This window comes from Myotis daubentonii, chromosome 11 (assembly GCF_963259705.1).
Source record: "Myotis daubentonii chromosome 11, mMyoDau2.1, whole genome shotgun sequence".
Classification (NCBI taxonomy): Eukaryota; Metazoa; Chordata; class Mammalia; order Chiroptera; family Vespertilionidae; genus Myotis; species Myotis daubentonii.
In genome coordinates this window covers 64923313-65067491 of record NC_081850.1, presented here as the reverse complement: position 1 = coordinate 65067491, position 144179 = coordinate 64923313, and the positions used below count along the sequence as shown (strand labels likewise).

At 44.8% G+C, this 144179-nt stretch overlaps 3 protein-coding genes across 5 annotated transcripts in view; 2 read left to right on the top strand and 1 right to left on the bottom strand.

Moving 5' to 3' along the window:
- The first annotated feature begins 18354 nt into the window (after positions 1-18354).
- Positions 18355-26598, top strand: SLC46A2 (solute carrier family 46 member 2). The gene is made up of 4 exons (XM_059657711.1): positions 18355-19908; positions 21039-21122; positions 21515-21671; positions 25984-26598. The coding sequence occupies exons 1-4, from the start codon at positions 18786-18788 to the stop codon at positions 26039-26041; spliced, it is 1422 nt and encodes a 473-aa protein (XP_059513694.1). The 5' UTR covers positions 18355-18785; the 3' UTR covers positions 26042-26598.
- A 3805-nt stretch (positions 26599-30403) lies between these two features.
- On the bottom strand, positions 30404-122225 carry SNX30 (sorting nexin family member 30). Its single transcript, XM_059657712.1, has 9 exons — positions 121804-122225; positions 87106-87297; positions 81468-81578; positions 72560-72718; positions 68987-69182; positions 67228-67427; positions 53698-53784; positions 39417-39569; positions 30404-37271 (listed from the first exon to the last, which is right to left on the bottom strand). Exons 1-9 carry the CDS (start codon positions 121957-121959, stop codon positions 37212-37214), a joined length of 1314 nt encoding a protein of 437 aa, XP_059513695.1. The 5' UTR covers positions 121960-122225; the 3' UTR covers positions 30404-37211.
- A 16412-nt stretch (positions 122226-138637) lies between these two features.
- The window catches only part of INIP (INTS3 and NABP interacting protein), a 14918-nt gene continuing 9376 nt past the window's right edge, over positions 138638-144179 (top strand). The window contains exons 1-2 of one of the 3 annotated variants that reach the window (XM_059657669.1): positions 138638-138794; positions 139781-139863. In XM_059657669.1, coding sequence (XP_059513652.1) covers positions 139839-139863 — 25 coding nt within the window. In that variant the 5' untranslated portion in view covers positions 138638-138794; positions 139781-139838. The remainder of the gene's footprint in view (positions 138795-139780; positions 139864-144179) is intronic. The other 2 variants (XM_059657670.1, XM_059657671.1) reach the window with 2 other exon arrangements.

The following is a 144179-nucleotide window of genomic DNA, read 5'->3' as shown; positions in this document are numbered from 1 at the left end:
GTAAGTAATTAGGACCATGAAAAAAGATAACATTAGGATAAATTGCAAACGGGTATGTAAAGGAAAAAATAGGAGAACTGGAGGGAAATCTGAGTGAATTCCTTTACATTCTGGTCTTGAGGGAAATGTTCCTAATTACGATTCAAAATAGACCAATAAAATATAGTGATAAAATTGAGTACGCAAACCCAGAAAACTGTTACGTAACAAAAAATACTACATGAGAAAAATTAAGGCACTAGCTGAGAGAAAAATTTTACTAACATATTACAAAGTTTTAGTGTCACCCATATTATAAAAAGCTTTGAAAATTTGAGAAGAAAAATCAATGATATGATAGGAAAAAAGAAACATACCAATAAAAATAAAAACATGAAGCATCACCAATAATGGGGCCACCAAAGAATAAATACAAATGGCCCTTAAATATGAGATGTTCTACCTCACTCAGGAGAGAAATGCACATTAAAATTATATTGAGATGCACGCTCTAACATACCACATTGGCAAAAATTCCAAGTCTAACAACCTGCTCAGTTGGTGATGCTGTAGGTAGATGGTCTCAAAGCTGCTGCTGGTGTTCAGGGGCCTTTGTAGGGAGTGGCTCTAGGGTCAAGCCTCAGGCTGACCTGTGGCAGGGCCACAAACAAGTCCCAGCCTGGAGGGCAGAGCTCTCCTAGCATAATTAAGCCTGACCTTGTAGTCCTCCTTAATTCCTTCCTAAGTAGCTAGTGGGCTGTGGGAGGTGCAGCAAATGTTGCCAAAACAAGAACATTTGTATACATGTTAATCTACCCTTGTCTTAATCAGACTACAAAATAAAGCATCGGCTTGCAGGCTGGGTCTTTTGTGTCCTCATCCAGGCATGGGAGATCCACTGAGCCCCAGCTGTATTCTCTTGTCTGTCTTTTCTTCAATCCTTCACCACCCCTCCTCAGGTTCACCCTTGGCCGTGCTGGCAGGGCACAGGCCTTCCTATGCACCAGCTATTACAACATCAATAAACAGGCAGACGTTCTTTTTCTTCAAAGTTGAAACACTACATGGCTCTGGGAACTGGTAGAAAGGATTTGAGAATTTTCTTTCCCCCTCTCCTTCAAATCACTGGAGGTAACATGACTATTAAGCCATTTCAATTGTTTTAACTGAATTTTAATTTTTTAAAATTTTAATCACTTTCCTCTAACTAAAACAATCGCCTGATTTATAATGTTTTCCATTGTCACATGCCTCGGTCATTTAAGAAAGTCACATGCGCACACACTTTACCATTTTTTGTTTGTTTGTTTTTTGTTTTGTCGTTGTTGTTTTTGTAATAATGAAGCTCCAATGATCTTAAAAAAATAATGGTTGCTGAGGAACACCAAAAGGAGTGGTGACTGTAATGGACTGAGCATATAAACAAGGACCATCCACAAATACAGCCTTAAATCCATTTAAATATGGGAGTGCTTAAAAGCCTAAACCAGAATATTTGTCAATGAGAATATTTTTCAAGCGGTCCCATGGGGCCACCTTATAATTGCAGAATGAAAAACATACTTTACAACAGCGACATCTGGTGGCTACCCTCTTAACCAGATGACTAAATTAAGCATCACCACTAATGGGGCCCTCTGAGATTATGTGTCTCCTTGTGTGATGCAATACGCAGTACACGGCGTCACCTATGACAAATTATTGCCCAAAATGCTTAACTTGAAATTAATCAAGACTTTAGCCCTAATCTCCAGTTTACAGGAAATTAAATGGATGTAGGAACAGGTTAGATAGCAGTATGAGAACCCAGACAAACCCAGAGATAGGACATGAAAAAACAACAACACACACTGGCTTCGTCTCTTCAAAAAGTCACCATCATATTGTGCGTCAATTGTAAGTGAAAAAGTTTTAACTCAATATCAGGGGGGAGGGCGGGAATCAAAGATGTAGGAAAAAAGTGAGAGGCTGGTTCCCAAGATGCTATTGATCACTGATCTGTTACTTGAAGTTCTAATACAGGCTCAGTATGGCTAACAGGGATGCAGTTTTTGGTGCTCCTGATTGATCAGGTTGAGCCCTCTGGTCCAGGATCTCAAAAGCATGTGAGGGACAGGGGGCTGCAGGCCAAGGGAGATCAGATCAAAACTTGATGCAAGAAGGACGAGAATCAGAACTCAATCTCTCTCCCTCTTCTGCCTGCACAGAGCATCCTCACCAATAGTAGATCATTTCATAAAACATGTCTTTATATGCCAGGGGTTACTTTAAGTCACAAACATAGTTTTCATTCTGAAATTAGAGTGTCCACTTTAATGTATTAATCAACATTTTGATATTCATTGTGAAGAGAGGTCTTCTCCTTTCTCCTAGGGCTAAGGCCACTGCAGACTTCAGGGGAGTGTCTTTTTTTCTTTTCCCCACTTCTTCACTCTTAGATTCCTAAGGGCAGCTTCTGGCCTATAAGAGATTTGAGTGCAGAGAGGGAGAAGGAACAGGGAGTGAAAACTGGCTGAAACTATCATAAGATGGCTTTGTGCTCTCTGGACTTGGCAGGTGTTTAAAGCTGACCCTTACTCATATGTGTTCCCCTGAAAGGTTTCTCTATCTGGCCCTGCTTCCCCCGCACAGTGCTCTTTTGACTGGCTTCTTCTGTCCTCTCCCAACCCTCATCCAGCATCTTTCTGGAAGGCCATCCTTTTGGGAAAATGTCTTTTTAATCCTGGCCAACATTTTCTGCAAACATTTCAGAGAATTCTGGCCTTTGTCCTCAGTTATGGAGAGGTATCTCTTAAAAATATCCTACCTGAGAAGAATGCCTTTGTGTACCTAGGGGTCTTGGGCCACACCAAACAGTCTAACGGTGGGATTTATGATGGGGGTTTGGGGCCATGCGGTATCAGCTCAGCACAGGTTGTCAACTCTGTAATGTTAAAGTCTGCATGACGGAGCTCTAATAAAAACTCGACGCCAAGGCTCAGGCGAGCTTCTCTGGTTGGCAATTCTCCGTGCATACTGTCACACGTTTTTGCCAGGGGAGTAGCACCATCCATGAGTCCGTTAGGAGAGGACAACTGCAGGCTCCATTCTTGGGACCTTCCTGACTCTGCCCTATGCATCTCTTTCCTGGGCTGATTTTAATCCATGTCTTTTTACTGTCAAAAGCATCCATGTCTTTTTGCTGAGAGTTTAACAGCTTCCAGTGTGAGTTCTTTGAATGAAGTATCAAACCTGAGGGTCATCTTGGGAACCCTCCTAACTTGCCATCACTGTCAGAAGGGAGGGTGGTCTTGTAGATGGTCTCCCCAACATGGCAAGGGCCTTGAACAAGCAGATGTCTAATGAGTGCTCACAGAATGAAGGAAAGGATGAAGGAATTTGTATATACCAGCAGAAGAAGCCATGGCAGTTACCTAAGGGTAGTGTTTTCTCAAATGCAGTATGATAAGGTTTGTGCTCGTGTTGTTGTTGTTTTTTGTTAATCCTCACCCAAGGATATTTTTCCATTGATTTTTTAGAGAGAGTGCAAGAGAGAAGGAAAGACAGAGAGAGAGAGAAACTTTGATGTGAGATAAACACATTGATTGGTTGCCTCCTGTATGAGCCCCAACCAGGGGCTGTTGGTTTTTGTTTTTTGTTTTGTTTGTTGTTGTTGTTGTGTGTGTGTGTGTGTGTGTGTGTGTGTGTGTGTGTGTGTAATTAATTTTTTTTTGTTAATCCTCATCTGAGGATATTTTTCCATTGATTTTTAGATAGAGTGGAAGAGAGGGGGAAAGACACAGAGAGAGAAACATCAATGTGAGAGAGACACATCAATTGGTTGCCTCCCCACATGGCCAACCAGGGCCAGGGATTGAGCCTGCAACCGAGATACGTGCCCTTGACTGGAATCGAACCTGGACTATTTGGTGTGGCCCTTTAATCCGCAGGCTGATATATCCACTGAGCAAAACTGGCTAGGTTGTGCTCACATTTTGCGTGACAAAATTAGACTTTTTAATGCTGTGGGTTTTCTTCCCAAGTACACTTGGACTTTTCTGGTCACACCTTAAACACATGTCAATTGCCACACCACTTCAAAGACTAAACATCAAGCAGATTTCTGCCTGAAGAGTGGGAATATTAGCATTGTCATAAAGCTCTTCACCGAGTAGAGGCAGGATTTGAGGCTGGCCCATTGTACCTTTCTCCAGAGTTCCTTCAATATGGACACAGGAGGACACACCCTCTACCCATAGTTGGCAAAAGCTTCACAGTCGGGAATGACCACTGTAAGAAACCTCAGGGACACAGCACACTCCCTAAACTGCTGTCCATGGACAAAAAGAGGTCTCCCTCAGTAAGAGACCATGCAACTTATGACCCCGGGGAAGGATAAAGCCTGTAGATGTAACATCGAGGGCTTCCTCCCTGTTCTTCCTCCTTTGGAGACCCAGGGAAGGTCTTCTCCATCTTCTTTGGCACCTTCGACCTCAGGGACAGAAACAACCCATTAACAGGTTACTTTCCATAAGTATCTCAGGGCTGCTTTTTCCTCCCACACTGTTTTCAAGAGTGAATTGCTGTGAGGCAGTTGCCATATACTCATTATCAGAGAACAGAGAGTACGTTCAGATAGTATGGGAATGAGGCCCAGCAGACCTCAAAAAGAACTTTAGATTTCTAATTCCTATCAGCTTCTTCATGGCCTGGTATCTGAGTTTTTGCCCAGGAGGCAATTCTGGCCTCAGAAATCACCAAAGAAATATCGGCTACATTATCCAGACCTGGGGGCACTGCCCTTTTAACCTTTAGATCCCCAACCGAGCGATAAAGTTTTGATCAGATATCCTCACGTGATGCAGAATTTTGGTTCAGATGTCCATAGTCTCTTTGCAAGAATTCCTACTTCCATCCTAGGAATTTAAAGTCAACTTCCATTTGCACACTTCCCTGATGGGTCAATTCTGCATTAGTGGAATCCAAATATTAGGTGGTGCCTCCTAGCTTTTAAGTTCTATAGAACACTGGCTTGAACTCTCCCTTCTACAGTCTGTGGAAGTCCAAAGCTATTTAAACAGTTACTACAAGTTCTCAGGGGGTATGTTCTTATGTTCACTCAGTTTCCATGCTCAGCCTTCCTGGGCTGCCTTTCTTTGAGATATCGCAATTCTTAAGAAATATCCTTTAACTACCAACTACTTAAAACACCCCAGCTAATCGTACCATCTCTCTCCATTTTTTTCTTTTCCTGGCTCTCCAAACAAATTTCTTTATCATAGCAGAGTTCTTGCTCCTGAACCCCATTCTTTTATCAAAATATTTTTTGTTTAAACAATTAAAATGTTTTTCTTCATCTCATAAAGAACTATTTTGGTGCCATTGGGTTCAATGAACCATATTATGTATTTGTCCTGGTCAAGATGGTAACTGCCCCGTCTAGTGTGCAAGAGATCCAATGGAATCAAATTGCAGCCAAGTGACTGAATAGCTTCCTTAGGAGATGATGCTCTATCAGAGGTTCAGTGTTGCTCTTTGCTGCTATCAGGTTGGACTTTAAACAGAAGCAAGATCAACTGTTAGACCAATGCATAGCCTCCATCCCTGGTTACTTTGTTAACGCACTCCTTGTACCAACACTCAGGTAGCTGATGATGGAGGTCTTGGCCTGACTGCTGATGACGGAGGCCTTCACCCTTGAAATCAACTTCTATTCCCAGCTTAAACAACTCTGTCACCACCACCACCACACACACACACACACACACACACACACACACACACACACACACACACATATTCCCTCACTGTTCTTTCCCTAGCCTCAACAGTGACATGTGGGTGCCCTCCCTGGCCTACTGTCCCTGATCGTCACAGAAATGATTGTTCCTCTCTTTTCCTTTATAACGGGACTCTCCTCACCCTCCTTCCCCATCTTTCTCTTCTGAGACAAGACTTCATGTTTGGTATGGAAGGATTGTTGGCTCTAACTGAGGTCACTTGCAAACTCTGAACTGGGGCTCCAGTGTCTGATCCCTTGTCTGAACACACAATAGGTGTCCCAATGTCTCAGTCCTCAGAGGTGGTAAGGTCTCTACTCTCTTATCTCTAAAGAAAAATTTAGGCCTCAGCTAAATAGGGTTGAGGTACAAGGATACCAAAACTGGGTGGCATAAACTTGGGGTTCTGGAAAAAGAGGGACTATGAACTAATAGGGGATTGGGAGATAAATCCCACGCTGAAGGAAATGAGCCATTATAAAACACTCTCCAATACAGGGAAAGAATGAGTGATTGCCCTCTGGGCCCAAATCCCATAAAAAGTCTAGGCCTGCACATGCTGGTCTCTTACATGATCGAGGGACAGGGCCAAGAATCTCTAATTTCAGAAACCAGTGAGAGCAGGTATCATTGTCTTGGTGAAAAGTGGTAAGTTTGAGAAAACGTATGTTATATATTTTCCAAAGACATGTTCAATAGAAAGTATTTATGTTTGAGTACTTTAAAAGCTCAAAACTGTGTAGAAAACAAGATGTTATTCCCACATAGTATTTCATGTATATCTATGTGGCCTATCTCCCTACCTCCCTGTGACCTCCTCTAGTCCAAAGAGAGGCCAACCCCTTCTCTCTACAGTAGGATCTAGATCCATCACTGCCCTCTCCATCCGAATTCTCCAACCAATTCCTTCCCACTGGCTCTTTTCCCTCTGCCTAAACCTTTCCCAATAACCACACGTGAAGGCCAGGAATGCCATGTTGCACAGCTGCCCAAGGCACCACTGAATCAGTCTATGTGAATGGCGCCCCCTGGAGTTGAACAGTGTGCACTGAATAGAATGAATGAACAGTGATGAAGCGTAGAAAGGAGCATTTCCTCTGTTCACTAGGTGGCGCTCAGGCACTTTTCAACTACGTGATGTGTCAAGGGCTCAGAGATTCACTGCAGCAATTTGGCAATCTCACTACTGTTATCTTAGCTAAGTAAACCTTTATTATACGGGTCCTGGGATTATAGACACGGACTCTAAAAGAAGCTTTGGGTTTGTGTATCCTTAACTTAAAACATCTCCAGTGGAAGAAGTATAATTCCCCCTTAAAGAGCTCAGTCAGCTGTTCATGCATTCATTCAAGAAGCATTTATTGAGCACCTACTACATATCAGGCACTGTACTCCATGCTGACGATTCAGCTGAGGATAAAAAGAAAGAAAGGGGGGGTAGGAAACAACAACACGATCGCTGCACTCATGGACCTTTCAGCATTCGTTAAAAATTCATACAAATACCATTAAATTATAACAGTGGAAAGACCTGCAAATGAGAGGTACATGATGCTGTGGGTACATCTAACAGACCAAGACAGGAAGTTCAAGGGAGGCTTACTTGAGTACGGGATGGTTGAGTTAATATCTAAAGAGAGTAGATGTTGATTAGATAAAATGGAAATGGAATGTCATAAGCAGAGATAAAAGCATGATCTAGGGCCCTATGCATACGGGGCATGGGAGGAGGTGAGTGAATGATGAAGACCAGTGTGGCTGGGCCAGTGCGAGCAATTGGGAGTTTCGAGTGAGATGAGGCTGGAGAGGTAGGGTGGGCCAGACCTGGTAAGTCTTATAGGCTATATAATATGAATTGTGGTCCAACACTTGATCTTAGCCAAAAGGCCAAGAAGCGATGAATTGTGGTCCTTATTCCAAGAATAACTGAAAGTAATTGAAGGGTTGTAAGCAGAGAAATGACATGATTATATCTGTACTTTAAAGGGATCACTTTGGCTGCAATCATGTATTAGAGGGGCTTTAAAGGTGTGGCAAACAAATTAGGAGGTTATTGTGGTAGAGCAGGAGACACTGGTGCTTTGTACTGAGGTAGGTTTCAAAAGCTCTGACTATTAGAAATCCTTCCTTAAATCAAAGCAAAATTTGTCCCAGCTCTTTCTTCTGAGACCACAAAGACCAAGTCAACTCCACATCAACATGGCAAACCTTCAAGTAGATTAAGGAATACACTTCACCGCAACCTCTTCCACTCTACCCCTTCTTGACCTCATCACTTAATCCTCCTTTCTTCTGGTTGAAAACACAGTTCTTTTACCGGGTCCTCACATGGCCTGACTATGAATTCCCTTTGCCACCCTCACTATCCATCTCAGAACAGTCTCAGTTGGCCAATATAGACAAAAGCCCCCAATGAGCCAAAGCTTCTGGAGATTAAGATGAACACAAAGATAGGACTGATATGCTAAACCCTGATTACAGTGTGAAAACAAACAAGGAAGAGTTAAATCTACCACCAGAAGCTAGAACATTATAAATTAACATCTGACTTCTCTATCAGGCTGATAATAATAGAAATAAACATATATTGAGACTATTTTAAACATATAACATGCATTAAGTCCTTTTGTCCTCTCAACAAACCTTGAGGTAGGCCCTAATATTATTTCCATTTTACAGATGAGAAAAACAAGGTATGAAAGACTAAGGTCACCCAGTCACGAAGCATCAGAACCAGGACTCAGGCATCAATCTGACTTCAGGACATGTGCTCTTAGCCACTACACTACACTACCTTCAAGGGCAAGGAGAATTATCTGCATACTTAGAAGAAAAAGCACACAATAAATAAGAATTAAAGCCCCCCCCCCAAAAGAAACACAAAAAGAGAGAGAGAAAGAGAGAGAGAGAGAGAGAGAGAGAGAGAGAGAGAGAGAGAGAAGATAACCAGAGGAACTCCCAACTATTTGATTTAATTTTAATCTAAAGCCCAGATGAAAATTATATTAAGACATGGTCAAATATGAACCTAAAATAACAGTTGGTCATCTTTAAGAAATATTGGAAGATGACCAACACATTAAAAAGACAAATTTATTTTTCTAAAAGAGTAGCACTGTTTTTAATGAGTTTTAGTCCAGAATACAAAACAAGATGCTAGCTGTGGCCTCAATGTTAGTACAACTGTGAACAATGACTTTTCCTTCCCCCTTAAAGACAAGTTACGAAAGTGTATCTGATGGAAGGGGATGAAGCATTCCAGTCTATTTTTGAAAAACCGCCCTGAAGCTGGTAGCATTGTTGCAGTTTCAAAGGCTTTTCCATAACCTCTTCACCCCACACCCACCCAATAGGAATTCAAATTCTGGGCCTTTCTTGATCCAAGAGATTTTTGCGGGAGAATTTCTCTTTTGAGACTTTTAGAGTGCAAAGGTCATTTTTCTTGTTTGTTGTTGTTGTTTTTCATCTCATTGAACTTTCTGTCACTGGATGAGTAAGGAAGCCAGTGCGGTTCTTTATGAGTTTTTCGGAGGAACTTTGTGATTTTTTTTTAAAGGGTCAATTTTAGGAAATTGATGTACTTCCTGTCTTACCTCACTTCTGTATTAATATCTTTTATCATCAACCAGGAAGTTGACTTTAGAGAAGGCTTTGAAATTCTGGCTTCTTTAACTAATCATCTACTTGTTTGTTCACAAATATTTATTGAATATTTGCTACATGCCACACAGACTGCTAGGTGCTGAAGAGTCAAAATAGCCAGGGTTCCTACCCTCATGAAGAATATCATTACTGATATAATAATTTCATAAACGTGGCCATAATTATAGGCTGAGTCACCTGCTATAATTATTTAAGAAATTTCTTCCAGAGCAGTTTCTAATATTCTAGTGATAAGCAAGAATGTAAATGATTCTTCTTTCCATATTTTAATGACATTTACACAACGTATCAAAAACGTATCAAAAATCTTTCAGTGACTTAAAAGTTTGATCGTAATCTTACAGTAAGATTATGCCTTAAATTAGAATGCAAAGTTTGTAAAATTATGTAAATCACTGAAACACCATTAAAAATCTTAATAAAATTAAATTGACGAATCTGCTTTGAGTCAATTTTTTAAATCTATTGATATATATAATTCAGATGGCATAAAATTTAGCCTTTTAAAGTGTACAGTTCAGTGGACTTAGTATATTCACAAGGTTGTGTAACCATCTCCACTGTCTAATTCCAGAACATCTTCATCACCCAAAAAGAAAGCCCATATCCACTAGCAGTCCTTCCCCATTGCCCTCTCCCTGCAGTCCCTGGAAGTACATCTATTTTCTGTTCCTATGGATTTGCCTAATGTGGACATTTTGTATAAACAGAATTATAGAATATAGGGCCTTTCGTGTCTGACTTCTTTCTTTCACTTGGGATGTTTGCAAGGTTCATCTATGTCGTAGCCTGTATCAGCACTTCATTCCTTTTGTTGTGGAATAAGTGATTAGCCAAAAGAACACCATTTTACATGCACTGAGTATCAGTACAATAGACCACACACATTTCATGTTTTTCATTTAATTTCTGGATTCAGGAGTTAGGTATTATACTCTCAGATACAGGTTTATTCAAATTAACTATAAGCTATGATTATTCTATAAGAGCCTGGACACTTCAAAATATAATAAGGCTTTTATCTCACGATGGTGGGGAGGATATATGTATGACCTCTCCTTCCTCTCAAAATATTATTGAATTCAAAAGGAATATATAAAGTATTAATAGGAATAGCTTGATTGAGCCCAGGGCAAACAGGATAGATGCCATCAGTGAACCAGAACCATCAAGAAATATCTGGAAGATGCTAGGCAGATAGAGCCAGAATGAAATCCATAGAACAGAGACGTCCAAAGCTGGCCAGAAGGGGAGAGGACAGAGAACAATGCCTCGTTAAAGGGAAGTGACATGGAATAAACCCTAACCCAGATATGTGATGACTCAACCTACATCTTCAAAACATTAACTTGCTTCCTGGAGGGGGTAGCAGATGTATTTTTTCCTTGGCCCTCTATGGTTCTGCAAATGTGGTGATGTCTACATGTGGGATATGATCTTGACTGTCCCTTTTCTCCCTCTGGACGAGGTTACGCCTTTTCCACCAGGTTCGTGTTTTCCTAACACTTTTATTCCCTGAAATCAAAAAGCAATTATGTGCCTAACTTGATTTAGCTCATTATAGAGGTGTTTCCTGACCTGTACCGGCCATATCTCTCTAAGATCTACTTCTTCTGTTTTATAAAGCAAAATTTGACTGGTAAAATGACAGTGCAGATGTGTAAATACTGAGTCAGGGTGATAGCAGGTATCTTGCCCTTTCCCCTCCTCCCCTCCCTGAATTACACAGTGTGGTTTTAAGACAAAACTTAAGTATTCAGAAACAGGAACTTTTTTTTTTCTTTTTTAGGAACAAAAACTTAATTTTCATTTCTTAATTCTTTTTAAATTGTGGAGACTTTCACTCTGAGGCTGCTGATCACATGTTGGGTAAGGAGTGTAGCTCAGAGCCCCTACTCCCTAAACTAGGGAACAAGTATCCATCAGCTCCCCATGGTGAAGCTCCTGAGTGGAGAGAGCAGTGGAATTAGTTTCTGAGGAGAGAGTGAGAAGCACAGATGTGTGTGTTAAGAGTTGCTACATCCTGGCCAAGGAGAACTGAGGAGGGCTGGTTGGTGGGGATTAAATTTCTAAATGCTCCTTTGCCAAAAACGGTCCTGGTGTATTATATCAGGAGCTGCCAGAAGGTGATGGGACAGGAAATATGGAAACATGGGCTATAGCTTCTAGCTCTAAATCCAGTTTCAGTGGCTGCAAAGCTTTCGATAAATCAGGGCTTGGAGGAACAGCAGGATTCTGAGATCACTTTGTAGATTTGATTTAGTGGTGACAGTTTGTCCAAAGTGTAGTGCTGATGAAACTAAGAGTCTCATCCCAAAGGTACCCGTGAGTTAAACTGCACCCACGGTCATGTGCTACTCTGCTGCAAATCCAGGCTAAGATGTCGGAGGGTTTAGTTTAGTGAGACCCATCACCACTGCATGGGAGGAAGAGTGGTTCTGTGGGAGGTCTGAGTCATGGAATTGGAAGACTCATCCTTACCAACTGTGGATTTGGGGCCTCAGGTTCGTTAGGAGGCTGTTCTAAATAGTGACTGACACTTAATTTTTCTGAAAGTCTAAACCCATGGGTTCCCCAGACAATGGAATAAAGTAGATCTTTATTCACTGTTTATCAAATATTGACTGCATGCCATCTAAGCACCAGACAATGTGTTGGGCTCTGGGGCTTGATGTCAACCAAAATATGGGCCCAGCCCTCATTGATTTTACAGTCTAATGTTACAGCCAAAAGACATGAATCAAATTTATCACCAAAACAAATGTGAAAAGTTCAACTGTGATAAGAAGAGGTCTTATGAGGTACTAAGAAACCCTATAATGGGGATGGGGTGGAATAAATGACTTAGCCAGAAAAGTCAGGAAATATTTTCCCAAGGAAGTGGCATGTATGCTGAGACCCAAAGGATAGCTAGATGTTAACTAGGCAAAACAGGATTTTAGCAGGTTGTAGATAGAAGGAATGGCATGTGCAAAGGCCTGTGTAGAAGGAGCAAAGATCATCTGAGAAATAGGAAGCCAATATGGCTGGAGTAGAAACAAGAGACAGCCTGGTACAAGATGAAGGTGCAAAGGTAGGTAATTACCAGACAGTGCAAGGCTGGCAGACATGGTAAGAGGATTTGGTTTTAGAATAAGATATATATTTTGAAAAGATAAATCTGGTTTCAGTATTGGAGAGGAATAAAGTGGATACATATAAAATATTAGCAGTTTACTGTGTGGGCCAAGCAAGAGAAAATGATACTTTGAACTAGGGCACTGATATGAAAGTGGGGAAAAATTTATGAATTCCAGAGATATTTAAGAGGTTAAATAAACATGATCTGCTAAAGAATTGCATTTAAAAAGGCAAGAGAAAGATATCAAAGATACCTTTCTAGCTTACACATCTGTTTGCATGTAGTGCTATTCACAATGATAGAGAACACTGTAATGGGGGTGAGGAAAGGAGACTATGAGTTTGGTCTTGTATACATTGAAAAGATAACAAGTGGGTAATTGATATGTGAGTCAGGAGCTCAGAGAAAGATCTGAATTGTAGACACAACTTAATGAGTCAGCTACATATAAATGGTAGTTGAAACTATACGTGTAGATGAGATTGTTTACATAAGACACTAAGAAGAAAGCCCATGGTTGAGCCATATGAATTCTAACTTTAAAGACTGGTTAGAGTTTGATGAGTCTCCAAAGATGAGAGGAGTGGCCAGAGAGAAAGGAGATCAGCCAGGAGGTGTGGTGCTACCAAAGCAAGAGAATAAACCCTCAGTGGTTTAGAAAAGAGGTCAAAACTCTCAAAGGTTGCTCAGAGTCAAGTAAGACGAGGACTGAAAATGTCCATTGAATTTAACGACACAGAATGACTGATGACCTCAGAAAAAAATCTGTTTTAGTGACATGATAGAGCTAGAAATAAAATAGAAAATAGTAGAAGAGTTTGAAAATTTGAAGGGAATCACTAATTTCTGAACTTGTACTTTTGGAGAACTAAAGAGTGAGAGTTGGCTGGTGAAACATCACAGGACTGCTGGGTAGCTTTGAGGGCTTATTCGAGATTAGAGTTTGTAAATTTATAGTTAAAATCTGCCCTCTTGTGAGACTTCCCACAGCAGTCCTCCGCTACTAGAATGCCAGCCCATAATTGGGTTCATCCAAGGTTGACATGCATTGAAAACATAGAAGAACCAGAGAGTTTGATCTACTGAAAAGGATGTTGCTAAAATGATGTACCATAAAATCTAATTTGGAGGAAGAGAAGAAAGGAAAAACTACTTGTTTGGAAAATCATATTTAGTGTAGGGGTTCATGGATCCTGATAACATCAAAGAATCATTAAAGTGGGAGTAGTTGAACAAGCAACACAGAAGGAGAGGATGCTGTAGGCAGAGAGTGGGGTGTTTGAATTAATGACTTTGGAGTTGGCACAGTACAGTTGATCAGATACAGGATCCAAGGGAGTCTGTGGCTGAACAAGGGTGGAAGTCACTAAAGATGAAAGGCCTTGGGTTTGACTCCATCAAATCTCTTTTATTTGCAATTGATAGGAAACCCAAATCAAACTTGGAGAGGGAATGTAGAAGGCTTTGTTATTAAAAAGTTAAGGGATAATTTAGCTTCAGGCACAGCTCTCATGATGTCATTAGGATCTGGACTCTCTCCATCTTTCAGCTCCTCTGTTCTCTGTGTGCACTCCGATCTCTGGTAAGCTCCTCTCTAGTGGTAGCAAAACAGCTTCCAGCAACTCCAGGCTTTCATCCTCATCAGTCCAAGACAGAGTAGAAAAGAATAAGCCTAACTAAGCTTTAATCCTGGGCCTTATTCTGATTGGTCCAAATTCGGGTCACATTCCCATCTTTGAACCAATCACTATGATCACAGGCATGCATTGCTGGGATTGGTCAGACCTGAGTCCCATATTCAGTTGGAGGATTTTCATCCAAACAAAAATGGGGTGTTGTTCCCAGAAGAGTCAATGTATGCTGGCCAGCAAAAACAACAGATGTCTTTCTTCTTCTACAGTGTTGATCAGGTTGTTCATGAGGTTATTCAAGTTGGTAGCAGAGATTCAGGTGGGGAGGAATCCCACAAAGCCAGTCTTTGATGCAAGAGGAGGCATGGCCTGTCGTCATGACTTCACATGTAAAACAGAAGTTGGAGTGTTAGTACAAGTGCCTTTTGATAACTTTTTGTGTTGTCAAGCCTCACTGGAGGATTTTTTTTTTCATTGACTTTTAGAGAGAGTAGAAGGGAGTAAGGGAGGGGAAGAGAGAGAGAGGTAGAGAGAGACATTGATGTGAGAGAGACACATTAATTGGTTGCCTACCCCATGCACCTGCTTGGGGCCGAGGATCAAACCTGCAACCCAGGTACATGCCCTTGGCCGGGAATCCGACCAGTGACCTTTTGGTGCTTGGGCCGACGCTTTAACCACTGAGCAACACCAGCTAGGACAGACTGCAAGATCTTTGAGGGCAAAGAAGTTTGTATGCCTGGTACCTACTAGTAGGCCTGATACTCAAAATATTTCTGTAAATAGATGGATAGATAAGTAGATAGTAAATTATAGATGAATGAACGAATAAATGAACCACTTTATTTGAATATATCTTAGGAATAAACTCACAGTATTTGATGGAAAGTATTTAACAAACAAGTGCCTTTGTGAAACATATCTCTTCTGTTCAACTACATAAAAAATGGAGCATTGTGAAAATAACATACACTCGGAAGTCACAGACCCAGATTTGCATCTTGGCTCTGTGTGAACCTTGTGCAAATTATTTAGCTACCCTGAGTCTTAGTTTCCTCATCTCTAAAATTGGGTAATGTTAGAGTGACACCTCAAGGGGGAAAGGCCAATGAAACAATCTCCCAAGAGTATCCATATGTAACATTCATCATTTTGATAAACTTATAGATAGGGCCTCATTCTCAGCCTGACAAAATAAAAACAACAACAACTTCATTTCATCATCACATGGAGAGGGAAGCCATTTCCCAGACAGAGGCTCACATGACATTAACCAAATGAGACAGGTAGATGCAGTAATCAGAATGCCAACTTACTCATTTACCATGAGACATTTTTTTGAGTATCCAAGTACCTATCACATTTTCTTCCTGTGTGCAACTGTATGTGGGAAGGACAATCATAACTAGAAGATTGTTGCGATCAGGCAAGGGGACTTGGGCTGCCGCTTGCTGTGGTGACGGGCCAGCCACTGGGAAACCCTCAGAAGAAGTGGTGACGGACAGGGTTTGTCCCCATGTCCTAGGATGAGTTTGCATGTCTTCGTTTTGTTCTAGTATATATTTATGTTTCGGAAGGTTTCTTATTTTCCTCGCATTGCAATGTCTCGGGGAAAGGCTGATCCCAACTCCTAAAATATCAACAATAAAAAGAACAGCACCTTCTTCATCGGTGCAGCCTGCACGTCAGCGGTAGGGGTTTCTTTGGCCTTTAAGATCTGGGTCAGATGGCTTGACTCCCCATGCCCATCGCTGTGAAAGTCCTAAGCCCATCTAAGATTTCAGCAAATCCTTGTGTTCCTGTAGACTCCTCTTCCACTTGCTTCCTCATGATCTCTGCTCAGTATATGTCAATCCAGACACGAATCACAGCTGCTTCACTGATAGCCTCCAAGATGAAAAAGAAAAAAATCCCACTCACACAAACTTTTCCTGAGCAGACTCTGCTCAAGTACTGAGGAGGCAGGAGGAAGTCTCAGGAAGGATTGTTCTACACGTGACTCCACAAGCTGTTCAACACCCATACGAGACAGTCCTATCCTGCTAAGGTCCCTCTGAGCACTCTGATACCAGGGTTCCTGTCCTGGCCCTTCTCACCATTAGTCCTCCTCCCCACACCTCTTTCCCTCCCTCTCTCCCTTCTCCCTCCTCTGCTCTCTCTCCCACCCCTCCCTTCCCAACACATCAGACAACTTCCTCTCTTTGACTCAGAAACAGAGGTTCCACCCCCTCTCTGGAGCCTCCTCCACAGCTGGAATCCAGGCCAGGGCATTTCACCTTCTAACTGACCAAAGGTATTTTCCAAACAAAGGCTACTCCTCTCTAAATTGAATTTTGGGGCCAGCTGTTAATAAAATAAAAGTATTTCCTACCTGGTTGTAAAGTGCCTAGGATGGACGTTCAATAAACAAGCTTCCATCCACTCCTCTTGCTCCTCTCCATTTATGCAACACATTGTTAATCACTGATCATTTCAAAATGACCAAGATGTCTCTGTTCCTCTCCACATTCCTATGTTGGTTGAGAGGACACCCTCAGACAAAACGTCCCATAGCCATAGGCTTTTAAAGACTGGTGCCAAATACTGGCTCCCCAATTTACTGGCTTTGTGATCTTGTGCAAATTACTTACTGGCTTCAATTTCTCCACCCAGAAAATGAGAGGATGGACTAGCTTAAAGACTTCTTGGGTGTGGCTCAGTAGGTTGAGTGTCATCCTGTGCACAGAAAGGTTGCTGGTTCAATTCCCGTTCAGGGAAAATGCCCAGGTTTTGGGCCGGATCCCTGTTAGGGGTCACGCAGGAGACAGCCAATTGATGTTTCTCTCTCTCCCTCTTCCTCCCTCTCTCTCTAAAAATATAATCCTATAAAATAAGACTTCTCAGGAGGATTAAATTAATTACTTTGCTAGTACATAGTAAGGGCTCAGTAAATGTTAGCTGCTTAAAAATATTATTTTTTGTTTCTTTATCTTCAAATATGTGACTTCATCAACGTAAAAGATGAGAGAGTTTAAACTTTGCATTTTAATAAACTCAACCTTGAGCTAGAGACTAAAGCATTAGAGTTAGGGTTCAACTTGGCTCATGGCCTATATATACCCTGCCAGTACCATAAGCCACAGAGGATGGCCAAGTACTAACTCAGTTGGGACCTGCATTCAGAGATGGAGGGGGTAGTAGAGACATGATGAAAATACACTCCAAACCAGAGTAGCCTAAACTGGGAGAGACACCAACTACCTGGGTCTAGTTCATTTCTGGGTCAGAGGATTCAGGCCTGGAGGGTCCCGGGGCTGGCTAGCATCCTGATGAGCCGCTCCCACTATCCCACTAGACCTGTCCTGTGTCTCCTGTGAATCTCAGCGATGGGAAGAACTGAGACACCACACTCTCCCAGAGAGAATAAAGGCTGCCCTCTAGTGTCTGCAGCCCCAAGAACAGCCAAACTCCTTGATTCATATGAGCAAAGTGGGCTCTCTGGTCCAGGCTGCTGCTCTCATGGCCATAGCTGACTGCTGAGTACCATCTTCCCCCATCACCTACCCGTACCCTGGAGCCTCTGCCCTCACAGGAACAGACTGGTTGGACTACTTGCTGCAGCCTCTGGAAAAACAGGGTTAGGAATGGAGTGGGAGAGCCAGGCATGGGTTGGGTGAAACCAGTTCCGCCCAAGGTGGGCCCAGGTGAGGGGGAGAAAGAGGGAAGGAAGGAAGGGAGCTCTGAGGGGACTACCAGGCCAGCTCCACAGGGCACATCTTGATGGGGGGTGTGATTAAGTGGGTCTTTCTCCTTGCAGAAGGCACAGTTGTCTGGGCCTGGACACAGGGGGCTGCGTAAGGACAGGGAGGGGCAGAGAAGATTATGGCTCACCTAAAAACTACCTAAAGGACACATTTCTACAGAAACCCGTTTAGATTTAGTCCCTACACCCAGAAGTACATTATCCATGTGACTTTATAGACTCTCCTTGCAGACTTGCGCTTCCCTTGTGTGACTCTGGGTTCCGGCTCATCCACGCTGCCTGGCTGCCTCAGGGTTAAGCCGCCAGGGGAAGAAGTTTGAGTTTTGACTCTCCATCCCTGTGCACCTCTCCACGATTGGCACATATCGTTCCCCTGGCACATAATGTTGCCCCTGCACCACCCATCACCCTGGTCCTCTTTGCAGAAGTGTGTGCTTAAAGGAGGAAGCGAGGCAGCCTGGGGGCAGCGACAAGCCCTAGGAGATGCCTAGCGACCTGCGGGAAGTCCCGGCACGCCTGGCTGTGGGGAAATCGACGCCTGGTCCGGCGGCCGCGCTCACTGGAGCAGCGTGATGCGCGGCCACGGGTGGGGCGCCGGGGCCAAGACTCGCTGTGCGCTCCCCTGCGCCTGGCTTCCCTGGCCGGCCGCCAGCCCCGCTCCAGGTGCGGGGGCGGAAGCGAGGGCGGAGCGCGGCCCTTTCTGGCTGGGGAGGAGTGGCCGCGGCCAGGAAGGTCACTTGGCCGCTGGGCTAGCTGCTGTCTGTCACTCGCGCCCCGCGCCCAGCTCAGTAGTTCTCCCTCCTCCAGGCTCACCCGCTGGCACGCGGCTCGCACTTGCGCTCTGGAGCAGCGGGCGCTGAGCAAGCTCCTCCATCCCCATCAGAAACCCCATGGGTGCCCAGGCCACCTGCCCTTGCTGGGACTACCTGTCTCGCCTCCAGGTGAGGACCTGGATGGAGCCCGTGGTGTTCTCCACTCAGGTGGCCAGCTCCCTCTACGATGCGGGGCTGCTCCTCGTGCTGCATGAATCCTTCGGGGGCAGAGTCTCCAACCACAGCGCCAGCCCGTCGCCCCGGGGGTCTCTAGAGGACCAAGGGCAGAAGGCCATCTCCAATTTTTACATCATCTACAACATCGTGACAGGCCTGACGCCCCTGCTGCCGGCTTACATCCTGGGCTGGCTCAGCGACCGCTACCACCGCAAGATCTCCATTTGCGTGGCCCTGCTGGGCCTCCTGCTCTGCCGCCTCACGCTGCTGTTCAAGGTGCTGTGGGACTGGCCCGTGCAGGTGATGTACGTGGCCGTGGCGCTGAATGGACTCTGCGGAGGCCTCTCAGCGTACTGGGCCGGAGTTATATCCCTGGGCTCCCTCGGCTCCTCGGAGGGCCGCCGCTCGGTCCGCCTCATCTTTATTGACCTGATGATGGGCCTGGGGGGATTCTGTGGGAGCATGGCCTCCGGGCATCTCTTCCAACAGATGTCTGAGAGAGCCTGGCAGGGCCTGGTGCTGACGGTCTGCAGCGTGAGCTGTGCCTCTTTTGCCCTTTTCTACAGCCTCTTGGTCCTGAAGGTCCCTGAGTCGGTGGCCAAACCCAGAAAGGCACTCCCCGCTGTGGACACGGTGTCTGGCACGATTGGCACATATCGCAGTCTGGATCCTGATCAGCCAGGCACGCAGAGTGTGGTGGGGCACCCATCTCCTGGGAAAGCAAAGTCCCCCCAAACCATGATTGTCCTGCTCTTCCTGGGTGCCATCATCTATGACGTGGCAGTGGTGGGCACAGTGGACGTGATGCCCCTGTTTGTGCTGAGGGCGCCTCTCAGTTGGAACCAGGTGCAGGTGGGCTATGGTATGGCCGCAGGGTACATCATCTTCATCACCAGTTTCCTGGGCGTGCTGGTCTTCTCCCGCTGCTTCCGGGACACCACCATGATCATGATTGGCATGGTCTCCTTTGGATCAGGAGCCTTCCTGCTGTGTTTTGTGAAAGAGACGTACATGTTCTACATTGGTGAGTCTGACCTTCTTGGAGAGGCAGGACAAAGACACTGCTGCTCCCCTGAGTCATGGGGCTGACACCAGGGATGCTGTGCGCTAGGTGTCCCAGCTCAGCACCAGGGATTATATCTGCTACCTAGGAGGTTCCAGGGAGACAGGATTATATGCTCTTGAGTTTATCTGTGTTGTATTGGGTATTGTGTTATCTGTATTGCCCATTGAAATGTTACCAGAGTGGTGTCCATGGCTCCAGGAGGTCATGGGAGAAATGGTCAGGGGTACCTCAAGTGGCTTTGGATGGAGGAGATGGGATTGGGTTTCTTCACCCCAATTTTAAAGAGATAAAACATTGAACAACTCACCTGAAAAGATCCCTTAATTAAAATCATTTTGGGCCAAGCAAGAGCTTTCTAAAAATGGATTTAAAAAATTCTCCGTAAATGCTTTCTACACCCAATGTAATACATTCCTTCAAGGAAGCAGAATGGAGTTTCCACGAGAGGACACAGCTCCAACAACCACAAGCAGACAGCTCCAGACCAAGGCTCCAGCAGAGCTTTCTCCAGTGATAAAAATGCTCTATGCCAGTGATGGCGAACCTGTTGAGCTCGGCGTGTCAGCATTTTGAAAAACCCTAACTTAACTCTGGTGCCGTGTCACATATAGAATTTTTTTGATATTTGCAACCATAGTAAAACAAAGATTTATTTTTTGATATTGATTTTATATATTTAAATGCCATTTAACAAAGAAAAATCAACCAAAAAAATGAGTTTCCGTGTCACCTCTGACACGCGTGTCATAGGTTCGCCATCACTGCTCTATTCCATCTGTTTTGTCCAAGATAGCAGCCACAAGCCACATGAGGCTATTGAGCACTTGAAATGTGGCTAGTGCAAGTAAAGAACATCATTTACCATTTTATCTCATTTTAATCTATTTAAATAGCCACACATGCTAGTGGCTAACATATTTGAAAGAACAACTTAAACTAGTTACACAGAGGGCATGAGTCTTCCAGAGCAAGCCACATAGGAGCTATGGGGAGAGGGAATTCTAAGTGAGACTCTTGCTTTATTCTAATTTACACCTTGGCCAAGGTTGGGCTACAGTGAGAAGTGTTCTTGGATGATTTCTTTCCAGCTCGAGGCGTCATGATGTTTGCTCTCATCCCCGTCACAACCATTCGATCAGCAATGTCCAAACTCATCAAGGACTCCTCATATGGTGAGTAACATGAATCTCTCTGAGATTCTCTGCCCAGGCTGTTTCAGAGCTCTTTGTCTTGAGGCACAGGGTTCGGACTTGCAGAAAACAGACAAAGACAGCTCCAGGAGCAGTCTCAAATACTCCAGGATCACACTGATGTCCATCCAGGGCAAAGGGACTGAAAACAGGAGGGCGGGGCAGACTCAGAAAGTAAGTCACTGGGGAGCCACAGTCAAAGGAACCACAGGTAGATCCACTGGAGGGAGGCAGGAGTCCTGGTGAGATGAGCCATGAAGACTGAGAGGGAATCCTGGCAAGTGGGGTCTCCTGAGAGCTCCCAGAGACCCAGCCAGCTGGGAACAGGGAGGGGGAGCAGCCAATTTTCTTAGTAACCTCTGTTCCTTCCACAGGAAAGGTGTTTGTCATCCTGCAGCTGTTCCTGACTCTGGCCTGGGTGGTGACATCCACGATGTATAATGAGATCTATCAGTTCACCATGGAAAAGTTTGTCGGTACCTGCTTTGCTCTCTCCTCCTTTCTCTCCTTCCTGGCCATCGTTCCAATTAGGTAAGACAGGAGCAGCGTCTGCCGGTTTGGGTTGGGACCCTGGGACTTAGGTCAAGGGCTGTTGGACAATCTCAACCCATTACCATAGAGCATTGTTTATTTTCAGTGAGTTCTCAGCAGGTTCTCTCAGAAAGAACAAAGTGCTGCTATTCCCCCAAATGAATTATTTGGGAATTCCCCATAGTCATAAGTAATGAACAGAAGGCCCCAACCAGCTGGCTCACTTCCTGGCGGTTTTGTAATACAGTTTATTTATAGGAGCCTCATACATTTCTTGTCATCAGAAGCTGGGATTAGAAAATCTCTTGAACCTCTCAGCCTTAGCCTGTTTAGGGGAGAGTACTCCCTCCTCACTTCTGTGCCCTCCTAGGGCTTGGCACCTGGCAGCCCCTGTGCTCAGTGCCCCTGAAATCTCACGGCCACTGGACGTGTGAGGTCCCTGGAAGACTTGGACAGTTCCCTTGATGTCTTTTGGGGGAATTGTCTCATTTGTAAAACAAGAGCACACAAGTCTGGGAGATAACAGGCCGGAGAAAAGCTGGAAAAGCCAAGGAGAGGCATTCCGGGCCCTTGGCCAGAGCACCAGCCTGGTCATCACCAAACTGAACCACACGGAAAAGTCTGGTCTTCGACCCCATCCCTGTCCAATGAAAGTACACAATGAGCCATATGTGCAAGCCATGTCGGTGATGTTGAACTTTCCAGTAGTCACATTTAACAATGACAAAAGTAACAGGTGAAATCAATTTAATGACATATTTGATTTAACCCACTATATCCAAACTATCATTTTCACATGTAATCAGTTTACAAAATTAATCAATGAGATTTTTTTTTTTTTTTTTTACGGAGTCTTTGAAATCTGGTATGGATTTCATGCTGACAGCACATCTTAATTTGGACTAGTCGCATGTCAAGCGGTTAGGAGCCAGTGTGACTAGGGGCAGCACAGCTTGGACTGTTTAAGCCCTTTTCCCCCTCCCCCTAAAGCACGGTTCTCTCAGGCTCGTATCAATTCCAGCAGAAGATAGAGGAATGCAATAAAAACATCCACAGTAAGGTGCAAGGGATTTGATGTAGAGTTGCATTTTAAAGGGAACTGCCGAGGAGCACACGAGAGCTGCGCAGATCAGTCACCATGGCATTGTAGGCAGCAGGGCAGAAAGTAAGTGAAGGCAGGTGGGAGAAGTAGGAAGTGGCCCTGTTTTGAATCCTCACATCACATCACAACATATGTCCCTGCCTGCCTAGGAAGTTGGGCCTTCTGAGACAGAGGCCACCAATCATTAAGGCTTTTTACAGCTAGAACAGGCCAAGGCTGTACCATTAATCATTAAGTGACATCAACAGGAAAGACCAGTAGAACTCTAACCACACAATGAACAGCTACATTCCAAGGAAATAAGAAGCCAGGAAGACATGCCAGAGCAGGAGAGCTGAGGATCCGTGGAGGACAGAAGGTTGGGAGGAGCGGTCCCTGGGCTACAGCTGCCAACAGTCTATTTGCAAGAAGGGACTTTGGCCCCAGCAGTTCCTGGTACCAATTTCACGTTACTGTAGAATCTGCCCTCTCCTGCTTGCTCTTCTTTATATGCAATAGGGAGATGCTGAGGAAACAAACATATGGCCCTGCCCATCTGCCACCCACTACTGCCTCGTGCTTCATAGAGAAAACAGAAGCCATCAGAGGAGAATGGTCCCATCTTCCCCAAAGTTAATCTACAAACCTACCTTCATGTGCATCCATCCTATTCTCCTCCCTGCTCCCACCCTTTAAAAAATGATAATAATTGCAAACACTTAAGTGTTCTTAATATGTGCCAGGCACTACTTTAATTATTTTATATATTTTAATTAGTTTCATATCCTCAAACAGTCCTCCTATGTAATTTCTATTATTATCCCCATTTTGCGGGTGAGGAAACAGACTCTACGGTATTATGTAACTTGCCAAAGGTTACACAGCTAATAAGTGGCAGAGACAGGATTTGAACCCAGGCAGTCTCCTTTACCTACTACATGACATTGCTTCTTAGAAATGTCACCAGGTGTCTGGGTGCCACCTCTCCCATCTCTTCAGAGAGATCACTACTAGTTAGCTGCTATCTCGCTCCTGATTTCTTCCTACCAGAACTGACACATGATCCACCGCCCTCTCTCCTTCTCCTCCTTTGCCCCCTCCTCCTCCTCTGTTTTATAGCTAAGTTCTCCAAAGGCTGGTCAGCACATGCTCTGCAGACATGGTCTCATGTCTCTCCACCCATTCACTTTGCAACCCTCACTAGACTGGTGTCCCCAGCTCAACTCCCCCGAGCTACTCTCACCAAGACTAAGATATGACTTCTGCCAAGCTGAATCCAGTGGACGCGCTGCAATCTCGCCCCACGTGATTTCTCAGTGGCCCCCAACGCTGTTGATCACTCTTTCCTTGGGTGGCACTTGTCACTGTCACTCACCTTTCTCAACACCTCACTCTCCTGGTTGTTCTCCCACCTCTATGATTGCTTCTTCTCCACAAACCTCCAAATGGAAGAATCTTTGGGGCTCTGCTCTGGGTTGACTTCTCACTTCATATTTTCTAAGTCATCTAAAGTACTCTCAAAATTTCAAGTTATCATTTAAATTTCTAAAATTGGATTCTTGACACCTTCCTAAGTCTGTTCTCCCTCCAGTCTTTCCCATCTCATTTCTACCACTCACCCAGGGCAGAAATCAGAGTCACCAATGTCCTCCCTCTTCTTCCTTCCTCTATCTGCAATCCATCAGGCCTCATTGATTCTATCTCAAAAATATGCCTCACTTCATCCTTTTCTTTTTATCTTTCTCTTGCCACTCCTAGTCCAAAGCACTCATGACCGAATTAGCCTCTGAGCCATTCTCCCCACATCCACTCTTGTTCACCTCCCATCTTCTCTTCACCAAGTAGCCAGAGCAATTTCCTGGGAGGGTAAATCAGATCATGTCATTTCTTGCTCAAAGCTCTGCACTTGGCTTTTAATGTTCTTAGGATAAAACCCACAAAGCTCACATGGACCGCAAGGTCCTGTGACATCTGGCCTTGCCAATCTCTCTAGGCTCCTATTCCTGCCACTAACCACCCTCCCAACTCTATGCTTCAGCCCCAGTAGCCTCCCCTCATGCTCTTCCCCTTCCTCACCCACACAGCTTTCTTAACCCAACTCACTGTGGTCTTAAACACCATTTTCTCCAAGAGGATTTGAGAAAAATCCCCTTCTCAATCTGAAATAGACCCTTCTAGTATATGCTGCCTATTTACTGGTAAAAGCCACACAGAAGTATGATGTAAGTTCAACATCACCTACACTTTTTCTTCATAGCATGACAGATGATGATTATTTAGTGATTATCTGTTTCATGTACTTGCCCACTAGACTGCAGGTTCCCCGGCAGGATCATGACTGGATTGCCAGGTATCCTCTGTGTCCAGTAGCCAACCTGGCATAAAAGAAGTACCCAAGTACATTCGTTTAATGAATGAATGATCTGCCAAAGGGTGTGGAACCTACTACTACTGCTGACCATCCACATCCCTGTGCTGCCTGTTGGCTGACCTTGAAGTCAGGGGCTGGCCACCACCATGTGGCTGTGCTATAGTGGTCCACCAGAGGGGTCAGCTGCAGAGTCAGGGCTCAAACCAGAGATCACATGGTCCTGGGCTTGCTGCCTCCAAGTCTTAGCTCTCCTCTTGCTAGTTTTGTAAGAATAAGTTTTAAGGACAGTAAGTGTCCCTCTCTGTAGAATCCTGGGGCTCATGGAAGGTGGGAAATCAGAGAGATTGGAACTTTCCACAAAGCTTTTCCTTTGAGGTTTGGATTTAAGCTCCTACCCCATCCAGCAGCTCCAAGTGCTCCCATATCATCCAGGAAGAGCTTAGAACCTGAGGTACCTAGAACTCAAACAGATGAGAAAACCGAGGCCCCCAGATGCTGATGGACACACCAAAAGTCACACATATCCAAGAGTTCTACTTAGAGCTATGCAGTCATACACATTCATTTACCTAAAAATATGTCTAATCAATGCAATGACTCATGGAAGAGGTAAAGAGGCTGTGGAAAGGCAGAAGATGAGGTAGCTAATTCTACTTGGGATTAGCGACCCTTGGTCTTAAGATACACGTGGAAGTTCATTCTCACACAGAAGATGCAAGATGAACAGAGGATATAGCCTCTCAGTCTATCGGTGATAAAGAGGTGACCAGAGTCCTCCCCGTCATCGGTGAGGAGGAAAAAGTTCATCTTTGCCCCAGTTCAGCTCTTCTCTTATAATTTTCTCTTGTAAATTCTTACAGCATCATGGCCTATAAACACACCTCATGGCTGAAACATGCAGACATCACAGAGACATGAAGGTGCTGACCCACAGGAGCTACAAACACCAGCAATGGCCAGGTCCCTCTGAAGACAAAGGGAGGGACCAGGAACTGCTGAGAAACCTGAGTTCCAGCCAGTCAGCCTCCCGTGACCTGCTCTGGCTCAGGGGTCCCTGGTGGGTGGGAAAAGCACTTCCCTGGTGATGGAAGACCTATCTCAGCTTTCAGACACCCCTGACAGCAGAGGTTAGGTTCTGCGGGCAGTAGAGCATGAACTTTAATGGTTACATGCAAGCTGCACACACAGCCATTCCAGATGCTGCAAGGAGTTTCAGGCAGCAGCCTCTTTTCTTCCAGAAATTGTCTTCCAGGCTCCAAGATATGGCTAACTAGTCACCTGGGTGCGGTGCTAGGAGTCCCATGGGAGAACTCAACCAAACAGCTTCCAGCAACTCTTCAAACCAAAGCATGCATTTCCAACAGCCCCAGGGGAATGTCGAAGGGATGTTTTGTAAGAACTGCCAATAGTGAACATCAGTCAATATTTTTTAAATGAAAATAAAACCTTGGATAAAAGTTAGCTTTTTTTTTTTCCCTGAGGCCTTGCTAGCTGTGAATTCTCAGGAAAGATTCCGAACTCTGGCGCTTGGCTTTGGGGGAGTTTTGTTGTTATTGTTCTTGTTGTTTTTAAGAAGCAATTTTCAAGACTTTTTCTTTAACAGAATATTAAATTGAATACTTTCAGTCAACAATACTTACCAAAGTGAGTGGTGTGAAGGGAGGGGAAGAGGAAGTACAGGAAGAGCCATTATATTTTAAGGTACTTTTATTGCCTATTTTATTTACACATATAAAAGCACATTCGCCTCCTCATAAAATCAACATTCATAGTAAGTATGTGACTCAGTTTCTTCCCAAGTCAGATTCCCTCTGTAACCACAGACACAGCATTGTTATACAGGGGTAAAACTTAGAGCTAGAGAATGCACTTAACTCTCAGAGCGTCTGGGCTCAGAGGCTTTGTATCTCTGATCCTTTGCAGGGAAGGAACAAAACTTCTTGGCGCATCTACTAAGTTCCCGGCACCATGCTAAGTCTGAGATATAGCGAGAATATGACTGCTCCTGCCCCAACAGAGTGTATTTTCCTAACAGAGTGTATTTCCAACTAAAACCAGTTTCACTCTAGAGAAATGGGGCTAGCTGTTGGAAGGTCTTAAGCAGGAACACTGGATGCTTCCCTTCGCATCTCCAAAAGAGCTCTCTGGCAGCACCGAGGGTGAATCGATAGGGGAAGGAGTGAGCAGATTTGGAGAAAGGAGACAAGCAGAGAGACCCTTGCAGTAGCCCAGGTGAAGGATGATGGTGGGCTGATATTGGGTAAGAAGCTATGAGGTTGGAGAAATGTAGGTGGACTTGAAGAAATATTTGGAAGTGAGAGGTCAACAGGAGGTGGTGATAGATGTGAGGCAAGAATGATTCGGATTTGGGTTTCAGGCAAGTAGGAAGAAAGTAGAGCTCCTCACTGAGACAAGCAACATAAACTCAGAAGGTAGGATGGGGAAGGGTGAGTTCAAGGCCATGCTCCCATCTAAACTCTCACCAATAAGCTCATTCCTCTTGACTCTTTGCCTCCCACCCCAGTCGTGAATGATTCCCCCAACCTGAATGAATCTAATCACTGGCTTCTTCATTCCTGCTCCTGAAAAGCTTGCTCTGAACATCTAGAACAATCACCTTATTTGTCCACATTGATCCTGCCGTACACTGTGGGGTTTAACCTGAGTAGGGCTCTCAAAGCCCCAGTAGTGGCTCCTTTTTAACCCCAGCTGTCACTAGGGTAGCAGTTTCCAACTTTTTCTATTCTCCCCAAGTCATTGTTTCTTCTAACAGATGTTCTAACCCAGGGGTTCTCAGAGTGTGGTTCCTGGGCCAGCAGCATCAACAATCCCTGGGAACTTGTTAAAATGCAAATTCTTGGGCCCCATCAGAATCAAACTCTATGGGTGGGGCCCAACAATTGCATAGGGTGGGGCCCAACAATTGCTGTTTTCGCAAGCCTTTTCGCTTAAGAATCAGGGTTCTAATTTATGGTCCTGACTTTTTCTCCTTAAACTCTGTCCCTGAGTCCCCCTCCTCCTCTCCCTGCATCCTGAATTCTTGAGTCCCTTAAATCCATGTCCTTGGTTCTCTTCCCAAGTAATCTAGTTTACTTCCATGGACTCCAGAAATCTCTTTCTAATAATCCAGTCAACACCTCCACCTGAATCTCCTGAAACATAAATCCAAACCAAATTTCCCTTCTCCCACCCTATCCTCTAATATTTTTTATATTCTCCTCCTGATTGATTTCATAGTTCACCTCCCAGCTCCTAGGCTGGCGGTCTCCAAGTCATCTCTGACCCCTTCTCTCACCACAGAAATCTCATCAATCAGCTCCCTTTCTATCACTTCTTGCCACTTTTGCAATCTATTCCCATCGAATCCTCCACATACTACCTCCATCGTCCTTTTAAAAGAAACCAGTTGAAAAAGATATACACCCCCCAAAAAAGGTATACAACCCACTTCTTAATTTTCAATGACAAAGCATCCAGAAAGGATGATCATGGGAATATCCTTAATATCTAAGTTGGCCATATTTAAACAAGTCCTAGGAAGAGTCTTCCCATAAGGGCTATTCTATAATGGGTGCCTAGCAGACACTAGGTGCTTTGCATATATTAAACTAGTCCAATCAGCAACCCTTCAGGGGAGGCATGTCTTCATTCACAAATCACAACACTGGCATACACTGGCCTAGCTCCTGAGGGCGCCAACCCGCGCCCCGCCCCCCCCAAGTGTGAGGAGCCTGAAAGCCTCTCTGCTCTTCTAGCCTGGTGCAGTCACCCCTGCTGGTGTCTATAGCAAGTCTGTCTATCTCAGCCATGGCTCTTGTCAGATCTTCATCGCATCTACTTTTCCTTGGACAATGTCATATCCTTGTCTTCATTTCAACTATTAGATTGATTTATTGCTCAAAATTCTCACTCTGTTTGTGTTTCCTACAAGCAGAATTTCCTGGCTGAGAGATAAAATTTTCCCAATGGGACATTTGAGGAGGTCAAATCAGGTTGATTCAGTCCATGCCCAGGTCATTGCCGAGGAGTAACAAAGATGTGCTTCTGGTCTGAATGCTCAAACTGAATTACGTGATACAAACCACATGCAGAAATAAATTATATTCTCTATATTAAAAAAAATCACAACAACTCTGTGGTGAGAATTCGGAGATGTGGCTTGCCTAAAGCTACATAGCAATTTAATGCCAAATCTCTCTCCCTCACCCACCTTGCTGCCTCATTTTGTATGGCTACATTACATTAGTGACATCTACTATCAGTAAGCCAAATTTAACACCAGGTTAAGTCCACTTCCAGGCCACTGACTTCATTAGGAAAGCTTAACCTAGCTTTCTGGCCTCTAATTTGCAACACACTGTAACACTCTAATGAGCCACAGACATTTCTTCTTTCCTTATGGATTTTTATTATTTTCATTATTTTTTTTCAGTGGCTTCACACAATTGAAACTTATTTTTTATATATCCAATAATTCATGCAGGTATGTAACAGGCAGCCTTCAACACAAGGAGTCGGGGACCTCCATTTGGTCAACCCCTAGGGACTTGGGGACCTTCTCTTCCATCCAGTGGACAGAAAAGAATAGAGTGTAGGAATTCCTGGGGGAGGTTTTCATGGGCCAGGCCTGGACATGGAATCCATCACTGTCACATATATTTGCTGACAAGAACACATACGATGGCTACATCCAACTGCAAGGAAGGCTGGGAAATTGTTGGGGTCCAGCCCCAGCAGGTCCAGGGGTTCCCAAAGGTGTGGACGGAGTCGGCGAAGAAGGAATGACGTGGAGACAGCGTTCAGTTGATCGGCATAGCGAGGTTCTCTATCCAGGTTCTCCAGCCAGGTTCTCTCCTTATGGATTTTTAAATAACAACTAAGCAGTCAAAAAGAAATCAGGAGCTGACTGGCCCTGTCCCAGAAAATGATGTTGTGCTTTGCTATGGATGGAGTAGGAAGAAGTCCTTCCTGTAACTCCAGGTCTGGCTGCCAGCCTCCCCGCCAATCCTGGTTTCATGCATAGTCTCGTACATGGTTACACTACAGACACTAGGTAGTTTCTTCATCTCCCCAAGCCAGTGCCAACAAGTAAATGTAGGAGATGGCAAATTGAGGATGAGTCTATAAAGAAGTGAAGAATAAAAACTGGTCAATTATATTTTATTGCGGTTGCTCTGTATATCCTGATATTTGTCGGCAAGCTTTAGAGAAGAAAAACAAAAGAGAGACGTGCATGTTTTCGCTCTTGTAAAAGGGCACAAACGAGAACAAGACTCAAGGTAAAGAAAGCATCTTTTATAGATTTATTGGTCCATTACTTTAATTGAGGTAAAGAAACCTTGAAAATTTACAGGCTAACAGTTTATCAAGCAATACAAATTCTTTTGTTTACCTCAAAATGTAATACTAATCCCACGGTAAACAATGGACAGAATGTTTTATACACAGACATATGAAAAAAAGTGGACAAAAACCTCGTGTCAACATCAAAAATGCAACAAAAGGTCTTTTTTTCTTTTTACAATCTCTGGGTCCCACAACAGGGGAAAAAAGGTGACATTCTTTTTAAAATTTGGTACCTTCATGACACAAAGACTTTGATCTGTAAATAAATCACTTTCTCATTGACACACATTCTTCAACACATTTTTTTTTTTTAATTCACAGCTTTTGATTTGGCTTAATGGCAGCATGGAGAGAGAACACATTTACACAGAGGACTTGATCAACACCTCAGAAGGTGTTTTTTCCTTTCAAAAAATTTAAATGTAAAGAATGACTTCTAAACATAAGAAATACGGTCCATAATTTGGACATGACCTAAGCAAAAGGTTGTTTTTGTTTTGTGTTTTTCAACAGTTAAAATACAAGTAGAAAGTCTGCTGGCAGTTTATGTCATGGGAATACTATCAGGTGTACATCATTTCCCCATGCATTCCCAACTCATAGACCTCAAGGGAGCAGGCACACAGCAGTACAGCGGACAGGGCATCTGCAGGCCGGACCCGAACCTCAGCATGAGCAGGTGAATGGGTTGGACTGTTCAGAGCCGCTGGCATGTTATTCGCTGAAGGCCCAGCTGACATGGGCACCATTTCAACATACTGAGTCACGTTTTTGTTTACAATCTGCTTTCATCGCTCCATTTCCACACCGAGGAAAAAGCATCCCCCCTTCGTCTTTCCAGTGTGTGGCTGGAGGGCTGGCCTGGGACGGTGAACCAGCCTGTCAAACAGGGGTGTTGACAGCTGTTGCCTGCTCTCACCCGGCCTGCAGGGAGCCAGAATCCCCCAGTGAGAGCATAGCAGGGACAATACTCAGTCACTGGTTTTCATTGAAAAAGCCCTAGTAAAACTGACTAAATTATGTGAGTCAACACAATATGTTTTCTGTTTTTGGCATTTCAACCTGTGGAGCATTTCTTCCTGAAATGTGCTGGTCTGAGGCCTCCACGGTATCTCTTAAAAAGCTGCTCTGCAGAATCAGGGTAAAGCTTTAATATTGTCATAATCTATAGGGTTCTTTGTATCTATGTGATTTGTCAATGCTGATGCCATTTATCCTCTACAATCAAAAGTGTGCCAAAAGGCACTAAGTTAATTTTTCACACTCTAAAACAAAAAAGGTCTTGTGGTCCATGTGTTTCCTTACATTATCAAAAACATCATTTGGCAATAGCAATACTTAGCTTTCTCTTCCCAAAAGGCAGCCCTAATTATGAACCCTACTTTCTTAATTTGTTTCTTTAAGACAGTGGTTCTCAACCTTCTGGCCCTTTAAATACAGCTCCTCATGTTTTGACCCAACCATAAAATTATTTTCGTTGCTACTTCATAACTGTAATGTTGCTACTGTTATGAATCTGTGGGAAACTGTTTATTGCCTTCACTATCTGATAAGTGTAGACAGAGAACCCCCCGAAGGCTGGGTGCCTTTGAAGCTCTAGCAGAGGTCGGAGCTAGGCGCCACCTCTGTTTGTCCAGACAGTGGTAGCTGAAGCAACTTCCCCATTTATTATTAAGTAAACCCTTGCTGATGGGCTAGTCTGCTTGTTACTAGGTGGTCACCTGCCTAAGGGCTATGCTATGGGTGCATCCCAGAATCAATAAAAGCTTGGTGAGGCCTGAGCACGGGTGGAAGTCCTTCCCCTTGAGTTGGACTTGCCCGCCTGGTCCCCCAATATTTCAAATTATCTCTTGTCTTTTCATTTGTGTGCGGTTCTGCTTCCAGTTCCTGAACCCTGACCCACACGGGACGTGGGAAGGAAACACTCAACATGAATCGTAATGTAAATATCTGATATGCAGGATGGTCTTAGGCGACCCCTGTGAAAGGGTCGTTCGACCGCCAAAGGGGTCGTGACCCACAGGTTGAGAACCGCTGCTTTAAGAGGACTGAGGACTGACTACGCTAGACCTCTTGTGTTTAGGCTGAACAACTGATTACATTTCTAAAAACTCTTTTTTAAAAAAATCCAGAATCTAAAAAACACCCATTGAAGAATAAGGCATTTTAACAGGTGTTGACAAATTCTCAGAAAGTAGAGTCAGGCTTTTAACAGTCTGTGGCATTTTTAAAAGTCTGGATTTGTTTATTTTCAAGTGCTAAGTACACAGAATGTTTATGTATGAGACACAGAATCTTACTGGTTTGTTAAAGTTATTTTTTCAAAGCCCTTATTTACAGGCTTTCTATAGTAGCAAAAACTACCTGGATAACGCATTTTTCTGCCACACAGAAGGGATCAGACAGCCTCACCCAGAAAGCATTTCAAATACATACGATTAAGAAAGAACAGTCAAACCCCCTGTAACAGAGTCCCTCCCCACCTTTTCTAATGCAGCCAGCCCTTCGCATGCTCTAATCTGTGCAGCTATGGGGAGACCAGACATCCCTCAAACAAAAAGCTAACCACCTACTGGGTGGATTGATCAAAAAACGGGTTTCTGGTTTAGTCACTGAATTAAAAAAACAAACAAACAAAAACACAAGGAAGAGGACCACTCCAACACACCTGGCTCAATCTGTCTGGCCGAGGGGATGACATTTTCCCCAAATTTACTGCTAAATGCCACCTGCCATCCAAACAGAGAAAACGTAATAAGTGAGAGGGCGTGTCCAATCTGTTGCCATCTTGAGGACTTTTGAGAGGCAAACCCCCATTACCAACATCATTTTGTAAACGGAGATGACCAAAGCGGTGTTTCCCCAACCTCATCATTAGATTAACCAGTTTCCAGACCTTTAGCGCAGGCGTCTAGGAAGGCGGGGTCCAGGATGGTAGGCCCGCCCTGACCACAGGCAGCCCATTTGCTCAGCAGAGGCCCCTTTTAGTGCAGCCAGAGCAGAGCCCAACTCTGACCCATCTTAAGAACCAAAGAGATGAGGCCAACATAGACCCAGGAGGTGGCTCTGGACCGCGCTGTCCCTCCTCTCTCACCCGTCAGGACACAGTACAGAGAATGACTGTTCTCAAGCCCCATGAATGGCATCAAAACAGCAACTGGTGCCCATGGTTTCAATGCTCCCAATCTCAGGATCAAGCCACACAAACTCTGGGTGTCTCTTGGACTGATGCCGTCCCGAGAGAACCTGCACCGGCCGACGGCCGCCCTCCTCTAAAGCAGAGCTTCCTGTCGTTCCGTCACAAAAGGCGGCCTCCCAGGAAAGGAGCAGCAAGTGTGCACAGACAGCGACTGAGAAAACACTCATTCAACAACATGCAGAACACCCTCCGGTGTGGCTGAAATTTGGCATGAAGACAAGCTTACGTTACATTCCCCAGGATCCCAGCGTGGTGCCGGGTGGTGTTATTTCAACTAAAGAAAGGTGTCTGGTGAGTTCAAGGAGCAGCACAGTGAAATACAAGTTGATCGCCTCCCACATCGCACTATCTGAGCTCACCGGGAATCGTCGTTGAGCTTTACTAAAGGAGAAAGCCCGGCCGTGTAGGATAGGCTGCTTCCATCAGGGGCAGTGGTTCCTTGCAGAGTAGCCTAGGATCTTCTTGTAGGCCCAGCCCCTGATAAGAAAGAGCAACGTCCGCATCCGCTGCCATCTTATCTTCAACACCACCTGCTCCCTAAAACCTGCTGTTTCTAGGAACCCTCTCTTCTGCCTTGGCCTGGATTTTTGACCTGGGAAGTGAAACCTGTCGTTTCCCAGGCCCGGGGCCAGCGGACGGAATGACTGTCCATTTCACGGCCATGTGCTCAAGCCTCGCAACCTGCCCATGTCTGCCTGAGGTAAGGTGTACCTGCAAGCAAAAAATCTCCTGGAAAATGAATACAAGACAGGAGCTGGTGCTCTCAGCACCAGGCTTTGTGGAGACAAGGAGGATGGGGCGACGAAGCCTCGATGAGGCAGTCTTTGGCACAGAAGTCTCTGGATCACACATCTCCTGGGGCAGTGGTTGGCAAACTCATTAGTCAACAGAGCCAAATATCAACAGTACAACGATTGAAATTTCTTTTGAGAGTCAAATTTTTTAAACTTAAACTATATAGGTAGGTACATTGTTATTAACTTAATTAGGGTACTCCTAAGGCTTAGGAAGAGCCACACTCAAGGGGCCAAAGAGCCGCATGTGGCTCGCGAGCCGCAGTTTGCCAACCACGGTCCTAGGGGATCAATCACCTTTGTGCTGATCAAGATGAAGAGGCGAATGCTTGGGCCTGCTGACCCTCAGGGGAGCCCTTAGAGGACTGAAGAGCCTCCCTCACTGCCTACTGTCCCTGCCTCCTCACCTTAAGATGCCAGCCTAGGCCATTTCTCCAAGGAAGCTTGTACTACACACGGCTCTCCCCAGACCTGCTACCAGTAGCATGCTGGAGGGCGGTGAGCCGTGTTTCAGCTTTTGCTGGCGTCTTATGGCACAGGAACATCACATGGGGGCCAAAGAGAGGAAGACAAAATCCCAAGGTGCCCAAACCCTTTCAGAGCTAGTCTTTCACCTCCAGAAATGTTCAGAGGTGACTGCGGGCCCTACGCCCTTCCCCAAATGTCCCACTGATGAACCTAGCAGACTACCGTCTAGTTTTCCTGTAACTCCTGCCATAGTTCTTTCTGAGTATTCATTACACTGGGCAACGTTTTAAAAGCACACATTCCATAAGGCAAGGCTTCACACATTCCCAGAGATGAGTGTTCTCTGTTGGCCCGTCTATCAAATCTCAATAGAGAGCCATCAACCCACCCTGATTCTACCAGCAAGCGGTCAGGCTGGACCCGGGCACCCATGCCCACACCAACGTGATGGTTTAGAGGTAGAATGAAGCACTGAATCACCCCTCGGGCTAGATGGACTGTTCTTATCCACCTACTTCAATGACTCCTTTCTAATCGTACCAAACTGAAAATTCACATCAGAGGGTTTGCGCACAGCACGAACGGGGTCTGACAGTGCAGTGAAGTACCCATTGATATAAAAAGTATAATTTAAACCGCGACTTTTTCAAACACGATGAAACAGAACCAACTGTCCTGTGCCGTCCAGCTGCTGCCCCGACAGCATCACAGCATGGCTGGCACCAGGCCAGCTCTGCCGTCGGAAGTGGAGTGGCGTGACTTCAACGTGCCGCGCGCTGGCTGACGGCACCTGCAGGTTACCTTCCGCGTGCAGGGCTGTCTCCGCACGACTGCTTCATTAAAAAAAAAAATAAAAAAATACTACCGCGTATTTGAGGCTCAGATTTATAATTTTATAAGGATGAGCCGCGGGAGAAAGAACACAAACGTGACATGTAGCTTCCTTTCAGAAGAAAAAAACCTAGTTGGAAGATAGATATTTTTTTTTCCCCCATCTGCTTGTTTGATGTTGATTTTAAAAGTAAACCTGGTAATAGTTTGGAATAAAGACTAGATGCAGCCAGCAGGCCCCAGGAGCTTGGCTGCAAACTGACCTTAGCTCCACCAGAAGCAGAGAGTCCACTGCCGCCGGTGTCATAGTGGAGGTTTGACCAGGGACTGACTTTGCTCCTGGACAGAAATAGTGGGGGTTAAAGCACTTCATGTAGGACATTCACACTGAGTTTGCAGAATCTCGACTGTGTCAGAACCACACACCAGCCTCTCACCAACGCGTTGCCCAAGCACTCAGTGGACGTAATAGGAAACATTAAACTAGGACTTTTTGGTGAGGTAAAGGCAATTGCACAAAGCAGATGTGGGAGGCGGGGCTTGGCATCTGCCCCATGGTCTCAGCAACAGGGGGAGCTACCCTGACTTCGAGACTATAGCTACTCCCCCACAGGCCTACTCTCTACTTTGATGACATTTCACAAACAAAACAACAACATGGAAGGACATCACAGAGAAAAATGCACCTTTTTTCATTTTACACAAAAACAGTTTCCAATCTTCCGCATTCTAGTGTCAGAAAAAAGTTTGGGGAGCCCTGTCCTCCAGCTCCCCGAGGCATCGCGTAAGGACAAGGACGCTGGCTGGCTGGCTCTAGTTCGGATGCATTTAGACACTGATTTCAATGGCCCCACGGGAACCAGGAACCATCAAACAGGCACACTCATCACGAGCAGGCAGCAGGCCACACACAGCTTCAGGCCACTGTACATTAAGGACCTTCCACGGAGGTGCCGACACCTGCCAGGCTGGGACATGTCACTGCCCACAGAGGTCAGTCCAGAGCTGCTGTGTCCCCACGGGAAGCAAGAATGGCCCCCTGTTTGTGCCTTCCTCACATCCCTGAAAAGCGGGGCCCGGGTTCCCTTCCGCAACAGGCAGCTCCGCTGTCCCAGAACAGGAAACTGTGACAAGATGTCAGAGGGTCAACTGAGGATATCCGGTCCCTCGCTTTCGAATCTTCGTAGTGTTCCGTGTCATAGGTTCCTTCACAGCACGGAGGTCTGCTGCTTTTGCTGAGAGATGATTATAGCCTTACACCTCCGCCAGGGAATAAATACTAAGTGAAAACAACTGTCAGACAAAGGCAGGTGGGGAAGGGAGAGAAATACACGAGGAGAGATGTTTCTGTGGTTGCTTGCTCGGTGCCTGCTCTCTGGCACAGCAGGGACATCCGGGATGGCGTGCCGTGCCCTGTGTAGGTAGAAGAGCCTCTGTCCCCAGAAGGAATTCACTTGGCCTCTTGCTTCTCCTGTAGAAGTGGAATAATCGACTCCCACGCCATGAGGCACTGAAACAACAACACGGGGCACGGAGTATCAGCATCGGGTTTCAGATTTCGGGGTCAGCTTCTTAATTCTGCTCTAATCCTGCCGATCCTGCTGGGTGACCTTGTCTAATGATGCCCACATGCGTTATCCATAACTACCAGCAAGGGAGGAGGTAACAGGTGCTGGTTTTGAAAACTTCACCCCCATTTCTACGAAAGACACACAGCGTCTGTACAAGGTCGCAATGCGCTGTCCATACTAAATGCTCACATCCAATAAGTGGAAATGGAGTCACTGAAAGAAATTCCTTCCCTTCAAAAAGCAGAGAAGAGACCAGGCTGCGAACCCTTGATGAGGCCCTAGGTTCTCAGCCAGGATGGGGACATGGCTCCAGGTATGGGTGGTGCCTGCATAAGGCTGGAAGTCACACTGGAATGAGTCAGCCACCTGGCTCTGAGGGGGTGGAAACCCGCTCTTCCTCACCAGCCTCACTTTTACTTGTATGGAGGCTCCAGGAGCTCCCAACTGGGACAATGGCGGGAGGGACCTCTGTATTTATTGTTTCATCATGTCCAAACACTGCCATGTATTTCACATTCACTATCAGTAGTCCTGACGACACACACACACACACACACACACACACACACACACACACACACACACATACTTTATAGATGAGGAAAATGAGACCCAGGAGGTTAAGTAACTTGCCCAAGACACACAGCTAATAAATGGCAGAGGCTCATGACTCCAAAACGAGAGTTCTTCCAACTATACCAATCTCCGTGCACCCCAGGTCCGTAGACAACTTAGGCACTCTCCTCCGAGACCACCCTACTCAGCCAAACTGGTTTTCCCTTTGAGAAGTCTTTTGCAAAGAGGGACGGACAGGGGAATCACACAAGGCCTTTCTTAGAACCAGGAATTTGTGCTGAGTCACTTGGGGATGAATTCAGAGGAGATGGGAGGAAAGAGGCATCTTTAGGTCAAGAGCGGTGAAATCACTCCCTGCTACTCTTTCTTGGTGACTCTGAGGTTGGAGAAGAAGCCGGATGCAGAGCTTACTTTCAAAACCAGAGACCAGGGCGGGGTCCAAGGCATGCTGGGTCCTGCTCTCTCCCTTCAGGATCCTTCTATGTCAGCGATGGACCCAAGGCCACACCAGCTTTCCTTTTAATCCTCAAATGCTTAAGCTTTTCCGGCCTTGCATATGTTACATAGGGTGTTCCCTTTGCCTGGAATACTTACTCCCCAAGTCCTTGTCTCTGAGAATCAGATTAAATGCCATTTCCTCAGTTTGGCCTTCCCGTCCCTAATCTGAATTATGCCCCCAGTACTTTCTCCCACAGTTTCCTGTTCTTTCCCTCACTCTGCAGTGGTGGAATTGTTGTACCAATGCAGATCCTCCACCAGACTGAGGGCTCCTTAATGACAGGAGTCCTGCTGTTTTGTTTATTAATGTGTACCCACCCCTTGCACACAGCAGATACACAGAAAGCGTTTGTTAAATGTACGTAGGAGCCAAGATGAGGTCCCAAGACAGTGAGCCTATTTGCGATAGAAGGGAATTCATGAAAAAAGCTGTTTATAATTGTTTTCCCTTGTAATTCTACATGCCTTTTTTAAAGGTATTTAAAGTCTGTTTTAAAAACAAAACAAAACAGGATTGTGATAAGGGGTCTACAGGCTTCAGCAAATAACCAAAGGGATCCATGGCACAATGGATGTGAGGAACCCGTGGAGGTAGAAACACAGCAGGTGATTCCTTTAAGCTGTAACCCCAAAGCCTCCATTAAAGTAACCCCAAAACCACAGTAATGTAACCCCAAGCCTCCACTGACTGGGGGCATCCCTGCGCTAAGGCCTGACTGATTCTGGGAAGCGGCGAGCTGCCAGGGCCAAAGGACACGGTAGAGAAAAACACTGCCATCAGCAGTGACTGCAACTGAAACCCCAGTGGGGGTTCTGCTCCCCAAATCAGCACCACATCGAGCACAGCTGGGCAGACATGCAGGGGTTGCTAAGAATAAAGTAAAATAGGGAAGGAGCTGGAACCGGCAGGATCCCTAATTCTGGGTTTCTGACAGGCCCTCCCTAAAGGCTCTGTCTATGGGAAATACTTCCTTAATGAGAGGGCTGTGGTCCTTCGGCGTGCCCCTTACCTTCTCATAATATTGGATGTTCTTGTCAGCCATTCCCATGAGCAGCTGCCGGAAGTCCTGCCTCTTGTTGTTCTGCCACCTCTCCATGTCGGCTTTCAGGTCAGCATTGAAGCACTCCATCCGATCCTGACATTTCTCAACGTCCGCGGGCACCTGAAGGGCGATGCAGAAGTGGGTGTAACTGGTCTCTCATGCCCCAAATTGCTCTGCTCACACAGTTGTGAAGGGCCAAGTCACAACATGAAAATGTTATAAACCCACTCTCTCCTCTGGAGGCGTTTGCCTGCAGGCAGAGCCCATTGTTTTCAGGTCTAAGAAGGAACTCTGAAAGACCATCCTGACCCAAATCTTCAAACCCATCCAAGCGTAAGGGACTGTGGGAAACACCCACCCCATTTATAAACAGAAAGAAGAAACATTGTAAGCAGAGTCATATATCTTTGGTTCCTGTTTTTAAAATATAAAAATGTGTGTAGATTTTGCAAATAGCCAGCAGGATTTGGTATTGCCCTGTGAGTTTCCCATGTCCAATAATGAAATTAGAAAAGGTTCTCCCATATCAAGTGAACTATTCCATTAGTTCTTTTTTTTTTTTTTTCAAGATATTTTTTACACTTTATTTACTTTATTTTTTTATTTATTTATTTTTTAATTAAATCTTTATTGTTCAGATTATTACATTTGTTCCCTCTTTTTTCCCCCCCATAACTCCCCTCCTCCCAGTTCCCGCCCCACCCTCCGCCCTCACTCCCCACCCACTGTCCTCATCCATAGGTGCACGATTTTTGTCCAGTCTCTTCCCACATCTCCCACACCCCTTTCCCCACCAAGAATAGTCAGTCCATTCCCTTTCTATGTCCCTGATTCTATTATAATCAACAGTTCATTCTTTTCATCAGATTATTTATTCACTTGATTCTTAGATTCACTTGTTGATAGATGCATATTTGTTGTTCATAATTTGTATCTTTACCTTTTTCTTCCTCTTCCTCTTCTTAAAGGATACCTTTCAGCATTTCATATAATCCTGGTTTGGTGGTGATGAACTCCTTTAGCTTTTCCTTATCTGTGAAGCTCTTTATCTGACCTTCAATTCTGAATGATAGCTTTGCTGGATAAAGTAATCTTGGTTGTAGGTTCTTGGCACTCATCACTTTGAATATTTCTTGCCACTCCCTTCTGGCCTGCAAAGTCTCTGTTGAGAAATCAGCTGACAGTCGTATGGGTATTCCCTTGTAGGTAACTGAGTTTCTTTCTCTTGCTGTTTTTAAGATTCTCTCTTTATCTTTTGCTCTTGGCATTTTAATGATGATGTGTCTTGGTGTGGTCCTCTTTGGATTCCTTTTGTTTGGGGTTCTCCGCGCTTCTTGGACCTGTAAGTCCATTTCTTTCACCAGGTGGGGGAAGTTTTCTGTCATTATTTCTTCAAATAGGTTTTCAATATCTTGCTCTCTCTCATCTTCTGGCACCCCTATAATTCTGATGTTGGTACGCTTGAAGCTGTCCCAGAGGCTCCTTACACTATCCTCGCATTTTTGGATTCTTTTTTCATTTTGCTTTTCCGGTTGGATGTTTTTTGCTTCCTCGCATTTCAAATCATTGACTTGATTCTTGCGCTCCTCTGGTCTGCTGTCGGGCGTCTGTATAATATTCGTTATTTCAGTCCGTGTGTGCTTAATTTCTAGTTGGTTCCCCAATATAAGATCGAGGGTCTTATTAGTTTTCGTGTAGATCTCATTAAGTTTATCGGCAGCTTCTAAACAGTTCTTGAGAGACCTTAAAAGTGTGGTTCTGAACTCTATTTCTTCCATTGACAATTTTGTCCTGTTTCTTTGTCTCCGCATTTTGTTATGCTTCCTTGGTGCACCCCCTAGTGGTCTTTGTTCGCAGTCTTATAGATAAATCTTGATTGTTGTAGCTAATTCCAGGGAGGGTTTGACCTCCAGGCCAAGTGGCTATGAGAATCAGCTGTGTCAGCAGTGAGAGAACTTCTGTCCTCTAGGGAGGTGCTAATCTAGCCTTTGCCTGAGGCTATCCGGCAAATGCCTCTGTGCAGGGTGTGGGCAGGGCGGGTGGCACAGGATCAACAGGGTGGGCCAGAGAGAGCAGTTATGGGGGCTCTCAGTCCTGTCCCCAGGGGCTCTGCCTCTCTGAGTCCCAGCACCCGCTGCAAAGCTCGGAGAGAAAGCTGCACTCGCTCTGACCGAAGCCAGACAGTCCCGCTTCTCCCGTTTGAGTCTGGGTCCCTAAAGACTCGCCCGGATCTGGAGCTCAGAGTCTGCGACTCCCTCCAGATTGAAAACGCCAACCACGCCCTCCGCCGCCAGCCCGCTCCGCGCACTCCGCACCTCAGAATTTGACTTCAGCACTGCGCCTCCTCTGAGTGTCCGTATGCGTTTCTCTTTCCTCCTAGTTGTAGGACTTCCACTCAGCCAGCGTTCCTGTGGTTCTGGGTGATGTCCGTTCCGTGTTTTAGTTTCACTTTTGAAGTAGTTGTTCAAAGCAGCAAACTCCGGCGTTAACCTATGCCGCCATCTTGGTTCTCCCTTTATTTACTTTATTTTCTATTCCATTAGTTCTTGATGCTTGACAATGTCTATCCTCATTAACCAGAGAATTAATTGCAATAATATCACTGTTGGCCAGCTCCCTCTTCTGAACCCCACATTACATATAATCTGGAGACTTATCTATGCTCTCCAAGATAGCAGATCACCAAAAAAAGAAAAGTTAAAGTTAGGCAACTCTGGGGAAGAAAAGATTATGTATGCATGTCAAACGAATATGAAATACAAATTCAAGTTTTTCCTTAAAGAAGACCTCAAAATGGAACAAAGTCTGAATTTCACAACTTTCATTTTGCTTTGGTGAGTTTTATCCATCCTACACATCTAGACAGAGAATCCAATATTATGAAAAGGTAACAGGAAATTATTACCCTGGTTGCCAAAGCACAAAGCTAGATTCTCTCCTAACTCAAGAGCTCCATTGGGCACTGATGGTAGCTAGGGGTTCAAGGCGCCCAAAGCTGGGTCAATGCCCACCTGCCAAAAGCTTCCCAACAACAAATAAGGCCTTGTATACATTTTGTGTGCCGGCTCCTGTGAACCCCAAAGTCTCCAAGCTGTGGGTCATCTTCAGGGTCACTCTTTACCAACCAAGGAATTTTTATGCTGAGGCCTTATGGGCAAGGAGCCAACCCAGAAACAGCAATAATGGTGAGGCCAAGCCTGAGGGAGCTGGACACCTTGAGAGCTTCTAAAAGTGCCGAGGGCACTGGCCATCTGCCACCCAGACCGCTTGGAGATGGCTGCAGGAGCAAGGAAAGGAAAACAGCCTAGGTGAGGGGATTTGAGAGTGCGTGGCATGGAAATTAAACCTGGGTGAGACAAGGATGAGTCGGAGAGAAAGAGACAGCAAGGCAACCTAGGCAACTCGAAAGGAAAGAACTTTTCTCTTCAGAGGGGGAAAGGAGCCTTCCTCAAAGTACTGAAGCTTCTGGAATTACAAACAGACTTGACTTTTCATTCTGGTGCCATGCCTGAGGTCACTCACCCTTGCCTTTCCCTGCTGACTCACCCATTACTGTTGGCCACCTCGGAGGGAACCTGAAACAAAACAAGAGTGCCCTGGCTTTGCTGCACTGGAGCCATTCCCCCATAAACGTCCAGTCATCCAGCCCATGGACACCCAGGGAGCCGGGGTCTGTGGCTAGGCCTCAGCTCCCTGCAGGCGCAGTCCAGTTCCCTTATTCCTCTCGTGGGCACTGCTCATTTTAGCATGTGGGTGAGTGAGTGCATGGGAGCAACTTCCTGTTTGCTTAGCAAAACTACTTCAGCAAAGAGGAAAAGTAAAGCTCTGAAAAGAGAACCTCGTCGGGGGGCACAGGGAGAAGAGGAAGGCTCAGCTCTCTGACTGAGAGGAGTTCCTGCACAGGAAAGGGGAGCTGCTCATGGGGGTGGAAGCTCTGGTTGACCCACAAAAAATCAAGTCAGGACTGCAGCTCTGGAGTTTACGATCACCCCAGCCTGGCTTTGGAAAATATTTTTAGCTCATCATTCTCACAACATACTCCCCAGTTGGCAGTGAGGAATATGAAAGTGCTTAGGTCTCTACAGGCAAACTTGTTTCAAGTTGCCTACCATCCACCTGGGAAGATGCTCCCACTGCACTCAGAGCCCTGTGATGAGCAAAATGTAAGGCGGAACTAGAAAGCGAGTCCAACTAGGATAACAGATCGGGTTTCCTCGGAGAAATTCCACTGAGGCCACTCTTCAGAGAAGTGTGACAACTGGGGGAGGGCACTCTAGAGTGACAGTACGTGCAGATGACAGAAGTGAGACAGCACCTAGACCTACCTTGGCACAGCTCACAGGCCACAGCGCCCATAGAGGCACAGAGAGAGAACTCCAGCTGGTGAGATTGGTGGGGGAGGGGCATAAGCCTGGGGCTCTTCCTGAAGGCCAGGTTTTCTGGGGTCCATTTCCCTCATGCCCCTTTTTTTGAAAAGAGAAAGCCTTGTGCTTCCTCCAACTGTATAGACAGTTATGGGGCCAGATTTTCAGAGTTCAAATACGACATCTACCACTTGCTAGACGGGTAACTTTGGGCTTCTCTATGCCTCAACTTCTTTTTCTGGATAATACTCTCCACCTTACAAGGCTGTTATGAGGTTAAATGAGATAGAATGTATAAAACACTTGGTGCCTGGTATATATTAAACACTCAATAAATATTTGCTCATTCTGGTCAGTATCAACATTATAAATCAAAGTTCATAAAAGACAATCTCTCATTTACATAGTTCCTTAGGTCAGAATATTTTATTGAGCTTTATTCCATGTCTTATAAAAAATGTACTTTTTGTTTTCCAAATATAACCTATTATAATATAATCAAATATCATCGTTCAAACTTCATGTCACTCTTCACCCTTGCTACCCCACCCAAGATTTCTCCAGAGATTGGAGATGAGTCAACACCAAATTCTACTGTCATAGATCATCCTTGGCACCCTGGAACCGGGGCAGTGGCTGTAACTCCAGGAGGGAGGGGATAGTTTAGACCAACCTGGTGCAGACAGAACTGACCGACTTGGCAGTCAATTGCACGTGAGATATAAGATATAGAAGGTCAGAGAAGAGCCTGAAGTTTCTTTCTAGTCTGGGTGACTAGGGTAGCAATAGTCCACTGTAGGGCTCAGGATAAAGGACAGAACCACAGAACAGATAAAGGCGGTAGCTGCAGCCACGGGGAGAGTGAGACCTGCGCTCCACAAGAGGGGGCTGAAATAACAACAATAAATAACCTGATTTTAAAAAGAGCAAAGGAAAAAAAAAAAAGAGCAAAGGACCTGAATAGATATTTCTCCAAAGAAGACACACAAATGGCTAACAAGCACATGAAATGATGTTTCACATCACTAATCATTAGGGAAATGCACATCAAAACCACAATGAGACCACTTCACACTCATTAGGATGCTTATTATTTAACACACACACACACACACACACACAGAAAATAAAAAGTGTTGTTGAGAATGTAGAGAGATTGGAACCTTTGGGCACTGTTAGTGGGAATGAAAATGGCACAATCATGGAAAACAGTGTGATAGTTCCTCAACAACAAAAAATAATTATAATATGATACAACAATTCTACTTATGGGTATATAGCCCCCCCCAAAAAAAAAAAACTGAAAGCAGGGTCTCCACGATATATATTGAACACCCACGTTCACAGCAACATTATTCACAATAGCCAAAAGGTGGAAGCATCTCAAGTGCCCACCCACAGATGAGTGAATAAGCAAAATGTGGTATATACAAACAGTGGAATATTATTCAGCCTTAAAAAGGAAGGACATTTTGTTATCCTCACTCGAGAATATGTTTATTGATTTTAGAGAGAGAGGAAGGGTGAGAGAAAAAAACAATGGTTGCCTCCCATACACACCCCAACCGCAAGCTAGGTGTATGCCCTGACTGGGAATTGAACCAGCAATCTTTTGGTGTACAGGATGATACTCCAACCAACTTGGCCACCAGGTCAGGGCAAGGAAGAAAATTTTGACACATGCTACAACATGATTGAACCTTAAGGACATTATGTTATGTGAAATAAGCCAATCACAAGAGAACAAACACTGTCTGATTTATATGAGGTACCTAGAGTAGTCTAATTCATAGGGACAGAAAGTAGCATGGTGGTTTTCAGGGACCGGCGGGAGAGGGGACATGCAGAGTTGTTGTTTAGTTGGGGAAGAATTTCAGTTCTGGAAGATGACAAGAGTTCTAGAGATTGGTTACATAACAATGTGAATTTACTTAACACATTTGAACTGTGCACTTACAAATGGTTAAGATGATAAATCTTGTTATTTTTTTGCCATGATTTAAAATTTTTAATATATGAGGGAATAGAAGAGGAGGCTGAGGAAGGGAGGGTGGATGGGTAGAACTCATGGAGAAGCCTACATTTATAGGGCTAATAAAGGAAGCAGCAAAGGTCACTAGAAAAGATGGGCACAGAAGCAGGGAGTGAGTCAGAGAGAACAAAGCCCTAGAAACACAGGCATGGATAGAGGGGTTAGGTGAGGAGGAAGAGAAGGGTTTAAAGAGAAGAGAATAAGAGGAATTGGGGAGAGCTGCCTGAAATGACTAGCAACTGAAGTTGTCCAACTTTATCAAGAGGAGGGCCGTTGGCATCAGACTCTCAGGATCACATTCTTCTCGCCTTTGTTTCTTTTAGGACAGTGTTTTTTGTGACAATCAGTTCACTGACCAGAAACATCCAGCATTCCTTTTTATCGCAATGGTTTAATTTTCTGACTGAGGTATTGTTAGTTGTGCTATCTTGTGTCTGAAGGATGCTGAGATGGCAATATCCAATGCTAATGGTTGGGTGCTGCTTATCACAAGCCACCAAGAAAAAAAATCACCAGATTAGACCTCATATGGCAAGAAAAACAGAGACCAAGACTGCATTTTTCTTATCAGGTTCCTAATCTCTCATGAGAACATCCACTACAGGATATGGGTTATTGAAGTGATGAGAGAAGGGTCACAGGGGGTTAAAGCATTTGTGTGTGTTGGTAATGTAAGGCCACATAACATTCACTTTTAAATGTATTGAGTCCTTTCCTTGTACCTGGCATTCCTAGGCCCTGATATAAATCCCTACCCAAGTGTCCTTCTTGGAGGTAGGCTGCAGATGTTATATTATCTGCTCCCACAATGACGGTAGATTGAAAAGTCCCCAAAGGTTATATAAAACAGACATGATCCCAAAACCTGGGGGAGAGGGGATGCATCGCTGCCATGGGACAGGTGCCAGGACCAATGACAGAAGCAATTCAAGATGGGATCTTCTCAGCCACATGCTGCCGGGTGAAAGGCAGGGCGGAGCTTCCTAACGGGCTCTGTGTGAATGACAACAACACTGACACCAGCCCTCGGGGAAGTCAGAGTCCCAGGCTGCTCACCTCCAGCTTCAAGCAACCGGTCTGTTTTCCCCAGTGTGCCACACAAACATGTTCATTTTCTATGTGAGCTGTGAGATGAAAAAATGTTGAGGAAACATTGAGATAGGGTCAAGATTGAGAAGCCCTGGGTGCCCTGAAAGAAAGCTTTTTAAAAATATATCTTATTGATTCCAGAGTGGGAGAGGGAGAGAGACAGATAGACACATCAACCATGAGAGAGAATCATTGATGGCTGCCTCCTGCACACCCCCCACTGGGGATCGAGCTAGGGCTTTTTTGGGGTGGGGGGGGGGGAGAAAAAGAAACAAACTTCAGAGAATGGCAGGTGAGGAGAGAGAAGAAAGGACACAGGTGAGTCAAGAGCAGATACACTAGAACAGAGGAGCCTTCAGATCACCTGGTCATGGCTGAAAGGAGCGAGCAGGCACAGAGACTGAAGACTCAGGAGACGGTCCATGTTCTTTCTCTCCCTCAGTCCCTCTGGTACTCATCTATACATGCTTACAAAAGCCAGGACCCTCCTCCCCAAAGACTGCTGGGAGCCCGAGCAGTAGGAATAAAGGGCTCCAACTCTGGAGCAAGACACATCTGAGGGCCAATTCCTGCTCTACCACTTGTTAGCTTTGGCACATACACTATGTATGTAATCCCCCTGAATCCTGGCTCTTCATCTGTAAGATGAGAACAACCACACCCACAGGGGTTGAGGCAGGAATTAAGTAAGATAAGGGAGGTGACAGAGCCCGCCTTCTCTGGCTGAGGTGACCTCTGCCTCATTAGTCTGGCTTTCGAACCCAGGCTGAGATCAAGGCTGCTGCAGGGAGAGCTGGAAACCTCAGGCCTGTCTGTCCTCACTTGGCAGAAGTGTCTGGAAACAAGGACACTCACTTAACTAACTCCCGGGTCTGCAGAAACTCCAGACCAGTCTCTTCGCTCCCATCTACCACCTCAGAGCTGGAGTCCTTGCTCCGGCACATCTCCGCTCACCCAGAATGTTAACCATTCTGTAGTCCTAAGAGCTTTGTCCACAGCCTTGGTGAGGTCTGTCCAAGTGACCCCAAGCTCTCTCTACTTGTGCTCAACCTGAGAGGCAATAGCTCAGTCCCTCCTATTTTCTGCTTCCACCGCCCTCCACGGGACACACTATCTCACCTCCACACTGACAATGAAGCATGGTAGCAACCATGCTTAGGTAAAAATTGCTGTTTAATATTTTAACCCTGCTGACATGGCTTCTGTAATTATTTGCTTGCTAAAATAATAGAAAAGTTATTTTGATTTCCTGAACTTATATAAGTTATCCCATTCGATTGAATACTCCATTGATTGTGGTTTGAATACCCCCATTGATAGTGATCTTACTGGTCTTTCGAAACACATTCCTCTGCACCTGGAGACCATGACAGCACAATTACTCTAAATGGCCTCAGTGGCTCCAGATAATGTGTTTCCATTGACTCAGTGGTCCCAAGACCCTAAACCAGCTGTGGGCAAACTACGGCCCGCGGGCCGGATCCGGCCCGTTTGAAATGCATAAAACTAAAAAAAAAAAAAAGACTGTACCCTTTTATGTAATGATATTTACTTTGAATTTATATTAGTTCACACAAACACTCCATCCATGCTTTTGTTCCGGCCCTCCGGCCCAGTTTAAGAACCCATTGTGGCCCTCGAGTCAAAAAGTTTGCACACCCCTGCCCTAAACTATAATTAATCTTTGTAACTAACTTGCTCAATCTAAGCTTCTGTAACAAACTGCTTTTTGCAAACCAGGTTCCTCATTCCAAACCTCGAGATGTAATCAGTACCCTTTGTGATATTTGCCTACATAAGTCTGATGTTTCGGCCAAGAGGGCACTACGAGATTTGGAGAGCATTTCCCACTCATAGTCCCGGCTTTGAAATAAATGTGGTTCCTTAATTCGACTTCTTGAGGCGTCCTTGTGTGATTCGCGGGGTACAATACAACAACACGACCATTCCCAAAGCTCCTACACTTGGCAGTACCCAATTCAAGACCACCAATGGGTCAGGGCCTAAAAGAGCACCCCTCCCCCCTTTACCTTTTGAAGATAAATGTCAGATTTTTATAAAGCCTTCTCTCCTGGCATCCCTTCTTTGTTCTTTTTTAAACTAGCCACACTTGACAATATTAGCATTGAAAAGTCAAATGCAGAATAAACTGCAAGTTCCCTCCACGGCCCACCCTCATGTTCACATTAGGGTAGGTATGTGCTGTCCCATTTTAAATGCAATTCCCACCCCTCTTTGTTTCCAGCGGTAGCATTGGTATCCTCGTGGCTTGTAAGGAGGGTCAGATTCGCAGGCTCACACACGCCTGTGGTTCTGACGGATCCAGCCCAAGGCAGCAGCCCCTACTAAGAGCCTATAATTTCTCCAACTTCAAAATTAAGATGAGGCAAGCCAAGCATATGCCATCCAAAGCTCCATCTGCCTGAGAACAAACCACTGCCGAGTCTGCTGAGTTTCCTCAACCTAAACATAAAGCAAAACTTCACATTCTCTGACACTGACATTTTCCCTCACTGCAGAGGCCTCCCAGCAGCTGGGGCCACAGGGCTCCCTCCTGCATCCTCCCGACATCCACTCCAGTGTGAAATTCGAAGTGAAGGTCATGGAGGCCCACAAGGCCATTTCCTTCTTCTGGGTGATGGAGAAGTGGTCAGATTTTGCTACTAGTTGTGGCTTCACAAAAATCAACTTTCCTCAGTCTTCAGAGCAACTTTTCAAGATTTCACTTCAAAGCAAGAAGCCCCTAGCCCCTCTCAGGTCTTCTGTTAACGTGCTCAGACCTGGACCCTCCCCTGGGAAAACTCCCCATCGTTCCTCTTCTTCCCTCATCCCTGTGATGGGCCTGTGAACAGTCTTGCTCCCTCAATAACTTACAGCAGAACTCATTGAGACCTGGGGTAAAATCAGCCCTGACCCATTTCCTGATATCTTGGCTTTCATCTCACCAACAGGAGCTCTGGAGAGTGAAGCTCAAAACCACATAAAGCAGCCCAGCCAGTGTAGCTCAGCAGTTGAGCATCAGCCCAGGAACCAAGAGGCTGCCAGTTCGATTCCTGGTCAGAGCACATGCCCGGTTGCAGGCTCAATCCCCTGTGGGGGGCATGCAGGAGGCAGCCAATTGATGATGTTTCTGTCTCATCTATGTTCCTTTTTTTTTTTTCATCTATGTTTCTATCTCTCTATCCCTATCCCTTCCTCTTTCTCTAAGAAAATCAATAAAAACACATTTAAAAAAACAACACCTGCCCTGGCCAGTTTGGCTCAGTGGATAAAGCGTCAGCCTGCAGACTGAAGGGTCCCCGATTCGATTCTGGTCAAGGGCACATGCCTCGGTTGCAGGCTCAATCCCCAGTAGAGGATTTGCAGGAGACAGCAGTCAATGATTCTCTCTCATCATTGATGCGTCAATCTCTCTCCCTCTCCCTCTCCCTTCCTCTCTGAAATCAATAAAAATATATTTAAAAACAAACAAACACATAAAACAAAGCACAGCAAAGGCTTTAGCCATTCACTTCCCAGATGTCTGTCTACTGCTGAAGGGTGGCTGGGAGGATAGGTGGTCAGGAGGAGTGGGAAAACAGAAACCTTAGGACACCAAGAAATAATGCCTTAAAAATGCGTTTAGACAAAAGAATATTTTTAAGTCATGACAACAAACTCAGCAAACACGTTCAGCATTCCTACTAGAGACAACTCGAATGGGCAGCAGAGGCTCCACCAATGGAGCACTTGGGGCCACATCCAACACTGCCCATCTCTGCACCCGCACAGCAGTCACAGGTCTGAACCCCGCCAAAGCCAATGAGCAACCCAGTCCAAGCCGGGGCAGAGCTGGGATTTGCAGCCAGGGCCGTCTGATTCAAAATCCTGTGCTCTTTCTACCAAACCAGAGCCGACTTGGACTGACTGCCCTCCTCTGCCCACCAACGGAGCTGCTGCCCCAGACCCAACCTGGTGGTACAGTTTCTGCTGCCCCCGTCACAACCTCCATCGGGCTAAATATCACAATCCTGACGAGGTAGCAAAGTTAACTTGGGCAGGGCTCAGCATCCCACCAGAAAGAGGGGCGATAAAGACCGCCTAACGCAGCTGCTAAGAGGACGTAGCTGTGTCTGGACCCTGCTGGTTCGTCTCATGGGCTGGAAAGAAACCTGCTCCTCTGTAAACTCCTGCAGCCGAGAGGATGAGTGGGATGGGTCAGTGGTGCTCCAGGAAGTGAGAACAGCAGCAGCAGGAAGATTTCAACGCCCACTGGGAGGAGAAGAGAAGTCACCCGGGCCCGCAAGGGGAGAGAGCATGAGGCAGGAGCCCCGCAGCTTGGCTAGCTCGAACTCAGGAACAGGAAACAGCTGTTTCCTCTACTCCATCTGCCCCGAGACGGGTGTGAACTTCTGCAGCCAGCCAGCCAGGGCAAAATCAAGATTTAAATGGGCCTATTATTCACACCCTTTGGCTCCTGTCTTTACAAAAAAGCTGTCCCACACAGGACTGGACATATACTAAATGACAAAACGAGCCTCTGAGAAAGCTTGTATTCAGGGCTGAGCAGGTACAGATGCTGACAGAACTATTTAAGTGACATCTTTTAAATATAGGGTCCTCAGCTTGCAAAGTAGGCCAGTGGCGGGACTTGCCATCTCCCTTCCCCTCCCTGGCCAGGAAAAGTAACATCTATATTTACATTCGGGAGCTAAATTGTAAGAATAAAAATTTAAAATATATAAAGACAGTATTCTGTGTCATTCCTTTTTTGTTTTTTCATCCTCACCAGAGGATGTTTTTATAATTTTGAGAGAGGGGAAAAAGTGACAGAAAGAGAGAAACATTGGCATGAGAGAAACATCAATTGGTTGCCTCCCATACCTCTCCCGGCCAGGGGTCAAACCTGCAACCTAGGTACCTGCCCTGACCGGGAACTGAACTTGTAACCTTTTGGTGTATGGGATGATGCTCCAACCACCTGAGCCGCCGGCCAGGGCTCTGTGTCATTCCTTTAAATGAGACTGAGACATGGGCTCAGCAGACAGCACCATGTTCCAGAACGTCACAGGGCCAACCAGACTGGTCAATGGGACAGGCAGCTGGGAGGCAGAGGACAGCTGTGTGCACAGCTGTATTCCCATCATCTCCTCCCTCCAGACACACAGTATAGAAGAGGCTACCTCGCTCTCTGGCCAAGTCCCAGCTGCAAACACCGGGCTAATGATAAGAGTCCCCGTCTTTATAGTTGTACTCTCTGTCCTCAGCCTTCACTCTCTTGTGTAGACACTATGGGTGACACAGGACGCAATGCCACAAGTGTATTGCCTGCTGTGTCAAGCACACTGAATAAAGATCTTTGGCATAAACAAAAATAGGCAACTTATTGAGATGCTTTGTGCCTTGTTCCCTTGTTCCCTGAAATGGGGAGAGAACAGTGCCTTCCCTCTGGTGACGGCTGGGGGGATTATGTGAAGCAATAAACGTACCTGGTATAAAGGTACTGGACAGAGTCAGGTGTGCCATTTCTGAGGCTTGGTTTCAAATTCCCAAAGCCAGTTCTTTCTAGGCAATGAGAACCAAAGCAGAGGAGGAAACCCAAACAAACAGTTCTGTTGTCAAACTATTTCCCTGAAACTGGGGCCCCTGCTATTAATCTAATAACATCCCCTACCCCACCCCTTTTTCAAAAACAAATACACCTTCCAATTACAAACAAAAAGGAGCAGAGTGACATCACAATAGCTGGCAAGGTTCTAAAGTCCATGTGTGACCCCCTGCTGGCTGTTTGACCTTGGGCCTTGGTTTGCTCAATAAAGATGGTGCTTGAACCACATGACTGTTATATGGCATAAATGAGACAATACAAATACAAAGTGCTAAGCATACTGTAAGCACTTGCTTATTGGCTGTTATTGCTCTCGTTTTGAATCCTGGCTGGTGGCGGGGAGAGAGAGACAACAAATGGGGGTGGTACAACAGTTGTGAGCCTCCATCTAGACCAGTGATGGCGAACCTTTTGAGCTCAGTGTGTCAGCATTTTGAAAAACCCTAACTTAACTCTGGTACTGTGTCACATATAGAAATTTTTTGATATTGCAACCATAGTAAAACAAAGACTTATATTTTTGATATTTATTTTATATATTTAAATGCCATTTAACGAAGAAAAATCAACCAAAAAAAAATGATGTCGCGTGTCACCTCTGACACTCGTGTCATAGGTTCACCATCACTGATCTAGACCCTGCACCCTGGAGCTGGACAGCATCGGAAACTAGATCAGTGCTTCTCAAACTGTGTGCTGAAGGAGCACTTTCTGTTGGCTTTCCTCCCAATCCAACCACGTGGGAGTGCTACTGTGCATAACCAGTGTGCAGCTTGCTCCACGTGCAACTCTCCACGCTAGTGTGACACACTCGTCCCGAGCGTTCGACACAAATCACAGCACCTCCTCTCAGCTTCTATACCTTCCCGTCATGGATTGAGAATCCTGATCTAGACTGTTCTTCCCCCTTCTCCTCAATCCCATTCAGAGAGGGAGGAACTGGCCGTGGTTAGCAGAAAAATCAATCCCAGGAAAAATCAGAAAACTCAAGCTCAAGGACACATGAGGAGCACCCAGAAATAAGGCTGAAAGAAAGCAAAAGAGGGAAGGCAGCAGCACAGCCCAGCTGGTACTGAACACCTCCGTGGTCCCCATGTAGGGACAGGATTCACTGGGCTCTAGCGGGGATTTCAGGGTGCAGCCGGAGCAGCCCGCCCTCGCCGGGGGCTCCCTGACCTTGGGGCGGTCCTCCTTTCTCAGAGCCACGGCTTCCAGTTTGGCTTCGTACTCCGCTTGCACTTGGTCCCTCTTCTTCAACACGCTCTGTGGGAGGCAGAAAGGGGAAGCATGTTACACAGAGTTCACAGCGGGGCCTCCAAGCCCCAGGGACTGTGTCTTCACCCCCATCCTCCCAAACCATGGCGCCCAGGCCCAGCCACGTGCTCCTGGGACAGCTTGGCTGAGTGTGACATGTGGCATGGACTCTGGAAGAGGCAGAGTTTTTGTTGTTTTTGTAAACTTGTTTACTAGTATTAATTCATGCAAACATTTTCCAACTGGGGAAGAGAGAGGGCAAAGCTGGTACAAAAGGCCTCCTAAGCCATGAGCTTAGGTGAGAGAGAGATTAAAGACTTATCCCCAAACCAATTCCAGGAGGAAACAATAACAATGTATAGAAACATTTTTTACTATATTTGAATAAAATACAGTCTTATCCATAATTTTCAAACTGATTTTCCACTTTAAGGAGAGAAGGAGAACCATTCTGAGACAGCTTTCTAGTGAGATAACTCAGCCTGAATCTGAAAGTGACAGGATTCCGGGGAAAGGCAGGTGGGGTGACCAGTGCCCATCCATCGCCATGGTGATGAGAGGACTCTCAGCTGAGAGAACGGCGCTGTGCAGAAATGTGGAGCTTGGCAGGTGACAATGTACGATGTTTTCTGCTGTTCATTGAAAAGTCTAAACCAAGAGAGTTGATCCCTGGCAGACTGATTAGCTCACTGATCCATTAGCCATTTACATGTCCTCCATGCTAGGCCTGGTATACACAGAGCCAAGAGGTCCAGTCCCTACCTGAGGGGTTCCGGAGAGGGGAGAGGTGCAGGCACAGTGCGAGACTGCAGGTGCTCCATGAGCTGTGTGCAAGTCCAGGATGTCCGACAGCGAGCCTGCCAGAGTGAGTGGTAAATGGGCCCAAAGAAAGGCAGCAGGACGGAGCTCCAGTGGCAAACCAGGTGCTCAGGATGCAAAATTGAAGGAGACGCTCACCCATGAGCATGACTGTCTCCCTAGATCACGGAGGCCTGGCTCTTCCACTGAGGCACCAACAGGTAGACCAGAAAAGCATGCAGTTGACATTCTAGGGAAGCATCTGTTTCATCCAAGGGTTTCTCTTTTCTCCTTTTCATAGAATTACAATGGCAAGCTAACAGTGGTAAGAGTGTCCTTTCCCACTAATTCCAAAGTCACGTTGCTATAAAAGCTCCCCATCTTTCACTTCTCCCCAGTGTGGGGATGTTCCAGCAGAGTGCGAGGTCAGGCGGGAAGGAGCCGTTTCTTGGCTAAGCTGGGGGGTGGAGGAGCAGCTTGTGTCCCTGACAACGTGCTGAAAGGTGGTGAGTGACTCCATGGCTGAGAGCACTCTGGGGACAGCCTTGGAATGGAAATTCAACACCTGGAACCTTAAGTCTTCCCCCGAAGTAAGAGTTTATTGGAGATGTGTTTCACCGTGAGAAGAGACCACGAGGTCAAACCTGCAGTGGCTTATTTTCCATTGTTTGCCGCTCATCTTTCTCCTATGTTCTCGCGAGTTCCCTCCCCACAGTCATCACCCTTGGACAGAGAGATTTCCAGCACTGCCTTCTAGAATGTCCCACTGCGAAGGGCATGTTCTATAATGCAACACAGTAGTCACCAGCCTCATGTGCTGACTGAGCTCTTAAAATATGGCTCGTATGACTGAGGAACTGGATTTAACTTTTATTTAATTGTATCCGATTTGAATTTAAACTTAGTCACCTATAGCGATTGGCTGCATAAGACTAGAGAACCACAAAACAAAACAATCAGGCTTCCTTTCTGGACTTCATAGAGCCCAGGAAACATTCTAAATGCACTAGTCTGATACCAGCAGCAATAAAAATCACAGTCTCCATCCCAGAGATATAAGCAGGGTGCTGTCCTTGGAGACACACATGTGGTCCCGAGGGGCAATGAGACAGCAGGGAGGGGCGCTGGGATGCTGATACTGCCACGGCCTGCCTTCATAGGGTGCCTCACACCTTATGGGAAAAAGCACACATACCCAGTCGAGGGGTGGGCACGCGGATGAGTGGCCCCTGTAACACATCCTCGGTCAGTGTGGCCAGAAGGGGAGGGCTGGTGAGAGAACAGCCCCGGCGCCTCTCCTTGCCCTGCCCCACAACAGGCGAGGGCCCCAAGGTTCAGCCACACTCCCTCCTGGCGTAGCTCGGGCCTTCCCTGCCCTCTGTCTGCTCAGTCACTGTCACCCTTGCTTCTCCTGAGGCCAGAGCGCTGCCTTCTGCAGACTGACATCCCCCGCACCCCCCCCCCCCCCCACACACACACACACTGGGCAGCAGGAAAAACTCAATACAATGAAAGCCGCAACCACTCTGCAGGGCTGAAAGTGTACTGTCCCATTTTCTATGGAGAAGGCGAAGGTCCGTCCAGTGGAGGGACCGGCTGAGGCAGCCATTGGTTAATACCGTAGTGCTGACTCACCCGGGGTTTCCCAGTCTGACTGCAGGCCAATCACAAGAAAGGTGGGGGAACATGTTTTGAAGCAGGAGAATCTGTGTACAACCACCATCCCTGTTCAGACTGGTGGTGATGGTCTGAAAGGACTGCTCTCCTACCCAAACACTGGCTCTGTTGACCCCACTGGTCAACCAGCCTGTGGCTGATCAGGCCGCACCCTGCAATGGGGTGAAAGGGACAAGAGACCAAGGCGGCATTGGCAGAGAGGTGTCCCCATCACTGAGTGACAGCAAAAGGTACTCATCCTCTGAGCTTCCCACAGAACTTCACAGGGACCTCTGCATCCAGTGACACCAGAAACCAGAGCAGTGGCGTGCGTGTGTGGAGAAACTTTCCCCGGCATCTCCTCTCCACAGCCATCCGCTCCCCGTTTTTGTGCTGCCTCAATGTTTCCTCATTCGCCTCCCAGCTGCTGGGGATGCAGCAGAGAACAGAACCACAAAACCCGCTCCTTCATGGAGCTTACACTAGAGGGTAGGTGGACAGTACACAAGTAAAATATATTCACACAGAGCCCATGAGGCAGTGCCAGGTGTCGGGAGGAACGTGGAAGAGGAGAGGGGGGTGTAAAGTGCCCAGGGTTTGGAAGATGACAGGATTGTTCACAGGGTGGCCAGGGAGGGCCTCGGGGACAACGTGACTTTTAATTCACAACATGGAATCAATCCCTCTTGAACCCTGTATTTTTTTTTTAACCTTGAATTTTTTTTTTTAATGTGGAGCAATTCATTGTGATTTCAAAGTGTTCCCAGTAATATGAAATTTCACTACCTTATTTTCAAATACAAAGAGGGAAAATGACTCCGTTTCTTTAACAAATAAATTGCAAGGAAAAATAATAGATGGGGAGGGATTTTGAAAATATTTGAAAAATGTATGGATTTTATTTGGATCCCAATTTGGAAAAAATATATAAAAACAGCATCTGAGACAACTGAGGAAACTGAACGCTAACTAGATATTTGAGGATAATAAAAAAAGAAATTTCTTTAGGTGTGATGATGACACGGTTCTTTGTTTTTCAAAAGAATGCTCGTATTTTAGACATATGTACTAAATCTTTTTGTATGAAATAAATGATATCTGGGATTTGCTTTAAAACAACACAAGGGTGGGAGCTGGGAGGGGGTGGGAGCAGAGCTAGAACAAGATGGACCATGAGTGGCCAGCTGCTGGAGCTGGCTGATGGTACAATGGGGAATTGTTATATTTTCACTCTACTTTGAATATGTTTGAATTTTTCTATAATAAAAGTTAAGCAATGGAAACATAATACTTGTCATCCAAGTGTTTCATCGAGAAACTAATCACAGTCATTATACTACAATGACAAAAGTGTCTGGGAGTTGGATTACAGATACCTTCTGTGGTATGGCTTTCAACATCTCCACTGGATTCTTTCCAAGAAAGTGCCACAGTAGTTAGTATCGACCGGAAAGCTCAACACTTCCCTCTCCATCCCCAGTGCTCATGCTCATACCTTCCTCTGGGGCAGCTGTGGGCTCACAAACTTGTAGGGGGAGAAAGAGGCAGTCCAAAACTAGCCCCAATGCAATAGGTGAGCAGCTATTAAAAACAAAACTAAACAAAACAAAAACCCAACCTTCCCAAGTCCAGAAGGTTTTAAGCTCCAAAATATTCGGATGCAGGGTGAGAAAGTATATGAAGCAGCAGGGACAGCTTGGCCATGCGTAGAGAATTAAGAACAGAATGGTTCATTCTCTGGTCAGGGGCTGACAGCCCAAAAGACCCCAGAGGAATTCATGTAAAATGAGTGTTTAGTATGAAAGAAAGAAGCACAAGTGCTAATAAAAATCAAATACCGAACACAGCCCTGCAGCCTGTTTCTGGGTGGCTCTCTAGGAGAGCATTTACCTACAGGCAGGAAAATGAGTCTGACTTGGTACTGATAACGTCATTTATGATTAAACTAGAGGCACAGTGCATGAAATTCGTGCACGGGTAGGGTCCCTAGCGGCTGCCGGCCTCCCTTCCTGTGGCTGGCCGGCCAGCCCTGCCCTCTGGTCAAACTCCCAGTTGAGGGGACAATTTGCATATTAGGCTTTTATTATATAGGATGATTAAATTTAAGTTGCCCCTTTCAACATGCTCCTTTTGCACATTTATTCTATTGAAAACAGGATCACCTGTGAGTTCAATGTTCTAGGATAAAGTTGGTAATACTGGAACCATATATTTCCTCCTAATTTTAAAAGATAGTTGTTACAGAAAATTTGGAAATTAAAGAAAAATGTAGAAAGGGGTCAGGGGAAAGCATCCCTAAATCTTGTCTTTCAGGCACAAGCGGTAGCACATTATGTCTTCACTTCTCGTCTCTTATCTTGAATGACTCCTTTATGCTCTCCAATGTCCGTTGTCTCTTTTTGGCACTTCTGTTAGTTAGTCAGATGTTGAATTTTATAGTCTAGTCCTCTCGTTTTCATATATTTTCTCTCCAATCCTCAATCTGTTTTTTCGTTTCACTTTATATGTGATTTCCTTAATTTTTTCTTCTAACTCTTCTATTGATTTTTTTTCCATTTCCATAATGATCTTAATTTCCATGTGCTCTTTGTTCTCTGGGTTTTAAAAATTCTTGATTTATGGCTAAGATATCTCTAAGATATTTTTGAAGATATTAATGATTTTTTTCCTGGAAATTTTCCTCTCCCTCAATGATGTTTCACTCAATATGCTTTTTCTTCTTTGTTTTTACTTGATATTCTTATTAGAATCTTCTCTTAAATAGTTGGTGGCTTTTGTCTGTCTAACAAGCTGAGATGGAAGCACTGAAAACCTGATTGGAAGCTCTCTGCACATCGAGGGCTTGCTGACAGTTCTCTGTAGGGACTCTGCTGGGTCATTCTGTTGAGGATCTGCCCCTCCCCTCCAATATCAGTATCTCCCAGTCTCCTCTCCTGGCCTGTCCAGATAGTCAAGAAAAAAGCTCTTCTAATCCTTGCAGGGAAGGTATAAGGCCGAGAGCCAAAGTCTCAACATTCAGTAACCTTTTACTTAACATCCTGATTTTAGGACTTTTGTCCCTACCCTCAACTGTGCCCGGTGTCCACGGACTCTCTATTTTACCCCCTCCAGAGAATTTACCTCCAGTTCTGACATATGGGGAAGGGACCGTGGCTTGGGTGTGAGGCGTGAGAAAAGAATCAGAAGCTCTAACTTCTTCTGGGCTCCTAACATTCTTCTAGTCAGCTCCACCTTTCTGTCAGTCCCAGAGATTCTTGGTGCTCCCAATTCTTGGCCTTTCAGAAAAGTTCCACAGTGTAAACTTGGTGGCTTCTTAGTTTTACCCCACAGGGAGCTCCTAAGGCAGCTGGTTTGGGTTGCCTAAGTCCCCCCTCACCTCTACATTAGCTTTCTAGTCCCCAATTGTACTGATGTTGCCTCCCCTTCTATCATTCTTTGTCCTTACAGGTATATGGCTTTAAAAAAAAAAAAAATCATTCTGGCCCTAGCTGGTTTGGCTCAGTGGATAGAGCATCAGCCTGTGGACTGAAGGGTCCCAGGTTCAATTCCAGTCAAGGGCACGTGCCTGGGTTGCAGGCTTGATCTCCAGTAGAGGACGTGCAGGAGGCAGCCAATCAATGATTCTCTCTCATCATTGATGTTTCTATCACTCTTCCCCTCTCCCTTCCTCTCTGAAATCAATAAATATGTATATTTTTTAAAAAATCATTCTGGTGTCATTTTGTGCAATTTCATGAATAAGTTTAAAAATGTATTCAATCTGCTATCACTAGGAATCTCACAGCTTTAATATTACACTTTCTAATTTTTAAAAAACATTTGAGATCACGTACATTTCTATATCCCACTTTTTCATATTTTCAAGAAATTAGGGCCTCCATCTATAATCACTTTTGTTTAGGAAGGAGAGTTTTTCTCTCCCGACTCAATCTTCCAGGAAATCTCTTTAGTTTTTGAAAAGCACCAGAACTGGTCAACCTAAAGCAGCAATTTTCAACCTTTTCCACTTCATGGCGCACAGAAACTAATTCCTAAAATTCTGCGGCACACCAAAAACATATTTTTTGCCAACCTGACAAAAGAATAGGTATAATTTTGATTCAATCACACTGGACAACTATTATTGTGTTGTCTGTTGTCATTTTTAAATTTGACAGTCTACGGGAAAAGAGGTCAGTGCCCCTGACTAGATAGTCAGATACGGCATGCTTTACAAATTTTTGCAGCACACCAGGTGAAAATCACTGACCTAAGCATCAACTAATTACTTGACCTGTTAGCGCCACCTTGTGGCCCCTGAGGGGAAAGGCGGCTGGCTGAAAAAATCATCTTACAATTAAACAATTGGCATTTGAGTATCTCTAACTCAAAGATGAATTTTGTCTTTAAACCCAAATTTATGTATCCACGAGACCTCTAATCACGATCACTGATGACGTCCATATGATTGAGTCCAATGGTTGCTGTTTATCAAGGTCCTTCTCCTAAAAACATTTGGCTTTACAGAAGTAATCCTCCACTTTTTTTCCCTCCTACTACACTGACCATTCCTTCTCAGGCTCGTTTGCTACTCTTCCTCCTCCTAATTTTTGTCATGCCTCAGGGCACAGGTTAGACTGTTAACCTAAATCTCATCCCTAGATGATCTTCCCAACTCTCACAGATTTAAATGCCATCTATGTACAAATGACTCCCACATTTCTATTCTCACTCTGACATCACTACGTTAATGACTAATAGGCATTTTTTAATTCAACCTGGCCAAAACAACTTGATTCCCAACTTCCCAATCCATTTCTCCCAGACTTGTCCTGTTCAATAAACAGTACCACTGTCCACCCAGTTGCTGAAGTCAAAACCCAGGAGTCATTCTCAATTTCTTCCTTCCTTCCTTCCTTCCTTCCTTCCTTCCTTCCTTCCTTCCTTCCTTCCTTCCTTCCTTCCTTCCATCCTTCTTGTTGATTTTAGAAAGAGAAGGGAAAGGAAAGAATGAGAGGGGGGAAAGGGAAGAGGGAGAGAGGGAGAGAGAAAAACACATCTATTTGTTGTTCCACATATTTATGCATTTATTGGTTGCTTCTTGAACGCAGCCTTCCCAGAGATCGAACCCACAACCTTGGTGTATCCGGACAATGGTCTAACCAACTGAGCTATCCAGCCAGGGCAATTCCTGACTTTCTTACTTCACATTAACACAACAGCAGGTCTACTTGGCCACCTCATCCAAAATATATCCCAAATCCACCCACTTCCTCATCACCGTTTAGTGTAAGCTCTGACACCTCAGTTATCTGCCACTTGGCTACCTGTGACAGTCTTCTAAATGGTCCCCCGCTCCACTCCCACTTTCTACAACCCATTCTCCATACTGCAGCACTAGGTGTCTTCTTAAAGGAAGAACTATATACTGTCATCCCCTTCATAAAACCAGATAGCTTCCCTTTTATTCCTAACTAGAGGTCCGGTGCACAACATTCGTGCATTGGAGGTGGGGTGGGGGGTCCCTCAGCCCAGCCTGAGCCCTCTCACAGTCCGGGACCCCCGAGGGGTCCTTAGCGCTGCTGTGGAGGCGGGAGAGGCTCCCGCCATTGCCGCTGCACTTGCCAACTGTGAGCCCGGCTTCTGGCTGAGTAGCGCTCCCCCTGTGGGAGCACACTGACCACCAGGGGGCAGCTCCTGCATTGAGTATCTGCCCCCTGGTGGTCAGTGCACGTCATAGCGACTGGTCATTTTGCCATTCGGTCAATTTGCATATTAGCCTTTTATTATATAGGACTAGGGGCCCGGTGCGCGAAATTTGTGCACTGGGTGTGGGGGGGGGGGTGTCCCTCAGCCCAGCCTGCCCCCTCTCATATACTGGGAGCCCTCAGGCGTTGACCCCCATCACCCTCCAATCGCAGGATCGGCCCCTTGCCCAGGCCTGACGCCTCTGACAGAGGCGTCAGGCCTGGGCAGGGGACCCTCATTTCCCCCCATCACTGGTTCTGCCCCCAGCCCAGGCCTGATGCCTCTGGCCCAGGCATCAGGCCTGGGCAGGGGACCCCCAGACCCCTCCGATTGCTGGCTCTGCCCCTTGCCCAGGCCTGATGCCTCAGCCAGAGGCGTAGACCCCCATCACCCTCCGATCGCCTGATCGGCCCCTTGCCCAGGCCTGACACCTCCGCCAGAGGTGTCAGGCTTGGACAGGGGACCCCCATCTCCCCCCGATCACTGGCTCTGGCCCCCGCCCAGGCCTGAGGCCTCTGGCCCAGGAATCATGCCTGGGCAGGGGACCCCCATCTCCCTCTGATCGCTTGCTCCACCCCCCGCCCAAGCCTGACGCCTCTGACCCAGGCTTCAGGCCTGGGCAAGGGGACCATCATATCCCCCCAATCCCCGGCTCCGCCCCCCGCCCAGGCCTGATGCCTTGGCCAGAGGAGTTGACCCTCATCACCCTCTGATCACCAATCACCGGATCGGCCCCTTGGCCAGGCCTGAGGCCTCCGGCAGAGGTGTCAGGCCTGGGCAGGGGACCCCCAGCTCCCCGCGGTTGCAGGCTCCGCCCCTGCCCAGGTCTAACGCCTCTGGCCTAGGCGTCCGGCCCGGGCAGCGGGGACCCGCAGCTGCAGCGGCCCCGCGATCGTGGGCTCCGCTTTAGGCCCAGGCAAGGGACCCCTAGCTCCCGGGACTGCCAGCTTCGACCGTGTCCAGCTCCCATCGCTGGCTCCACCCCTACTTCCTGCTATCACTGGCCAGGGTGGCAAAGGCGCCTGATTCTCGGATCATGGCTGGGGGGCAGGGCAAAGGCGGCCCCAGGGCCGCCTTTGCCCTGCCCCCCAGCTCTTAGCTCCCCCCTGGGTTTCCGATCACTGTCAGTGGCAGGGGGCTTCTTCCTGCTTTCCCTTTCGCCTCCCTGCATTGTGCCTACATATGCAAATTAACCGCCATCTTGTTGGCAGTTAACTGCCAATCATAGTTGGCAGCTAATTTGCATATAGCCCTGATTAGCCAATGAAAAGGGTATCGTCATACGCCAATTACCATTTTTCTCTTTTATTAGTGTAGATAATAAAATCCTGACTCTTACCAACCATGGCCTTTAAAGATACAAATTCTACTATATGCCCTGGCCCCTATCTTGCCCCCTCTCACTTCCTCCCTTGCTCATTGGGCTCTACTCACGCTGGCCTCTCTGACCTGCAAGGACACGAAGCTCATTTCTGCTTTAGAAGTTTTGCACTGCCTGTTCCTTCTGCCTAAAATGCTCAATCCTGCATGTCATTTGAGTCTCCAACTGAAGCCCCTTCCTCTGTGTGGCTTTCCCTGCCACCCGCTCTTCTCTCATCTCACCCTAGTCATTCACCCACACCTCTGAGATAAGCCTGCTCTTGGACTTGTACATACACCTATCTCTTAAAAATAACAAGTTACATGACATACTGTAGCTATACAGGGTGGGGCAAAAGTAAGTTTACAGTTCCTATGGAAAATAAAACAACAATTAATGAATAACAATGCAAGCATAAATTCTGTTTCATGTACTCACAACTGTAAGCCTACTTTTGCCCCACCCTGTATATCTGTAAATATTTCAACTTCACCACATTGTCAAATTCAATTAAATATTTGCTGACCACCTTCTATGAACTAGACAGTGTGGGGAAACAAGATGGCCTTGCCCTAACCTTCTTTTTTTTTTTTTAATATATTTTATTGATATTTTACAGAGAGGAAGGGAGAGAGATAGAGAGTCAGAAACATCGATGAGAGAGAAACATCGATCAGCTGCCTCCTGCACATCTCCCACTGGAGATGTGCCCGCAACCCAGGTACATGCCCTTGACCAGAATCGAACCCGGGACCTTTCAGTCCGCAAGCCGACGCTCTATCCACTGAGCCAAACCGGTTTCGGCTGCCCTAACCTTCTTAAGTAAAGCTTCTCCAGCTCTTGGCCTGGTCATAATGACACCAATATTTAAAAAGCACTGACAGAAATTTGGTAAAAACTCTAAGATATTCTCTCCTAGCCCATCACTAACCTAATTACATTTTACACACGCACCATGTATAGAATGTGAAATTCCCTCTCAGGACTCACCTGCAGATGTCTACAGGGTATTTAACTTGAGTCCTGGGCACCATAGTAACTTTGTTATCCCTACTTCTCGGGCACTGTTCACTCCCACTTCACAGCATCCTTGGAAAACTCGTTTTCAACCATCTCTCTAGTACGAGATGTCCCCATTGTTCACTGAACATTGTGCACCTGTTCCACAGGGCCTGACAGCAACCCTCCTTTTTGTGTGCTTTCTCTCTACCTCCAAAGGGAACAGAATGTCCCTAAACATACCTGAGCTCAAGGAGAGGCAACTGAAACTCGGCCTTGAAAAGCAAGCTGATCTGGTTTCCTTCTGAGTTGATGTAAAGATACAGACTCAAGGCCACTGGTTGTTAGAATGGTGGCTATGGGACAGGGAAAAGATTTGCCTGTGGGGCCCTGTCTCTTCATCTATGAAATAAGTTAGAGAAGATGATTCCCAGAGGCCTTTTCGACCACAGAGAAGAAGCTCAGTCTCAGCCCCATTAGGAAAGGGCTTCAGTGAACGCCAGCATTTTCTCCACGCGGGGCTCCACTGACACTCAACTACTTCCCATTCCTAAGGCACAGGCCCAACTCCAAATCATGAGGACAAATATTCACTTTAGTTTACCCTAGGCCATTGCAGACTGACAAACGTCACCACACCAACACCTACTTCCCTACCAAAACCAAACCATGATGTCCCCAGGTCTGGAGATCAGTCAGTGGTTGAAAAGAACAGGTTTCACGCCTGGCTTATGAGGCTCAGAGGTTGACCATTGACATATGGACCAGGAGGTATCATTGTTTGATTCCTGGTCAGGGCACATGCCCAGGTGTGGGGCATGCAGGAGGCAGCCAATCAATGACTCTCTCTCATCACTGATGTTTCTCTCTCTCTCTTCCTCTCCCTTCCTCTTTGAGCTATATATATATTCATACTAGAAGCCCGGTGCACAAAATTTGTGCATGGGTAGGGTCCCTAGGCTTTGCCAGCGATCAGGGCCCATCAGGTTCCCCGCCTCCTCCTTCCCTCACTCCCTCAGTGCCCCGCTGCTGCTGGTTGCCTGCCATGTTCCGCACTGCCCCCTGGTGGTCAGCACACGTCAGAGTGAGTGATCGAACTCCCAGTCTCCCAGTTGAACTCCTGAGGGGACACTCTGCATATTTGCCTTTTATAGAGATAGATATAGAACAGTTTTCACACCAGTCCTTCACAAGCCCTCTATTCCAGGTTTAGTTTTCACGCCGAATAACAAAGTCTGTCCCATGTATACCTTAAAAAGCAGAACGTTATTTTGGAAGTAAAATTATATGTCACTCTTAGAAAAAGAAAATGTAGATAAGAATTCTTAAAAAGCAGTAAAGTCAAAAGGCCAGGGAGCCACTTAAGACACCTAACTCTCCTGAGGTCTTTAGTCTTGGCCACACGGACCCTGACAACCCTACGTGCAATCTTGGCTTTGCCCAGACCACTCTGCAGATACTTTCCTGTTGAAAAGATGGGGAGCAGGAGGCCTTCTTTCTTTCTAAATGGACTTAGCCCAGCTCACCGTGGGGCAGACAGGATTTCAGAGGCTGCCAGTCAACACTTCCTCCACATGCCCTTCTGCAGACAACACTGTAGACCCGCGAATTTCAACCTTTTTCATCTCATGTCACACTACACTAACTAATTACTAAAATTCTGCAGCACACCAAAAAATATATTTTTTGCTAGTCTGACAAAAAAATAGATGTAATTTTGATTCATTCATACTAGATGGCTATTGTGTTGCCTGTTGTCAATATTTTTAATTGAACAATATAAAGGAAAAGGTCATTGCCCCTGACTAAATAGTCAGGTATTGCATATTTTAAAAATTCTTGCGGCACACCGGTGTACCTGCCATGGCACAGCAGTTGAAAATCGCTGCTTGATTAACCCAATTAATGTTTCTCCAGTGAACAAGAAACTTAATACATAAGTGTCACACAGTGTGTGAAGAAAGAGAGCAAACAAGTGTTTCTTTGATGTATAACTTCAATTATTCAAACAAGCTTATTATGTCTCACTTATTATGTCAAACAAGCTCATTATTATTAAAAGTATTTTAATAAAGATGTCAGATAAATCCTTGCTAAATGAGAATTTAAAATCCTGCTTCAAGTACAAACATTTATTAAGTACAAACATACTTGCTCTCCAAACAGCCTAGGTACAGGCTGGGGCACTTTCTAGTGCAGGCATTAAAGCATTTGATCCTGAATTTCATCTTTATGACTTTTTTTCTAAAATATCACAAGTATATGCTTTGGGTTGGTTCTCTGTTCATTCCTTTTGCTGGGCAATTAAGATGTCCTTTTAATCTAAAAATTCATGTCCTTCAGCTTTGGGAGATTGTCTTGAATTATTTCTTTCATAATTTCCTTCCCTCAATTTTTGCTGTTCTCTCAATCAGAAACTCTTATCAGTCAGATATGCTGAAACTCTAAGATTAATCCTTCTGACCATTCTTTCACATTTTTAGTATTTTTGCATTTTTATTCTACTTTTCAACAACTTTGTTTTACTTTCCAAGATTTCTTCATCCTTATCTTCCAACATTCCTCTTCAATTTTATTTCAGCAACCATATTTCAACTTCCAAGAGCTCTAATTATCCAATTTCTCCTTTCCACAGCATCCTGTTCTTGTTTAGAAGACTTTATACCCCCTTGAACTCTCAGTGAACACTAATTAAAGAATTTCTTCCAAACTAGTTTTTTCACGTAATTCACATACTTGATTCACCATGTGTTCTATTTATATGTCCATGATGTCCATCCACATGTCTGATCCTGCCCACCCAGGATAAAGGAAACCTGTACCACATGCAAATAGGCAATAATCAATTGATTTTTTTGATAATAATTATAACCAAAAAAGTACCTAAGTGCACAAGACGGGAGCCAGCTTACCTTCATGGAGTCAGAGTATAAAATATATTCCCTGAGCACAGGCAGAAAGTCTTCTGTCATGTCATCTGTCAGCTCTTCCAAGGCTGTGGAGCAGTTGCCGATGCACGCTGACACGCCCTCCAGGGGTTCGGCCAGCTCCCCCTCTAGCGCGCTCCACGTGGAGTACACGGGCCCATATTCTCTGAGCTCCACAAGGTACTCTAAAGCGGGAAGAGGAACCAATAAGCTTGGGTGGGCAGCAGTCACTGGTATTACGGACTCAGTAACCAAGATGTGTTCACTCACCTGATCATGCTCCTCTTTGAACACAACATCGCTTATAACAATTTTTTAATTTCTAAAAGCTGATGCAACAATCAGCTCCACCCCATAATGAGAATGCCATGCTTCTGGGTAATGAGGACCACACTGCCTTCTGGGGGTAAATGGTAGAAACTACATCCATCAAATACCTAAAAAAATAACCACTCTCCTACCCACACAGTGAAGCAGTATTTTAACAGTGGTGGCAGAGTTTCCTATAGGTTTAGGGGATGTGTGGGGGTATTTTTTTTAAATCAGCCACAATGGAAAAATGGAATTTTAGGAAACATTTGATACAGGAGATGTGGTCTTACATAGGCAGACTCAGTCTTTCACTCAGGGGTTATCCCACCCTCTGGTCCTTAGATGTGGACGGTACCTACAGCTAACTCCCAAACCTGCAGGCCCCACATGATGCCATCAGTGTGTAAAGGAGAATTAAATCACAGGAACCAAGAAAAATGTTATTTCCCCTCACAAAGAAAATATGGCTCATCATTGTCACCAGGATTCTTGCCATGACAATAAAATGTCACTGCCATTTTTTTTTAGCAACCAATGGGTGGCGACTATTGGAGAATCCTTTCCAATGTGCTTCATATCACTGCCAGCATGTTCGTTAATACTGTTCAGGTATGTTTGGCTCACATGTGTGTAAGAAGGCAAAAGGCCCCAACATTCTTGGATACATAAAAGCAAGTGGCCATGAGAAGGGTGGGGAGGAAGTGGAAGAACGGCCAGGATGAATAAAAAAAGGCCTCACAACTCCCCAGGCCAGGGAGAGCGGGTTTGAAATGCAGCAGGGCTCGTTAGGATCATAACTTCGGCAAACACAGGTCACTACACTGTCCTTCTGTCCTTTTTATTTCAAAGAGGAAGGGAGAGGGAGAGATAGATAGAAACATCAATGATGAGAGAGAATCGTTGATTGGCTGCCTTTTGCATGCCCTATATTGGGGATCAAGTCTGCAACCCAGGCATGTGGCCTGACTGGGAAGTGAACCGTGACCTCCTGGTTCACAAATTGATGCTCAACCACTGAGCCATGCCAGCCAGGTCTTTTGTCCTTTGGAACCACTTTTCTGCCAGAAGATACCGGAGTTTGTTTTTAAACCATCATTCTTATTAATGAAGGGAGGTTGAGTCAGTCAGTATCTCCACTTCTAAAGCTAAAGTTAAGAGGGGGAAGTGGGAGAGCCTAGATACTCAGAGGTGGTTGTTTGCCCTGGGGAAAGCCAACACTAGGCTGAAACGCAAGGCAAAGGAGGAAGCACAAGGTTATACTCTGCTCACAACTACCTCCTCCCTTCCTTGTATTTACTTATTAGTTTTATAAGCAGAACGTGGCCTGGTTCCATCACTCCAGTGCTTCCGCATTTGATTCTACTTAGCACACGACTGACATTTCTGCAAATGTGGTCCCTGGGCACAATCAAACTCGCAACAAAGAGCTCACCTATTTCTTCTTTGATGATCCGCTGGGCTATCCGATCTATGGTTCCCAGTTTGAGTGCAAAAGTGTCCAAGTATTCGCCGATGGCTGCAAACTCCAGAGGCCGACTCCTCAGCTTGTAGCCTCCGGCGACATGCTTGACCGACTCGCCCACTCTGGTCAGCAGCGCCATCCCTTGCTTCTTGTAGGCATTCAGATCCTAAGGATGACAGATGAACAAACAAGCTCGAAGGGCTCAATCACTCACACAGCCAGGACTCAGTAACCAACTCCATCAGACAGTTGCTCTTGGAAACGGGAGGACTCAGAAAATAAGGAGCTGAGTTAGAGGACCTAACCACATACACAAAGGTGCCCTTTCCTTGCCATCACGTCCACCAAGCTCATGGCCTGCCTTTCTAACCAGGTTCACTTACCTGAGCATGCTCTCCTTTAAACAACACTGTGTTTCCAACATCATTTTTAAAAAACTTTGACCAAAAACAAAAAGTCCCTTCCTCCCTTGCAAAATATCCTAAGTTGTCTTTAGAACCAAAATTCAAGGACTGAAATTCATTCCATTCATTTATTTATATCTCAACCAAAGCCAAATAAGTAGAGAGTAAAGGGTGGGAAGCCAGACATGGGGACAGAAAAGCCAAGGCTAGAGAACTCAGGGCAAGGGCAGCTGCTGTAACAAAACATTGCATGTTGGGCTTCTTGGTCAAGGCATACATGGGAAATACAGTGAGCAACATAACCATTGTATCTCAGTTTAAAAATCACATTAGTCTGCCAGGTAAAACAAGCTTCTTCCTATCGCTAAACTCTAAGAGGAGCTGACAGTGTCTTAAGTTGTTCTATGTCCCTAACTTGAACGGTGCCTGTTCAAGAAGATAGAGGATGCAGGTGTCTGTTCCTTCTGTCCACTCTCGATACAAACAGAATGTTAATTCCTAGTCCTAGAAAGGCATGTCCACAGGGAGATAGGGGACCATTGCTTTCTGGTGACCCCGTCTGAGGTAGGGATAGGGCAGAGGACAGGGAATCACAGTGAACACAGCTGTCCCATTTGACACACAATCGAAGCTTGGATCTCTGTGGCTGAAGTGTAGACGCCTCCTGATTTCACTTCCTTTTCCTTCTTCATGCAGTCAGGGCCTTCACTTTTGCTCTTGATTCCACACCCTTTCTTATCCACCCCACTCCAGCTACCCTTCCCCTCCCCTGTCTGTATTTTCAACTTCTATTCCTTCAGCATGTAAACTATACCCAAGGCTTGCCCATCTTAAAAACAGCAGAAACCACCTCCAGCCCCCATCCTCTACTTCTTTCCTTGTTTTCAAAGTCTGGCTGCCTGAGAGAAAGTTCTAAAGAATCCATTTCCTGTTCTAACTTCAGACGTTCTAGACCCCCCAAAAAATATCCTCATAAGCACCGGGCTTTCACAAGACCATAAGGAAGCCCTGGAATTCTCAGCATTGCTTCCATAGACAGTGTTTTTTGGGGTAAGGCTAGGTCCAAAAGGGCTCCTTGAACTGCATGCGCTCTAGTTCGAGTAGAGCTTTGAAAGGGCAACGCCAGTTATCCAGGTTCGTTAACATGCTGAACAGTTATTTATAGTACCTCTCTGACTGTTGCACCCATTCTGCCAACGATGAAAACACAGATTTGAACATAGTTGATACTGAGTGTCCCCTACCACTCCCAGCATTCCTGGCTGCTGCTTCAAGGCGCTTCTGGTTTGGGATAAGATCATGTCATCACAAGGAGAAGGATGCTTCTGCATTCACTGTGGCAGAACGTGCATGTGGGTAATTTAAGAACAGGACTACGTTTTTGCTGATGTGTTAAAAGAAAAGGTGGGGTGCTGGAGAGATGAAAGGATGGGAATATGGGGAGTTGTTCTTTAATGGGTACAGTGTTTCAGTTCTGCAAGATGAAGTTCTGTCCAACAATGTGAATATACTTAACATTAATGAACTGTACATTTTCAAGTGGTTAAGAGAGTCAATTTTATGTTATATGTATTTTACCATAATTAAAAAGAAAACATTGGGTCATTTAGTGCATGTAGTTCAACAAGTAACACTGATTAGGGCTAGACTTTGTTCTGCTTAAACAAACCAACTCCTCTTACTCACTCATATGAATTTGGATTTTGATTAAGACATTGAAGAACTATTTTTTAAAAATCATTGCATACTGCCTGGCGCACAGATAAATATTACACACACACACACACACACACACACACACACACACACCCCTTTCTATTTATTCTTCACACAGACTCCCCATCACCAGGGCCCAAGTTCCCCCCGCCACCACCCCTTTAGCTCTCTGTGTAATTAAAATGACTAAGCTTGAGGGCCTGCCTGGCCAGTGGACCTATAATTTGAGTGAATCAGTGAGTTGTACCTTGGCGAACAGGACGGATTTTACTTTATATAAGCTGAAAGAACTATATGTGGGGATCAGTTCACCAAAAAATACTTATTTAAAAAATAACACAAGTTTGACCTGTTGGGGAAAAGGCCTCCCGGAAAAAGAGAAGATGAATGGGAATGTCATTGATGAGGCTAAAAGCCAACTGAGGTTTAAAAACAACAACAACCTCAAACACTAAAGGACTTTGACATGTGATTTCCATTGTCTGGAATGACACCATCTTCTAAAGACTTTAATGTCAACTCATGTTATCTGTAAATATTTCTCAATTTTGCCATTTCAAAAAAGAACACTGGAAAGTACCTGGCCCTCAATACATTTGCACCATAGGAAAAATTACCTGTGTCCTGAATATGGGAATATGATACATGAAACTAAAAGGAAGGAGCTGGAAGGAAGCTGGCACGAGGTCGCATTCCTACAGACAATTAGAGGAGGGCGCCGCAGGTCTGCTGGCCGGGCCTGCCAACAGGGAAGTGCAGAGAGAAGTCGAGTTGAATTTGAATACACAGAATCTGGCAACTGGGGAGAATCCAACTAGTTCTCTGGCCACGGCTGGGAAATGCCCACCTGATTAGAAACTTGGCTGTGGGCAAGTCATGCTGAACTCCCCTTGGTCAGGCAGTTGTTGCAGAGGAAAAATGTGACCTGAGGGGCCACAAAGACCCAATTTCAAGTCCTAGTGGTGCCACCTGAATTGTACAAACTCCCCGAACTGGTTTCCTCCTCTGTGAAACGGGGTACAAGGAAACACGCACAGGGCCCTTGTGAAGAGCATCATTGCCAAATATGCGTAAGCGCTCTGAATCTTGCATACCATTCTGACTCGTGGTCAGAATGGCCTCACCCAGTCATGTGCCAAGAAGTATTTAAATAAATAGGAAGTGTTTAAAGAAACATTTCTCCCTGCTTATGGCAAGTGAAAATATTCTAACTTCCTCTGCTGATGCAAGGGACTGTTTCTCCTAAATTCTATCACAGCAACCATGCTGATGCAAAGGGCACCAAAAACACAGGGTATTCAATGACACCCACAACAGTGGGCCATTCATGAAGGTGGCTTGTGAGAGATGGAAACAACTTTTAAGAAAGGGCTGGAGAATGCTGTTTTGGGGGAAGGAATATGAAAAAAAAATCTGTCCTTACCTTAGCAGTAAGAAAAACATTGAAGTGTTCATTGAAAGAAAGTACAGGATGATCCGTAATTCTTTTTAGGAATTTATCCAAAGCTTTCCTTCTGGTCTCCACAAACTCTTCCGAAAAACGGTCCACAACACCTTTCACCACAAACTTTTCGGGAAGCGGCTATGAAGACAGGAAGAAAAATATTCACAGCAACTGATAAAATTGTGCAAGGAAAAGCCACCAGGCTAGCAAATCATTCCTATGACCCATCTGCCCAAGAATAGAATTTCTTAACTGCTCAGATCTTAAGGAGATAGTCATCAATATAAACATTTTTTTAAAATATAGAGAGAATAAATTAAAACTACCCGGTCAGTTTTTAAATGCAAGAAATAAAACACTAGAGCATAGTTCCTGGATTACAGAAAACAGTCAGTCAACGTTTATCCAGTAAATTCAATAGTCAGTTACCTTCACATTGCTTGAGGCACAGATGGTATAATGAGAAAGTTAGAACAAGATAAAATAGTCTAAGGAAAGACGGCAGATAACATCAACCACACAGAAATGTATTTAAATATAATAAGATTCTACTCCCAGCTCAAGAGGTAAAAGAATTTGGTGGATAGAGAAAGAAGTACATGTTATTTAAAAAATACCTCTCCTTCTCCCCCTTTTTGTTTAGTTTTATACTAAAAGGTTCTTTAAAATGTAACTTCCTTTATTTCCCTTACACAAACAAATTTCTTTATCATATTTTCTTTAAGCCAATATTGTGGATAATTTCAAACTACCTGGCCACTGTAGGCTTTCTGAGCTTTAACCTATTTCGGTAGTAGTTTGATCAAATTAAAAGGCTGTCCTCATTACTGCCACCACAGGGAAAGAGAGTATTTGCTAGCACAGAATTTGAAATGTACTAGTTATGAAATATTAAAAGAGTATTTACATAAAAAATGGGAAAGTGATCTGGTCAATATTTCTCCAAACAAGATAAACAAATGGCCCAATAAGCACATGAAAAGATGCTCAACATCATTCGTCATTAGAGAAATACAAACCAAAACCACAATGAGATACGCTTTCATACCCACTAGGATGGCCATAATTTTAAAAAGAAAGAAGAAAAAACACACACCAAGTGTTTTCAAGGGTGTGAAAAGACTGGAACCAGTATTTAAACCCACAACTTGTTCAAACTCCATCATATGGCCGTAAAGAGATGTTTTCTTTTTAGGTATTAATCCTCAAGAACAACAACAACAACAAAAACCCACACAAAAACAAAAAACAAGAACAGAAATAAGATACAGCAACAAGGACTTAGCCATCCCAAAGAAGGGGAATACTAAGACACTCAAGTGGAGCAGGAAAGACAAGAAGCAACCCAGATTGACAACAGGAAACCTTAGAAAGACTTAGGAACTGGCAGCACCAGCACCCCTGGAAGTGTTCTCGAGAGTAAAGACTCCGGCGCCGTGCACCATGGGATCCTCTTTCACCTCTGCCAAAGTGTTTGACTTTGGTGAAGTTCTATAATCTCTTGGTACCTCAGTTTTTTCTTCTGTAAAAAATGGAAAACAATAGTAGCAACCTCATGAGGATTACATTAGCTATGAGGTTGACTGTGCTTCCAACAGCTCCTGCCACTGAGCAGACACTTGATAGAAGTTTGTGTGTTTTTGGCTGTAGGAGTGGCCGCAACTTCAGGGGACTACTGTTCAGGTAAACCTTGAGACGGTAGTAGTGTTTGGAGAAGAGGCGAAGAATTGAGGGATTTCTTTTTAACAGAGAAGGAGTTCTAGAGGGCACAGTGGGAAGGGTTAGTAATAAAGAAGAGCTCTTAGGTGAGAAGAGTCAGGAATAAAATGACAGAGCCGCATGGGGATAACATGTCCAAGTCAGATGTCCACACTGGGGTAGAACATTAGAAATGCATGACCAGCTCAGAGGCCACCCAGCCCGATGTTCCGGAAGCAGAGAAGCTGCCTTAGCAGGGTATGGTTGTCCTTTAGGATAATTCCTTTGCTCTGCTCTATTCTTCTCTCATTCCCCTAGACAGCCATCCTCCTGAAACCCTACACTCAATCGCCAACATTTCATGCTAAGCAGATTACCATCTCTCTGAAGGAGGAACCAGGTCTAAGGACAGCACATGGAAATTCCCTAACCATTTTGCTTCCTCCACAGAAACCCATCTACTGGGCACCACCCTCACCTCCATTCCTCAGGTCCCTGTGGAGAGCATGCTCCTCCTCATCCAGCTCTACTCCCTGAGTCTACAACAATATATCTAGACCCAGCCTGTGTTGCTCAGTGGTTGAGCATCAACCTATGAACCAGGAGGTCATGGTTCGATTCCCTGTCAGGGCACATGTCTGGGTTGTAGGCTTGATCCCCAGTGTGGGGCACACAGGAGGCAGCCGATCAATGATTCTCTCTCATCATTGATGTTTCTATCTCTCTCTCCCTCTCCCTTCCTCTCTGAAATCAATTAAAATATATATATTAAAAACAAAACAACAAATATATATATAGTTCTTTTTCTACCTGAAAAAAATAATGTTTTGACCTTATATCCTCTCTACTCCCCTCCTGTCTCATTCAACCTTTTTGAAAAAATCATTTATCTTTACTTCCACTCTTTCCATTGATTTCTCAACCCCCAACCTTCCTCTACCCCAAAACAAAGCTGTCCTTGGTACTACCTTCCATGCTGCTTTTCTCTGCCATACCTCACCCAATGCAGAAATTGTTCTTTTAAAGATGAGCAGTGACTTTCTAATTACCAAGTTTAGTGGATATTTTTCTGTTCTTACCTCATAAGTCCCGTTGAGCATACTCTCATTTCCTTAAGCTGAACAGGACTTGGGAAGGCCTAATGAGCAATTAAGAGGTTAGGTGTGCCTCATATAACATAACAGGTAACCTCCTGAAATACTTATCCATTCTTCAGATTTAGTACATTGAACTTTATGCTTAATGAATCGGGGAAGTTTGCTATTTAAAGGAACTCTTCTGCAAACAGAATTACCTCCTGTAATAAGCATTATTATTCCCAAATGTACATGACTTTGAAAATTTGTTTCTTCCTATTTCCAAGCTTCCTTAAAGGGACACACTCTCAACCTCACCTTTATCATTGCCTTCCTGGTTATTTATGCATAGGAATCTGGGTTACTAGTTCTATCCTGGTTCCATCAAGGGCATCTATACTCTAAATGAGACACAGAGTGAAAAGTTCAACACAGTTCCCAGCACATGGTGGATATTATAAATACTGAAAACAGGAAGCAAAAAAAGGAGAATGAACTAAAAAGTGGAACTTCCATACATCTTTTAGGCCAAAATGTTTTTTTAAAATCATCTGGGATGCCATTTCACACCACTAGGATGGCTATAAAATAAAAGTAAAAGGAAAGCCCTGACTGGTTTGGCTCAGTGGATAGAGCGTCGGCCTGAGGACTGAAGGGTGCCAGGTTCGATTCCAGTCAAGGGCATGTACCTTGGTTGCGAGCACATCCCCAGTAGGGGGTGTGCAGGAGGCAGCTGATTGATGTTTTTCTCTCATCGATGTTTCTAACTCTCTATCCCTCTCCCTTCCTCTCTGTAAAAAAAATCAATAAAATATATTTTTTTTAAAAAGTAAAAGGAGAATAACAAATGTTGTCAAGTATGGAGAAACTAGAATCCTCATACATTGCTGGTGAGAATGCAAAATGGTGCAGCCACTATGGAAGTTTGGTGAATCCTCAAATAATTAAACATACAATTACCATATGATCCAGCCATTCCATTCCTTGGTGTACAGCCAAGATAACTGAAATTAGGTGTTTTTTTTTTAAAAAAAATACTTGTACAATAAATGTCCAAGCAGCATTATTCATAAGAGTTGGGCTGGAGAATGGGAAGTGATTGCTTAATGGGTAGGGGGTTTCTTTGGGGGCTAATGAAAATGTTCTGGAATTAGAAAGTAGTAGTGATTACAAAATATTGTGGAGACCATTCAGTTGGTGTTCCTTCCCTCCCCACCCAATTCCTGAAAACAAAAAACAAAATAAAAACAACAACTATATATACATATATATGTTGAGACCTACCAAAAATCCTATTTGCAAGGCATTATAATAATCCATTAAATATTTCAAGGTTTAATCTTAAAATATTTACATTTCTTGCCCTGGCCAGTGTGGCTCAGTTGGTTAGGGTGTCATCCTGTGTACCAAAAGGCGGACGGTTCAGTTCCCAGTCAGGACACATACACAGGTTAAGACACACACCCTGGTTGTGAGTTTGATCCCCGGTCAAGGTGCATACAGGAAATAACAGGTCAATGTTTCTCTCTCACATCAACATTTCTCTCTCTCTCTCCCTTCTTTTCTCTATGCAATTACATGCTAACAAATACACACATCCAACACACTTCTAGTTTTAAGATGGCATTTTAAGAACGTCTGATTATTTCTTTCTGCTTTAAAATTCCAAAGGAACAACGCAATATAAAAAGAGAAAAATCTGTTGCAGCACCAGAAAATATATTGTTAACAGGACAGAGTTTCTTAAAGACACAAAGCAGAAAAGCTTGGGTGGAGAGAAAAGTCCATCGGTATCAACCATCTCAGGCAAAGGAAAGGAAGGCTTCGGAAGTAAGGGGTTGGGTTTCTCCAGTTGAGCCCCAGAAGCTGCCAAGTTCACAGCCTAGAAACAAAGGCAGGCCTCCAGGCAGCCAATAGGGAAAGACAAAGGACAGAACTTGGGAGGCCTCCCCAGAGCTTGGCTGGCTGTTCACCTACAACTTCACATGACCCCACTGGAGCCCAGGTAGAGTGGGAACTTTATCTCCACGCTCCTAACATAAGCAGTAGCGTCTGAAAGCTCAAGAACTCTCACACATTTTTCATCATAATTGACTTAAGTTGGCATAAACAAACAAAAATCAGAAACTCACCACTCTCCCCCCCTAATTTTCCCACTGATTCAAAAGATCCTAAAGTTCATCTTGAAAAAATAAAACGTGCCCTGGTCACCCACTTGGATGGCAATAACCAAAAATAGATTATAACCAATGTTGATGAAGATGTGGAGAAACTGGAATCCTCACACACTGCTGGCGGGAATGTAAAATGATGCAGCCGCCTTGGAAAACAGTCTGGGAGTTCCTCCCAAGGTTAAGTGTAGAGTTACATATGCTTTAGCAATTACACTCCTAGGGATACACCCAAGAAAACAAAAACTTGCATGTGAATGTTCATAGCAACATTACTCATAATTGCAAAAAAGTGGAAACAAATCAAAGGTGAGTAGACAGACAAAACGTGGCATATCCGCACAATCGAACACTACTCAACAATAAAAAGAATCAGTACTGATACATGCTACTACATGGATGAACCTTGGAAACATTATGCTAAGTGAAAAAATCCACTCACAAAATACTCCAGAGTGTATGATGCTACTTATATGAAATGTCCCGATTAGGCGACTCCATAGCGACCGAAAGTAGGTTAGCGGGTGCCAGGCACTAGGGAAGGCAAGGTTTGGAAGTGAAAGGAGTAGGAGATTTCATTTGGGGATGATAAGATGGTTCTAAAATTGATTGTGCTGATGGGTGTATAACTTATGAATATACTAAAAGCCCGTGACTTGAACATTTTATTTTATTTTTTAATATATTTTATTGATTTTACAGAGAGGAAGGGAGAGAGATAGAGAGTTAGAAACATCGATGAGAGAGAAACATCGATCAGCTGCCTCCTGCACATCCCCCACTGGGGATATGCCTGCAACCCAGGTACATGCCCCTGACCGGAATCGAACCTGGGACCCTTCAGTCTGCAGGCCGACGCTCTAGCCACTGAGCCAAACCGGTTTTGGCGACTTGAACATTTTAAATGGGTGAATTGTGTGGTATAATAATTGTATCTCATTTTTTAAAAAATAAATTAAAATTTATACAATGATTACATTGAGTAAGTTTAGTGGGTCTCCAACTGACAATAAACTCTTCAGGGCGGGAGTCTCTTGTCTGTCTTATAACCCCTCGCCTTCCCAAGGGTACAAAGATGATGCTTACTAACAGGTAGACACCTCCTAGCAAAGTTGCTGCAAAATGAATTTTTATAGGGGAAAATTTTTCTTGTTTCCTGCTTCAGTCAGTGATGCTCTCCTATATTAAATCTCTCTGCAGCCCGGCTGGCATGGCTCAGCGGTTGAGCATCGACCTATGAACCAGAAGGTCATGGTTCGATTCCCAGTTGAGGCACATGACTGGGTGTGGGCTCAATCCCCAGTAGGGGGGCATGCAGGAGGCAGCTGATCAATGATTCTCTCTCATCACTGATGCTTCTATCTCTCTCTCCCTCTCTAAAATCAATAAAAAATATATATTTTTTAAAAAATCTCTCTGCAGCCCAGATATATATTAAGAATTAATGAAGAAATTTAAGTTTCCACTTACTTCTAAAACCCCTTCCTCCTCACTGCTTCTACCCAGACCATAGAAAACCATACTTAAAGATACTCTGGATCATTTCATTTTAAGTATTCTGGAGACTCTTCCATTCTCTTTCAGTTCTGGCTTCAATGCCTGCCCATGAGTGCTACTATTTCACCAGCAGGGGTTGCTATCTAACCTTTGATGGTTAAGCACTAAACCTGAAATGCACTATCTGCCAGGAGATGAAGCACAAGTCCCCTAGAGCACACAGTGTGGGCTCCGCATAAAGGGCGACTTCCTTCCAAAGAGTACAGGACGGAAAGTGGAAGAAAACAAGAGTAACTGCAGTGGAGAACCTGACAAGCACTACCTCAAGTCAGGAGATCAAGGTGACCATCAACAGTCATACATACAGTGTATAGTGTGGACCCTTGATAAGATGCAAGGAGAAAGGCACTGTACCTCTGTGCTTCTTCCTCCCCAAAACGCATTACCCTGGTCGAATCATGAGGAAGACATCAGATACGTCTCAGCTGAGGGACACTGTACAAGATGCCTGAGCAGCACACCCCAGAACTCCCAAGGTCATCAAAATCAAGGGAAGCCTGAGAAACCATCACAGTCAAGAGGAGCAGACAACAGGGGGTGAGGGTGAGGGCATGACTGGGGATGGGGGAGCAATGGGGAGATAAGGACACATATGTAATACCTTAATCAATAAAAAATAATTTAAAAAAGAGGGGCCTAAGGGGACCTGAGGACTGAATGTAATGCAGTGTCCTGGATGAGACCCTAGGACAGAAAAAAGGACATTAGGCAAAAACGGAGAACCCAGAAATAAAGGGCTTTCAGGAAGCAATAATGTACCATGACTGGTTCGCTCTCTGTGACAAATGCGCCATATTAAAGTGTTAATGAACAAAACAGTGTGGGGTGTAGGAGAACGCACTGTTCTATCCTTGCAATAATTCTGGAGTTCTAAAACTGTTCTAAAATAAAGTCTATTTTTTAAAAATCCGCTAGCTGCCAATTTTGCCAAATTAAGGTTTTTTTTAAAGATTCTATTTTAAGGAATAGTTCCAATGGTTTCAAAGCTATAGTTTTTTTCTTTGGGCACATTTTTAAGTGATTATAAGACAGAAAAGCAAAACTCCAGGCTTGGAGAGCAGAGGGGATACATGGTGGGGGTGGGTGGAGGAGGTGGGGGGTAGGGGTAGAGGGTGGGGTAGGTCTCTGAGAAAGAACAGAGGCCCAGCCACCTCCCATCATTCCCATCACAGCACCAGCAACATGACTGCTTTTGCCTTGAAAACTAAGAAAACCACCAGAGTGTGGCTTATATTCAGCCCTCCCCACCTACCTATGTGTAAAAAAGAAGCGCCAGAAGCAGCAGTGGTAACAGGAAAATTGGTAGGGCTAAAAAGTTATTCAACCAAGGCTATTACTGAAAGAGCAAGCCCTGCTGAAGAGGTTTATGACCTAAGTTGCCCTAAAGCCACTAAAACCCCAAGAAACATCTGGAGTGTAAACAGTTATTATTTCTACACTAAAAATAAATGTAGTCAGAAAAGTACTCAATGAGTATGCTGATTTTAAGTAGTCTTTTCTGTTTTATTTACTCTGGTTCTGGTTTAAAATGTAAAGATATAAGTAATAGATAAATATTATGCTGCTTAAATAAATAAAAGTAAGGTGGCTTTGGGCTTGCTTTTTTAATGGAGAACTGGTAGAGTGGACCGTGTGCTAGATCCCTGCTCCCTGAATTACCCACGTCTAAAGAAAGCCCAGCAGCGGCGAGGGAGGCAGCATCCTGCACCTGGTGGCAGCTGTCCAAACCTCAGGAACAGTGTCTAGGAAGGGGAAACAGTCTTTAAAGGGGCAGCAAATGAGAACTAAAACATTCCATACTTCAAAAATTGTCATAATGGAAGTGGAATAAGTCAGTTACAGAAAGACAAGCATCACATGATCTCACTCATATGTGGAACCTAATTAACAAAATAACCTGATGAATGGAGTGGATCCAGCAGCATGGAACAGAGTGAGGACTCTCGGAAGGAAGGCGGGAAAGGGTGGGTGACTGGAAGGTAATCAACCATAAACCTTGTATGCAAAGATGCATAACCCATGGACACAGACAATAGGGTGGTGAAGACCTGGGGCAGGGGCTGGCGGCGGGCTAGAGAGGGCCAAAGGGAGAAAAAGGGGGGAACCTGTAATTCTTTCAACAATATTTATTTTTTAAAAATTGTCATAATAGAAGTGAAGAACTACCCCATCCCACTCAAGAAACCGGCATACTATATAGCAAATGAAACCCAAATCCAAAGGGTCATATATATGTACACGGTGTCCATAAACATTTGATGGGGGAACTGGCCTAAAATGCAAGGCAGAGTTTGCCCATAATTGAAGGGGTGAGAGTTGAGTGAACAGTCTCAGGGAAGAAAATGCAGGAAAGTGAGTAATAAGCTTTAGTGACTTAGTACCTACGGGAATGAGATGAGTGGGCTGCGATTCTTCCAGTTTGTTCCTCAACCAGTCAAAATCCTGGTATCTTCGACGGACAGAATATTCCGGCAGGTCAAACTCCACCCGAGTACTCTGCGAATAAGAAGAATAAAGCAAAATGAGCATAAGGGAATAGGAGCCCATCTTGGCAGAAGGGGAGGGAAAAAACTCTCTGTGAATAACTAGACTGGGCAAGAACACACCTTCCTTCCACCAAACACACAGCCAAAGGGAGGGCCTACCAGCACGGAATGAGGGTCTGGGCCACAGGGCCCAGTTAAAAATTCAAGGATCTAGAATGAAAAGTTCCATGTGCGTGAGTGGTGTTTTGTTTTGTTTTTTTACCCTCAGGAAGTGGAACTCAACTCTCCCTCAGAATTGTGTTCAGAAACATTTGATTCATTTCCTCCAAGCTTCAGTTTGAGCATTTCTTTTAGCCGAATCACTCCACTGAAGATATTGCTACTGAATCCGAATCTGTGAATCTGTGAAAAGGAATTACATCTCCACTCTCTGATAAATATGTTCACAAGTTTTGCCAAAGGCAGGGGGGAAACAAACAAACAAAAAGTAGAAAGAACAGGCCATCCGCTCATTTAGGAGCCAGATTAGATAAAAATAGAAAAGGTTTTGCCTCATTTGCCATATTCGGGCCAGAGCCATAATCTTGAAATTATATTGTATTTCAGTTGATAAGAAAAAAAAATCTACAAGTAAATAATACCAAAATGTCACTGTATAATAAAAATATGTCTCTCATCCCCCTTCCTGAATTTAATTTTTCTGAAATGTGATTGTAGCATTTTGATCATGAAAATCAATGTTAAGTGAAATTAAAGTAATTTACAGGAAAACAAGATTTTTACACAATGATGTGCCCAAACTAAAGTTATGTCTCAGCTAAACCATCTTCTCTATGGGGGTACCAACTGTATGACAGTCACACTTCTCAGGAATTAAAGTACCAAATAAAAATGGCTCAAGCTACATTTTGTAAAATTACCCTTTAAAGCCAAAAGTCTGTTTTAACCACACCACCAAGAATATCTTTAAAACACATAGGAAAGAGTTATTCATCAAAAAAAAAAAAGCTGTTAAAGTCTTTGGCGTTGAAAATTATGATTTCACCCTCCCCAAAAGCTGTGCTCACACAGTCTGGGTAAAATCGTGCAGTTAAAGGGCTCAGCCTTGGACTGGACCCCAACTAACTCTTTCTGCATCTTTTCCCCTTTTCAGAGTCCCTCAGGTTAGCTTATGCCCATGAAACACAAACCTCTCCTATGATGGAGTATAAGGATGGGAAGATGTGGGGAACTTCATTTAACTTAGGTTTTTGTGATTTATTGGAAGACTCCCCAAAGGAATTAGCACTGTAGAATTGGAAGGGGGGAGGAAGAATACTTAAATCCGAAGAACAAATCACTGATGACAAATTTTCAGGCATACGGATCATGGAAATATTGAGAGCAGGTAGCCTGAGGAACCCTGCCCATGAGCAGTCCCGAAACACCACTAAGCCTCCTGGAGCCTTGGTATCCTCCACAGTTAGAAGACACAGTTGAAAGGATGTTCTTTGAGACCCCACAGAGCCCCCCAGCAGGCTCCATTTCCCTGGGTTTTCAGCCTCGTGGGACCTACAGTTCCTTGATATTCTGTTCACTTCTGTCTTTTCTTCCTTCCTTACTCAGCGTCAATTCCATGAGCCATCACTTGGGCCTCTGATTTGCCAATGTGCCCCTTCCCCACTGTCTATCCCACAACTCTCGCAGAAATGCAACCATCCACTTCTTGCTCACATAGACCAGGGCGTGTGAGCACATTCCTGAAGGGAAAACAAAGTCAGGCAAACACACTGGTCAACACAATAAATTCCCCAGCTGGACCCTCAACACTGGCAAGCAGTCTCTCTTTACTTCCTTAATCAACTCTCTTCCTCATTTTCCACATCAGTTAATACAAAGCCTGTACAAGTTTTCAGAACTCGGAAGCCCCACTTCAAAACTTCCCTATCACTCCCCGTAGAAGACCTCATACCTCTCCCTAGAGAAAACTGCAGCTTTAAGCAAAGAACCCTCGACTTTCTGCCACAAAAAGACTCCCCTCCTTTCTCCAGAAACAATGAAAAAAGTCCACCTCCCTCATTAGAGGCCACTCCCTCCCTCCCTCCACTTCTGCTCAGGGTACTACCTCCTCAGTGGCTTTCTACCCTCCAATCTTCAACCCGATGTCTCCTTCTCCATCCACACTGTCCACCTGGCACTTAAATAAGTTTCATCCATCCTTAAAAAACAAACGAGAAGCCCAACCCCTCAAATTCACATCCCCCTTCGGTTATTGTTCTTTCCTTAGTCTCACTTTCCTTGCCAAACTACCACCACTCATAATGCCTTTCTTTCCTCTCACACCCCACCCCACTGCAAACTGGGCTCTACCCCCACCACATCAATGGCACTGCTCTCCCCAGTCAGCAATGACCTTCTTGCCATTAAATCTTACGTCTATTTTGTAATCCTCATCTATAACTGATCTTTCAGCAAGATTCAGCCTGTCGAACCACTGAGGCATTTGAAAAGAAAAACTAGTTGGGGCATAAGTGTTGGTAATGGCTGGTGATAGGGCAAAAGACAAGAGGAGGATGGCTTTTAACCTCCAGTCTGCTTCCACATCATCGTCAGTGTCAACAGCTGTGGTAGTAAACCACACATAGTGCTTGGGTAGGCAGGGGAAGGCGGGGGTGAGGGGTAGGGGTGGGGGTGGGAGGGAATCCTCTCTTAAAACTCATGTCATGTCCTGAGTCCAAGTTCTAGCTTCACCATGTATTAGTTGCATGTCTTTGAGCAATTTTCTTACTGTCTCTATGTCTCAGATTCCTCATCTGCAAAATAAAAATACCACCGGTACCTATTTCATTGCATATGAGGATTAACTGATGATACATTTAAAGCACTTAAGCACAAAATAAGTGACAGCTCATCCATACCGCAAAGCACTATTGCAGACTCAGAAATGACAGCATAAAAGCATGTTTACTGGCATTTAGTAGCATTGAAAGACATTTGCAAAATAGTAAGTGAATTGACAGCATGTAAAATACTCATTTTTGTAAATGAATAAAGACAAATGGTTCCTAAAGTTGTAAGTGATTATTTCTGGCTAGAGAGCTTATAGATAATTTATTTCACTGTTTTAGTTTGCTTGTGTTTTCCACAAAGAGCACATATTACTTATATAAAATAAAATTTAAAGGGTTTATATTGCAAACAAATACAGCACATGGTAAGTGCTCAATAATTAGCTATTATGATAATGTTACTTTCTAGGAGCCAGCTGAGAAAATCGCCAATTCAGCCTGAAAAGATCTCTCCGCCATTAGGGAGATAAAAAACGCAAGACTTAGATTTGCTTTGCCTACACTGACTCTCAGCTCTAGACTCATTTCTGTTTTATTTTTTTATGTATTTATTTTGAGAGAGAGAGAAAGAGAGACAGAGAGATAGGGATAGAGAGAGAGAGAGATTTGTTGTTCCACTTTTTAATCAAACTCATTGTTTGATTCCTGTATGTGCGCTGACCAGGAATCGAACCCGCAACCTTGCCAAATCAGGATGACACTCTAACCAACAGAATCCCTAGGCTCATTTTAGCTCAGACAAAAGCAGCTCTGCATTTTGTCCAGCTTTGGTTATCAGGAATCTGAAGTAGGCCTGGGAATCAAAGCTCAAACTAAGAGCGTAATTATATGTACGACCTTGTCCTCTGACCATTAACTTTGCTTGAGAACCTCAGTAGAAGCAGGGGCCCTGGGACAGGATCAAGTGTTTGGGACCCTGTGTAACTGTTTGTCCTCTCTCTTTCATCCTCACACTTCTCTACGAATCTTTAACACAACATTCAGAAAGAAGGCTCCAAGTGCATCACCAAGACATTAAACCTGGTGTCGCTATTTGGAACAGGAAGAGAAAAAGACTCTGGTCTGAGATCAGAAGTGGAATTGACAGTAATAAGTAAAACTTAATACTGCAACAAGTTTACCTGGAGGTGTTAACATCGCAGCCAAATGAAAATGTGGGATTGGAACTTGGAAAAGGTTATACTGAGACATTATCTGACTTATAGGAAATCAAAGAGCCCAAGGAAAAGGAATAGAAATAAGACCACAATGAGAAAGGGGAAGGAAGCAAGTAAAGAGAAGAGGCACAAGAGATAGCACGTGCGGTAGCCTGTGAAACAAGGCCCTGCAGTATTAGCATTTGGGAGGTGAACTGCAGGGCCCAGAAGTAAAGTAAAGGTGGGAAAACATCCAGGGAGGCAAGCATCGCTGTGCAGCCAGGCAGGCAGTCACCTTGTCATCCAGCTGTTCAGAGCACAAATTCAAGAAAAACAGGTTTTGCATTTCACTGACTGCAGGTTAAAAAATAAGCTGACCCTAGGGGAAAAAATAAGTAACTGGAAATAATTCATGGGAATACATTATATCAACCTAGGACAGTGATGAGCTCGGCGTGCCAGCATTTTGAAAAACCCTAACTTAACTCTGGCGCCGTGTCACATAGAGAAATTTTTTGATATTTGCAACCATAATAAAACAAAGACTTACATTTTTGATATTTATTTTATATATTTAAATGCCATTTAACAAAGAAAAATCAACCAAAAAAATGAGTTCGCGTGTCACCTCTGACACGCGTGTCATAGGTTCACCATCACTGACCTAGGACTTCTGAGGAGATAATACACATCCAAGCACCTAGCCCATAGTGCCTGGGAAGCAGTAGGTACCCAGTGGCAATGGCAATGGGGGAACACTGTGTAAGTGCATGTGTATGTGACAAATTTTCAAATGTGAACCAGGTGTGAGAGGACAAGGCAGTAATTTCATAGTGGCACATAGCAAAAAGTCCATAACTATTAGTTTCCATACTTCTCTTACTCCTTCTCCCCCTACTATCAAGTCTAATTATACCAAATTATAATCATGGGATCATCACAGAGATTTAGGTTAATACAACAATTTATAAGTTTCAAATGCAATGTGATAATAATACATTAAACAGTATCATGATAGAAAATAAGTGAAAGTAGAGTTGACCCTTGAAAATCACAGGGTTAGGGGTGCTGATCCCCGCACACACATCCATATAACTTTTGACTCTCAAACAACTTAACTACTAATAGCCTACTGTTAACCAATAATGTGAACAGTCAATTAACACATATTTTGTATGTTATATGTAGTGTATGCTGTGTTCTTACAATAAAGTAATCTAGAGAAAAGAAAATTTTATTACGAAAATACCTATACAGTATTTAATGAAAAAATCCATGTATAAGTGGACCTACACCATTCAAACCCAAGTTGCTGAAGAATCAACTATATAAGGATTAAAGTTTTCTTTGAAAGACTGCAGTCACAATTTCTCCTGCATTTTAAGATTAAAAACACTTACATATAATCCTTTTAATCTGAATGTATCTACTCTCTCAGAAAGCCGTACCCACAATTATAAAAAGGGAACACAACTGTACAAAAGGAGAGAGAAAGCAAAGGCAGAAATCATGGAGGGAGGACTCTCATTCTCCCAGACCAATCAACACGGCACAAGATAACAAAGGGACCTACTCTGGTGGTGATCCTGTACGTGATATAGGTCTCCATTGTACAGACATGCTTCTTGGGATCATCAACGGTGACAAAGAGATCTCTGGTCTCGCCATCGATGTCGTCGTCAAGCTGAAGTCGGTTGAGAAGGGAAGATGGAGAAGCTGGGCTCGAAGTGCCTGCCGGCGTCCCACCGTTGGGCAAAATGAGATCCTGCAAGAAGGAAGCAATCACCTTACAAACTAAAGGAAAACATACACCTGGAGAATATCAGCTGAAGTAGCCAGTTCAGCCAAACCAATCAACACCTCTAACTACAAACGAACTTCCCAAGAGTCTGAGCCTCTCCTCACATAACGTTTAAGTGAACAGTTCTTTTATGACCAAGAGAAACAAGCCATGGCCGAGCTCTACACCAGACTCACACTGATTCATCTTCCAGCAAAGACTGGAGGAACCAACAGAAGCAAATAATTCAGTCAGAACATAAAACCCCACCATCATCAGACCTCAACAGCCAAAGAACTTGGTGAGCACATCACATACTCTTTCCCACTTTCTCACCTACCACCTGGGCCCAAGTAAACATTAAGGGACCTGAACCCTCAAAATATTTAACACATTTAAAAACTCAATGAACCAACACGAAGAGACAACTAAATATTTTGTACCTCCTGAAAGAAGCTCATTCACAAAACTACCTATGAAGTATAATTGCCAAAAACCTGAATCTGAGTCCTGAACAAATCTCTGTACACAAGAAAAATTTACAGAAAATACAGAGGAGTGAGGAAGATATTAACAATATTATGAGGATGCAGTCAGCAAAATCCTTATTATGTGAGATTAAAGAGAGCTAAAAACCCCGTTTCTTCAATAAATACATTACAAAGAAAAAAAAGAGATAGAGATAAGAGAACCTAGAGATGTAAAAAAACTTAAGAACTTAAGAGACTTATAAAAAAATTACAATGGAACCTGATTAAAATAAAATGTTAAAAGATTTTGAGACACAGGAAAATTTGAATAGTGGTAGGTTATTGGATGATATTAAGAAATTTTTAGGGGCTCTGGCTGGGAAACTCAGTTGGATAGAGCATCATCCTGATATGTCAAGGATGCAGGTTTGATCCCCAATCAGGGCACATACAAGAAGCAACCAATGAATGCATGAATAAGTAGAATAGCGAATCTCTCTCTCTCTCTCACGCTCTCTCTCTCTCTGAAATCAATTTTTATCAAAAAGAAAGAAAAGAAATTATTAGGTGTGAAAACAGAAGTATTAAGATTTTACAAAGTCTTCATCTTTTAGGAATATATACTGAAATATTCATGGATGAAATGATAAAATGTCTGAGATTTGCTTCAAAATAATTAAGGATGGGTAGGTGGGGATATAGATACCATAAGATGCCTCATCGTTGATAATTGTTGAAGCTGGTAATTGCAGGTCCATTATACAATTCTCTCCTTTTCTGTAAATGTTTAAAATTTTTCACAATCAAAAAAAATTGGGAGGGGTGGAATGGGGGCTGTGGGCAAATGCCAGGAAAAAAAGAGAAGGAAAGATTTTTTTAAATTATGGACTTCTTTTTCTTTAGGCCTTAGTAGGAAACCATTTGAATAAATTATGTCCCTAATATCCAAAAAGGTGCAATCTTACAGTTTTCTTTGGTTTTAAGATTTGACAACAGAACAAAGCCTTGCCTAGATGTAAAAACCTCTGAATGTCACTTTGCTATCACCAGGAGCAAACACTGAGGAATATGGCAAGAAAGCGAGGCGGCACCATGGAAAGTGCCTTGACCAGGAATGCGGAAAACATTCCTGACCCATGGGTCTGAGAGCCCAGGATGGGGTGGAAGATGCCTTCTCCTGACATCTCTGTTCTTTTTTTTTTTTTGTCTAAAGTTTTACATATGTCTGTCTCCTTCCCCCCAACCCCTCCCCCCACTTAACAGCCACCCCCCTCCCCTCCCCACCCCCAGCCATTCCTACCCCACCGCCCCAGTGTCTGTGTCCACTGGTTATGCTAATATGCATGCATACAAGCCCTTTGGTTGCTCTCTAATCCCCCCCTCGCTTCCCTGCCATTTTTCTCTGGATCTATTCTTGTTCATCAAATTATGTTGTTCATTATATCCCACATATGAGTGAGATCATGTGATATTTATCTTTCTCCGACTGGCTTATTTCGCTTAGCATAATGCTCTCCAGTTCCATCCATGCTGTTACAAATGGTAAAAGTTCCTTCTTTTTTATAGACACCCCTGTTCTTGTCTGCAGGCTGGATATGAGCCCCCAGATTAGAGAACACACAGGAAATTAGAAGTCAACCTAGTGATCATATTCATGAGCTCCAGCTAATCCTGGGACATCTGGGAAGAGGGCTTGGACAAGACAGAGGGAAGCAAGGCCTGGGGTCAAGGGCGATGTCACCAACTCCGATAATTTAACCACACACTCGATTACGCGACATCAAAAATATGTTTGTAGCTGCTGAAAGGGTACCATTTTCACAGAAGGTTCTCCTGAGAATGGACCCCACCTCCACTTCACCTCAGTGGGGAAGGCAAAGCCCTCAGCAGCTGCTCTGGTTGTGGGCGTGACTGCGAGCCCGGGTGCAGCAGCCGCCAGCTGGTTCTGCCTGCTTGCTCAGCATGCTGACACCACAGAGCACCGGTATCTGGGGATCTCAGAGAGACACCTTCTCTGAAGCTCCGAGATAACTGTCATGTTTTCATCATTTCAATAAATATTTAAACAGGCACTGTGCTTGGCATTGCAGGGACCCACCCTAACATTTCATCAACACTCGGGCCCCGGGCCCCGGGCCCCGGAATGGCTCTATCGGTGGCAAAATATTGCACAAGAAGAATTCAACATCTTTACTCAGATAAACCAAGCAGTTCACACCGCAGTTTTCCACGAGTCTGGCCTAGACCAATCCTAGCAGCCTCATTTCTCACCACACCAGCTCCCGGAACCCACCGGGCCGTCTCGCACTCCTCGTCTTCGCTGCAAAGCCCCCTCCTCTCTTTTATGTACAGGTCTCCAGGTATCACACCGGCATCTGCTCAAATTCCCCTTCCCCTGGGAACCCTTTCTTGACCCACTCCTTGGCAGAATGAGTCACTCCCTTCTCAAAACTTTGAGGCAATTGTCGCAGTTTTAATAATTTACATGTGTAACATCCACAGACACTGTGAGTCCCCAACGACTGTAATTGTGCCGTGTGTGTGTGTGTGTGTGTGTGTGTGTGTGTGTGTGTGAGAGAGAGAGAGAGAGAGAGAGAGAGAGAGAGAGAGAGAGAGAGAGAGAGGGTTTGCAGGTCTCCCGGTGACTCCCAGCCAACCTCCCTAACCTTTGCTATGGGGACTTCAGCCAATAACCTTCCAGGAACAGCCCACACAAAGTCTGAAATGTTTTGGCCAGACAGTGGGACGTGAACTATGTCTCAAATCAGTTGGTGGGGGAGGGAGGGGAGAGTCAGCCCTCCGGATCCGTGGCACACTGCACGTTCTTTCCTCGTAGGACTGTGTGACGAAGGAGAACACTCGCACTCCTGCTGCGGGTGTTACACAGACAATTATTTGAGCTCATACAAACAGCACCAAGCTACCAGGATCAGTAGTTTCCTAAAAAGGTGTGCTACGAGCGCAGGTTTCCATGGCACCTCTGGACACCGTGCTTCCACATTCTTATTTTATTGCACCCCACATGGGCCTCGTGAGGTTAGCAGGACAGGCATGGTCTCTGCTGATGAGGAAGTAGATTCAAAAAGCTTAAGTAACATGTTCAAATGTATCGACACTAGTCATTGCTATGCTAAGAACGAAGCCAGGTTTCTGGTTCCTAGTTCAAGGTTCTTATCAAACTGAATCCCCTTAAGGTGGCTTTTCCCAACCCAATGTGGCCCCTCATCTCTACTCTCTGGCCATAAATCCATTTGGGAAACATGAGGCTTCTGTTTCTGAAGCCAGTCAAGAAAAGCTAACATTTTCCTTGGGGTCTTAATACAAGGTGTTCCCCAAAGGATTCCCCTCAAAATATGGTCCTCGTGTGGAGAGAAAATATGAAAATCTTGGGAGGAAAGGGCAGAGGGTGAGGTGGACGGAAGGGCCCAAGTCCCCCTGCCCTCAGAGTCACCCAGCAATGGATCTGCTGCGCTGAGAGACAGAGGCTAGAGCAGGTGTTGTGGGGGAGCAGCACCTTTACGACCACTGTGACCTACAGAATTTGAGAAGTGAAAGATCCTCTTGGCTCAACACAAAAGCCTCCTGTTTTATTTTTGCTCTCCCACAGTCAGTCCTCCAACCGCAGCCAGAGTGCTCTTTGAAAAAGGTTAATCATTGTTAAATATAGTTAATAACACTGTATTGCATGAAATCTGTTAAGAGAGTAGATCTTAAAAGTTCTCATCACAAGGAAAAAACTTCAGAAGAGCTTGAAAAGCCTCTGAAGGCATCCTTACGGCTCAGGGGAGGAGGAGAGGTCTCTGAATGTGCAGACTGTACCTGACTTGCCTCACCTTCCCCACCCCTCCCCAGCCCACCCCGGCTCCTGCCAGCACACAGAGATGCTTGAAGAATGAATATACCCTACACAAACTCAACGGAACATTCTTCTTTATTTTTTAAAAATATACTTTTATTGATTCCAGAGAGGAAGGGAGAGAGATAGAAACATCAATGATGACAGAGAATCACTGATCGGCTGCCTCCTGCATGCCCTCCACTGGGGATCGAGCCTGCAACCCGGGAATTGAACCATGACCTCCTGGTTCATAGGTCAATGCTCAACCACTGAGCACCACTGGCTGAGCTGAACAGAACATTCTTGATTACTGACTTGATCATAAAGTTTTACAGTTAGGCCCACTTTGGAGAATAAATTCAAAGGAAAAATCCCAAAAATGTTTTGTTCAAAGATGTTCCTAACAGCAAAGAACACAGAGTGAACTCTGGAAAAACCCCAACGGCACAATGACCAGGAAACAATTGTGTTTACCAATTAGAATGTTACACACTCAAAATCACAAATTTAGACTCTTGTCTAGATAAACTCAGTGAATTTTTGCTTTCTTCTTCTTTTCACCCTCCGGGTCCTAACCTAACAGCCTAGAACAGTGGTCGGCAAACTCATTAGTCAACAGAGCCAAATATCAACAGTACTTCTTCAAAACAGACTCGCCCAGGCCGAAAACCGACTTCTGCGCATGGGCCACGAAGTTTCAATTGCACTGCACACGCGCCCGCACATGGTATTTTGTGGAAGAGCCACACTCAAGGGGCCAAAGAGTCACATGTGGCTCGCGAGCCCCAATTTGCCGAGTGTCCACGGGCCTAGAGAATGGGAGGGAAAGAGCAGTAGGGAAGGAAGGAAGGAAGGGAGGGAAGGAAGGGAGGGAGGGAAGAAGGGAGGGAAGGAGGGAGGGAGGGAGGGAGGGAGGGAGAGAGGAAGGGAGAGAAACAGTGGCTGAAATTGTACCAGATTGGAAACTAAGAAAGGGTGGAATCCAAAACTTTCAAAAATTTTTTACTGGATATGATTGGGACACAACTGAGAAAAGAACTAAGAGGTATCTTTAACCCATGGCACTGAGGTTACTTACATTAGTAAGGTTACCTAAGAAGTAGCAAATGTCCTGAACAACTCACATCCACTCTAATTTGTAAATGCCATTGTCTAGGGAGCACGGGAGAGTGGAAGGGCCCACTGTGGGGCAGAGCAAGACCACCAGTGTCTGGCTGTATCAAAAAGGGGATGTCAAGCACAGGCAGATACACCATGTGAGGCCCACCAGCAGAGGGCACCCTGCCCACATGGCTTCATCTAACCAAGGTGGTAGAGATGTAACAGAAAGATCTGAGCAACTTGAAGGCAACTGGGTCAGCTGCCCTGGGCAGGTCCACCAAGCGCAAAGCAGGCGAGACTGCACATCCTGAAGGGGTGGTCTCTACGCAAGTGGGGCGGGCACCTAGAACAAGAAGGAAGCCAGGCTACACTGGGTCCGACAGAGAGGAACCAGGCCAAGTTTCCCTGACCAACTGTCCAGGACCCTGGTTTGCTTTCTTCTGACCCTTTCCCCACCGACAAATCACTCTACCCATCTGTCAGCTGATTACTCAACTCAACCTAAGATCCAAGGAGACAATTCTAACATCAAGTAGAAACACAGGGGATCCAATAATTCACTTGTTCTGATGGGAGGCAACTCGCAGGCCTACATTATACCTCATCAGACACAAGTAAACCGAAATATGAAGAAAGAAGCATAGTCCTCAAGAGCATATATATATTTGAAAAAAATTTATCCCATGAAATAGAATACTTTGGACTACATCTACGTTGTACTTCCATTTAAAATAAGTGGAAGAGGGAGTTTAAAAGTTAAAGGAAAATGGAAGAATAAAAAATTAAAGCACAAATTGAAAACAGAAGAGTAAAAGCTATAAGCAAAAATTTATTCTTCTAAAAGAAATTAGATCAATGAAAACTTAGGAAGCCTAATCAATATAGAAAGGGGGTGAGGGAGAGCAGGCAATAACTCTTAAGTGTTACCTCTCTGTATGACTGACTGCAAATTATAAAAATGTGCTATGAATAACTATGCTAATAAACTTGGATGTCTATATGAGTATATGGCCAAAGTGAAGTTAAGATGAAATAGAAAACCTAAACAAATAAAATAGCCACATAACTTGTCAGAGCACTTTTACTAACAAGCAAGCTTTTCTCCAAAGTAATCTAAAATTTTAATACACATACAATGGAGAAAACGATTCAAAAACACTTTAAAATGGTAAATCTGAACAGATGTAAAGCATGTACTAAACAATTCAGTGACAAAAGGAGAGGACACAAACTATCTGGTGGACGGTATTGCCATTTGTAATTATTAACTCCCTTTAGAGGATTATACATTCTTTCTATTGCCCAGTGACTGCCTGCAGGACACATCTCCACTCCACTGACTTTCAGTGTGACTTTCTCAGTGGCACGTAAGCGAATGTGACATACACCAGATGGGAGCAGACAGTTTAGGAGCCATTGCATGATCCTACCAGCTCTCTTGTTCTCTTTCCTCTGCCTTGAAACTGGCATGGCCCAAACAGGGCTGCTCCTTCAGAATGAAAGTCTTGTGGAAAAGAGCCACAGTAACCGACTTGCAGCCACCGGACACGTAGGGGGACTTAGAAATTAATGACTGCTGCAAACCTTTGAATTTTGCGAGTTGTTAATTACCACAGTAAGGATGACTAATATATGTAATTATTTAAAAGTCTATATCATTTTTTAAATCTAGATAGGAAATAGTTGCGATAAACAGTATAAAGTTTTAAGGTGTGGGGATTTATTTCTGTAGAATTATTCAAATGCATCTTAACGATATGTCCTAAGTTATGGGACCCTTCTTGCTTATTAGTGGAAAGTTCAGTCCTCCTTCCCTCCCACCCCCACTCTGGAACCCCTATCTCAAATATTCTCCAAAACCTCCAAGGATGCTTGCACAAGTATCTCTAAGTTCCCAAGGCCGAGCAGTCTATGGTTTCTAGCATCTTCCCCGAAAAGTCGTATTTTCCTACTTTGGATTCTGGACCATTTCTTATGAGGTGAAGACTCTTCTTCTTTAGACCCAGGTTAAGAGACCGCCTGTTTTAAAGCTTTGTTTGGAGGTTAACAAAGTTGTTTGGAATGGAAAATGTTTTCCTAGCTTTTCTATTAGTAAACCTGCCATTCAAGTAAAATCTACTCATTGGCCCGATGTAAAACAACACCTCCAATGAGATCACAGTGAAGTTGAAATGAAAGAGCACAAGTTCACATTCCTTGGCTAAGTGTCCAGTGTCTGTTGCTAGCTTTTTCTAAGAATCTCCTGACTAGCAATCGCTTCTCAAGACATTCTTGTGATTCCTGTGAGCAAAGGGTCCCCCCACTCTCAGCTGAACTTAAACATGATCCCTTTCCATCCCTTCTAAGGAGGATGCACTATTTCAAGCACATATTGAACACCTAATACACATCAGCCAATGTGCCGACACAGGGCTACCAAACAAAATAGGTATGACATCTGTGTCTAAACAACTCAACCTAGCCGGGCATGTGGACACGAACACCTCTAACTATGATGCAACACAAAAGGGCTATAACAGAGCTCCAGGCACAATACAGGAAGCAAGCAAAGGATTCTGGGCAACTTGAGAAGGAGGAGTAAATTTGCCACATGGAAAAGCAAGGCAGAGACCACGGCATGAATATCCCAGGCTGAGAAATCACTGCCACCAAAGGAGGAGAGGTATTTCCAAAAGTTTGTCCCTAACCGAATAGTAACTAAGACCCACAACACGTGGGTTCTGCCTCTATTGCTGGTTAAGTATGGGCATGCCATTGGGGGACTCAAAACCCCAAGCAAACAGCTTTCTAACAAGGTGAGTTAAACCTCCCCAGAAACACATATTCAAGGAGAATGTGTCTCCGATACCTCTTAACTGTGCTACTTGTTCAGCTTACAATACCTGGTCTTAGTTTACTTGTTTTTGTGCTGCCATCTGACACTGTCCTAAATATACAAAACACACTCAGTGTTTGATGAAATAAGATGCCTATGAAAAATTAAAGGGAAGGCTCTAGCCAGTGTGGCTCAGTTGAGTATCTACTATGCACTGAAAGATCACTGGTTCAATCAGGGCACATGCCCAGGTTGTGAGTTCAGTCCTCGGTTGGAGTGCATTCAGAAGGAAACTGATCGATGTTTCCCTCTCACATCAATGTCTCTCTCTCTCTCTAACCTCCCTCTCCCTCTGCCTCCCTCTCTTTCTAAAACCAATAAAAAAAATCCTGATGCCTAGGCTCCACCCTGACTTAAATGGTGTGGGATGTAGTCTGGGTGCCAGGATTAAAACAAAATAAATCAAGATAAAATAAATTTTTAAAAGTTAAAGGAAAGGACATTTTTGGTGTTCAGAACAAAGACCTAGGCAAAACGCTATACTATACAAAGCTGAATGTGTACGAGGTGATCAAATGCCTGTTGATGAATCATCACCTCAGACCAAACCTTTTCAGAAACAGGAACCACTCAAGTGAGGAACAGAACAGGGCAGGACTCCACCACAAATAGCAACTGCCAATAGCAACTCCCACACCACTCAGCTGTGCTTTCAAAGAGCCTTGCGCATTTAGGTGTCCTGGCCTCAGAAGTCATCTGAAGCGCCTCTACAGCAGGGGCTCTTTCCCTGGGGTCCATGGGGACCTCACACCAGGATTTTGTGCAAATTTTGCATGTGGGCGTGCAAGTTTGAATCTTCCTTCAGAGACAACCTGTCATTTTAGAGTCCTAGAAATACCAGCGGGGAAAGAAAGTTAGACACTGCAGATTCTAACTGTCTCTCTGAACTAAAAAGAGGGAACATATACATTTCAATTCCATGAGCTGCCCAAGTCCAAAGTGCCCTCTAGAATACTCTCCCATTCCATCATTTGTGACACACACCCTACCTTTGGGGGTGGGGACGTCCTTAAACCCTCAACCCAAACCTAAAACTAACCAGGGCTGAGAATTTGTTAAATTAGAAGGAAATATGTGACTATATCCCAATAGGTTTCACCTGCTTGAAGAAATATTTCCCTTCATTTTTTTCTCCTACCGGATACATAGGGTTCTCCCAATACCAGTTTTGTGGCATTAAATACTGTTGTATTGATTCTAGATTCTGCGCCTTACCACAGAGATGTTTTTCCGTGGAACTCCTCAAAGCCTGAGGCCATCTCCCCGCGGCATCCTTTTCAGAAGCCTGAAGTGTACCTGCCTCCCGCCCGCAGTGCAGATGGGTTTCCAGGCTCCAGATCCACCTGGCGACCTGGCAGCTCCAGATCCAATTCCCATGTTACCACTGACATGGCTCAGACCGGATGTGCGGACTCCTTTTTTTTCCATGGTGACTTGATTCCTTGCGGGGTTGGGGGGGCACAGATTGGGGTTGGGGGAGAGGAGGCACTGAACAAGTGGGAGTCTGATCATAGTCTAAACAAGTAAAAGAAAAGGCAGGACTAGGACATTCTAGAACAGAACTGCTCAAAAGAGTTTCACTACAAGTAACCAGACAGGGAAAGTAGAAAAGAGGCAGGAAGGACATGAAAGAAAAAGGCCTTACACTTAATACTGGTCGGTCTGAGCTCTCACCTGAGCTCAAAGGCAGAAACGAGCCCTGTGACTAAGGGCAAGTGGAAGGATTTCAGACCAAGTACAGGTGGCAGAGGGACAGAAACAGATGAAGGAAGGAAGTCAAGAAATGAATGAAGAAAAAAAAAATCTTACAAACTTATTTGCCTATAAACTATGAGGTTAAAGCAGAGTCAGAAAGGGGAGGCGGGGAGGCCTGTTTTGAAGCCAATAAACAAGAGATCAGTAAACAGCAAGCCTTTCTCAAGATGCTTTTATTTACACTTCACATATGAGAGAAAAATGTCAACTGTCCAAAGTGAAGAATATTATTATTTTTTAGTTGAGGCTGCTATGGTGGGAGGAGAGCTAACTTTCCTCAAAGCCACTCCTGGGTTTAGCTGTTGGTTTGACAAAATTTAGCTAAAAGGAATAATATATGTATTACAAAAATGTATAGGAATATTCTAAAAACATTTCTATAATATACATAGTTAAATGTTTTAAGCACCTTTCTCCAAGTAACGAAAAACCTGATTATGTCTCTGAGGTGGCGGAGGAAATGGGATAAAGTAATGATCACTTTCTATTTATTCTATAGATCAAAAGAGAGATGTTTTCCAACACCTGGGAGATTTAAGTAGCCTAATTACCAGGATGCTATACTCCCACAAACCACAAATTGGAGGATATGGAAAAAAAATCTATTCATTCACCTATTCATCTAAACAAACACCGATCAAGTTCCCACGGAGGGCCAGGTACTATTCTAGAAGCAGGGGAATGCAAGCTGATAAGGAATTCACTGGAGGAATCAAGTATTAGGGGTGTGGCACTCACCCAGGACCAACAGCAACGTGATATAAAGTGATAAATACATGCATAAGGAGAAACCGGCTGTGCTAGAGTCTAGAGAAAGTCTGCCCCGAGAGGAAGGCTTTAGAGGGCAGTCTGCCGGCCTCAGAGGATGGCAGAGGCCTGGGTTTCAATTCCAGCTCTCCTACCAGCTCTGCAGCCATAGAAAACAGAATGTGTCCAAGGTGAACACACCAAGGTTCGCTAAAGCCAAGAGCACCAGGCAGGTGGCGAGGTAGGCTGTGTGGAGATTCTGGGTGTCTGTGAAAGCCGCTATAAACAGAGACGAGCACTCCCTGGGAGAGAAAGGCGTTCTGGCGTGCATCACTGCATCAGCAAAACTGTCCCAGAAGCGCGGCAGCCACAGCTGGAGAATGTCATCCCCACAGACCGTGAGCCGCCGGGGATTAGCTCCAGACTCTGAGGGATCTTAAGAATCTGAGGTGGGCCTCCTGGGCAAAGGCTAGCTTTTAAGCAAGTAAGTGGCAATTATATATAAATTTGATTAAAAGAGTTTAGAAAAAGCACAGGGAACAAATATAAAGGGGAGAGTTTAGAGATAGAAGAGGGATCCTCTAGGGAGCTATTATAATGGCCAGGCACCCTCTCCCATCCCCCCCCCCCCCCCCAATGGGGACCTGAAGAGGAAAGGACAGATGAGAAGTGTGGTCAGCATCAATGTCAAATGGCTTGAGAAACTCTAAGGAATGTTTTCTAGGTAGAAAAAAACAAAGTCTGGCCATACCAGGGAATCTGTTTCAAACACAGGTAAATTACAGAGGATTAGGAATGCTGCAGTTCTAACAAAAACAAGTAAACCCAAGTTCAACAGCCCTATGTGCTTGTCCTGAAATCCATAGAGCCCAAGGTTAGGACAAGAGGGAAGTTCTGTCAAAGTGACCGTGTTCCGCAAAGGCCTAAAGCCAGGTCACTGCGTACCCAGGTGAGCGCTGCCTCCCACTAACCTTCAATCCTCCACTTCATTGATACCTGATTCGAGTCATTTTTCCACTGTCAACAAGCCAGCAACCCTCACTGTGGGAACTCGCATGGGGAATTTTGCACCATAGTCCATCCATTTAAGGAGGCCAGAGGACCAAACAGCCAACCAGCTGTCATCACAGCCTGACTCCGACATGGCCTCAGGGTCCTCCTTGGATCATCTGAACAAATGACCCGAAGAGCAGAGAGCCAACGATGGCCAGCTGACCACCTTGGGAGCCGGGGCTCTAAGTTCACTCAAAAACACAGTACAACCCCAAATAAAAAGCAAACTATTGGGGCTAAGAAATGCTGAAGGATTTAGAGACAAAGCCCATACTTTCCACCGCAATCTTGAAGTCATGAAAGATAAAAGAAATTAAATGTTTTAAGCTCACACTCTCTGCCAGGCATTGGGCAAGCTTTACACATTACGTCCCATTTAACCCTTAAAATAACTCAAAGGTGGGGGAGGTTAAGGGAGATGACCTTTATCTGTTTTTCTACAAGAGAACAGGCCTAGGGAGGTTAGAGGGTGGCCCAGCGGAGCTCACCCCAAGAGTCCAGAGCAGAGGCCAGTGGCCTTCCCCCACCTGCCCCCTTGTCACAGGAGATTTCACTAAATAGGCACCTACCGGACAGAAGACCCCACCCCACCCCAACCACCACATTAATCTTTGCAGCTTCACCAGCACCCGGTCATGAGCAATCCTTCATGTGTCTCTTGAAACAATTCCTGCTGCGCCAGTGTCAGAGAAATAAATCAAGCCACTTCACGCACGGGATTTCAAGAGCTGGCCAGCTCCAGGGAAGAGCCAACATAAAGGACCAGAAACCATGAACAGCTCCATTTGTCTTGTAGTGATGGGACAGACTGTACCTTGTTTGTGGTGGTTCTGGTTACAGAACCTATACATGTGACTGAAGTGCACAGTACTAAATACACACATGCACCCAAACACAATGAGTGCACGTAGAACTGGAGAAATCTGAATGAGTTCTGTGGATTGCATTCAAGTCAATTTCCTGGTATTGTTATACAAGGTATTACTATTTGAGGAAACTGGCTAAAAGGCCCCTGGGACCTCCTTATTCACATTTTTTGATAACATCCTATGAATCTATAATTATTTCAAAATGAAAAGTTTTAAAAATTATTAATTCATGGACTGTACAAAACCGGTGGCTGGCTAGATTTGACCTCTTGGTCTTCGTTTGATGATTCCTGATTTACATGAATAGTATATAATATCCTGTGTTTGGGAGGGATTTTATAAACCCAAAGGTAGAATCCATACAGAAAAAAGACTAACAGATTTAACAATTTTTGTCTCCATGTCAAAAAGACACAATTAAGTAAAAATGAAAAGATAACAGCAAACTGGGAAAAGGATTTGAACATACATAAGTTGATTGCTTTAATATAATAAAGGTTTTGAAAACCAATATTAAAAAAGTTTGATACATAAATGGACAAATGATATAAATATGGCCAATAAACAATAATTGTTCAACATCAATAGTAAACAACAAAATGGAAACTTCTCCCATCAAATTGGCAAAGATTTAAAAGATTACCTCTGATTCTAAAGCCACTCTGCTTCTACTATACCGTACTAAAAATATTTAGAAAAACTAAACAAAACAAAAATATGGCTTTTTCAAAGCTCTGTTCAGAGCCAAAAGAACAAGGAAGGACTTTGTAAACCAGAAGAGAATTTGGGCTGGATGACAATACTGTAGTCAGGGGACTCTGTGACTGGTTGCTCAACCTTCGCTAAAGAGAAAATGTTGACAGTAGAACCGGTGTCTCTTCCTCAATCTTCATCCACACTGAAGTGTCATCAATGTCGATGCCAAGGACAAAAATGCAGGAGATATCACCATTTGTCTCCAACGACCCACGTGCTTTTCCCCTGTTGGCTGTGACTAAGAGCAGATGGTAATATTTATACCCAGTGAATTTCATCTGACTATGAAATTCAAGCCCCAGGAAAGCAGAGTCCTCAAAATCACCCACGGAAGGGGAGGACACACATGGCGGTCAGCCAAACGCTGTGCTTAATCCTCAACACAATGGTGTTACCACACCAAGGAAGGAGTCCATACAGAAAAGGCAGGAAACCCATTCTTCTAGGGTTTTGGTGTGAAGATAACAGCTTCCAAAAGTGCAAGTAAAAAGTTCAGAGGGAGGTGGGAAGAGATTAACCAAAGAACTTATATACGTCTATGCTTAGCCCATGGACAAATGATAGTGCAAGGAAGGCGTGGGGAGGGGACAGAAGGGCCAAGGGGGAAGGGTACATATGTAATACTTTCAACAGAGACATGATAGGGGGTGGGGGCATTGCTGGGAGAGTGAGGTTTGGCAAACAATTAGTTGCTGCTGGCCCATGTGCTGAGAGGTGAAACTATAGCAAAAGTAGGGTCTACCTTTGGATTCTGTGAAATCTTGTCCTGGCCTCCGAGGGCCCTCAGTTGGTTTTGTATCAAGTGTGTTCGTGGGGAACTCAAGTGTCTCCTTAGGAGTGATGGAGTGATGATGGGCTGCTTTAGGGGATGGCAGCAAAACAAGCCTCATCAACTCCATTTTGGGGATCCTTTCCTGGACTCTGTCCATTCCCCATCATTCTTTCCCCTACTGTTACTTATCCTAGCCTTTGTTTCTCCATCTGTGGCACAAGTGAGCATGTAGAAAAGGATTACATTCAGTGTTGAAGGATAGGTCATAGGTCAGACAAGGGAAGAGACGGATGGGAGTGAGAGGTGAAGAACCCACTCTTAGCGCGAGGTTTGACTGAGCATTTCACCAATTTTCCCTCACTTACTCTCTGAAGCAGGCAGATAAATTATTCCTGTTTTACAGATGAGGAAGTGGAAGCTCTGAGATGCCTTCTTCCTCCTTGTTCTGCCCCTCAGAGACTCAAGCTACTGCCTATTTGTGCTTGAAGACTCAGTTCCAAGCATCCCCACTAAGATGCCTTCCTTCTCAACAGGCCTCTCCATCCCCAGCCTGCCAACACGTGTGGAGTGTGGGTTAGACATCCCCTACAATGCTCTCATCACGCCCCTGCGCTTTCCTAATACTTATCATTTGCACTACCATTGCCTGTTTATCTACCTGCCTTTGCCAATGAAACATAGGGTACGAGGTGCTATGGACCTGGTATCGGTTACCTTTCTCTTGCCAGCGTGGTGTCTATGTCAGCCTGTAATTTTTAAAGGACGGCCATAACAATATCCCCGATTGACATGCCATCAATGTGACGGGGCTGCTGCCCATCAAGAGACAGGGTCTGGATCGATCCACCCTGTTGAATCTGGGCAGGCCCTGTGAATGCTTTGGCCAAAAGAGTAACGCAGAAACCATGCAGTGCCAATTCTGGGCAGAGCCCTCGAGTGGCCCAGCAGCTTCCACTTCCTGTCTCTTGGGATACTCATTCTTGGGACATGTCCTCTAGGGACCCACCCACCACGTTCTGGGCAGCCTGAGCTACATGGAAATGTCACTTGAGTCAACTGCCAGCCACGAGTACATCATGTTAGGCATCCGGTCCCGTTGAGCCCTCTTATGACCGCATGAAGGCTCCAAGCAAGAACCACACAGCTGAGGCGATGCACAGAATCACAAGAAACATGAATAAATGTGTTTTCATCTATTTCATTTGGGAGAGGTTTGCTAAGCGGCAATGCATAAACAGAACAACATCTGCCTGGAACACAGTGGTACAAAACGAAAGAGCAATTCAATCAGCTCTGACATATAGACGGCCCAGAGCAAACACTCCATTTCATAGCTGCTGCCATTATTAACGTCATGTGGAAGGGGCACAGATGAGGAGAGAGACTGGCTGGAGAGGCTGCTACAGCCCTGCCAGTGACAGGAATGGGGGACACTAAGTCCACACGGTGATGGGCTGAGCCCTAGGATTGACTCGTGTCACTCCAAATTCCAAGGAAATGACAAAAGAAATATCGAAATGAGAATAAATCCATTTTTTAAAAAGCCAGAAAACAGGGGTGGCTACTGTCCTTCAATAAAAAAAATTTATGAAGAATTTTGGGAAGAGATACAGCAGATAGGATCAAATTTACCAAAAAAAAAACACAAAAAAAAACCCTCAAATGCAGCCAGACCTGAGCAACCAAGACCTAACTGGGCCATAGTGGGAAATGCTGAGCACGGGAAGGGTCTGTGAAAATCCCAAATTCAGGAGTGACAGTGGCTGAGAACAGAAGCAGACACTGAGTTTTGATTGCAGCTTGATAACGAAAGAGGAAGAGAATTTTTGGACCAGCTGTGAGATGCTCCATCTGCAGAGCTGCTCTTTTCCCACTTCCTCAGTTCAGAAGAGTCCACCCAGCCCATGGCCCTGTTATCAGCCACACACCCTGACGGGAAGCCTGCCCAACAGCAATTCCAAGACCTGTCTCCATTCTCTGCTTACCTCATCCCATCCCTACCCAAAGGCTTAGACTCTCATTTCCAGCTGCCACCAGCGAAACCACTGGTGGAGTTTCTTCAGGACTCTAGAAGATTTCCTTAGGCTGTGCCAAGCAGGGTTTACAACTTTCTCCCTCTTTTTTATTAAAAAAAAAGGAGGAAAACTGGTAAAATACACATAAAATTTGCCGTCTTAATCAGTTTTATGCAATACCTTTAACAATTATTTTTATTTTATTGAGAGAGAAAGAGAGAGAGAAATCAATTTGTTGATTCACCCATCATGCACCCAGTGGCTGGTTCCTGCATACGCCCCAACCGGGATCAAACCCACAACCTTGGCACATCAGGACAATGCTCCAACCAACCAAGCTACCTGGCCAGGGCCTTAACCAGTTTTCAGTTGTTAATGTAAAAAACCACTGAAACCTGTAAAGAATTTTTGTGAGTTTATTTGAGCCAAACTGTCGACATATGCCGGGAAGCAAAACCTCAACGAATTGAGATAATGCTCCGGAGAATGGCCAGTTACATCTGTATTTATACATTGCAATCAAAGGAAAGGGATGTAGGTGGGTTACATGAAATCCACTGGTGATAGACTAGAGAGGTGGGAGAAAGCAAAGCAGAGAAACCCCTGGGATTGGATAAAAAGTAAAATGATAGACACATACTTAGGAGGGTGTAGGAACAATTAACATGATAACAATAAAGGAATTGGGGCATCTGTCCTGGCGCCCAGGCACATTAGGTTGTGTCCCAAGGGGTCCAGAAAAAGGGAAGTTACAAGTTACCCAGGCATTTCAGGATATGTTATTATAGATGCAAAAAGACAGATAGTCTCAGTTAAGGTAAAGGTTGATTGACCTTGTCAGTGAAGATATGGGCCTAGGATGTAACTGCCCACCAGAACTGATTTTAGTTAAAGTTTAATTTCAGACCATCCTTTGTGGTTACTTTCGGTCTCTGAGTTTGCAAGACCGCCATGCAGGCCACCCCTGAGCTTGTCAGGTTAGCATGTGGCCCCTTTCGTCCACACAGTGTACAATTCAGTAGTGTTAATTAAGTACAGTCACACTGTGTACAACCCGTCTCCAGAACTTCTTTCATAACCTTCTTTTTTTAACCAAAGGGGGTTGGGGCTATGGTTGGGTTTACCCCCACCCCAACCCAGCCCAAACTTCAATCAGAACAAAGGCTGACTGACTGTCGTCTTTGAGCACACGTACATATATGCTTGTATGTACACAGGCATGTACTCAGTGGTGGCACAAGAACAAGTCTCATTGCTGGGAGCAACAGCATGTGCCTCCCCGAGAAGGTAGCAGCAACAGAGCCCCACGTGTGCAGACGAGAAAGTCGGGGCTCTCTAGCCCAGGTCACTAAGGCAATTCCTGCCCTAAGTTAAGATCACCATCTTGGACATCACATTCTGAAAGCAGGTCCGAAAATTGGATTGCTAAACTAATCATGTGAGGTTGAATGTCAATTAAATAGAAAAGGAGAAATATTGGAATGGAATGGGATGAAAAATAAATCTACCATCCAGAAGATCAAGTCAAGGAATTCTCCCAATACACAGAGTGAAAATATAATGCAATAAATGAGCTCCCCCGAAAAAAATGAAGCCAAAAAAAAGGAGAGACTAAGACCCAAATATCCATAAGAAGTCTTTTCTCCAGAAAAAGGGAATGAAGTATGAATAGGATATAGACACAGCAGTAAAACTGAAAGGGTTTCAGTGGAAATACCTAAGAAAAACATACACCTAAATACCAGCAAGCTGGTGAACTTTATCAATTTAAGAAGAAAAATCAAGGGATATGTGGGAGAGTACACGAAGGAAGAAAATCACTGGCACAGACTTCTCATCTGGGACTGTGGTGCTGAACTAACTGAAACAAAGAAAAACGATGCAATCGTTAAAAAGGAAGGGAGCGGAGGGGAAGAGAGAGAAAGGAAGATTTTTCGGGACCAATATACAACAATCTTCAAGATCTATGGTGTGTAAAGCAAGGTACAAAACACTGTATGAGGGACCACAAGCTTTTTAAAAAGACTACATTTATGCATTTTCATATTTATGCATAACATATATCTCTAGAAAGTTTCTTCAGATACTGGTAACACTGGTGGCCTCTGGGGAGGGTCACCTACTGCTAGAGGAAGGACAAAAGGAAACTCTTCACCAGATGAATGTGTGTATCTTCTGAATTTTGTGCCATGTGAATGCACTGCCCACACCAAAAAAAATCTCCCTCCCTTTCCCCCCCAATACACACACACACACACACACACACACACACACACACACACACACACACACGTTGGGAGAAAATGCATCTATCTGACAAGGCCTTGTATACAGAATATATCAAGAATTCTTAAGAATATAGATGTGGGTGGTTTCTACCCTTGGCAGGAGGGGGCAGGCCCCACTGGGAAACTGCTGGTCAATCCCTCCAAAGGCCCCCACACCCTCTGCCAGCCTCCCACTGGGATGCAACATCCTCCACCTCTGCCTCTTCCCTGGCCAATGGCTTAGATGGGCTTCTGGCTGTCACTGCCCCCAACACATTGAATATATATATATATATATTTAAATATATTTTATTGATTTTTTACAGAGAGGAAGGGAGAGAGATAGAGAGTTAGAAACATCGATGAGAGAGAAACATCGATCAGCTGCCTTCTGCACATCTCCTACTGGGAATGTGCCCGCAACCAAGGTACATGCCCTTGACCAGAATCGAACCTGGGACCTTTCAGTCCGCAGGCCGACACTCTATCCACTGAGCCAAACCGGTTTTGGCCACATTGAATATTTTTAAATAAACCACTGAAATTTGCATGCCATATGCACATTTTGACCAACGTTCTATTTTCTTTAGTCAAAGGCTTATATAACTTCAAATACTTCTAACCACTGAGTCTCCCCATTCTACCTTTGTGCAACCACGCATCTCATTAAGTTAATTCTATACTGTTTTCAAGGACTTTGTGAGTGAGGGTTAGTGGGGGTATTTGGAAAGTTCTTGATTTGATAATGATCATGTGTATCCACATGGTACTACAATGTAAATTACTCAATTTACCAATGTCATTCAAAATTAAAATATTTTTATCCATTTTTCCCCCCAAAAAATAAAGTCTGTGTAGTATATACATACAATATTATTTAGCCTTAAAGGGAGGTGGTGGGGGAGAGACTCAGACAAATTGCCATTCAGACAATAAAAGAGTAATGCATGCAACTCAATGTTGTTATGTAATGCATATAATCCAGGGTTTCTACTTCCCTTATGTCATTCACAGGCATAATGTAGCACACTGAAAACTAAATCAGAATAAAGCTGTTTAAGGAACAGTTTAATGGAGCACTGACGTTACTGTGAAGTTTGACACAACCGTTAAGAAAGATTTCATGTAATAGAAGGGGCATTAATTTTTTAAAAAGAATGATCATAATCAGGAGCTCCAATTCTGAATGATTTCAAAGAAGGGGAAGTAAAAGCAAGCCCGAGGCCTCTTCTTGTTCTGGAGAAAGTTACAGACACTAATTAAATCATGCCTATGTAGAAGCATCCTGTATAATAAAAGGGTAATATGCAAATTGACCCTAACAGCAGAGCGACTGGGAATCACTGGTCACTATGACACACACTGACCACCAGGGGACAGACGCTCAATGCAGGAGCTGCCCCTTGGTGGTCAGTGTGCTCCCACAGGGGGAGCTCTGCTCAGCCACAAGCCAGGCTGATGGCTGCCAGTACAGCGGTGGTGGTGGGAGCTCTCCCACTTCCTCAGCAGCACTAAGGATGTCTGACTGCAGCTTAGGCCTGCTCCTCGCTGGCAAGTGGACATTCCCCGAGGGCTCCCAGGCTGCCAGAGAAATGTCTGTCTGCCAGCTTAGGCCCAATCCCTCAGGGAGCAGGCCTAAGCTAGCAGGTGGACATCCCCCAAGGGGTCCCAGACTGCGAGAGGGGACAGGCCAGGCTGAGGGACCCTCGCAAGTGCACAAATTTTTGTGCTCTGGGCCTCTAGTAGAATTATAAGCATTAGTGAATAGGAACAAGAAATAGAGCTTGAAGGAAAATAAAACTGAACAAAGCACACTTGATCAAACCACCCAAAGTTAGGAAATGGAGAAAGGGGAGGAAAAAATAGCATAATAAACAGAAAATATAGAATAAATCTAACATTCCACATAAAACATTAGCAAACCTACTACGACTTATAAATATAAGTATGGTTCAATATTAAGAAATCAACTAATTATATTAAAAGATTAGTGCAGAAACGTCCAATGATCATTTCCATAGATGCTAAGAAAGCACTTCAGGCCTCTGCAGCTCCAAGAGCCTGGGATTCTACAGCAGAAAAACAGCCACTGTGGCTGACTGTGAGCAGTGAGTGGTAGGGGCAGACCCTGGACCAGGGGGCTTGCTTGATGCTGAGGCAAGAGGCGGGCAGATGGCGAGACAGATGGAAGCAGTGCACAAAGACCTCTCATCCGAGAAGCCTGGCAGTGATGGGAAGAGTGAGCGGGCAGAAGGCAGTGAGCCTTAGGACACTTCTCTAACACGGCAGACTGATACAACGAGGAGGAAGAGGCTGAAAAGGCTAGAAACTGAAATAAGGGAAGAGACACAGGCTAAGATACAGTAGAGGCTGGTTTCATTCCTGTTGGCCTGAGGACTGTGCTTTCTATATAGGACAATGCCTAAGGCATTTAAATGCTCAAAAAAAATGAGGGAAAGGATGACAGTTCTAGAGCAACGGTGGTTAAGAGAGTGGACTCTGAAGTTACAAAGGTCCAAGTTCAAATCCCAGCCTTACTCTCTTCGAGCTCTGGGAACTTGAACAAGATACGTCACCTCTCAGAGCCTCTATTTCCTTGGCTGTCAAAGGGGAATGAGATAGTAACTGCACCATAGGAGAGTGCTCCCAACCAAAGCACGTGTTCTGTAAATGTCAGTAATGAGTACAGGCACAGTACTATTGCCTCTAGGTGAGGGTGGCGGTAACTGAGGGAGCATGTGCTGAACACCCTGGATGAGGAAGAGGCCAGAACAAAGGAAAAGAGAAGCAGCAACAATTAGAAAAATGAAAAGCAGTCCCAGGCATATGTTAAACATGAAAACCTGAGCGTAGAGGAGATCACAGTAAGTTTTTCTAGAAACAGGGACTGCTAGAATGTTGACAGAGGATGGGTATTCCCAACAAGCTCCACGTCAATCCAGAATGGAGGAGCAAACCCTGTGACCCCCGACTCATTGCAAGCGAACCCAGAGAATGAAAACAGCCCTGAGCGAGAACACTGAATGGATGAGGGGTGATTTTAACGGGGCGTGAAAGCCAGTACCTCCAAAGAATACTCTCCCGGCCAACCTCGTGGTTGTGCAGTTTGTGTGAGCACACGGGCTACTGCTGCTATCATGCACTTCTTAATACTTTTTAACAAAGGAACAAGCATTTTACCTCTGTGCTCGGCCCCTCAAATGTTGTAGCCAACTTCGGATATACTGGTAAAGAACATTCATCAGATTAACACACAGAATAAAATCTAAGGGCTGAATAGTAAAGAATTTCCCATTATAATCAGACCAGAAAACAATTATTCAAATTGTCATTGAAAATCCTACACTGACCATTAATTTAAAAGACAAAATGGCCCTAACCGGTTTGGCTCAGTGGATAGAGCATTGGCCTGCGGACTCAAGGGTCCCGGGTTCGATTCCGGTCAAGGGCATGTACCTTGGTTGCGGGCACATCCCCAGTAGGGTGTGTGCAGGAGGCAGCTGATTGATGTTTCTCTCTCATCAATGTCTCTAACCCTCTATCCCTCTCCCTTCCTCTCTGTAAAAAATCAATAAAATATATATATTTTTTAAAAAGACAAAATGTAGCTGTTGCCTATTACAGCAAACCCAAGGTCTCCTTCAAACATGTTTCATTCTAGAATTTCTTTAATGCAAAGTAATCACTCTGATCACCATCACGGCATTTTGCATAACATACCCTTATCGTCATGTTAAAGCACAATTATTCACTTGTACCTCTTCTGTCTCCCTTCCTGGATCTCAGGTGCCTGGAAGATGAGGTCATCTTGTTCATCTATGTATCCTTCAGGCATAGTACACGATAGGCCCACATAAATCTCTGAGGAATGAACGAAAAGACCAAGTGTCCTTCACAACTGCTGATGTGAGTCATGAAATAAACCAGATTTCTTGCCCAGATAGGGCAGAGAAAGGCTGCGATACTGCATTTTTGCAGCATAGATGCCGATGCCAGCAGAATGACAAGCCCAATTCCTTAGAACACATCTCTGCCCTAAGTAAACAGCTCTACAGAAGGCCTAGGCTTCCATTTCTGCAATAAAACAACCATCCCGTAACCACTTTTGTTCTAATTACAATAAGGTATCATTTATCTGAACGTCTGAGACCTGACCTGTCCCAGGCTAATATCAATTCCAGAATTTGAATATTTTAACTCCCAAGGAACATAAGGCCTTATACAGTGCACAGTACAGAGAAGTTCCTCATTACACTTAGCACTTCAAATATTAACATAACTTGGTTTATTAATATTGGTAAGAATGAGCTTTAAAAGTATATATACCCTCAATGGGGAAAGGACAGTCTTTTCAGCAAGTGGACATGGTACATTGGCTATCCACATGCAAAACAATGAATTTGGACCCTCATCTTACACCATTTACAATAATTAACTCAAAATGGATTAAAGACCTAAACCTAAGACCAGAAACTATGAATCTCCAGGGGGAAAAACAACAACAAAAAACAAGGGAAAAGCTTTAGGACATTGGACTTGGCAATAATTTCTTGGATATGACACCAAAAACATAGACAACAAAAGCAAAAATAAGACAAACAGGTCTACATCAAACTTTCAAAGTTTTGTGCAAAGGACACAAAACTTTGCATAATTTAACACCCATTAAAATGCCACTACCAAAAGACTAGAAAACAACAAGTGTGGGTGAGCATAGAATGGGAATCCTCGTGCACTGTTGGGGGGGATTGTAAAATTTTCATTGTGCAGCCACAATGGAAAACAATATGGAAGTTCCTCAAAAAAATAAAAAGAGAATTACTGGGCCCTGGCCAGGTAGCTAAGTTAGTTAGAACATCATCCCAATACGCCAACGTTGCAGGTTCGATCTCCGATCAGGGAGCATATAAGACTCAACCAATGAATGCATGGATGGGTGGAACAACAAACTTATGTTTCTCTCTCAAATCAATCAAAGGCTCAATCAATAAAAATTCTTAAAAAATAGATTTACTATATGATCCAGCAATCCACTTCTAGGGTACATATATAGTTCAGCATATATATATATATATATATATATATATATATATATATATATATATATACTGAAATTCTTTTTTTTTATTGCTTAAAGTATTACAAAGGGTATTACATATGTATCCATTTTATCCCCCCGCCCTAGACAGTCCCCTAGCCTCCCCTATCACCCAGTGTCTTATGTCCATTGGTTATGCTTATATGCATGCATACAAGTCCTTTAGTTGATCTCTTACCCCCCTACCTCCTGCCCCCCAACCCTCCCCGGCCTTCCCGCTGCAGTTTGACAATCTGTTTGAGGCAGCTCTGCCTCTGTATCTATTATTGTTCAAAAGTTTATAATGGTCTCTATTGACCATGAATGAGTGAGATCATGTGGTATTTTTCCTTTATTGACTGGCTTATTTCACTTAGCATAATGCTCTCCAGTTCCATCCATGACGTTGCAAATGGTAAGAGTTCCTTCCTTTTTACAGCAGCATAGTATTCCATCGTGTAGATGTACCACAGTTTTCTAATCCATTCATCTACTGATGGGCACTTAGGCTGTTTCCAGATCTTAGCTATGGTGAATTGTGCTGCTATGAACATAGGGGTGGATATATCCTTTCTGATTGGTGTTTCTGGTTTCTTGGGATATATTCCTAGAAGTGGGATCACAGGGTCAAATGGGAGTTCCATTTTCAGTTTTTTAAGGAAACTCCATACTGTCTTCCATAGTGGCTGCACCAGTCTGCATTCCCACCAGCAGTGCACAAGTGTTCCTTTTTCTCCACATCCTCTCCAGCACTTGTCGTTTGTTGATTTGTTGATGATAGCCAGTCTGACAGGTGTGAGATGGTACCTCATTGCTGTTTTGATTTGCATCTCTCGGATGATTAGTGACTTTGAGCATGTTTTCATATGTCTCTTGGCTTTCTGAATGTCCTCTTTTGAAAGGTGTCTATTTAGATCCTTTGCCCATTTTTTGATTGGATTGTTTATCTTCCTTTTGTTAAGTTGTATGAGTTCCCTATAAATTTTGGAGATTAGGCCCTTATCAGATATGTCATTGGCAAATATGTTTTCCCACACAGTGGGTTTTCTCGTTGTTATACTGAAATTCTTGCAGAGGTTATTTCCATACCCAGGTTCATGCAGCATTATTCACAATAGCCAATCAACAGATGAATGGATAAAGAAAATGTATCCTATCTAATAAATGGATAACATGCAAATTAACCATCACTCCTTCACAAAGATAGCAGTGCCCATAGGCCCAAGATGGCGGCACCCAGTTCCCTCAGCCCCGCCGGAGTTCCCCAGTCCTGGGGGGGAGGGGGAGGCGGCTGCTGAGAGTGGGCAGCATGAGCGGCCTGGCAGAATGCTTCCTTCATCGCCATGGTGACGAAGCAAGCATCCCGCCCCGGCCACAGAGAGCCTCTGGGCAGTGGGCACAGAGCGACCAGGCCCCGCAGAGAGCAGAGAACCATGGGGATGGGCCTAAGCCATCAGGGCTCCCAGACTGGAGAGGGCTCCCCGAAGGGCTCCCAGATTGGAGAGGGTGCAGGTCGGGCTGAGGGACCCACCCTCCATGCACGAATTTCATGCACCGGGCCTCTAGTATACACAGAATGGAATATTTTTCAGTCTTCAAAAAGAAGAAAATTTTGTCACATGCCACAATTGGTGACGCTTGAGAACAGGTAGTGCCATTGGCTTTTTACCATTTGCACACCAAACTCCTGACCACTCCACTCCCTGAATCCAGCAAGTCAAAGCCCTAGTGAAACTGCCTTCCCTGATTTTCTGCTGCAACAGCCTTTTTCCTGGAGTCCTTGCCTGTTGGCTCCACCCACCCAATCCTGGCTAGGGGCTCAGCCAGTGACCTGTCCAATCACAAGTATGGCCCTGCACTCTCCGTGTTAAAATACAATTGGCCTCCCAGTCACGCAGGGTAAAGCCTTTACTACTTGCTCTTTCAGACTACAACCTGCCCACTACCTACCCTTCCAGCCACGTCGCTCACCAACCCCCCCCCCCGCCGCGCGCCCCCACACTCATGCAACCTGACACTGCCAAGCTTCGCACCTGCTGGTTTTTCTGCTCAAGGTACTCTTCCTTCCCTGCCCATTGGTGAAAACATCTACTTCTTCATTCTCCAACTCACACATCCTCTCCTTTGGAAAAGTCACCATCCTCCTCAGCACGGTCACTCCTTACTTCTTTCCCTGTGTATTATTTTCACAACTGTAGTAGACGATGTCTGTGTCCCACCCATATCCTCGGCCTGGCCAGTTCAGTGCCCGCTGTCCTGACTTCCAGCTGCCAGCACCTGCATTTCTTGGCCTGACTGCTTCCTCTGGCTGCTGGACCTGTTTTGCTCACTCATGTGGCAGGCTGGAAAGTGCTTGGGGATTCATGCCCAAACACCCCCAACTAGCAGTGCTCAACCAATGACTGATAGGGTTGCTGTTTGAACCCCAGACCCCTGACCTGGGGTAGGGATAACAAAGGTGCACGTTCTATACAGGCTCCCAGGGGCCCCGGGGGGTACAACTCCAGCTCTGCTCAGTGAGCACTGGCTCTGGAACACCTCTCACTGGCTGCCTTCCCTTCCCTGTCTCACCCCTTCAACTCTCAAACTACTGGCAGTTAAATGCTTTCCCAGCGTCTGCTTCAAAGGTAATAACAACACCTAGTATTTCCATAGTATTTACTGTGTGCCAGACACTATTTTAAACACTCATTTAACCTTCAGAGCACCCCTGTAACATAATCCAAAATTTAGATAGTGGATGTTGGGCATTATGGCAGTCCCCCCTTATCTGCAGGGGATAAGATGCAAGACCTGCAGTGGACGCCGGAAACCTCGATTAGCAGCAAACCCTGTATATACCCTGTTGCTTTCTATATATACTTACCTATGATAAAGTTTAGGCACATTAAGAGATTAACAATAACTAGATAGAACAATACAACAATATACTGTAATAAAAGGTTGAGACTATGGTCTTTCTCTCTCTCAAAGTAACCTATTGCACTGCCCTCACCCTTCTTGCGATGATATGAGAGAAACTGCCTACATGATGAGATGAAGTGAGGTGAATGACATAAGCACTGGGATAGCATTAGGCTACACTGACCTCCTGACCATGTCAGATTAGAAGGAGGACCAGCTGCTTTGGGTGATCCTAGATCAGGGAGCCATGACAGTGTCAATAGTTATATGTCAGGAGTGGAAGATGTTGATGGCTGAGAAATTTTAATATTTTCAGACTGCAGTGACCATGGGTAACTGGAACTGCGAAAAGCAAATCTTCACATAAGGGGCAAGGACTACTGCACAAGGTGAAGAAACTCACCCACGGCCATAGAGCTAGTAAATATATTTATCATCTTTCACATTCTATTACAACCATCTGTGTATGTGTCTTTCTTCTTCATTGGACCATGACCCTCTCAAGGGAGAGACCTTTTTAAAATCTTTTTCAACATTCCCAGCATCTAGCAGAGAACCAGGCATGTAGCAGATGCTCAAGAAATATGGGTTTTGAAAAGTGCCTGCACTCTGCTACTCAAACACGCTATGTGCTTTTCCTTCCTCTGTGCCTTTTTGCAAATAGGAGCCCTGAAACACTTTTTCTGTGTATCCCTCTTGCCCTTGTCCACTCTCTTCCACTCTCACCCCCTCCACCCCTCACCCCCGCCACACACACACACACACACACACACACACACACACACACACACAGGACAAGAATTCCTGATCCTTGTTGGGGCAGTCAAAATGAGGAATTCTCACATGTGGGGCAAAACAGATGTCAGACAGCACATGACCCCTCTTATATCAAGTAAACAAACCCAATTGCTCATACATGAATCAGTACACTTTTGCCAAGCTGTTATTTATGTACTTATTTTCATTTGAGAGACTCTTATTTATCATGGAACGTGTCTTCTTCCCCATAAACTCCACTAACACTCAATTTTCCCTTATCCTGAAGAACTTCCCTCAACCCAGTCTTTCCCCCTAAGCCACCAAACTGCTATGACCTCCTGCCTCCTATGTGACTGTCAATATCTACTTGGTCTAAATTCTGACCTCGACCTCTGCATCTTCCACCCACATCTCTATTTAGATCTATTGGAGTTATGCATATATAATAAAGAAGAACCTCCCTGCACCATTGTGCTAAGCCTTGACGTTTTCGTGGGCTTTCAACCGTAGAGTCCGGGCAACTCTGTCCTGAACTCCTGACTTCAAACTGCATCCCAGTCATCTTGACACCTTTGGCTCCCGCTTGCTTCCCAACCTGCTACTGCTACTCTCCAGGTTACGGCTCTGTCCTCTGCCAGGTTCTCATGTTTTCCATCACTTATGTAACTAATTCCCTGTATTATAGTCTTTCAGTTTGAAATACCTACAGTGGTTTTTATTTCCTAACTGGACTGCAACTAATACAGAAATTGACAAAGACTAGGCAAAAACACACACACACCAAAAAAGCTAGGAATAAAAACCACCACCGCCACCTCACATTTATGAAAGGCTCACTATATACCGGACACTCTCTTGGTAGTGTGTTTTTGAAATGAACTCAATGGATTACCATAGCAACCCTGTGATGTAGGTACCTCTGTTATCCCCCTTTTAAGATGAGGAAACTGAGGCTCAGAGAGATCAAATAATTTACTGTTCCAAAGACTGTAAGTAGTGGAGCTGGGACTCAAATCCAGACAACCTGGCCCCAGAGTGCACTCTCCAAAACACAAAGCCCAGCACAGTGTTTCAAGCAGGGAGGTATTCAACAGGATCAAGTGCAACCAAGAGGTCAGGTACGATAAGGGCTGCAAGGCATCTACTGGATTTAGCAATAAGGAAGTCACGAGGAGCCCAGAACAGGAAAGTCAGAAACCAGACAGCACGAGGCTGGCCAGTAAGCCAGAGGTTAGGAAGGAGAGACAAGAGGAGCAAACCTTTCTCTCAAGAAGTTTGGCTCTGAAGAGGAGCCACAAAATCAGACAGGAGATGCAAGAGAAGCAGCGTTTTCTTCACTCTTGCTTCGTTTTAGAAACGAGAGCAACTTGAATGTTTAAATATTGACGGGACTGAGCCAGTTCAGAGGGAGTCCGAAATCGTGAGGCAGGAGGACAACAGAGCAGGGTCTGGTCTCCAAAAGGCCAGAGGGGCGGGCTGTATAGTCCAGGATCCACTGAGAATCTCTTCTACTGCAACAGGGGGCAGAACGCAAGGATGGCTGCAGATTCAGAACATGTTGTATTTTGGTGAAGTTATTTTACTATGGCTTCTATCTTTTCTGAGCTAGAAAACGAGGCCATTAGCAGAAGGAAGGGTGGAGCAGAGGGGTGAAGGGTGTGAGGAGTAGAGAAAAGCTTGAGATAAGCCACAGTGCTGAAGGGGGCCGGCTGTGGAAAGACAGGAGTCCCCAGCCAAAGACCCCAAGTGTAGCTGGAATTTGTGGTTTTACATGGGCAGGAATCCTCACGGTACCTTCAGCCCGAGGTGTAGGCAAAAGACATGAACAAATGGGATGACCCAGATTAGACGTAAAAGAAGGAAAGCAAAGAAACTGAGTGAAAGACAGGGGCAGGAGCAACTGACCAGATGAGCCATGAACTACAGAGGAGGTAGGTGAACGCAGGAGGTCAGAGAACAGGTGTAGTCAGCTATTACTGACTAAGGAGAGAGTAAGGCAAGAAAAGATGGCATCTGATGGCATTATCTCTGAGCAGGAACAGTTTTGATGTTATAGTACAAGGGTGTGTCCATGGGAGAGGGCAGTTGATTTCAAAAAAAGAAGTGAAGGTGACTGGAAATAAGGTAAAAAAAAACATGCACACTAAAATTAAAAAAAAATTTAAATCCTGAGAATTTTGGATAGAGTTCCGTGAGGTGAGGGCATGATTTGAGACGACAGTGAGTTGAAGAGAGAGGGGTCTAAAGATTTTAACAAATAGGAGTGGGAAGAAAAAGGTAGTGGAAGGTCTGCAATGGACATTTGTTGTTTCTGCTTGTCCAATATCCATCGGTCCTATTTCTAATAAAAGCATCTTCACTTTGCTTTTGAGGCCTCTTTCCTCCTCAGGCACCAAGAAAACTTCCAAAATATTCGTAATATTCTATAGTTTAACCTGGAGGATAGGAACATGAGTGTTCATGTTATTATTATTTTTTTAAATAAATGTTATTGATTTTTTACAGAAAGGAAGGGAGAGGGATAGAGAGTTAGAAACATCGATGAGAGAGAAACATCGATCGGCTGCCTCCTGCACACCTCCTACTGGGGATGTGCCTGCAGCCAAGGTACATGCCCTTGACCGGAATCGAACCTGGGACCCTTCAGTCTGCAGCCCAGCGTTCTATCCACTGAGCCAAACCAGTTAGGGCCATGTTATTATTTTTTAAACCATATAGATACACTAGAGGCCCGGTGCACGAAATTCATACATGGGGGGGGCGGGTCCCTGGCCTGCACCCTTTCCAATCCAGGAACCCTCAGGGGACATCCGACTGCCTCTCAAAATCCGAGAACTCTGGCTCCTAACCGCTCGCCTGCCTGCCTGCCTGATCGCCCCTAACCCCTCTGCCTGCCTGCCTGATTGCCCTTAACTGCTCCCCTAATGGCCTGATCGCCCCTAACTTCTCCCCTGCTGGCCTGATCACCCCTAACCACCTCTGCTTCACCCCATACCCAGGACCCAGGATTCCCTCCCTCTGGCCAGCAGCAGGCACCCAGGACCTGGGCTGGTTTCGCCTGGGCTGGCCACAGCCGCAGGGGGCCATGGGCAGCGGCTTCGCCTGGGCCGCAGCTGCAGGCACCCAGGACTGCGGGGCAGGCAGCTTGTCCTTCTCCTGGGCCGCAGCCACAGGCGCTAGTGCCCAGGACCGCGGGGCAGGCAGCTTGTTCCTCTCCTGGGCCGCAGCCTGGCTGGTCCCCATTCCTCTCTTGCAAGCTCATTTGTGCCTGGCTGGTCCCCATTCCTCTCTTGCAAGCTCATTTGTGCCTGGCTGGTCCCCATTCCTCTCTCGAAAGCTCAATTGTGTCTGGCTGGTCCCCATACCTCTCTCCCCAGTGTTGAGTGTCTGAGTCATTAAGGCGTGATGGCGTGATGACCATTTGCATATTAGATCTTTATTATATAGGATTTTATTCTTTAGATTAAAGAGATGCATTTTATATACTTTGGATATATATTTCACCGTTCAAACACACATATTAAAACTTCCTTTCTCCACACTCTAAAGATAAGGACCAGTGTCAGGTCTGAGCCACCCAAGTTACAAAGATTGTCTTCAGCGCCTGACCCAATTTAGGTCCATGAGACACCAGCCCGAGCTTTTGCTGGAACTATCAGGAAAGAGGTGCTCTCTTTCTGCTGTAGTTGTGCAGCTTGTTTGTACAACATATCCCTTCCCTAGCCTGAGAATAAAGCTAACACAGAAGAACGCAGAGACAAGAGGAAGGTGGCAGATTCCCGACATCATTTGAATATCTAGTTCCAGCCATCCCTGAAGCCAGATACCTGGGGCTCTTCAATAACACGAGCCAATTTGCCTTTGGTTGATGTCCTTTTAACTAAAAAGAAACCTAACCCAGTAGTATAGTCAAACAAAGGATTCTCAATTCAACAGCCTGTGTGACCCTTTTCAACACATAAGCCAAACCATGCCCTCTTTCTGCTCAAGACCCTGCAATGGCTCTCGAAGTAAAGGCTAAAGTTCTCGAGGTGGCCCACCAGGCCCTACACAGTCTGCCCCCATCGCACCACACCCCCAACCTATGACTTTCCATTGCTCACTCTGCCCTAGCCACACTGGCCTCTGGGCTAGTCCCTGACACCCCGAAAATGTGCCGTCAGGCCCCTGCTTTGGCTGTTCCTCCCACCTGGACACCCCTCCAGACATCCACTCACAAACTGCCTCACTTCCTTCTCCTCTCTGCTCCAATCTCAAGTTCTCAATAAGGCCTGCCCGTATCCCACCCTCACAGCCAGTGATCCTGAACACTCGCTCCCTGCCCTACTGCTTCTTCCTTCCATAGCATTTATTACATAATACAGTAAATGTACCCAATGAGGGCGAGAGTCTTCAACTGGTTGATTCATCTCAAGTTCCCAGAACAGTGCCTGACTCTTAGCAGGCCTTCAAATATTTGCTGACTGAACAAATAAAAAGGCACGACCCTCCAAGGAGCAGAATTTGGTTGGTGGAGAGAAAGGACACTAACTTTTATCTCCTGAACCTGATGTGCGTGGAGTACAGGAGGAAAAGACACCTCCATTTCAAAGACTTCAGGGGAAGCAGTGGCCTAAGGGAGCTGGAAGGAGGTGGAAGAGTTCAGTAAAGAGGCTGAGGGTGTGTGTAGGGATGTTAACCACCATTGGGGCTTAAGAGGGATTGATGTTAAATTTGGGAAGGCACATGGGAGTTGGAGACTGAGTCAGGGGAGAAGCAGCCCAGAGCGGTTTGCAGATGAAAGTAAAAAAGAGTGATGGACCAGTGGTTTACTTACATTTTAGCTGGAGATGAAGGATGTAGTGGTAGAGGGCCTGGTGAGCTAAGCTGCTTTAAAAGAATTAGTCTTAGCAACTCTTGGTAGAAAGGGTTCCTCCCATTACGCCATGGTTTGAATGATTTTAGATTTTGTGGGTGGAGAGGCCATGGTCTTTCCCTCCTCCCAGTACCCCAGAGGCCATGCAGAACTGTTTGCTGGACCGGGGCACAAGGCATCCCTGTGCATGGCACCATCCTGGGCCCACAGAAAGCAATTCCCCTCGTGTAACATAATAATCCCCCGCACTAAAAGCAGCCTGTCAAATCCTCATTCTCCAAGCCCAGAACTGACTCTGTGACATCTAGGATCACAACCCTAACATCCCAAAAGCCAAGAAAACAGGCTTCTTTTTTTCTTGTTTATTTATCCTCACCCAAGGATATTTTTTCATTGATTTTTAGAGAGAGTAGAAGGGAGGTAGAGAGACAGAGAGAGAAAGATCGATGTGAGAAAGACACAGCCATTGCTTGTCTCCTGCATGCACCCCGACCAGGGCCGGGGATTGAGCCTGCAACCCAGGTACGTGCCCTTGACAAGAATGGAACCCAGAACCTTTCAGTCCGCAGGCCAATGCTCTATCCCACTGAGCCAAACCGGCTAGGGCAGAACAGGCTTCTTTTTAAAGACAAACCGGCGCATTCAATGTTCCTACCTGCCCTGCATGCTGCCCAGGCAAGAAAAAGCAGGGCAAAGGGAAGCCTTCCTTCCACTGGTCCTGATTCACCTTTGATGCCTGTCAACTTCTCTCTACAGAAATTTCTCCAGAGTTATGAAAACATATATGCACATGCCAAGATTCAAGGAAAAGGTTACTCCCAGAGAAACAAATTATATTGCTTAGCCTCTAAGGAAAAGTGAGTTACTATAAATCAGACCCTTGGGAATGATGTCATTTTGGTGTTCCTTACAGCTCTATGGAGACTTATTAAATATTCAATAATTATCCCTGGCCAGTGTTCTCAGTGGTCAGAGGGTCGGCCCATGCACCGAAGGTCTCGGGTTCAATTCCTGGTAAAAGGCATGTGCCTAGGTTGCAGGTTTGATCCCTGGCCCAATTGATGTGTCTTCTCTCTCTCTCTCTCCGCCCCCTCCCCTTTCTACTCTCTCTAAAAAAAAAAAAAAAAAAAAATCAATGGAGCCTGGCTAGTGTGGCTCAGTTGGCTGAGCATCATCCCATGCACCAAGATGTCCCCAGTTCGATTCCTAGTCAGGGCACATGCCTGGGTGGTGGCTCAATCCCCAGGGGGGGGCATGGAGGAGGCAGTCAACTGATGCTTCTCTCTCATCGATGTTTCTCTCTCTCTCTCTCTCTCTCTCTCTCTCTCTCTCTCTCCCTTCCTCTCTCTCTAAAAATCAATAAGAAGATTTTTTTAAGAATCAATGGTTCCCTAATTTCACTTAGTAGTAGAACAAGAAGGAATTCATTTCCTATTTTACCAGGAGGAGGAAATCCTGATCACCAGTGCGGAGAACAATTCTAATTTCTGCAACTAGTAACGAATGTCAGCAGCAGCACTGGGACAATCGCGGCTCAAGCTCTGGTCACAGCTGGCCTGGCGATGGGGGAGGGGGACGCGGCCCCTTCCCCGCCACCGGACTCTGCTGTCTCTCAAAGCAGCAGGAGGGTTACGCTGCTCGGAGAAAATCAGGAGCCTCTCTCTGCACAAAGAAGGTCAAAGGGCGAGCTTCTTTCCATCGACCACAAAACCAGTGTCTGCCAAACCTAAATAGTGTGGGAGGCCGTCAGAGGTGAAGGGAGCCCAGACAGAAAACCACAGCTGAGTCTCCCCCCGCCGCTGGGGTCTGAGTCAGGTGACTTCTCAGGGCACACAACAAACCTAAACAAAGATCCCGCCCCACATGACAGACGGGGAAGATGACTGGCAGTGAGACCGACGCTGCCCAGACCTGCTGCAGAAAACCATTAACTCGTACTTCTTGGCAGCTCCAGCCAACTGGAGGGACCTACAAGTTACTTTGCAGCGCAGCCTTCGGGGATGCGCCAGGAGGAACTTGGGAGCCCATCCCAGGGCACAGGCGCCGAGCACTGCCCGCAAGCCTTCGGCCCCAACCCGCAGGCGGGACCCCTCCCACCAGCTCTCTCTCACCAGCGCTCCAGACCCGTCACAGCCTGGCAAGCCCGTCCCCTCCGGCCGCTTCCCCCGCGGCTGCGACCCCACGGGGGCGGCAGAGAGGAAACGCCTTTTCCAAAGGAAAGGCTCTGGAGGCAAGGGTACGGCCGTGCCCCCCACACACACGCTCCCCCGGGAAGGGGCGCAAGGGTGGGCGCGGCCCGGTGCCCAAGGGAGCTGGGAATCCATCATCCCCTTCGGGAGAGACACGACCCTCCCGATCCCCAGCTAAGCGCGCCCCACCTTGTCGCCGAAGCTGCGGGCCATCAGCAGGTCCGGGCTGGGCGTGCTGTCGCCGCCCACGGCCTCCTCGCTGCTGGAGCCGGCCAGCGGGTGCGGCATGTCTCGCAGGGAGTGGGGCCCCGTGGACGGCAAGGCCTTCGGGAGCCCGCCCGACATGGCGAGCACCGCCCGGAACGCGCGGCCGAGGCCCCGCTCCGCTGCAGCTCTGCCAGAGGCCCTGCACCCGCCGGGCTGGAAGCCGCCGCCGCCGCCGCCGCCGCCGCCGCCGGCCGGCACCTCTCTGCCCGCGGGGCTGGGCTGGGCTGGGCTGGCTGCTCCGCGCCGCGCGCCCCCGCTCCGCGCCCGAGCCCCGCGGTCCGCTCGCACCTTGGCCGCTGGCGGCCGGCCAGCCCCGCCACGCCGCCCAGCCCGCTCGCGCCCCGCCCCCGCGGCGCCTGGGCCACCCGGGGAGGAGGGGAGGGGACAGGGGGAACCGGAGGAGGACGGGAGGCCGGCAGCCCCGCCCCGCCCGCCGCCCCGCAGGAAGTGCGCCCTGAGCCCTCGGCCTTGGTCCTCCTAGTGTCCAACCTCGCCTCCTAGAGAGCGGCCCTGTGGAGGCTGCGCGCTGTGCCCAGCGCAAGATGTTTAACGGATATCGGAGGTGGAAAAAGACGTTGGAGGAGCCTGTTCCATTCCACCCGCGTTTACTGGTGCGCCCACGGGCAGCCACGCTTGGAGATGGGGGCTTTGGAGCACGCACCTGGGTCGGGATCATCTGGCCCTTAAAATAACCCAAAATGGAAGGAATTGTGAGCCTTAATAGGAGTGGCATAAAGGACTATTATTAGGCTCAAAGGAGAGAACCATTCAAGGAGATGACCTGGGGTTTCTTCAGATGCACGCTGAGACCCCCGTGCCATCTTGCTTCTGCAGCTAAGCTGCGTTTATGTAAGGTTAAACCCCATGAGTGAACATCAGTGAGTAAAGAGAGGGAGTGCTACCAATGATACGACTTTAAACTCACACCAGGACTGAACTGAAGCTTTTTGAAAGAACAGTGAGATTTAAGCTCTTTTTCATGCTTTTGTGCTTCCTTTCAGGCCTTTGGCTGAGCTGGATTCTCAGCTTTCTTTGGGAGCAGAGTGGAGATAGGCAGTCATTGCTTCAGCCACGTGGGGTGGAAGTTCACTTCCTTTTCCCACCTTACTTGTCTCTGCAGCGTTTGCCCTTAGGCCAAGGCAGTAGAGGCTATCAGTCCAGGCAAGAACAAATCAATACTAACAATGTAACAGGTAGGGTGGCTTATTGTGAGAGAGCACATTTTTTCCCTGTCTGTTCCCAAACTCTAGGCTTGTCCCGTTTCACCACACATCTTGAAGCTGGGATTCACTGTGGTCTACACCACACTTTAATCTAGAAACAAGTGATGTTTCGGCAGGAGAATGCAGAAAGTTGAAACTGACCCAAAATATCACTCAGAGACTCAATGAGCTTCAAAGATCTTCCTTATTCTCCCCAGCGTGATTCACTGGGCCTTAGTCCTCAGTTATCATCTTTTGTCTCCTCCGCACGTGGCTGCCTTGTGGGGAGACTAGGGCTCAGAGGGCACTGGGAACAATTTTAAGTGCTGCGTCTACCTTACAGAATGCCAATGTCTGGTCCTCTTGGAACTGGGTAAGATTAACACTTTTATATTCAACAGCTGCTTGACAACTACTACAGACCCTATTCATGGTTCTTCTGATTGGCGTTAAAATAAACAGCATGAATATAACTAGAAATGAGTGTTCTATAGAAGTATAGCATAGGGATTTCTCATTGAATGGCGGTATTTATTTTAGCAACCAGGCTACCGTACCATAATGGAGATTTTATTAAGACTCCACACAGCTTTCTCTTCAAGGACACCAAGGAAGAGTTCAATGTGATTGACATTGGAAGTCCTGCTTGGTCACCACAAGTGGGTGACCCTGAGCAAGTTGCCTATCATTAATGAACCTGTTTTCTAACCTAAAGGGAGGAGCACAGGGAGCAAGGTAGTGTTGTGAGAATGAAATCGTATTCCTAGCAAAATACTGGTTGTGGCATAGATGCTCCCTTCCTTTCCCTCTCTGTCAAGTTTCCTCTGCTACTCTTATGAAGTGATAATCCCAACATCTTCATAATTAAACATGCTGCACTCCAAACTCCTCTGTTTGCTCAGTTTGAGTCAGAGTACCAATTTGAAAGCTCCCATCCCACCAAAAAACCCTAAAACAAAACAAACAAAAACATAAAACCAGAGTTCCTGAAAGGCTGGATTCAAAATTGAAACAGTTTATTTATTTATTTTTCAATTTCCTGGTTGGTCAGTGGCATCTGGCCACAATGATCCAGTGGGTAGTCATCAAAACTAAAGAAAGTGAACTTCGGTGGAAAACATTTTGGTAAAAGTTTCCACCATTCATTTTTAGCCCAGGACTGCCTATTCATATTCACCATTTCCTGTTGTATTGCAGTGTTCCTTGTGGTGGAAAACTGATAGTGAAATAACGTTAAGTGTCCCAAAGTAGGTGACTATGTTTTTACTAAAGGTTTTCAAAGCAACATAGTGCTAAGGAGGAAACGTGAAGTTTTTATGAGATTTTATTTTATTTCTTATTGATTGGTTTTGAGAGCCAGAGAGGGAGAGAGAAAAACATCGATTTGTTGCTCCTCCCATTTATGCTTTCATTGGTTGATTCTTTCAGGCCCTGACCAGGATCGACCCCACAACCTTGGTGCATCTGGACGACACCAACTAACTGAGCTACTTGGCCAGGGCCTGAAAATTTTATGTCAGAACAAAAAATTATTGCATTTGGTGGAATTTGTGGAGGGCTGAGCTCTGAGGAAGAACAAACTAGATATGTGTGTGTGCAGGGGGGGGGGGGGGGGCACAGGAAAGATGCCACCAGAACCCAAGAACTGAGCCTGGGGCCTTCCCGCATCCATAGGGAATCTTAGGCATTTAGGCTTGTGCCTTGCAGGGGCCAGGGCCCTGGGCCCCAAAACTGGTAAGTTTGCTAAGCTGGAATCCTGTAAATCCCACTAGCAAGTCTGTGAGAACTTTACATGAGCATCCAGACCTCAGAAACAAAGCAGAGCCACAACAGAGCATTCTCTTTCTCTCCCCTGGTACAGCATGTGCTTAGGCTGTATTCATGTTTGTGTTAGCTGCTCACCCTCTTCTGGTTTTTAATACAATCATGGCTTTATTCTACATGGTATCCCAAACCCTGCCTCAAAATAACACCAGCACTTCTGAAGTGGACGGCTGATGAGGACAAAGGAGGTTTTTAAAGAGCATTCAGAGTGACATGGACAAAGCCACAGAGGGCTGTCTCAAACAAGAGGGACAACTGAGAAGGCGCTGTCGCCAACAGAGGCAAAATTATGTGGATGATTTAATTCAGCCAATGGCATCCCAGGAAAGAGCAAAAGCCAGTAGGTCCACTTGAGGCTAGGATCTGAAGAGTTTTGCAAACAAGAAATTGGACCTTGCCCCAGAACCAGCAGAGGTGCTTGAGGGTAAATGATAGGACATTTATCTTTCTATATTGAAGTGCCTGGCCCCCCAAAACATGGAGACCCTTTGCAGGGGGTAATGCAGCACAGATCATGGGTTTGGTGCCCAGGGACCACCTACCTGTGAGTTTGTTCACGTGCCAACTTCTAGAACCCACCTAAGAGATTCTGGTTCTGGGGTGGGGCTGAAATCTAAGTCTTTTATTAACAACTGATGCTCATGTTGATGTTGGTCTATAGACTGTACTTTCACAGACACTGTTCTTAGAGCTCCACCCATTTCTCTAAACCAGAAATTGACATTCCAAACCTCCTTTTGTATACAGTATTTTAAGTGCTTACTTTGGAGAAATTTCCTGTTTCCTGAAAAGTGCTTAAAACACAAAGTTCTCTTACAAAATGCTATTGCAGCGAACTTTACCCTATGCTTTTATGGTTATTTTTATTGAGGACCTACCAGGTGCTTCAAGGACAGAGGGGCTCAGATGAACTAAATTATCTGTTGACATTCATTTTTTAGTGCCGGCTATGACGTGCCTCACGATGGAGTGGATATGTTCCAGAGCTCCAGAAACTTCTTTTGGCGGGCCGCGTGGGCTCCTAGTAACAAGGGCCTCATCGGGCCATAGAAATGCAATTCACCACCATCACAAGGGACACCTGCTACTTGGCTTTCTTCACAAGCAGGCTCTGGAGTGTGGGGGTGTGCACGTATCCTTTTGTGGTGGCCACCCAGCAGGGGCTGGGCTGGAGAAGGTAGTGAGCTGACAAGCCCTGGCACAGAATCTTATTCACCGTGAATTTTTGGATAAGATAGAAACACCTCTTTACTGGCTATGTGCTCCATGAAAGTGTGTGGGTCTATTACTAGGAATGATCCTTAAAGGGCATCTAGAAGAGGAACATTCAGATATCATATGACCCAGCAGTTTCATTCCCAGACCACAACAGAAATGCATGTGTATCTTCATCAAAAGATGGATTCAAGAATCTCCGCATCGGCGCTATTTATAAGTTTACATAATCAGGCATCTAGTGCATGATCCAAACTTCATAAATGAGGAAGCTGAGGCCCAGAGATATTAAGTAACTTGTTCAAGGCCACCCAGCTAGTGCTACTGCTAGTGCACCCTTCCAAGTGGATGCATTGTGTCCACATGTGGGCTTGGGGAATACTAGTTTAGGTGAAGCCAAAAGGTAAAGGAGTGAAGAAAGACAGAGGCTCCGCTGGAGTGGTTCAGTTGGTTGAGTGTCACCCGGTACAACAGTTGGGGTGCATAAGGAAGGCAACTGATCTATGTTTCTATCTCACATCAATGTTTCTCTCGCCATTCCTCTAAGCATGTCCTCGGGTGAGGATTTAAAATTAAAAAAGAGAGTGCTCAGTAACTTTTATTTGCCTACCAGTCATCTGCCCCATTTCACTGTTGTCCTGTCTCTTCCTCTCTCTCCCTACAAATGCTGTCTTGTGAGGTTCTGATGCCTGGTGCTGCTACAGCCATCTTGTGGCCAAGAGTGGAGACATACCCGATACCCTGAGGATAGCAGAGTGGATAAGAGCCTGTGTTCTGAGGGCATCAGTGAGCCACTGCACCTCACCCCAGACGTCTTAAGTAAACCGTAAACACCACTGTGGTCTCAGTTTAATTGGGATCCCTGTAACACACAGTTGAATTCATCCTTAGAGATTCAGGAGACAAGGACTGCAAGCAGGCAGGAGAGAAGCTAAGAAGCGAGTTTCCCTTTGTGGGTCGTGGTGTTCCTATCAGCAGAACCATCCTCCTGTCACATGCATTCTCGAAAGGGGAAATAGACTCTTGGGGTGGGGGTGGGGCAAAACACTCTTAGATATTACAAGGGCTGTGGCCCTCCAAAGTTACCTGCCAAAATCTTATGTCTTAATATTTACTTTTTCTCGTTAGGGAAAATTTAAACCTAATCAACTTTTCCCCAGTGGAGGCAGTGATAAGGAAAAAAAAAAAGTTGAGAAACACTGCTCTCTAAGATGTGAAAAAGCGGTAAGAGGAACAGAGCTCCTGCCTCTGAATTCCACCCGCTCTTCCCACACCTTTGCCCCACTGTGGTAGCTCCAGCCAAGCCTGCTCTGCCAGCCCCTCCTGCGCTTTGTAAACCAGGTGACTTGTACAGGCCCACAGGCTCATCCTAGTCACGCAGAGGTAGTGAGACTGCAGGCACAAGGCCTTGTCCTTCTGTATAACCTGTGGGCAGAGTAGCAAGATGGTGCTGGGGCCACAGCAAGAGAAGTATACTTCTCTTATATATAGATCCAGGCGAGGTGACTTGCTAATGGTAAGGCTTCCCTCACACTGCCAGCTACATGAGGTAATTAATTATGCTGAAGCTTCAGGATTCTCTGATTGGTTTTCTGTGCCCCAGCTCAGGCCTCTTATGATATGACAGGCAGCACACCATCACCACCACTCGTGAAGAAAATGGGAGATTCAGGAAGCTGCGCTCGCTACAACCCATTGATCTGATTCTCTCTGCTTGTGAGAATAGTAGCCTTTGGGCATAGGCCAAACCCCCCAGAAACTTCTAGAAGTTTTATCTGTTGGAAAGCTCATTTTCTACAAAATCAAACTCAGTCCTCTACAAGACTTCTTAAATCATGCTGTCCTACACTAGAATGAAGGTTCATTCAGTTCCAAATGTCTAGTGCTTATAGTGTCCCTTGGCTCCTCCAGGTTTGACCTTATAAGGTTGTTAGTCTCATTCAACTGCTTCTTGTCATCAAGTCAAGGCAGACCCATGTTCTTCCTAGGAGCAGCCACACATCTAGTCCCTTGGAGGGGGATCTTAGGAGTGATTGATGGTACAAGCAAAATAATTTAACACTGAATGAGAGCAGAGTTCTAGGTTTACCTCGACTCCTGGATTTCTGTACAGCCTCAGAATTAAGGTCTGCTCTGTTGACTTGGTTCCAGCCATTACCCAATACTACCTAGAACCCTGCGGAGTGTTGACACACAGGTACATGGCCAGCACTGTCTGGGGATCAGGAAACTGAAGAAGACACCAGAAACTAATGCATGTCACTGCTCTCTTTACAAAATGGAACATATGCTACAACATCATAATTTGTGTAATTACTAATAAAAGAGAATAGTATCTCTTTAAAGCTACTCTCGTCTGGACAGCTCCTGTATTTTTATTAGAGTAGAGATATTGCTGCTGATGGCGTCCCATCACATGGATAAGAGAAGCTACACACTGTCCGCTCCTTCCAAATGAGGCCCAAGGGGCCTTCGGCTAGTCGGGCAGTGAAAGGCAGTAGAAAGAATATCTCTTACCTACCAGTATGGCTTCAGGTGGTACAGAAATCAAGAGACAGTGCAGTCGGCCAGGTAGCTCAGTTGGTTAGAGTGTTGTCCTAATATGCCAAGGTTTCAGGTTCGATTCCTGGTCAGGGCACATACAAGAATCGACCAATGAATGCATAGATAAGTAGAACAAATTGAGTTTCTCTCTCTCCCTTTCTCTCTCTCTCTGTAAAATCAATAATAAACACACAAATAGAGATTGTGCAGAGTTGAGTGGGGAGCCAAGATTTAAAAATAAAAAAAACAGGGTAAGGGATCTGAATTGGTCACTAAAGCAAGGGGAGGGTAGTCAAAGCAAGTGTCAATGGTGAAGAAAAGAGCCAGGGTTCAAGAACAAGAACATGTCCTGGCTTCTTTGCCAGGACAACATGTCCAGCAAAGAAGGCTCTGATGATCCTGAGCAGTGTCTTGAGGCGGGGGAGGACCGGGGATGCCAGTGTGAACCAGTGTGCTTGCTGGGGTGGGTGCGTGGAATGGTCAGGACGGTCAGACTCTGCTGTTCTGGAAGGCTTCTCTGAGCTCGCTGGGGGAATTTGGACAGGGGAAATGACTTTTCAGAATTGCTCTCTGACCCACCTCCATAATTTGTTCAAAGTAAGCAACTCATTGTCAGAAGGCAGGATGCTTTCTTGGCCTAGATATGCTCCCTCAGGAAGAATGCAGCCAGCAAAAGGATCTTCCTCTCCCTCTTAATTTAAACTTTTTATTTTAGAATACTTTTAGATTTACTGAAAAGTTGCAAAGATAGTACAGTGTCCTCATATGCTCCTCACCCAGACTTAATGCCCTAGGTCATTAAGGTTCGTTTGTCACAACTAAGGAGCAACACTGGGACATTACTATCAATATCCACACTATATAATGCAGCAGTAAAAAAGGAATTAGAGCTTTATGTATCGGGAGGTCTATGATAAAAAGGCAAGTGCAAAGAAAAAGATTAAAAAATAAATAAAAAGGCAAGTGCTGAAGTAATATGTATACTGGGATTACTGTATATGACTGAATGTATATGTGTATGTGTTTACATGAGAATAGAAAACACATAATAGGATATGGACCAAGCTGTTAAGGTTTTTAACTTGGGATGAGGGGGCAGAAGGGCAGGCAGGGATCAGATTACCATTTTCTTTCTACAACTTCATAATATTTACTTTCACACATTACAATGAGCATTTATTTCTTTTGTAATTTGAACACTCTACTAAGAAAAAAAAATTTTTAATCAAAACGTGAAACATCTGAGTTAAACATTTACAATGCCCCCTACTTCTTTTACAAAGCTAAGCAATATTATTTGTGTCAGCTGACCTCCTGCTTGCCTTTCTCCACTCCTAAATTGATATAACTATAAAAAGAACGGTAAGAAATCCCCTCTACACCCCAATTAAAAGTGCATAGCATTTAAAAAAAAACTCTTATGACAGGCATGGCTTTCTATGTCAAATTAAACATATACGCGACTCAACAGCAGCAAGGACACCTCCAGGCTCAGTCCCAGGCTTCCACTTACGACCATGTCGCAACCCTCTCTTCCACTTTACGGACATGTTCCTCTGTGTCCTACCTCACCTCATCAGATGTGAGAGGTGTTAACAAGCAAGGTTGAATTCATGTCATACAATTTGAGGTGGACTACAGAAGTATTTTCCATTTTTAAAAAACTTCAATTTTACTTAATTCAAATTTTTCCTCCTTCAGAATTATGTCTCTTTGCTGTTAACTTTATACATAATGTGTATTTTTAACTGGAGCTGGTATGTCCTCAGCATCTTTATTTTGAAGATGATCTTAAAAGGTTTCTTAATATTCTAACTACATTCTGAATATAAAATATAACACAGCATATGATGAGCCATCTGGATGACCACTTATTTAATCGACTAATGAAATAGGTCTCAGTGCCCACATTTATATTTAAGATTTTTAAAAAATACCCAAATCTTTCGACTTTAATTTTCTTATGCTGCTGATGAAAGCACAGCAACAGGCTTAGCACAGGTAAACGTACACCTAGTCAGGCCCATCTGAGCATCTGTGGGACCTGCGGCAAGACTACAGAGGCAGGCTCACATTCCGTCTGTCGAAATACTTGAAAGTTATAATTAAGCTGCAAATGTGTGTAAAGCTATGGCTTCAAAATGACTGAAAGTTGGCTAAATATCAAAGACAACTTACTCTATTATTTTTCATATCTAGGTGGTCTGTTAATATTTGATATGAGTAATAAAATCAATACATAAACAGTTTATAAAATGTCTCTCTATTGCTTTTACAGGAGCAAAATAATATTTACATTATTATCCTATAAAATAAAAGCCTAATATGCTAAGTGTCCAGTTGTCCGGTTGCCCATTCAACCAATCAAAGCATAATATGCTAATGATATGCTAAGGCCACTCAACCACTCTCTATGACATGCATCGACCCCACTGGTGCACGAATTTGTGCATGGGGCCTCTAGTAAGATTATAAGATGTATCCCATAAATTGTGTTCCATGAACAGTGTTAAAAGATAAATTGAGGCATATTAAAATTTTTAAGTTTATTTAAGCAGAAATCAATTCCAATTGGACAGCATCAAAGGGGAAAAGGTTAGGGGAGCTCCACAGACAGGAACTGGGAGACACTTCATAGAGAAAAGGTAATTATTGATTGGGTATAGCTTAAAGCCTAGTTGGCTGTTTGTAATTGGTTGTCCTTAGGCTTCAATTCTGTAACCTTAAGATATTTGCATGTTTAGATTTTGGTTCACTTATGCAGGCTGCTACAGCATTAGAACCCCCTCAGTCTAATGATCTCTTTGAATAATCAATATAACAATAGTAATGTCCAATTGGACACACTTCCTTAAGTGGTTATACTTCTTAGATGGTTTTTTATTAATTTCAATTTAGATAAAACATGTCCTCTGTTAAGGAAGCAATTGAAATTGCCAATTACTAAAGTAATACTTAGATTCAAAACTGAATCACAAATTTTATATATCATATTACAACATTGAGCCCTAGCCAGTTTGGCTCAGTGGATAGAGCATCAGCCTAGAACTGAAGGAACCGAGTCAGGTCAAGGGCACATACCTCCATTGCAGGCTTGATCTCCAGCCCTGGTCGGGGCAGGTGCAGGGGAGCAACCAACTGATGTGTCTCTCCCACATCAACGCTTCTCTCTCTGTGTTGCTCCCCCTCTCTTCCGCTCTCTCTAAAAATCAAGGGAAAAATATCCTCGGGTGATTAACAACAACAAAACCACATTGAAATGTTGATGCATATGATAAATCATTATCTCAGAATATTCGTTTATATTTTAACTGTATCCTAAACTATCACTTAGAATGCAATCTTTACCATCCCTTCAAGTAGTATCTAGAGCAGTGGTTCTCAACCTTCCTAATGCCGCAACCCTTTAATACAGTTCCTCATGTTGTGGTGACCCCCAATTTCATTGTTACAAATTGAACATAATTAAAGCATAGTGATTAATCACAAAAGCAGTATGTGATTATATATGTGTTTTCCGATGGTCTTAGGGGTCGCGACCCACAGGTTGAGAACCGCTGATTGACAGTCATACAACAAATAATCTGTCATGCTTCACTCGTGTGTTAAGAAACAACAGACCCCAAATGGAATCACTTTTGCTAAGCTAACATCACAGAAGCAAAACTTACCTCCTAACTTAATTTCAGTTTCAACGTTCCCTAGGAATAGAATCTTAATCGGTCAGTCTGAAATGTCCTATTCAGCACCAGTGAGGTATCCACCTAATGGACCCTTTTGTCCCCCAAAGGAAGGTGACCTTGCCTGAAATAATCCTTGTCTTCCTTGTCCCACCCCCCTCTCTGCCTTTAAAAACCTTTCCTTTCCTGCAGCTTTTTGGCACTCCTGTTTACTAAATAGGATGCTGCCTGATTCATGAATTGTTGAACACAGCCAATTTAACCTGTACATTTACTCAACTGAATTTTTGTTGTTTAATACATGGTACATATAAACCAACATACCAAGGAATATAAGAATATCAATTCCTTAACATTGCAGAAATGTTCCTCAGCCGAAAGCACAACCGTTGTGGATACTGTAACAATTCATGAGCAACTCCAGAATCACAAATGATGGGGGGGGGGGGGGCAAAAAATGGACATTCAGCACTAACCAGAAACAATTATTGTTTTGTAAGAATTTATTAAATTCATCTAATCTCAGAGGAAGTATTTGGAAGTTAATAATTTGTTTTTTTCTCATCTATTCCCTGCACCAAAAAAGCTGTGAGCTGTGTCCATGTCTGACCTTATGAAATCATAGAAAAAACTATATATTGGTCTTTGCACCATTCCCCCCTACCTCCCATTCCTGGCACAGAGCTCCTGAAACCCTTGTAAATTCCTAAGTGATAAGTAGGAGCATTCTTTTGTTCTAGTATTTGATCTCTGACATTTGAACTTTTAAACTTTTCTGTAACTCTCCAATCCTGTGTTAGGCATGATACAGACTATCATCAGTGCAGTACATGTTGATGTGCCTGGATTCCAGTCCAGTGTAAGGCCTCCTCAAAGAAAACCTCTATGTGCCCAGACTGCTTGATGCCCCCTCTTGATGACCACCTGAAATTCATCATCTTAATGATCCATATGGCTGAACTCGTCATAATGAACTAATCAAATAGCTAAGACTGCAGGGCTCCTTTCTCTCTTGTGCTACAGTTACATTATAAAAATGAATACTTTTTCTTTCTTCTGTGGACCACCTCTGGGTTTCCTCTAGCTGTGTTTACAGTTTGCAAACTCTAAGACCCATGAATAAATCTTTGTCACTTATTTGTAGCCAAAGCCTCCAGATTCTTTTTTATTATGTTCGACAGGAGGCCCCCCTTTACCTCCCTCCACGGGGAAAGAGGCAGAGTGACTTAATGCTTTGCTATCTGTGCCACACAGACTGGGCTTGCAAACTGTGGATAAGACCCGACTCCACACTGGGCCTCAATCTGCACCTGCCGGCAGGTGATTAGGTCAGGAGGGCAGAGCTCTTATAAATGTGATTAGTGCCCTTACAAAAGAGACAGCCATCTATGAACCAGGAAGTGCATCCTCACCATCATGCTGGCACTTTGATCTTGGACTGCTCAGACTCCAGAACTGTGATAAATAAAATTCTGTTGCATATAAGATGCCCAGACTATGGTATTCTGTTATAGGCTAAAACAGTCCCGAAGGATCCCACCTCCTGTTATTCCCAGCTTTGTGGTCCCCTTCCACACTGTATCAAGGTTGGTCTGTGTGATCAACAGTACATGGCAGAAGCAATGGGTATGTCACTTCCACACTCGGGTTATAAAAGACACTGTGACTTCTATCTTCGTCCCTCTCTTTAATTCTTATATTACTTGCTCTGGCTGTGAGCTGCCACATCATGAGCAACCCTATGGGAAGGCCTGTGTGATGAGGGATTGAAACCTCCTGCCATTAGCCACGTGAGTGAGTTTTACAAGCAGATCCTTCTATCCAGCCGAGCTTTCAGATGACCTTATAGCTCCAGGTGGCATCTTGACTGCAATCTCAGAAAAGATCCCAAGCTAAAGATCCCACTGCTAGATTCCAGTCCCTCAGAAACGGTTAAGAAAATATGTATCTGTTGTTTTAAACCAAGAACTTTTGGAATAATTTGTTACAAGCAATAGGTAACTAATTCTGTAATTGTCTCAAATTTCTACACACTTAATTTTTAAAAATTGATTTTTAGATAGAGAGCAAGGGAAAGAGAGAGAAACATCTTTTGGTTGCCTCCTGTAGGTGCCCCAACTGGGGACCAAACCCACAACCTGGGTATGTGCCCTGACCAGGATTCAAACCCACAACCTTTTGGTGTAGAGGGATGCGCCAACCAACTGAGCCACCCGGCCAGGGCTCTCCACACTTGATTTTAAAGGCTGTCTAGCCTAATGCATTTCCTATAAATATTTTATCACAGAATAGCAATAGAGGATTAGGGTGGCTTCAATTGGAAAGTGAGGACTATTATCAACTCCACTTTGATACTGAAAGTCTATAATAAACATAATGGCTCAGGATGAAGTAATTCACACACTGCTACCTCAAGTTTCCTTATCATTTGACAAAGCCATAGAACTATCACATGCATTCCTTTTATCCTGGACTTTCCCCTACTACAGTGGTCGGCAAACCGCGGCTCGCGAGCCACATGCGGCTCTTTGGCCCCTTGAGTGTGGCTCTTCCACAAAATACCGACTTCTGCTCATGGGCCACGAAGTTTCAATTGCACTGTACATGTGCGCCCACACATGGTATTTTGTGGAAGAGCCACACTCAAAGGGCCAAAGAGCTGCATGTGGCTCGCGAGCTGTAGTTTGCCGACCACGGCCCTAGTAGATATGGAGGTGCTAAGACCTATTGACCAAGTCCCAAGATATCCAGTAAAATACAGGTCTTTCATAGTTGCTGCCATCACCACCATCTATCCCCAGAACTCTTTCCATTTTGTAAAACTGAAACTTTATACCCATTAAAGAATTCTCTATTTTTCTCTTCCCCCCAAACCCTGGCAACCACCAATCTGATTTCTGTCCCTATGATTTTGACAACTCTAAGTACTTCCTGTGAATGGAATCATGCAGTAAATAGAGTTCCTAGACCCAATTCCAAAGCATCAGATTCCACAGGTTAAGCAGGGTCAACCCTATAAGACTCCCATTCCCCGACACACACACTTCAGATGGCAGACCAAGCCCAGGTTACCTGTGCTTCTGACTGACTGGCTACAGAGTGGAGGTTCCAAAGACCCCTCCTTGGGTTCAATTAATCTGTTTACTCACTAGATTACTGATTTATTACAAAGGATATTAAAGGATATGAATCAGCAGCCAGATGAAGATATACATAGGGCAAGGTCCCAAACAAATGAGCTTCTGTCCTCATGGAACTTGGGGCCCGCACCCGGGCACATGGAAGCCTTCTGGCTCCCCAACTTGGAAGCTCTCCCAACACCCTCTTTAGGTTTTTATAAAGGCTTCATCACATAAGCACGATTGATTAAATCATTGGCCATTGGTGTCTGAATTCAATCTCCAGCCCCTTTCCCCAGCCCAGGAAGTCTGGGGTGGGACTGAATGCTCCCAACCTGTAATCACTTGGTTGGCTCCCCTGGCAACCAGTCCCCACCTGTAGGTGCTTTCCAAAACCTTCATGAACAAAACAAAAGACACCTTTAACCCTCTCAACGCTTGGGAAATACCCAAGGTTTCTGGAGCTGTGAGCCAAGAATTGTGGCAAAGACCAATATATATGAGAAATATATATTTCTTATAAGTCACAATATCACATACAGTATTTGTCTTCCTGTGACTAGCTTATGTCACTTAGCATAATGTCCTCAAGGTTCATGTGTGCTACAACATATCAGAATGTCCTTTTTTAAGGCTGAATAATATTTTATTGCATATATATATGCCGCATTTTGTTTATCCATTCACCTGTCAATGAACACTCGGGTTGCTTCCACCTCTTGGGTGTTAAGAATGGTGCTGCTATGAATATGGGTGTGCTACTAACTCTTCAAGGCCCTGCTTTCAATTCTTTTGGGTATATACCCAGAAATGGAGTTGCTGGGTCATATGGTAATTCTATTTTTAATTTTTGGAGTAACCGTCATACTGTTCCACAGCAGCTGTACCATTCCCAACAACAGTGCACAAGGGTTCCATTTTCTCCACATCTTTAACAACACTTGTTATTTTTTGTGGGTTTTTTAAAAAAAAATAATAGCCATCTAGTGGTTGTGAAATGGGTGTTCACCCTCACATATTTTTATTTCCCTTTTACAGATGACAGAACTGAAGCACCAAAAGGTAAACAAGGGCTCAACTTTTAAATGTCAGAGCTGGAATTTGAACTCAAGTAAACTGACTTACTATTAACCAATATGTTAAAATTCTTGTGAGGCAGAAATTACAAAAATCTCTAAAGAAGAAGATAGAGGGGTTCAAGGGCTAACACCAACCAGTAAAGGGCAAAATGATTAGCAGCAAGTTACTTGATCTTTCTCCTCCTAATATTCTCCCAACCCTGGAAGGTTGAACTTGCCAGGAAGTTGCAAAATGTTGTTCTGGGGGTAGAAACCCGCCCCCCCCCCTCTTTTCTCCTTAAATAAGCTTTGTTCAGAATGTCCATTTGGAACCTTTTTTAAAAATTGTTTTATTGCTTAAAATATTACAAAGAGTATTACATATGTCTCCTTTTTTTTTCTCCCCTTGACCTTCCCCCGGCTTCCCACACCCCCCAGTGTCTTGTGTCCATTGGTTATGCTTATATGCATGCATACAAGTCCTTTGGTTGATCTCTTACCCACCCACTCCCCCCAACCCTCCCCGGCCTTCCCGCTGTAGTCTGACAGTCTGTTCATGTTGCTCTGCCTCTGTATCTATTTTTGCTCATCAGTTTATAATGATCTTAATTATCCATAAATGAGTGAGATCATGCAGTATTTTTCTTTCATTGACTGGCTTATTTCACTTAGCATAATGCTCTCCAGTTCCATCCATGCTGTTGCAAAAGGCAAGAGTTCTTTTTTTTTTTCTACAGCAGCATAGTATTCCATTGTGTAGATGTACCACAGTTTTCTAATCCATTCATCTGCTGATGGGCACTTAGGCTGTTTCCAGATCTTAGCTATGGTAAATTGTGCTGCTATGAACATAGGGGTGCAAATATCCTTTCTGATTGGTGTTTCTGTTTTCTTGGGATATGGAACTTTTTTTGGGGGGGGGAGGTTTCTTATGCCCTGGTTTCTGTATTGTCTAGTCAGGCAACCTAAAACCAAAAGGTTCTCCTAAGGTTCTATCGGCATCTACATCTTGATCATCTTTTTCAGTCACGTTAGGAATGAGAAACGCCTCCCACTGAAAAGGGATCCTGGCCAACCACCAAGTCGCTATGCTCCACTCTATCTAGATGAGTCAGCAAGAGCTGGTCTCAGAGGAATTCCTTCCTCCAGATGGGAAGTCAGGGGTGAGATTTTAGAACCTGGGCCTTAGTATCTGGCAGACCGTTCGTTCCTCTCTTGAAACTGCCGGCTGCTTAACATAGACTAAGTCACTCAACATTTCTTAGTCTCCTGCCGACCGGAGATGACCAGCCTGGAGCTGCCGCACAGGGAGCACCTCGCGCGCCCCAGGCACTCAATCAAATGCTTGGAAGTCTTACTGCTTTAGTCCCGGGTCCATGCACAACCAAACAGCACATCATAAATATTTACCGCCGAGAAGACACCCATTATTAAGAACATATGTTCACATTCTAGAGAAGATGCATACTGGGTTCACGACCGCAGCCCAGGCGGCTCCCATCAATAGAAGGTTAGCTTTGAACGTAAACGTGGAAATCCGGCTAGGAGCTCCGAGATGTGGCCCAGCCATTTCTTCAACACAGATGACTAAACAGCACTGAAAACTTCCCCATGGTTAGTTCTTTTCTTATGTGTATAATTATACAAACTATACAAAAGGAAAATATTCCCGGGATTTGGGAATCCGGTGTGTGTGGACCTGCAACCGAGATGGGTGATACAGTTTGAAAGCGAACCCAGCCTAGGAAGACACGCCCTCCGAGTGCCGGCAGCAGCGGGGACTCGGTCCCAGTCTCAGAGGGTTCCCGCCGTCGCAAGACCGGCGTGGGGGGGTGGCTCTTCTCCGGCCGGCGACCTCGACAATGAAAGGGGCCGCGGGAAGGCACTAGGGACCCAGTCGGCCTCCGCCCCGCCCCTACCTCGCTGAGCCAGCAGACTGTGTCCCCGCGTCCGCCCCACTCCGCCCGGTCCGCCGAAGCGCAGCCTGCATCTCCCATGAGCCTCTTCGGCTGTCAGTTTTCGGCAGAGAAGTGACACCTGCGCTGAGGCGGCAGTTAAAGCACGAATCGGCGTGGCCAGCGGCTGTGGGGCCCGGGCGGGAGGCGGGACTTCCGCTCCCTCGGGTTACGTCATCAGGAGGCGGAAGTGTGGCGGGGGCGGGAAGGTTGTAGAGCTGCACGTTGTGCTAGGTTTGCCGGTCTGGAAGTGGTCGCGCCCCCTTGGAGAGCGCGATCCCACGGTGAGGCCGTCCCTGACGCACTCGCGTCCCCGGTAAGTAGGGCCGCCCGGCGGCTCCGGGGGATGGAGGTGTGTGGCTCCGGTGCTGACTGGCTGTGTTGTCTCTGTTGCCACTGGGCAGTGGCCTCTCCGCTTTCCTCGCCTCCCAAAGTTTCCCACTGCTCCCCTCCTTCGTGTCCGCCGCTGCCCCCGCCCAGCCTGCCCTCCCCGACCGCCGGCGGGGACCCTTCCGAGGCGCGGGTCCAGCCCCGTCGCGCCCCTGATGGGCGTTTCCCTTCCGCAGATGAGCCTTCCTAACGGGACCGCGCTAGCTCTGCGCTTCAGCCCCAGGAGACGCCTGACCGTGTTCTGTTCAAAACCGACCTCCGTTTGCTCGCGCTTGTACTTTCCCGGGCTCCCCGGCGGCATCCTCAGCGCGCCGGCAGCGCCCGTCGCTCTCTGCTTCCTGAGCAGTGTTGACGCCCTTTAAAGAGCGCGATTGTTAACCTTTTGGTTTTTTGGGGTTTTTTTTAGCATGGTTGCTTGAATGGGACTATTATTTTCCCACCGAGTATGTGTTCCTAGAGGGCAGGAGTCCGGTGATGCCTATTTGGGATCTCCCTTCGTTTTCCATTTTAGCTCCCAGTGTGCACAGTTGTTGCTGGCTGCATTTTGCAAGTGAAACGAGAGGCACCGTCGATGAGTGATTTTTTTTTCTTCCTTCTACTGTGACCGTATCGATGTTATCAATGGATTGATAACGTTTGGTTCTATTTGGTAGACAGCCTAATGACATATGAAAGACAGCCGTGCTCAATGTTGATATCAACGTCCGGAAGAATATTTAACCTTCACGCTGTAATGAAAAACTCGAGCTTGCAGAGTTTGTGCTTTCAGTGTGTGTCCTTTTCAGGTTTCTGTTTCTGAAGAGATGAAGATGTGGCAGACGTTTCACTGTAGGAAGGCTAGCCGTTCCCGGCCACTTTTCATGTGTTATTAAAGTATGGTGCATTTTGTATGCATGTGCACGTGTTTTACAGGTGATTGTAAAGTGCTGACCACTTGCCACTGAACATAGTTGAAACAGAAAATAGGAAGATGGCAGCAAACCCTTCAGGACAAGGTAATGCATGCTGGAACGTATTGTGTTACTAGGAACTTTCCCCTACATAGTAAACTATTTTAATAGAAAATTTGGCATAGGGCTGTTACTGTAGCCAGAATAAAAAATAAGTAGCAAAGTAACACCCCATTATTTAAAGCAAGTCCAACATTGTATCAGATATATAAGATCCTTAATAGCTATTAATCCTGTCTTTTAATCTGTGTTAAGATTATTCACATTGTAAACCTTAGGTCCTCCTCTAACATCTGTTTTCTTGCTCTTTACTGGAAATCAGAACCACTTTTAAAGAAGTTATATTGTCACCAAGCTATATCCATACCTTTATCTTCATTTGCTCTAAAAATTTTATTACACATTTCGCCTGTATTAAGCTAGCTCTCTAAGGCAAACCAAGTTAGACACATCCTAAAGAAGTTTTTATTTAAAAGATAAGATTTAATCTCTACAAAGTATTAAATCCTACATTGTAAGTAGTTTCCTGTTAAAAAAAACACTTAAGGCAAACTTCTGTTTCTTTTCCATATCAAGTTTAAATTCCTGTTTGACCCACCATACTTTTTTGTTACTCATCTTTGGTATGACCTGTTCTGATTTTTAAAAATCTTAGTTTTGTCTTTTTTTAAAAACTGATTTCAGAGAGGGAGAGAAACATAAATGATGAGAGAGAATCACTGACCAGCTGCCTCCTGCACGCCCCCCCACCCGGTATTTAGCTTGCAACCCCGGGCATGTGGCCTTGACTGGAATCGAACCCGGGACCCTTCAGTCCGCAGGCCCACGCTCTGTCCACTGAGCAAACCAGCTAGGGCAGTTTGTTGTTATCTTAGTCTTCATATGAATGGAATCATAAAGTGAGCACTTGTTTGTATCCAGCTTCTTTCACTCCCTCTGTGAGACGTATCCACGTTGTGCCATCTACTAATAGTTCATCCCTTTCTATTTCGGAGTTCCATGGTATTAATTGACCACAATTCATTGAAGCATTCTTCTGTTTGGAGGCTTTGGGGTTTTCTCAGTTTTGGCCAGTGTGAATAAACCGCTTTGAATATTTGCTGCAAGCCTTTTTGTGGATATCTGGATGAGTATCTAGGAACGGCGCAGCTCAGTGTTAGTTAACTTGAGAAAAAACGGGCAAACGTTTTCCCAAAGTGCTTGTACCATTTGCGTTCACTCCAGCAAAGTGTGAGAATTCTGGCTGCCCCACGTGTAGCCTTGGCTGTTGGTCTTTTTGGGGGGAGCCACTTTGGGGTTGTGAAGTGTCCTGTCATTGTAGTAACTTGCATTTCCCCGATGACAAATGTTGAGCACTTTTTCACATACTTATTGGCCATTGTAAACCTTCTGTTGTGAAGTGTTTGTTCATGTCTTCTGCTTCTTTTTAAAAACTGGGTTATGTCTTTTTATCTTGAAGTTTTTTTAGAGTCTGGATACTGGTCCTTTGTCACTGCTAATTGCATTATCTGGGTCATCTTGGAGTTGGTCTCTGTTGACTGCACTTTTTTTTAGTATAGGTCACACTTTACTTTTTCTTACTATACTTAGTGATTTGTTATTGGATACTGGATATTCTAATACGTTGTAGAGATCCTGGGTTCTGTTGTATTCCCCTGACAGATGGCTTGGCTCAACTCTTACTCCAGATTGTCTCCCTTGTGTTGGGCAGCAACTGAAATCTCTGCTCATTCTTTTAGCTTCCAGTTGCTGCTTTATTGCTGGGCTCCCTGGGCTCTCCCCATATATGTGCGGTTTACAGAAAGCAAAAACTGTGGGTGGATATCAGAGGCATGTTTGGCTACTCAGCCAGCCCTGAACTCTGCCCTCTGATACCTCAGATCAGTAAGGTGAGGCCATCCAAGCTGTTTGTGGATTGAGGAGTGCTTCAGGCCAAAGGCCACAGATTCCCAAATCTCACCAGTTGCAGTTTCTGCCCAATTTTGGTCAGTCTCTCATGCCTTCAAATAATAGGGTTACTGTAACCAAACTACTCTGCCATTCCTGGAAGTTGGAAGCCCGCTGAATCTATTTTAGTGTATTAGTTGAAGTTAGGGTAAACTAAGGGTTACATGAGTTTTATAGAAGTGTAGTAAAAAGCTAGTTGCAGTCATAGCTTTACCAGCTATAACCAGCTAATACTGTTCTGTTCTCTCAAATCACAAGTCAGTATTCCCCTATGGTCTTTGACCTCTTTTCCAAGTTATAAGGACTCATATTGAAAATAATTGAAATTAAACAAAAATGAAAACTAAGTGAAGTCTAATTTGAAAAGAAAATATGCTAACAACCACACAATGCAGTCCTAATGAAAATGAAATTTTAAATTATCTCTTTGTTCTAGTAACACAAATACATGAGATTTACAATTTGCTGGTTACTCATTTTTTAGCAGTTGCAATAAAACACAGTCATTTTTAGTGCGGCCTTTGATTGATCCACAGTCAAATTCACCATGAAGCACAGTCAAAACCACTTTGGCTTTTGTTACTGTTTTGTCAGAGATTTTGTTGGCGTCATGGAGCTGCTGCTGTTAGTCACCAGCAGAGGGAGTCCACGTCATGTTCTATAGACTCCCAGACTCTTGATGAAAATATTAAATTCTTACTTATTTGGATCTATTGTATTTTACTTTCTCTATTAAATATTTCTGCACTGCTTATGAGTATAGGGACTACTTATTATGGGGATTGAATGTCAAGTGCCATAATTATCTTATAGTGATAACTGAAAGAACAATGACTAAACAATTCTTGACCCATACATTATAGTATATTAATGTCTCTGGTGTAGGGGATAGAATCCTATTGTGCCCACTAACCCCTCTTTCAGATCTAGCCTTCTATCATATTGTAATATGCTGAATTTCATAAGCTCTTGGCAGACAGTTATTGATGTCTCATAGTCTTAGCATCCATAGTAGTGTGGATTTAACAGCGGTCGCCAACTGGTGGTCCGTGAGGTCCAAAAGGTTGGCGACCGCTGGTGTAGAACATTATTCTTGGATTGAAGTAACATTTTGAGAATTTTAATATGTAAAGGCAGATCCTCAAATTGGAATTTGTCCAAGGTACCATTCTTGTGTAAGTAGTCTTTCATTATTGGTAATATTGTATCAAGGTCCTGTGATCATGTGGTGGTAGTTGGATAGGTCTAACCTGAGAATCCTGGTAAAATACTGAGTAAAGAATGTGAATTCTTCTCTTTGATTATTTTATAATTATCTCAAAATGCTTGTAGAAATATCTGTAAACCATGCAGATCAAGTGGTGGGAACTGTTGACTGGGGGCCACTCTTGATGCCCTTAGCTGTGATTTTAGGGTGCTGTGTAGGAAGTGGGTGGCTTAACTCCTGGGAGGTTGTCTTGGTTGATCGCAGACTCAAGTAGAAGTCTTACCTAAACCATCTATGGTCCAGAAGAAAGCAGATTTACCCTCTGGCTTGTACTAAGGTGTGCTACTTTTGAATTTAGAGTTTGTTCCAGTGCATAATTTGCTTTTCTGGAACTTTTTAGCTTAGCTACAGTTCCCTGTATCTACCCCTTCCTCCTGTACTTAAACAAAAAAGTACACAGCTACACTTTACAAACAGACATATACTTACTAGTAGAAACAAAACACCTAAATGTTAACACTAACTTAATTATTAACATAGTAACAATTATTTCCACCCTTTCTTTACAACTGTCTTTTTATGTCCTTTAACTTTCCTTTTTGCATCTTCTTGTGAATTCATGGCTTTTAGATTTGATTTGTTCCATCTAGCTATACTTATTATTCTCTCTAATGTCCCATTGTGTCAGCCTGGCTAATCTCAAACTGGCTTCTCTGTCCTTTGAGCATATCCTGAGCCTTTAAAAAAAAAACAAAACTCTTCTTGCTTTCTGACAAGATATTCCAGGTCCATCTTAATTATTTTCCTTCCCTATGACATGGAACTAGTACTCCCCGAGAACCCTGGTTCCTTTTCACGGAGGATAGTATAAAATATTTTCTTGTGAGCAAATTAATCTTTAGAGAATTTATATTTCTCTAAACAGCACTTCAGTTCTTTCCAATGTGGTAACTTATTTTGCTCATCATATAACTTAAACACTACTGGATTTTTTACTTTTCTTTTCAAAAAATTTCTATATTTATAGTACCTCTAAATCTCTAAAAAGATGTAACTGTATAATTCACTTCTAAAAATACAATAGGCTCTTCTGAAAAAAAGGAAAAAAAAAATCTTGTCCTATAGTTGAAAATATAGCTGGCGGTGTAACTTGCTTTGAATATATGCAACTTCATATATACACATGGGAGAGTACCAGTTTTTCCCT

Coding starts and splice junctions, on each gene's coding strand:
- SNX30 (XM_059657712.1), bottom strand. CDS start 121,959: ATGTCGGGCGGGCTCCCGAAGGCCTTGCCGTCCACGGGGCCCCACTCC. Junction 87,298..121,803: donor CCCGCAGCTTCGGCGACAAG/GTGGGGCGCGCT, acceptor TCCTTCTTGCAG/GATCTCATTTTGCCCAACGG. Junction 39,570..53,697: donor GAAAGGAGGACCGCCCCAAG/GTCAGGGAGCCC, acceptor ATCGCCCTTCAG/GTGCCCGCGGACGTTGAGAA.
- SLC46A2 (XM_059657711.1), top strand. CDS start 18,786: ATGGGTGCCCAGGCCACCTGCCCTTGCTGGGACTACCTGTCTCGCCTC. Junction 21,123..21,514: donor CATCAAGGACTCCTCATATG/GTGAGTAACATG, acceptor TTCCTTCCACAG/GAAAGGTGTTTGTCATCCTG. Junction 21,672..25,983: donor CTGGCCATCGTTCCAATTAG/GTAAGACAGGAG, acceptor AAATTCTTACAG/CATCATGGCCTATAAACACA.